Here is a 144179-nt window from a genome sequence, read left to right as displayed (position 1 = left end):
TTGCCAGAGGGTGCTTGAAAGCTCTTTAACACCTCTTGAACATTTGTAGAGTAATTTAGTATTTGCACAGTAATAATATTCGTCATATTGTCAGTGCTGTTTTGTTGAGTATCCCTGAAGAAAAGTCACTAAAATGGTAATAGCAAAAGTTTGAAAAATCAGGGGCACTTTTAAGAACCCCTTTCACCTCAAGATTCTTCCTACAAAATTATGGTATTGTAACTATAATAATTGTCATTTTATAGTCTCCAATTTCATGAATGCATTAGCTGCTTATGAGACGTATTTCCAATATATCAAGACTTGTCCTTGAGACTTGCTTCACCACAGGCTGTAACATGTCTCTGACTGGCCCCAGTGGGTGGGTAAGGAATAGGAACAGTTATTTTTCTAAAGTAACCTGTACTATCACAACATATAGTTAGCTGAGGACATGCCCCCTGCTTAGAAAAGTACACTATAGGTTAGTACTATAGGTCGTAAACTGTGCAGCTTAATTAGAGCAGTTAAACACACTTTTATCCATTTATTATACTTATTAAAAAACAGACACCATGCATCTTCCACTCTCTTAAGATACAGAGTATTGCTCTTACTCTGTGACTCTGTGAGCCTCACGCACACAGTTTCAGTCATTTGGAACGAGACGAGTGGAGAGCTTTACAAGAAAATTGTAAAGACAATTTAATAGATGAAGCACAATTAAGGAGACATTTTTAATGGCTGTCAGCCACAGAGACGTGCTTGCAGGTAAACACTGCATGACTCCATATAATGTGAGCTACAGATGACAGCTGTACAATACAGGCTAACATTACATTCAAGCTTGAATCACTGCAGACAAATGCAGTGGCTGGCTCTTCCTCTATTTCTTCAGTAATTGTTGTTCATCTGTGTAGTGTGTGGCTGATGGTCATCGACCATACAATACAGAACAATAGCTCTGGGAAACAGCAAGTGCTACCTTTGTAAAGCCTCTTTCTTGAGACTGTAAAAGCATTTTTGTGTGTCTGCTACAGCATACACATCTGTTTAGTAAATCACTTTCCCTGTGTTCTCCTTTGAGAAAAAAATCAGAAACCAAAAGGGAGAAATATATTCTTTATGTTTTGGTTTCATAACGTGCTCCCTCAGCTGACCTATACAAAAGGAGAAAAGGGATTGCATCTCATTTCCTGATGTGACTACCTAGTTGAAAACATAAAAGTTTTGTCGCAGTTCAGTTTAATGTATAAATGTATGTATAAATAATGACATTTGTATGTTCTGCTCTGTGTGATCTTATCCATTTATAATCCATGCAGGATCCAGCACGGTAACTGAGACAAGCAGGGGGAGGCCAAGTAGGCACTAAATCATACTTAATAAGTTTCATTTTCATTCTGAGACAAATGTTTTACATTCTCCAGTACAAGTCGTTGTTTTTATAAAACAGGTCCCAAGCCAATAGTTAAAGCATACTCAAGTACAATAACATAGGTCAGTTTTTAATTCATGGATGATAAGATGAAGATTTTACAGGAAGTACAGCGCTTTCTAATGAATCATATTTATTTAACCCTTTTATTTATTTGCTTAATTTTTTTTTTTTCATAAAATAAATTTATGTTATGTTCTACGCTATCTGACAAAGAGGCTTTTTACTTTTTCCATATTAATTAGCTCGCACAACACTACTCCACTTTAAATATTTTACCAGTTGGTATAAAAAAAAAAGTTGGTTGCAGCAGTTGACAATTTATCAGTTGCTATTGCATTGAAAATAGGAATATTAACCATGAACTTTTTATAACTATTATTATTAGTACAATTATTTTAGAAATCAGACATGACTAAAAAATTTAAAGGAGCAATAGACGACATTGAGAGCATTAATAACACAGCAAACACCTATTATCTATGTAAATATATAGTAGACTAAAGTCCAGAGGTGTCAAAAGTATTCACATTCCTTACTCAAGTAGAAGTATAGATACTAGGGTTTAAAAATACTTCTGTAAAAGTTGAAGTATCAACTCAAGCTTTTTACTTAAGTAAAAGTGTAAAAGTACTGGTTTAAAAACTACATAAAAGTAAAAGTAATGTAAGGGGAATGTTTTTTTTTCCATTAAGGACAAACTCTTAAACTGCGTCTCAGGGGCCTATAGTGCACTACCCCACCTCCCCAAAACAATCATTTTTATAAAGGCCATAATGACTATAATGTTTTAAAATGTTATGTTGAAAAATGTGGGATGCACTAGGCTACCCGTTTCAACTGCATATATGCCCATTTAAAATGATCACATTTTATTACAATGCAAATACATTACCGGGTTCAGAGAGCTGCTGCGGTGCGAGGAGAACTCCGGTGCTCCTCACAGGAGAGCTGCTGTTGCATATTCACCCTGGGAGCGTTTAAAACGCAGATATAGCGCTCTACTTTTCACGCGACATATTTTTCGACGCTCTCTTTCCGCTGGTGTGTGTGCTCAGCACTCACCTGTGTGCGCGCGCACATATCTGTGGGCAACGGGGCGGAGAGGTTTTTTGTGTGTGTGTTTTTGAACGATGACAAGCCATGAGTGAAAACAAACCAAAATGAAATTGTAACGAGGCTATTTTTAAAATGTAGGGAGTAGAACGTACAGATATTTGCGTGAAAATGTAAGGAGTAGAAGTAAAAAGTCGTCTGAAAAATAAATACTCCAGTAAAGTATAGATACCCAAAACTTCTACTTAAGTAAGGTAACGAAGTATTTGTACTTCGTTACTTGACACCTCTGCTAAAGTCCACCAGAGCAGAGAATGAAGTCACTCTCTATGTGTGTGTTGTTATCTGAGCTTCTCCTTGCTTTGTCGACATAGCCGGGATTTTAGTGCATATGAGCTGGTTAGCTACTGGTTAGCTCATGGCCACCGTCTGGTACTGCTCTCATGTGTTTGTGACAGCTGATAACGCCATCCTGAGTGACAGTACGTGGCAGAATTATAACACCGATCAGTTCCCCCCCAGGTAAAAACTGTTCGCACGCTTGGCGTACTCTGTTCCGCTAACGCTGTCATGACCCTGCGGCTCGTCGTTGCTGTTTAGGGGCAATTGAAATGCTCCCAATCTTGTATCTTGCACCTTTTTAAAAAAGTGTAGTACCCCGAGATGTACGAGGGACCCATTTGAGAAACATTGCTGTACTGTCTACATAATGAGGTGTTTGTTAATGAGGGGGGAAAAGTTGTAAATTTTCCTTTCCTACATAGTGTAGGCAAGGCAAGGCAAGTGTATTTGTATAGCACATGTCAACAACGAGGCGATTCAAAGTGTTTCACATAAAACCATTAAAAGCATCAAAACATAATGCAGATTTAAAAACAGTTAAGAAAACATTAAAACTGATGCAGCAATTGAATCTGGTTCAATTAAAGGCAATAGCAAACAGAAAAGTCTTCAATCTGGACGGAAAGGAGCTGAGGGTCTCAACAGACCTGCAGCTTTCAGGAACCTTGTTCCAGATATGTGGAGCAGAAAAGCTGAACGCTGCTTCTCCATGTTTAGTTCTGACTCTTGGAACAGAAAGTAGACCCGTCCTAGACAACCTGAGGGGCAGGAATGGTTCATAAGGTAGCAGCAGATCACAAACATACTTAGGCCCTAAAATATTCAGTGCTTTATTAACCAGCAGCAGGATTTTAAAGTCAATTCTTTGTTTGACAGGGAGCCAGTGCAAAGACCTCAGAACTGGAGTGATGTGATCCACTTTCCTGGTCTTAGTGAGGACTCGAGCTGCAGCGTTCTGAATCAGCTGCAGCTTTCTGATTGACTCTTTACAGAGGCCTGTAAACACACTGTTACAGTAGTCAAGTCTACTGAAGATAAAGATGCATGGACATGTTTCTCCAAATCCTGTTGAGACATAAGTCCTCTAACTCTTGATATATTCTTCAGGTGATAGTAGGCTGATTTTGTAATTGTCTTGATATGGCTTTTCAGGTTGAGGTCTGAATCCATATCTACACCTAGATTTCTGGCTTGGTTTGAGGTTTTTTACATCAGTGATTGAAGCTGAGCGCTCACTTTCAATCGTTCATCCTTGGGACCAAAAACAATTACTTCTGTTTTATCTTTATTTAATTGAAGAAAATTCTGGCATACAGTTATTGATTTCTTCAATGCATTTAGCAAGCCGTTGTATGGGACTATAGTACCCTGGTGATATAGTTATGTACATTTGTGTCATCTGCATGATTATGATAACACACTTTGTTGTTTTTCATAATCTGAGCCAGTGGAAGCATGTAGATGTTGAAAAGAAGAGGCCCCAGTATTGAACCTTGGGGAACACCACCTGTTATCATAGTCAGCTCTGATGTGTAATTAGCTACCGACACAAAGTATTGTCAGTCCTTCAAGTAGGATTCAAACCAGTTAAGTGCTGCGCCAGAGAGTCCTACCCAGACTTTCAGTCTGTCTAGTAGTATGTCATGATAGACCGTGTTGAATGCAGCACTGAGATCCAGTAATACTAAGACTGAAGTTCTGCCACTGTCTGTGTTTAAATGGATGTCGTTGAAAACCTTAACAAGAGCAGTTTCAGTACTGTGGTGCTAACGAAAGCCGGACTGGAAGACATCAACAGTTATTTTCGGCCAAGAAGTTGTTCAGCTGTTGAAAAAACACTTTTTCAATTATTTTACTTCAGAATGGGAGGTTTGATATTGGCCTATAGTTTTTCAATATTTCGCGGTCTAAATTAGCCTTCTTTAGAAGTGGTTTAATAACTACAGTTTTTAGGGCTTGTGGGAAGTCACCTGAAAGAAGGGATGTGTTTACAATTTGTAAAAGATCAGCGGTCATGCAGTGTGAAATATTTTTTGTGTGTTGGTAGAATATCCAAGCAGCAGGAGGATGTTTTCAGATGTTGTATACTGTCTTCTAGGCTTCTTTGGTTAATTGAGGGAAATTGTGTCATCATATTTGAATGGATGCTATTTAAAGATGGGGACAACACATATTCTGTGGTTAATATGGAGCCACCGACTGCTTGTCTAATTTTCTGAATTTTATCAGCAAAATAGGAGGCAAATTGATTGCATGCCCAGGTGGATTGGAGTGTAGCAGTTACCGACACCGTTTGTTAGCCTGTCAACGGTAGCAAATAAAGCACGTGTATTGTTATTGTTTTTGGTTATGATCTCAGAGAAGAAAGACTTTCTTGCATTTCTAAGTTTCAAATCATAATTGTGAAGTCTCTCTTTATAGATACCACAGTGAACCTGGAGATTAGTTTTTCGCCACCTGCGTTCAGCTTTCCGACACTCTCTTTTCGCTATTCTGACCAGCGTGGCATTTCTCCAAGGGGATCTTTTCTTACCTGAGACAACCTTCACCTTACTGGGTGCAATGGCATCAATAACATTTTTAACTTTTGAATTGAAGCCATCCACAAGCTCATTGACTGAGATGCAAGAGAGGGCTGGTGTGGAGCAGAACCTCTGAATAAATAGTTCACTGGTGTTTTCAGTGATGGAACGCTTTGTCACAACTTTGGTTTGGACATTTGTGTGCAGGGAAGAAAACACAGAAATGATCAGAGAGTGCAACATCAGTCACAGCAACCTTGGAAATGTCCAGACCTTTGGTGATGATTAGGTCTAGAGTGTGCCCCTTGTTGTGGGTGGGACCTGTTACATGCTGAGTCAGATCATAGTTATCAAGGACACCACATCGCTCTATAGACCCTCTGTCCTGGGGATTATCAACATGGATATTAAAATCACCAACAATGGCAACAAAATCAAAATCAATACAGATTATAGACATCAGTTCAGTAAACTCATCAAAGAAGGTTGCACAGTATTTAGGTGGTCTGTAAATGTTGAGGAGTTAAACTTGAGTGGAATTCAGAGCTACATATTCAAAGGAAGTAAAATGACCAGAAGACATCTGCTCGCATTGAAGAGACTCATTAAATAAAATAGCAACTCCACCCCCTTTCGTATGCGCTCTTGTTTCACTCATGAAACTGAAGTTGGGAGGTGTTGATTCAATAAGAACAGCTACACTGTTATCTTGGTCTAACCAAGTTTTGGTTAAAAACAAAAAAATCAAGTTAGTGCCTAGTAATGAAGTCATTGATTTAAAAATGTTTTTCCTGACAGAGACCTGACATTTAATAAAGCTAAGTTTAATGTGTTTAAAGCTCTATTTGCCCTATTTATTTGGACAGGCTGACGAGGAATGAATGTCAAATTGGATAAATTTGCAGATGTACTAATGTTTCTTTGCAGCCTCACCTTTCCTTTTCTAGTCAGGAGAGGAATTGAAAAGGCTAACTTCATACAGGGCCCCGACTGTTCCTGGAGCTAATCAGTGGTTTCATTAGCCTTGTAGTCCGGACCCAAAATATATCAATTTGTGTCTTTATCAGGTAGGGTAGATCGAAGATGGTGGTGGAGATGTTGTGTCGGCGGGAGAGGGGCACGGCGCTTTTACTTCGGTGTTTGTGTCAAAGGACTTAGAGCCAGTGGCGGAGGTCCAGCTGGAGGGGTTTTAGCACGGGAAATGTGAGTGCGGAGGGCAGTGAGTTTGGTTACAACAATGACCAGCTCGTTCATGCGGTCAGTGAACTCCATGTGGGGGAGGATGAGGAGGAGGGAGAGAAAAGTAAAGAAATGAAACAATTACAAGGAAAAAAAAGATAAAGTATCATGTACTGTAGTGAAAAATTATCTCAGTAGTTGCTTATCCTAAACCACCTTGCTTGTTTGGTGCAGATTCATCCCCATCTGTGCCTGAGGACGTGGATATAACAATAAGGATGCAGCACAGACCACCAGAACACTGGGGTGAATAAAGAAAAGAGATAATAAGCATAACCCCAGATGAATAGTGTTATTCTATTGCGCGGAAGACGTCACATTCAGGCTCTAGATAACAAAGCCTCAGGGTAGAGCTGCTGACTGCAAACAAGTGGTACTCACTGGGGACACGAACACTACAGAATATGTTGGGGCCAGACTATCTCGATGACTGTTAAGACACTGGTTGGTGTTCTTATTTACTGGAGGTAAAGCCCAAGGGAACTCACCAAACCCATCATAAGAGCAGTGGCAACAGAAAAGTAATTAGACCGTCCCCTGGGAGCGTTTGCATTAATTGGAATTATTCAAGGATGTCCTTGTAGTCAGAGGTCAGAGGGAGGGTGTACGAGAGCCAATCAAAGAAAGTAAAAGCAAGGTATAAAAAGTAGTTTTGGTAAACAACCCAAAAAACACTTACATGGCATTTAATGCACTTTCTTATCTTGAACTTGTTTTTAAAAACCCATCCATTATTATCTGCTTATCAGAGCTAGGTCACGGGTGCAGCAGGCTTAGCAGGCTTAGCAGGGTATTCCAGACGTCCCTCTCCAGCACATTTTTCAGTTCTTCCTGGGGAACCCTGAGGCGTTTCCAGGCCAGGCGAGATACATAATCCCTTCAGCATGTTCTGGATGTTTTTGCCAGTTGGGCATTCCTGGAAAACCTCTCTCTCCTTGCGGCATCAAGGAGTCATCCTGTACTGATTCTTGAACAACCTCAGCTGGCCTCTTTTGATGGAAAGGAGCATCAGCTCTAGTCCGGGCTCCCGCCGGATGTTTGAGAGTCTAATCCTATCTCTAAGGATGTTGTAAATGTTTCAGTGAACATGCCAACAATGTATGCCGGTCTGCAAGTACACAAGAGGGCAATCGAGGTTTAAGAAATATGAAAGATTAGCTAGTGTTGTGTGTATTCTGAAAAAAGAAACAGAAGTTGATCCTTGTTTGATTTGTACCAAAACAAGTTAAAACACAGGCCTGAAGGACAAACGACATCTCCAACTTTCCCATGATCTAAATCTGACAATGTCATGTTTTATGTTTCGCTATTTGATGAGTAATCTCATTAATGGAATTTTAAATGAAGGCAGTGAGGTGCTACATTACACGAGGTGGTGAGCCCCAACCAGGCTCCTGTGTAAATGGCACTGAATCACACACTAATAATTTCAAATAACTTATGTCTGCCCTGTGCAGGTTCAAATGGCCTCATCACTCACTCTCAGTCCCAGGCCAGATCATCCTCTCTTACATCACGTCTACAGTATAAAACCTAATCAGAGACAGTCATTTATCCTGCTAAAGCAATATGACTGCCATTACTGGACTGAAAGTGCTGTGTGTGCAGGTACACCACACACCCATATATAATGCCGATCAAACTGCTCATTAATACTATGAAGCTTTGTTCAGCTTTCCTCTTGAGGCTCTAATGCTGATGTGCACATTGGAGCAACACATGCTTTGTTTGGCAGATGGGGTTGGAGACGGTGACCCAAGGCTGTACCACATGGTTTTGGAAAGTTTGGAATTTCTCATGCCATATTACAAAAGATTACATCATCAAAGCCTATAAAGACAATGGCGTGAACCTCAAGGTAACTATTCATACAGTGTAGCCATTATTACTCAAAGATGTATCACTTTACATTTTTTTCACATGGCTTTCATGTAACGGGACAATGGCGACATAATTTGCACAAACTTGCTGCTGTCGAGACAAATATCAAACTATTAATAAACATGTTGGCTATCCAGAAATCATTTCCATTTACAACCCACTGACCCGTCACATGTACATTTAAATTGTAGATTAAACAGATGGCAGACAATGGGACCAGAAAAAATATGTAGTTTGACATATTGGCTCTGTGTCCTGAACCTTGGCTTGAGTACCATTCAAACAGATGGGAACAGGAGACAGCAGATAGAAGAAGTGGAGTATTTGTGTTAAGAGATGTTTATTGTGATGAATCCTTGAGGGGTATTCTCTGCACTGCTGTGGTTTGTTGCTTGTATTTTCACATTTTACCCAGGAGCAAAAATGTAGCCATCCCCATGTGAGATGTTGTAATCTGAAATGAAAATTATGCAAATTAATGAGGACAACATGGCGGACTCCGGGAAGAGGACCCTCTCCGTATAAACGTCCCATTCTAAACAAACGACAACACAACAATTCTTTGTTTGAGGTGATTAGACATAAAAACATAGGTATGAATATTATATTACATCTCTGGTTCTGTTCCTTTAACATGCATTTTTCCTTATCCGGAAACGTAGCCATAGAATCGTATTTAAAAAGTTAACAAATGTAAATACCTAATAATCATGGTAAACTGTGCTCTATTTCTCCTTGTCCACTAAAGATGAACTATAACCTCAGATCCAGCTGTTAACTGCCCTGTTTAGGAAGTTTTCCCAAGACACATTGACCAAATTCATTACTTAGTCCTCATCCTTGAAGCCTTTTCTCTTGAAACATACTCAGTCATGAACCATTTTATGTCACACAAGTCCAGCTTGCGGTGGCAACAGGATAAACCAGGTAGTTCAGAATACGTTATCTTGATCAGACCGGTGTCAACAAGATTGGAGTAAATACTTCATGAATTGAAGTAAATGGATCTATATCAAAACATCCGTTTACAAATTATCACACAACTGCCGCATTATAATCCAAGTTTCCTTCATCCAGATGTATTGTCACTACTTCCCAAACGCATGTGCTTTTGCCAACATTTTTCAATTTAAACCCCTTCCGTCAATACTGTCACTGCAAGTCTGTGCACAATAGTGTTCACAACATGCAAGAAAAGTTGTTAAAGTATTCCTTCAACATACTTGACCCAGCTAAGTGTGCAAACAGGCACTACATGAAACAAAACTTTGGGTTACTCAACGTAACCCCCGTTCTTTGATAACAAAGTGAGGTGTTTCACTATGGGAAGCGCTCGACGTGACCAACTAAGGAAGCTCCAATGACACCACGTCTGTCAGTGAAAGACAGGTCGAAAGACACAGTCGACCGCCCCTCGCAAATCATTCTAGACCAGATTTCTTTCCGTGTCAATGCAAGGAGGGGTGTGTTGGTGAAACACCTCACTCTGTTATCAAAGAACGGGGGTTACGTTGAGTAACCCAAAGTTCTTCTTCTAACGTCGTTCGGTGTTTCACTATGGGAGATATAGACCGCTCCCGGATTGCATGAAATTCCCGAAGCCAAAATTGTTTAGCCCGGTAATGACTATCACAGGGACTCTGGCGCGTTGGCCTCTAGCACAGCATGTGCTAAGGACGGCCCTGAGACATCGAGCCTGTAAAACCTTACAAAAGTGTGAGGCGTAGCCCAGCTCGCTGCAGCACAAATATCTTGCACTGGAACACCCTTGAACAGGGCCCATGAAGTGGCCATACTCCTTGTGGAATGAGCCCTCAAACCCTTGGGGGACTGCAGACTCCTACAACTATAGGCTAGAGATATGGCCTCTACAATCCAGTGGGACAGCCTCTGGCGGGACAATGGCTTGCCTCTGTGAGGAGTGGCCCAGGACACGAACAGTTGATCTGCTTTCCTGAAAACTGCCGATCTACTCACATACATATGCAGTGCTCGCACCGGACATAATGTGTTAAGCCTTTGCTCCTCCATGGAGGAAAAAGGAGGTGGGTGAAAAGCTGCGAGCTCCACCGTGGGACATCTGTACACGGACTCCACCACCTTAGGCACAAAGGCCGGGTTGGGCCGCATACAGACCTTGGCGAGCCCAGGAGCAAACTGCAAGCAGGAAGGGCGAATGGATAAAGCCTGTAGGTCACTCACACGCTTTGCTGTGGTTAAAGCCAAAAGCAACACTGTTTTGAGTGAAATAAACTTCATCTCCACCGCCTCCATAGGCTCAAATGGGTGTTGAGAGAGGGCCTCTAAGACCACCAATAAATCCCAGAGAGGAACCAGGGGCCTTGAAACTGGGAGTTTACGGCAAGCACCTTTCATGAAACAACATACTAAAAGATGCTGCCCCACCGGTTCTCTCCAAAGCCTAAATGACAGGCTGAGATAGCCACCAAATACACTTTAATAGCAGAAAAGGCCTTACCCTTGTCTACTAAATCTTGCAAGAAACACAGTAGGTCCACAACTGAACACTGGAAAGGAAGGGTGTGCCTCAAACGGCACCATTCCTCAAAAACTCGCCATTTACAACTGTAAAGAGAGCGAGTGGAGGCGGCCCTTGCACTCTGAATGGTGTCGATGACCCGTTCAGGCAGGCCTGCTGCGTTCAGGTTCCACCTCTCACAGGCCAAGCCCAGAGCGCTATTCGGTCTGGGTGAGGGTGGTAGATCTCCCCGCCTGCCTGGGAAAGAAGGTCCCTGCGTATGGGGAGAGGCCACGGCTCGTCCGCCAGGAGCTGTATTATTTCTGCCACCCAATGCTTGGACGGCCACTTTGGCGCTATCAGGATTAGCGACAAGCCCTGTTCTCTCAACCTGTCTAGAGTCAGGGAGATCAGGCTGAGTGGGGGGAATGCATAGAGCAGCCCGTTTGGCCATGAGTGGGCCAGCGCATCTATCCCCAGTGGTGCATTCTTGTCTGATAGGGAGAAAAACAGTGGACAGTGAGTGTTTTCTAGCGAGGCGAAGAGATCTACGTCTGCTTGGCCGTATTTCTGCCAGACTTGCTTCACCACCTGTGGGTGAAGAGTCCACTCTCCGTACAGAGGGTTTCCTCGGGACAGAAGATCTGCACCCCTGTTCAACACGCCTGTGACGTGTGTTGCCCAAAGGGACAGGAGCCTGGTGATGCTTCACATGATCAACTTTCGAGGAAACCTGTGTAACTGTAGTGAGCAAGTGCCTCCTTGGCGGTTGATGTACGCCACCACAGTGGTGTTGTCTGTTTTCACCAGGACATGGCGTCCCTGGAGAAATGCCAGAAAATGCTTAGTGCATAAAACACTGCCCAGAGTTCCAATATGTTTATGTGACTCTGAGCCAGCCTCGGGTCCCAGGTGCCGTTCACTGTTCTGCCCAACATGGCTGCTCCCCACCCTGATAGGGAGGCATTCGTTGTCAAGGTTTCCCTAGATGACACCGCCCCTAGCGGGACACCTGACGCGAGAGCTGTCGCATCCTCCCACGGGCGGAGCGCAGCTACGCACGCCGGTGATACTTTTACTCTGCGGTTGAGGTGACGGCGTGAGCATAGGCGTAATGCCGCGTCCCAGCGCTGAAAATCCCACATCCGTAGAAGCCCCAAATGTACCACAGATATCACTGACGCCATTAGGCCGAGCAGGCGAAGGCATAGTCTGAACGACACCGCTTTCCTCAGCCGGAAGAGGGCAAGACACTGTGTGAGGGACACCACGCTCGCCTCCGATAGCGTGACGCGATAAGAGAGGGAGTTTATGTTGAGACCCAAGTAATCTGTACATTGCGCCGGTTCGACCCGACTCTTTGTCCAGTTTATATTGAACCCAAGATCCATGAGATGGTTTATCACCCTAGCGGAATCTTTCACCGCCTGCTCCCGTGAGTGGGAGCATATCAGATAGTCGTCTATGTACGAGAATATCCTGATGCCGCTGTTCCGTAACGGAGACAGAGCGGCCTCTACACACTTGCTGAACACCCTCGGGGCTAACGAGAGCCCGAACGGGATGGCTTGGTACTCGTAGGCTCTGCCCTGATAGGCAAACCTGAGAAACTTCCGGTGCGCCGGATAAATGGTGATATGAAAATAAGCGTCCACAAGATTGATTGTTGTAAACCAATCCCCCGGACGAATCGAGTGACAGAGCCCTTTGTGTGTTAACATCCTGAACATGTATTTGTGTAGATGTATGTTTAATACACGTAGGTCTAAAATGGGGCGCAGAGATGCGCTTCCCTTTTTTGGAATGAGGAAGTAGCGAGAGTAAAAACCCCGCTGAGCTTCCTCGCTCGGAACAGCTCTGATCGCCTGTTTGTTTAACAGTGACGCTATTTCGTCCTTCAGGACTCGGGCTGAATCGCCCGTGGCTACTGAAACTAACACACCGTTGAATCTGGATGGTTTCATAGCGAATTGTAGCCTGTACCCCTGCGAAATAGTGAACAGGACCCATGGATGCACTGCGCATGCTCGCCACTGGGCTGCCTGTGCAGTGAGGGGGCTGACGACTCCAGGTGAGGGAGATGACGTCATCTCCCTCACCTGGAGGGAGCGGCCTCCCCTTGGCGGTGCTTGAGCTCCCCCTGCCGGGGTTATGGGGCCATGACATGGTTTTACTTTTGTTTTGTTTTGGGGATTGTATCTTGCCCTCAGCCCATGGCTTGGTTGCAAAGATACTAACTTTATTTATTTCAATGAACTGGGTAAAAGTGCTTGGTGACACTGCATTCCCTGCTGTCCCCGATTCTCCTCCCCTTGAACGTGAGGGGGGAGAAACTGCAAAAGTACCCCCGGAGCACTGGAAACCACCGGGGACTTTGAAACATGAACTTGGGGGTTCGGTCCTACCTCCACCACCCTTCTTTTCTTTGAAGGTGTAGGGGAGGGAGAAGCAAGGCCGGTTAGGTTGTGCGCTTCTTCTTCCCTTCCCCGGGGTGGGACGGGCGGTTCTTTGCTGCCGTGGCCGCAAAGGAGTGTTTTCCCCCGGTCTTAGGGTTCTCCGCCCGAGGTTGCTGGTCAGTCGGCTGACCTGCTGCCTGTCTGTGAGGTCTGGCCCCTACCCGTCTACCCCTTGTAGCTGCGGCTGTAGCTGCAAAGCTAGCCCTGGATAACTGTGGGGTACGAGGGACGTGCTTCCGGGGTAAGCAGAGGTTAAAGGCTTCGCCTTCCTGTTTCCTGAGGGTGCTGGCTTCCCTCATTTTTTCCAAAGCAGGACCGAACAGACCTTTGGTTGGGTCATACGCCGCATCCATCACCTCTGTTCTCTGCATATCACTGAGGCCTGAGAGATTTAGCCACAGGGCCCTCTCACCTGAGACCGCGAGGCCCATTACACGGCCGCAGCCTTGCACTGCACCGCACCGCGTGAGGAGCGGAGGATGAGATCAGCCACACAAATCTCATCCCATAGGGCTGGATTAGGTGAACCTGAGTTCAGCTGCCTGCCCATCTCCTCCAGGATTTCTCCCTGGTACACGGACAGTAGAGTCATCGCATTTAGCGAGCACGCTGACTGTGCTGCGTAGCGGTACATTCTCTGCAAAATGGAGGCGGTCAGGCGCTCCGTTTTAATAGGCAAAGCGATGTTTGAGGAAGCTGAGAGAGAGCGACGGTACGGGTGGAGATGATAAGCCACGGATGGCTCCACTCCTGGTGGTCCAGCCAGACCCAGCTCTCCCATCCCTTTGACTTCCAGTTGAGAGTAGCCTTTGGTGGGAAGCTTGCTCTTAAATGGACTGGACCAGAACCTGGCCATTTCCGTCATGCAGGTACTGCTGGCAGAAGTTGTTTTGATGGCGGTTGGGCTGGTGGCAGCCTTTTACCGTCATACAAGTCTCTTTCCCCCCCTGTAGCATCTTGGGCTGCTGGCCATTGTATGCCCAACTTGGACGCGGCTCGCTTGCAGACTTCATACAAGTTGCTGTCCCCTGGGGGAGCAACTTCGGATGCACTAGGGGGTCTGGACAGCTGGACAGGAAATGTGGAGTCATCCTCCTCATCATCCATATCGTCCATGTTGAGGAGGTCAGAGTTAGCATCGCCTTCTGCATCCTCATCACCCGGCTCCTGTTCGAGAAGCTCCTCAAAAATTGGAGGCATATCCGGAGACTCAGCGTCCATCATGTCCGCCCAGCTCAAAGAGGCTCGCGGCAGATGTGTGCTGGTCGTGGCTCTTGGGGCGGTTCCCGACAGGCACGGGTCCTGCTTAGGGGATACCGCTACTCTGAGCCTCCTTTCCAGGACCTTCTCCGGCATTGACGCACAGTGCAGACATGACTGTGGGTCAGCCAGCGATGTCTGAGCGTGTTTAGCGCCCATGCATGCTATGCACATCGGGTGAGGGTCCCTGCCCGAGATGGATGCCCCGCATGACGCAGGGCACAGGCGGGATGCAGCCTCTTTTGCCTTCGGTTCCGACCCTTTGGTGGGGGTAGCGGCCGACATGGCAACTGAGAAGGAAGGGAAATATATGAACAATTAGCCGCACTTAGCGTTAGCCTGACGGTGAATTGCTCTAGCAAACGGGGTTTAGCCCGCTAATAGTGTGCCGTGAGAGTTCGCTCGTCGTGACACGTTAGCAGAACTCCGGGCACTCGGCTCGACTAGCAAACAAATGCTAACCGAGACCTGGTAGGCTCGCCGTAACGCGTTAGCCAGAGATAATAAAGTTACACAGTCACCGACGACACCGGTAAACAAACACCGGGTAGTCGGGAGAACAGCTCGCCTTGACGCGGACACTGCCTAAATACTATATAGTGTCTAAATATACTTCTCACGAAGTACTTACCCAGCAAATCCAGACTAGAGCCAGGAACTGCGTTCGGCGACGTGTCCTTAACGGTTCGTCTGTGAACTGTTAAGCAGAAAATCCAAGCTAGCCAAGATAAGCTGCGGTAGCTATAATAGTTTCTTCACGGGAAGAAAGCGAGAATGATTTGCGATGGGGCGGTCGACTGTGATAATATGAGGGGGCGGGGCCCCAGCACAGTTCGACCTGTCTGTCACTGACAGACGTGGTGTCATTGGAGCTTCCTTAGTTGGTCACGCCGAGCGCTTCTCGTAGTGAAACACCGAACGAAGTTAGAAGAAGAACAATGAATGGACGCTGACAAAGAAACAACAAAAAAGAATATCACAAGGAATATAATGAGGTAGATGGTGACAGGTTGCCACTGCCACACTAAATCACTGAAACGCAGCATGTGTCTAAAAGGGAGAACAAACCAAAAGCAGAGCACACATTTCCACAATAAACAGGAACAACACACTCGGAGGAGCCTTGTGTCAGCAGCACCTACTGTCGTTCAGACAGCAGACTGGCAGTGACTGTAGACGCAGCCACAGACTGGGTGCCCAACAGTCGGTGCTATACTCATGCCCTGTGTAGAAGAAGGAAAAGGGAAGACTGGCAGGCATAAACTAGACAGGGTTAGTTATATGACAGTGAAAATAGATTGTTTTTTAGTTTTGAAGAATTAGTTGGAGGCAGAGGTGTCAAGTAACGAAGTACAAATACTTTGTTACCTTACTTAAGTAGAAATGTTGGGTATCTATACTTTACTGGAGTATTTATATTTCAGACGACTTTTTACTTCTACTGCTTACATTTTCACGCAAATATCTGTACTTTCTACTCCCTACATTTTAAAAATAGCCTCGTTACTATTTCATTTTGGTTTGTTTTCACTCCGGCTTGCCATCGTTCAAAAACACACACACAAAAAACCTCTCCGCCCCGTTGCCCACAGATATGTGCGCGCGCACACAGGTGAGCGCTGAGCACACACACCAGCGGACAAAGAGCGTCGAAAAATATGTTGCGTGAAAAGTAGACCGCTATATCTGCGTTTTAAACGCCGGGAGCAGCTCTCTGAACCCGGAGCAGCTCTCCTGCTCCAGGTGAAACGAGCCAAAGTGCTCGTGTCTTCTACCAACAATGAGCTGCTGGCTTCACATATTACAAAAGTACAAAGTACATGGATATAAAACGTCATAAAAAGTCATTAATAAATATATGGACAAATGCCTGTACTTTCGGGTAAATGGTTACGGTACGCCGTTAACAGGTTATGCTTGCGCATGCGCGATTTGACGCGACGCCGTGAGCTCCGTGAGCTCGTCTTTTCCTGCTGTTGCGTTTCTCAAAATAAAAAAACAGATCTAAGCTCAATATTGAGCATGAATTGAGAGAGGCCGTATCAAATCTACAACCCCGTTTATAACATATGTGTCGAGGAAAGCAGTTTAATCTGATTTACTTGAAAGTGATTGCAATTTTCTTTATTCTGTTATTTATAAAAGCACAGATGAGTCACACAATTATGTTATTTACAGAAAAAGTTTGAGAACCACAGTTTTAAGTGTTTGTGTCGGAGTCGCCGCTACCGCCGCCTATTTTGCACTATTACAATACTTATAGGCAACTAGTTATCATGTCTTCGCTCCATGAAACACATGTTAATGCTCAGTAGTACACATATGGTACTTTAATGTATTTGCATTGTAATAAAATGTGATCATTTTAAATGGGCATATATGCAGCTGAAACGGGTAGCCTAGTGCATCCCACATTTTTCAACATAAGATTTTAAAACAATATAGTGATTATGGCCTTTATAAAAATGATTGTTTTGGGGGGAGGAGGGTAGTGCACTATTGGCCCCTGAGACGCGGCTTAAGAGTTTGTCCTTAATGGAAAAAAAGCATTCCCCTTACATTACTTTTACTTTCATACTTTTAAGTAGTTTTTAAACCAGTACTTTTACACTTTTACTTAAGTAAAAAGCTTGAGTTGATACTTCAACTTTTACAGAAGTATTTTTAAACCCTAGTATCTATACTTCTACTTGAGTAATGAATGTGAATACTTTTGACACCTCTGGCTGGAGGAAGTTGGCTCCAAAGTTATGGAGCTTGGCAAGAAAATGCTCGGCTGCCGCCTTCATTTTCTTCTTGAGACAGCTAGAAAAACGAGATCCTCTCAGGACATAAGGATACAGAGAGGTCAGATAAATATGATGGTGAGCAATTGCAGTGATTTACATTTTACTGCAGCACTTTTACAATTCATAGTAATTTTAAGAACAACCGTGATGGTATTCTTTTACTAATCCCAACCAAGTAGTTTTGTAGTGTTTTTAGTTTTATTTTGTTTCAATTTACGTCTACTACATTTTTACTGTAATAAGCTACCTTAATCCGGGAGAAAATGTGTTTCCCTCGTAACGTAATGGAGAGTACAGTTTAGTTTCATGGAAACATCATTTTGTAGTAGACAGGGTTGCGTGGTGCTAACAGATAAAACAATTCAAAGTTGTACTTCTCGATACATTAGGTGTCTCTAGGATCACATTTGGCCATGAACAGTCACACACACACACAGAATCACAAGCTAAAAACATAGCCAACACAGATGTATAAACAATATAAACTTGACAGCAGCTGCAGCCCCTAAAACACACACTAGATTAAAAGACTGCTTGGTTTTTGCCCACTTTGTAGCACGCACACACACAACGTTGCTGATCGTCTCATCAGGAGCGAGAGTTACATTAATGTTTGGAATGTTTTAATTGTGCATCGCAAAGTCCTCCTCATTCTGCCCTTGCTTAAACTTCTCTGCTCATCCATTCGCAAAGCCTAATATAACCCAGGGCTCTCAAGTGTCACGCATTGTGCATGACTGTCACGCATTTCGGTCTTAAGTCACGCCCTCCCGCCACACATCGTATTTCTCACGCTGAAAAAAAACTCTAGGCTATTTAATGTGCCGCAGCGCACATTAAATAGCGAGAGAGAGAGAGAGAGAGAGAGAGAGAGACAGATGTCACTCTTACCTGTCTTAAAAACTTGAGAGCCCTGATAACCAGTCCACTCAGACTCTCCGTCCTAAAGCGCTCCTCACATTCATATAGTTTGACCTTTATTATTATCAGAGACAGCAGAAAGGCAGAAGTCAAAGTCTTTTGGAGGATCCATCTTGAGCATTTCATCATTTAGCATGTTAGCCAGACCGAGCATCCACCTGTTGGTGGTGTGTGTGTTTTATGTTGGTTAGTTAGCGTGCTCACTGGGTCGTGCATTGAATCAGTTATTAATTAAAGGGCAAATGTGTAGGATTTGGCAATGTCTACCATATAGGTTGCAGATTGCAACCAGCTGAAACTTCAGCCAACTAAAAGTGTGAAAGAAAACTACGGTGGCCAACATGAAAACACTAGTGTTTGGTTTGTCCATTCTGGGTTACTGTAGAAACATATCTGACTCCATGAAAAGGACACGCTCCTATGTAAATATAAACTGCTCATTCTAAAGGAACAAAATCACAACTATTCTTATACACTATTATTATCATCATTTTACACTAAAGAAAACATATTTCATGATATTCCATGTCTGCCAATAGATCCCCCCTAAATGCTAAAGGCCCTTTTAAGATGTACATCTTCATGAAGACAAACTAAATGTTTCCTTTTAGTTGAAAATCTCTCTCTTTAGCTGAAAAAAAAAACAGAAGGTAAAAAACCTGCTGCAGAAAAATGGATACTTTCAGATGAATGTATGGGCTTCACTATATGCAGCCCAGTGGATCCAGGTTGCAAAGGATACACGGATAACACAAATAAAAGTATCTTCACTAAAATTGATTCTGCAAATACTCTCCTCTCTTTTGCACTGGAATATAAGTATGTACTGTGGCAAGAAGAAGCCCATGCAAACTAAAATATACATTTGTTGAAATCATACACAGATGCTATATGGAGGAGAACAGGCAAACATACAGGACCATTTCCACGAAGTTGTGGTATACTTAGATAGAAGGCTACTAAAAGCTGTTAAACAGGCACACATGGGAGAGAGGTGGATCGGTAACACCATGTTTGTCTGTAAGGGAGATATAAGGATTATAATGAATAAATATGAGCAACACCAAATTGCAAAAGTAAAAAGTGTATGCTGCCAAGCTCCCCAAAAGATAGCTGCAGGAAAACTGCATGTGTAAGTAAATAGGCTTATCACTGCCAGGTCATTAAAACACTGTGGGGATTTTTTCATTAATACAGTATGATGTCTTCACACTGAGGCGGTGGAAGGATTTTTAAGTCACAAAGCTTTACTTTTCTCTGTGCCCCTAAAGGCTGCGCTGATGTGAATATGAGTGCAATCTATTGCTTCAGTCACTCTCGAGACTCCAATGAAGGATGAAGGATTTTCAGCACGCTTAATATGCAACAGTACATTTATTTCAGTAAATATAGCTAGCATGACTTTTGTAGTGCGTTTCTCTCCTTCATCCTCAGGACTTTTTCCAGAGTTCATATCATTTTATACATTTCCATTCCCACAACCAGAGCAGGTTAGCTTAGCTTCAGACTGAGTCATTGTCGTGAAACAGAAAAGCCAGGGATAAGCCCAATTTTAGCGTGGTAATCCTGCTTCGTGAGAAAGGCCCTTGAAAACTAAATCTTAACGTCGCATCTAATCCTAGAAGCCTCCATGCCCCAATGTTATTTTCAACTAAGCTTCTTCGTGTAGCCACTTGCAGTGCAACGTTTTTATCTCTCACAGCCCTCACCTTCTCTCCTGTGAGCTTTACCCTACATCTTTTCGATGTTGTTGCAAATTAAAATTCAACAGGTTTCCATTTGTAAATAAGCCTTATTTAACCTAACACCTAACTTAAGACAGTTAGTTGCAGTGGCGGCCGGCCAATAGACCCACCTTAAGCCACCCAGAAAAAAAATGTATATATATATACAGAGCTACCAACTCTCACGGTTTCGCCGTGTGACTCACGCTTTTGCATGTTTTCACACGCACTCACGCCACACAACCAATTTCTCACGGCCAAAAAAATTCAGATTTTGGGCCGAGGCGCGTTCGTTCCTTTTCAAACTCCCCGGCGATAGATGGCGCTAAGGAGCGCATCTGTGAACCTATTCGCTGCATAGACATCCTATTTACCCCAAATTTACCCCAAGGCAGGGGCGGACTGGCCATAGGGGACACCGGTAGGCCGACAGCATTGGGCCGGCCCACCTCCGTCATCAAGCGGCCCTGCCCCTGAGATCGCCGACCACGGCTATATTCTATGGCTCAGAGAAAACTTAAATTTACTCTAATACATGATGTTGATGATCACTGACTGAGATTTATAGTAGTCTTTGCGTCTCTACTCACACTCATGGTTTCCACATCCAGCATGCAGCACTACTGATCGTGATCTGTATTCACTGCAGGTTTTCAGGATATTCTGCCATTAATTTAATCCAGAACACCGGCACTGCAGCAGAGTTGAAACGTACAATTAAGTTTCATTTTGGGGTAACGTTATCACGTAACCTCTTGACATGTGTCAAGACTAAGAGGCTCAGACGCACAGACGGATGTATCCGGTCATTCTTCAAAATAAAACATCTTTTTCGATTATTATTATTTTTTTCATTCTTTCTGTGCGGCCCGGTACAAAGGGGATCTTGCGTCACTCGCTCGCAGATGAAGCCGCTTTTGAGTGTGATTCGACAGCATGGCACCAACGCGTAAATCCTTTAAAGGAGTATACTGATATTGTTTTTATTAACATGTGACTGCACCTGGGCCGGCAGAGTTACTTTAGGTTCTGTTACTTAACTTATTGTTTTGTTATGCACCTTCAACATCCCCACACACACACACACACACACACACACACACACACACACACACACACAGCATGCAACACTACTGATACCACTGATGTTCACACCACATCATATATTCTGTTCTACAATTACAGTTCATACTAATTTTACTCTCTGATTCCAGTTTCTTTATTGTGTGGTCTTTCTCTGCTGACGTTCATTCCTTAAGGGAATAGTTGGACATTTTAGGAAATTTATTCACTGATTGACTGAATGATTATCAAATATGAAGCTAAAGCCAGCAGATGGTTAGCTTAAGTTAGCATTTGGGTCATGTGCTTGAGCAGTTGCCATGGAACCAGCGTTGGTTACTGGCCAAGAAATAGTCTGTCACATAATGATAATAATAAGAAATTGTTGATTTACACATTTTTGTATGGGTTAGGGTGCAGTTTCCCACCTGCTGGCTCCATCTTCAGAGTTACCTTACAGACATGAGAGCAGTATAAATGTAACTCTTATTAAAACAGTGAATGAGTTTATTTCCCCAAAGTGCCAAACTTTGTAACTCTGTGCGGATAACACTACATCTCCACAAATATGCCCATTTTCTAGTGCCTAGATTGACTATATCTGCAATGTAAGAGCAATATTTTAGTAACCTTTGTCTTGTTAGTGAATTGGTGAAACAGAATATTGTTTTCTGAATAATCCAGAGACAGCAGTCAGGGGTTAGTGTTTTGTGATTACTTTGTGGAATGAAGTGAGAGGTTCAAAAAGTAAATATCACTAAATTATTAGATGGAAGCCTATTTCTGAGTTTCAATATGACAAGCAATATGTTTTTCAAGGCTCATCTAATTGAGTTCTGTAAGGACATTCAGAAGCATTGATGGATTTTCTCCTGCAGTACATGCTGAGGATTATGTCATAGTACTGTGTGTACCCTTGATAAATTCAGAGCCAGGTGGCCATAGAAATGAGCATCTCCCTATCTAAAGAACATGCCATTAGATCATTGCTCTCCATCTGCTTGACAGATGTCGTTTGCCAGAGATTATTAATTTTGCATCTAGGTCAGCACAAGTTTCGTACATCAAACATCTCTTTAAAAAGAGATTCAAATGAAAAATACAGAGGATTTCGTCTTCCTCAATTGAGTTGATGTTTCAAATGCATTACCGCTCTTTGTCTTATGCAGACACTTCCTTTTTTTTTCTACAACAGATATTGATGTGTAATGATGAACCCATAATGTGCAGATGTCACTCAACATGATGCATTGTGTTCTTCAATCAAGTGTTGATGAGTAACCAGTTCAATTTATCAGTTAATTCCATGGTCTGTTCTTGACCCATTCAAAAGGTCACGCAAAAATAGGAGGGGTCATGGTATGAATGATGGAGTATGAGAAAAATGAGAAAAATACACAAAAAATGAGAAAAATACACAAATGTATATAGTGTAAACAACAAGGCTGTCAGAGTTGTTCACACTCAACTTCACTCCTCTACTCAAAACAGTAAATGATGACCTCCTCCTAAATTACTTTTTCACAATAATTGCATCTCAACCCACTCACTCCTCGTTCAAATCTTTACTCAATTATTACTCAATTCTACTAGAAAAATAAGACACCAAGAACTAACTAGATAGATAGATAGATAGATAGATAGATAGATAGATAGATAGATAGATAGATAGATAATTTATTCATCCACAGGGGGGAATTTGTTTGGAGCAGCAGCAAGTAAAGTTACATACAAATATTAAGTATGAAAAATACTCAATATATACAATAAAATAAAATAGCAGAGCAGAACATATTACATTTAAGAAAATTAAATAATAAATACAATGCAAAAATGCAAAGTATATAAAGTGTATATAAAGCATATACAGTGAAATTGAAGTATATACAGTGAAATATAATAGGTATTAAATTAACTAACTAAACGAAAAAACGGTGCTTATTGATATTGGTTCAATTGAAGAAGGATCTGGCCAGAGGTGATTTATTATAAAGTTTTATTGCAGTTGGCAGGAATGTTCTCCTGTATCTGTCTTAAACTGGCCACTCTCCAAAAACCAAAAACACAAGGAGGACTTGAGGATCTTCCCACATGGTCCGATAAAGGATACACACATTTGAAACACATCGTCAGTAATACTACACTGGTTTCATTCCCCACTAGGTCCAGAAGTACAGCAGAGGGAGCAAACCATTTTTGGAATATCTGCAATTATATCTGTTCAATCAAAATTAAGACCAATAACCTAGAACGTTCGCCCTCAATCTCAGAATTAACATCGCCTCCTCAAAAAAGCTAATCTAAAAAATATGTAGAATAATATCAAAGTCTGACAAAATATCATGCATAACATCAAGAAAATGGAATTAGACATGTCCATCACTGCGGATTCACATTCGGATTTATGTCAGACATCTATTTACATTGCACACAAAATAGCCTGGATACTATTTCACACCACTTGGGACTGCACAGTCACTATCCGTCTTCATGGGCTGCCGCATCCCATTATCCCCTTCACTGTGCTTACTAGGAGACCTTTCAACAATTAATCAGAACAAAACAAACAGACGATTGTTCCCTGTAGCCATAACTATTGGCAAGAAAACTATCCTCATGAACTGGAAATCAAGGAATACCACAGATATCACAGACGGGAAAAACTTAATGATAGAATACATTTCAGTGGAAAATCTTATAAAGAATCATATACACTATAAAACATCACTCCATCTGGTCATCCATCATTATGTTTTTACAAACGTGACACCACCTATCATATTATTGTTATTAATAAATTAATTATTATTTATTATTTTCTTTTTCCATGTCCACCGATTGAAATCCACACCCATCCATACATTCATACATATACAATTATATTATTGAATATATTTTATTATTGATTCTGGTCCTGTCTTTTTATTTATATATTATTTATCTATATCATAGTGTATTATTATATATTTTTTCACTTGTGCTCATATTATTACTGCTGACGATTTAATTAACGAATTACATTTTTGTCACTATTTCTGACAATGTGATATTGTTATTGTAAAAATATCATTCTTTTTAGTTTTTTCTGACGGCTCCCTCTGGAGCGGGTGGCATGGAATACAAAGTCCAATATTTCAATCAGTCTTCTGCAAATCTGTTAAGTCTGGATGGGTTAGGTGTCACAACCCAAAAAGGTTTGAAATCCCTTTTTTGATTAACTTAAATAATACAAATAAAAATATAGGGAGTAATTATGGCAGTCAAAGTACAATATTTCCCTCTGAGATGCAGGGGAGTGTAAAGTAGCATAACATGTAAATACTATTACTAATATTAATACAATATTGTGCAGTTCTTGATATGTATGAGACATTTTCTGACACTGACAGTTGGCCAGTGATTGAATAAGACAGACAAAGACATACAGGTTGATTTACACATTGTGTGAGACAGGTGTAGAGAGGCAGTCATGTCTTCAATCTTATCTGCATTCAGGAGAATTCAGGATAGCACACACTTTAGGGTGACAGTCACATGTCTTTGAAATCATGTGAATAAAAAAACAGGTGACAAAACAACTCTGATGTCTACAATCTGCATGACTCCACAAGTCTTTAATACATACATATGCTGTGGAGAGCTTAGTGTTTACTTAGACAAACTGAAATATCGCAGCAAGATCTAAATCAAGTGAAAGAACAGAAGCAGTATCATCTTTAGCTGCGGAAGCCTTCATGATCAATTCGTGTTCGGGAGGATCTTGTATCAAATGCAGCTCTGCGCGCTGGAGGACCAGAATAGAAATAGAGTTTTGCTTCAATGCTCACAAGATGTCTTTCGCAGCAGCCCTGCATGAGTGGAGTGGCAGAGTCTAAATCCAGATTGCAGTGATTAGACATTGTTGGAGTGTTTCTATGATGTGAGTTCATGGACTGCCGCATTTTCTACATTTAGATGAAAGTCTAAAATTCCTAAGGCCCACGGTGTCACGGGTGGATATTGTCAGCGAGCAGACATAATGCTACTATTGCAGCAAATTGGACCATACATATGTTTCTGATCTTTGATAATGTACCATGTGTCTGACAAGCACCAATTGAATTACCCAGTGTGATCTTCAAAATAGGTTTCCTATGGTGTTGCTTTGATCAAGTTTCAAAGAACAAACTAATTTCACACACAGAAGCAAAGCAAGTAATAGAAATACAAAAAGTCTTCTGACAAATTATAGGTTTTCATTTCATAAAAAATATTCAGCAGGTAAAAAAACTGCAAAGCCTGGCCTTACAAAAGCGTATAAGTCAATTTGACATGTTTATAACACAATTCAACCATAAATATGAACATAAATCATATTTTTTTTATATCCCTAGCTTTATGCTACACATGATTGGTGCACCTTTCTGGAAAGCTTACGACCTACGGAATCCGCCAATTGCGTCAAAACCACTGTCAGACAAAGCCTCAGCAAGATACCAACCACATTGCATCTTTTTCCAGCCAAAAAACTGAAATATGACTTACTTATGGAAGAAACGATACTTGCTTGGTATGTGATGGTGCATCTGCTTGAGCAGAGCCCCTCTGTCCAAGGTCCAGGAAGAAAGTTAGGGCATTTTTGCTTTCAGCTGACCTAAACCTACGGTTCACGAAATCTGCACTAAATTAAATACTAAAAATATTTAACTTCACTTAATCAAAGACAAACTTGGCAGAGATACTGTTAACACATAATGATATTTTATAGTAGAAAAAAAGCGATGATATGCATAATTAAAAAGAGGACGTTTTTTTTCTTTCCTGTGTTCTATCATCAACCAATAAACCAGTGACACATATACTGCTATATGAACCTCTTAACTGGTCTCACAAATGTCTTCTGTATATTATACCTTTTGAAATTATTCAAATAGCCCTTGTGGTTGAGGAGATATTCTGTATTTAGTATGGGTATGCAAACCATTCGGAATGTTTGAGAAAAATGGCTGGGGGGCTAAGAGGAATAATAGTAACAAAGATTTTCTCCAGATTTAGCTTCAGTGAGAAGTTACTAAAAGCTAATAAAAAGCAAATAGAGCAAATAAAACAGTCAATACCCATTTCACTGTTTAATCTGATTTATAGGCTTCGTCTTGGAGCCTCGTCCATCACTGTCAAAAGCCAGTTCAATTGAAATGGAGAACATGTCCCTATGACCGCAGTACATCATTGTCTATGTACATCCTCTTACTTGTTAACAGTTATTGAATATAAATTAGCACAAGTATATTGATATCCCAGCTGCTCAGCTAATGATGTATGGCTTATAAAATGTGTGTTTTTGAATGAAATTTCGCTGAACTATGTAATATTCAGGCTCATTGTTTTAACTGCTGAAAACAAAGTAACTATTGATGACCTGCAGTATTCAACTGGGAAAAGGAAAAATAGCATTACAGATTCATCCAAGTAAAGGTTTTAAAGCTGCACTAATCAATATGTATATATGAACAATCGATCAAATGAGTATGTGTAGTGTGAAATGTGTCACTTGTAGTGCGGAAACCACATGCATCACCTGACTCTGCAGTTCCCATCAGTTCTACGCTGCATTTCAGCTTCTTTCAGCTCATTGTTTGTTTACGGTTGCAGACAGCAGGCAGCTATTTTCAGCAAAAAAACTCCATAAAGTCACTATTTACAACCTGCCCGGCACTGCAACAAACAGACAAAGTTGGCAACTTGCTGCGGAGCATTCAGCGGCAAATAATATGCTTGACAGGGAGGGAGTCCACGCAAGGTTATATACTTAAAACCAGCACAGTTTAATAAATGTCAGTTAACACAAAACAAACAGTAATGAAAGCCATGTACGGATACATGCCAAGTGTGCTGTGGAACTGTTGAAGGCAAAACCCAAGAGCAACAATGCTGGGAGAATGTCTGCTGAGGAGACAGTGAGGAGCTTTTTGTAGCCTGGAAGGTCCAGGTGAGCTTAATCAAGCTAACGACCCTTAAATATCAGCCAACTGCCTGCTAGGTTGACAGAGCAGCCTCCAGGACAGTGGCAAAGGCTTCACATGACCCAGATATTTCTCGCAGGAGATGGTGGAGACCGAAACACAACTCAAGTGAATGCTAATATTGCTATATAAAAAAGAATGCCATATCAACTTCATAAAGTGCAAAGGTATCTATGATTTAGATACAACTTGTTCTGCCCCCAAATTGTATGGTAATAAATGCAGTTTAAAAATTGAAATAGTACCTAATTTATTAATTATTCATCTTATTGCTTAATTAGGCAACTTTAAGACAGTATGGGCACACAATAAGACTGCATTATTTCAGTGTAATCTCATCTACTGAAACATTTACCTGTGTGATTAGAGATGATTTACCCTTTATTTTCAGTCTTTTGATTATTACTTCAGGCCTTCCCATGAGATTAATTTCCACTGTATCTCTTATCCACCATCACATAATACATCACATTACATAATACATCACATACATCACACACATCACATACATCACATACCATACTTCACATACATCACACACATCACACACATCACATACCATACTTCACATACATCACACACATCACATACCATACTTCACATACATCACACACATCACATACCATACTTCACATACATCACACACATCACATACCATACTTCACATACATGACGGACAGATATGCACAAAACAAATAGATTTGTCATGCAGTTTAGGACTTGTAGTCATGGCAACGTAGTTACAAGTCAGATTCACTCTCACAAAAAACAATTAACAATGACATTTATCTACCTGAAGCATTTTGGCTGCAACACACAATTCTCGCCCACATGCATTGTTCTGGTAAATCATTTTTCCCCGCTTAAAGCACCCTCCCTCGAACACTGTTTATTGTAAATAAAGATTAATTTTATATTTGTCAGGGTTTATGTTTATTTTCAACTAAGAAGTATAGCTGCTTGGACTATTCACAGTTTATGCTCCTGTGTGTTGTCCCGAGAGGCCCTGCAGTGACCGATAGCTTCCCTTAAGCTATGCACCTGTGGCTCACCTGCAGGAGTGAGAACAGAGTAAACCTCCTCTCTGGATCCTGAGGGGTGTTCTTCTCACTTCTGACAAGCTGCTTCATTTTGCCATGAGGTATTAAAAACTCATCTGATTCCCCTGATCACACCAAGACTTCTGCCAGGAATATATTCCTCAATGTTTTATGTCTCCCTGTCGATCACAGAAAATAATGACAAGACATGATAGGTTGCCTCGCAGAGCCTCCTCTCACAAGAGACAAAATGATGAGTGAGAGAGAGAGAGAGAGAGAGAGAGGTAGATTTTAGATCAAGGAATGGTTCAATATATTTGTAAATACGCTTATTTGCTTCATTGTTTATAGATTTAGATGAAAAGAGCTATACCACTCTCATATCTGCAAGCTAAATTTGAATTTACCGCAAATGATAAGATAAAGACTGGAAACGGGGGACACAGCCCTTCTCTGCCCAACAGTATCAAAATTAGCTTGCTAGTGAGCCAAGACAACGACTTTAGATTTTAGCATTGGAAATACAACTGTTGTAAATACTTTTAAAATGACCGAGGACAAATGCTGAGCATATATGTTCTTTAACAAGGGCTGTGTCCTGAAAAGGATCCTTACTTTGTGTGGCAGTCAATTACAATAATAATAATAATTCAAACTTTTACAGCGTTTTTCTAAGTACACAAAGACAAAAAAAAAGAAAACTGGAGAAGCTGTGTGGGTCATAGTGGAGGATAGGTGCAGGGGTTTAGCAGGTATAGGCGAGTTGGAAGAGGTGGGTTTTGAGGGCTTGCTTCAATGAAGATAGGGGGAGAGCGTTCCAGAAGGGGGATTAAGTTAAATTAAGGATCTTGCATTGGATCCCAAAACTACATTTAACATTTAAAATGAAAGCACCGCATACCTAAATCCATTGCAACATTGAGCACTGCTCTGTTTTACCCATTTCCAATCATCTTAACAATTTTAATTATTAAATATCTGCATTGCAGGTAAAAAATAAGTCACCTCCTAATTCCCTAATCTCTATCGCTTGTCTTGGTCTCATGTATTTACATATGTTTCATGGTAGTTGCCCAGTAAGTATTTGCATGCAGTAATCTAAAGCTTCACCTGAGCTACAGACAACTAGAGTTTATACCCAAATATTAAGTCCCAAAGGATCTCTTTGCACTTAGTGTAGCAAAACTAAAAGAACAGGAACATGCAATTTCTAGACACATTGCATGTGTGAATACTGAATTTTGAAAAGCTGGCGTTGCACTGCATTGCTGGCTTTAAAAGTTAAATATACCAACAATGTATGAAAGATGTGGAATATTTCTAGGTTTGTTGAAAAGCAGACACTAAACATTGCATTGCTTTAATCTGTAAGAAGAAGCAGTTGAAGGACTATGAATGAGTTGGACAAGTGGGAACTGGGAAATTGGTGGCTCAAATTAGGAATCAGCTGTGTTGAATATTTTCAAAACGTTTGAATTTTATTTAAAGTTGTATAAAACTCGTAATGAAAGATGAGCTCTCTATTTTGAAAAACAAATTCCCTAACTAGTTTCCTCTAAAGATACAGGAACGTTTAACCTACAGTGAGAGTTGGAGACAGAAAATAAATCACCTCATCCCGTTAAAATACAGTTTCTTTTATTTATCCCTTTTGGTCAAAATAGGCAAAATGTGATATTTCTGTAAGTTTAAGAAGCACTCTTCACAATACAACCAGTCTCTTGTAACAAATTACTCTGATGATCAAACTGTTCGTAACAGTTGCTCCAGAAAGGCAGAAGAGGTACCCGTTAAATGTCTGTCTTTAATTCTCATATCAAGGTAAATGACTGCAATTTTGCAGATGCCAGATCTCAAAGGGAAGACAGACATATTATCACCCCTGGCCTCACCAAAATCAGGCTAGCTCTTCTTAGAGATGTTGCGTGTGACTCATGCTCAGACACAGACAGCTCCATCACTGTGGGATACAGTTGCATGTATCTTTTACTGCACATTTTCAGGGAATATAATCTTGGCAGTGTACTTTGTGCCAACCTAAAAAAGAAAGATGAAAAAACTATATTTTGTGGCACAAGATGATGTGCTAAATCAACAAGGGTGATACATGTATTTATGATCATAGAATATTAAGCAAATATTCACACAGATTCCCTATCTACAGCCATTTTAAAGCTGAAAGTAATGTTTGGAACGAGCTCCACAGGGCAATCAGTACGGGAGGTCAACTAAAAGCAGATGTAAGTAATGTGCATGGGAATACTGTTTTGTTGAATTGCTTTCATTCAAAAGTTTGAGCATGCAGAGGCGCTCTTATTGCATATATTAAGACGTGTTCGTGAGGGAGGTCTTTTTGATGAAAGTGGGTTCCCATGTATATTTAATGCCATGGTTTGCCGAGCTCTGCTTGAGTGTGGATGGTAATGAGGACTGACACGTTGAAAACAGGCTGTGCCACTCGTCTCCTCCCCAGGTGCACACAACAGTCAGAGCAGAAAGCAGCCCCGTTTCTCTGCATCTGCCCTTGCATTTGTTATTACAAACTGACACTTCCATGACTCTGTATTTTCTAAATGCTGTGTGTGTGTGTCTCTGTATATATGTGTGTGTGTGTGTGTGTGTGTGTGTGTGTGTGTGTGTGTGTGTGTGTGTGTGTGTGTGTGTGTGTGCATGCTTAGTGTGCATGCATAGTTATCAGCTTGACAAGCTATCCGGACGTTTTGTTGCAAGACCTGTATGGGAAAAAATACTACCAATGAAGAAATACACTTAAGTTGAACACATGTCAATCGTGTTGTGTGTTCACAAGGATCTATCAATTTAAGTGTATTTCCATTTTAACATTCTGAAGTGATCTATTGTGTATACAGCGCACAGTAAAATACCTTTCACATTATTGCATGTCTACATGCAACATGCAATAACATGCTGCTCAGGCTATAAGCCTCCTGTGGGAGATGCGGTGAAAATCATGAGTACTCCATCATCCACGAACCATAGCAAAGACTAGCGTGCAAAGGTTCATCAGTTTTGATTGTCACCTGGAAACTTGTTTTATAAGTCAGTTCTCTGCAACTTGCAGCATTTCTATATTTGGTTGTGTTGTCTGACTTTTCAATGCATTCTGTTACGCTATAGACTGGTGGAGAGGTTTTCTACATTTGCTTGAGTTTTGTGTATTTGCACATGTTTTCTTAAGTTGCAGTGCATTGAACTCCCAGGGCCACCTTACACATTCAAAATGATTGACAGTCAAAAATCTATTTGTGATTTATAGCAAATTCAAATACTTTTAATTGTAATGGTAGGACAAAACTTGTTTATACGATTTGAACAGGAAAAAACATGTGCACTCAGTAGTTTACATCAGATATTTTACTGTTATATATAACAAATGATCAAAATATTTACATGTAGAAAATAATCTATTTTCAGATTTATTCCAACATTTTCCCACAACTGTAAAGTAACAGCTGAATCGCGTATTAAACCTACAAACCTGAGACACTAAATCAAAAATAATTACAGCAGGGACAGGTTCAGGTTCAGAAAACTTGCTACACAGTAGCAATTATGAACAAAGTACAAAAACATATTGGACCCATTACATCTTTTAAGTCAACGAAAATCGGACTGTACTGTATTTACCACAAAATATACCTAATATACTACCTTGTCAAATCTGCAAAATATCCGCCTATGGCTGATCCTGTAGGCAAAATAAAATGTTTAACATTTAAGATGGGATGTCGACTCGGCTCATCAGAGGACATCGTAGTGCTGAAAAGGATTGTGTTCACCAATGCACCACTCCTGCTTCTTATCCTTTCAGAAACATGTGAACACTTAAGAAGCACTTCATGTAATCAGTCCAGTGTGGAGGAGCTGCTAAACAGCACGTTTGTGATGAACCATTTCTGTCCCGTGCATGTCTGCAGTGCCAGTTGGTAGCCAAACTCATTGTCGCTGCTCACTACAAGCTCTAGGCATCTCTTTGATTTCCTGTTCTGAATGGATCCTCCCTGAAAAGATAAAACCAGGCTGGTGAAAACTGTGCAGGCCTCCAGAGAACAATTTTTTGCACAATATAACTTTCCTCTTTTAAACCCACACTGCTGTGAATGGATATGGCTGTGTGCTGCTGAAGCTTTTGGCGTTTTGGCTGAATCACACTACCATCCTCATTGGGCCCACCAGATAGCATCAACAAGGTTTCAAGGCAAAAACAACATTGCAATTGCCAGTGTAGTCATTAGCATTCTTCCTAGCAAGGGTCAAGCTTTTGAGAGACTACACCAAAGAAAAAAGGAAAACCAGACAAAACAGGCTAAATCATCTGGTATTGCAGAGAAGGCATGAAGGACATGAACACCTCAAAGCTGTTACGATATTGTGGGAATCTTTTACAAACTTTAATGCATCAGCTGTTGCCAGAGTCTGAACAGAGCGAGCACATTAGCTCTGCAAAAATATTTCAGCATGTCGCGATGAATGAGGCAGAATTTTTCTCATTACGGTGTCAGGGCACTCCAAGGGGAAGTGACAGAAGAGGAGACTTTCAACAGTCAACACAGTGAGAGCTGCGAGGAGAGCGCTCTTTCCAATACTATGAGAGCAATGCTGAGGGATGTGGGAGGAAAAAGACCTTAAGATTGGACAGGTTGTGCAGACAGAACCAAATTACTCTTTGGCCTGAGTTTGGCCTGTCTGTGAGGTCCAAGAGACATTTTATTTTATAGATAACAGATGGTAATAACTGCTGAAAGTGGGCATTTATGGACCAATGTGTAGTGGTGTCCTGAGCCAGCCCATAAAAGCAGTGAATGGGACAATCAAGGCATTTTTTTACTTAATGGTATCAGCTACAAAAGCCAGATTTGCTTCAGTCTCCCACTCTGAGGGACTGCCTGAGTCTGCCAAGGCTGCCAAAGAAACACCTTAAATCACCTGTTTAAACCCTATTCAGAAATGGCCTCAACTCTTAGTTGGTGCTTCCTTGGTTAGGAGTGCTTGGTATACCTCAGCATATCTGCTTGCAGATTTATTTATTACTGTAGTCTTTAATAACTATTTGGATAGCACTTTATAATAACTACATACTATTTAGCTTTAAGCACGAGTAAACACTGAATTCATCATTTATAAAACATTGTTCCAACATGAACCCTCATTAGTAACTAATTAGTATGCAATTCATAAAACATTATACATGTTTTATTCTTGATTAATACGCTTGACTATTATGCGTTTCATGATTGGGTTTTCATACTTTATAAATCATGGATTCCCCATTTGTAAATTAAGTATTAAGGACTTATATATGATTAATAGGATCATTTATAAACTGTTAGTAAATTATAAAAAAAATTATGTAAATGTAATTTATTCATGGGTTATTTATACATATAATGATTTAGATATGCATTAATGGTTAGGGACTATGTTAACATGTGCTTTATAAACGTGTTTTAATACTGCAATTTGTGTTTCAGGTAGTTACTAGTCGTTAGTTAAGTAAATACAGAATGACTGTACAGGCTAGGTCTATTTAGAGGAGAGTTTTAGGCTGTTTGATAGTTTGATAGTCTATAGCTTCTGTACCTCAGTTAAGTCCTATATGAGGTGAGCACTTTTCTTCTTTCTTCATCTAACTTGAATTCGGTTCAACATTTGAGTGAGCTGATTTCTTAGTCGGCTAGGACAAGTCACATACATACTTCATCTTTTAGACAATGAAGCATTGGTAGAAGTTGCTAAGAGCAGTTTATTTCAATCCATGGATGTAGCAATTTTTGGCTCTTTCACAGAGAGATGACATCTCCATTCTTAATCCTGCCTACAAAGCTACAAAGCTCTGATTGACCAATTGTTTGTTTCTCAAACCTGCTGAAACAGCGGGCCATTAACATAACAACAGACAGAATGTTTGAACAAATCAAAGATGTGGGTGGTGATTCAGAGGCCTGGACTGAGGCCAAACTAAAACCCAGATCCCCTACAAATATAGAACGGTAATGGATAGAAGAAGCTGCTGGGTTTCACTTAGCCAAGTTCCCTTATGTGAGCATACAGCATGTAGGGAGGTTCTATGGTTTGCTAGGAATTTAATTATATGCTATGTACAGAACAATCTGTATTTGTTACAGAAAAATAGAAATGTGACGCCCACACATACCCTCAGAACACACAGGCCGGAAAAACCATACAATGAACACTGAACATGTGCCTGCTTTACGAATCAGCACCTACAAATATGACAAATCTTTACATGCAAGCACATATTTGATTTATTTCCCTTATCAAGGCTTATCAGATCACTTCTTGGATAATGAGGTGTTCACAGTGAATGGAGGAAGTGAAGTAATTTACCAAATTTTCCTTCTAACAATTTAAAATATTAAGAATATCTTCACTTAATTCGGCTTTATGCAACATTTCAATCAAGATAAAATAAAACAAATGTTTTCTCTTATTTGTACAGTGGCCCAATTCCCAAAAGTTGCTATGGCTGCATCAGGAAATCAATTTCTGCTTGAGCTCTACACTTTGCCCATCCATCCATCCATTATCAGCCGCTTATCCGGGGTCGGGTCGCGGTGGCAGCAGGTTCAGCAGGCCGACCCAGGCTTCCCTCTCACCCGCAACACTTTCCAGCTCATTCTGGGGGATCCCGAGGCGTTCCAAGGCCAGCCGGGAGATATAATCCCTCCAGCGTGTCCTCGGTCTTCCCCGGGGTCTCCTACCAGTTGGGCGTGCCTGGGAAACCTCTAATGGCAGGCGTCCAGGAGGCATCCTGACTAGATGCCCGAACCACCTCAGCTGACTCCTTTCGACACGAAGGAGCAGCGACTCGACTCCAAGCTCCCCCCTGATGTCCGAGCTACTTTGCACATGTGCAGTCAAAACTGTCAATAATTGATGGCATTTGTCAGAGACTTGATACTCTCCAACTTTGCTGATATGTCCCCATCCTGCGTACTAAATTATGCAAAGTTAACTAAAATAACCACTTAAAGTTCAGTGTGAGGATATGTGATGTATGAGCTCAAGCAAATGAAACCTTTTCACATTTTCACACCATCGTGCTGTAAAATCAAACGGATGCACTTGTAGTGGCAGTCCAGCAGCGACATAGTCAAACACAAATACTTTACCGGTTATAACAAGCATCTAATATGAAGCACATTTTGGATTTTATGCATATTTTACTGAAAAAGGAGTAAAATGTATAATTAAAACTGCACTGAAAGCATGGCGGACAACAATAAGAGGTCTTTAGAGCCCAAATCAAAGCATGCAGTAAATCCAATTCATTCACTGTCATGGGGCATTTTGTGAGGTGGCTTCTTATCTGCTAAAACACATTTTGCAAGCACAGCTAATGAAGGAAGACAATTATAAAGTCCCAATGACTCTTCAGGTGTAAATGAGTTACAGAACTGAGGGGTCAAAGAGTAAATTAAAACACTTGCATGATTAAAAGCTACCTCCACAGTTGTTTTTTCCTGTCACGTCCAACAAATTACCTTAACTGTTGGATATAAACAGAAAACTGCATGTTAACCTTGTGTGTTCTGACCATGTGTGAAGGCTGTGTTCAGGGGTGTCACCTGAGTGAAGAGCCAGTGGAGCTTCATGCGTTTGGCGGCGGCATAGCTGCACTCGATGAGGCGCGGCCTGCTGTTCACGTCCACCAGGCACTTGTTGTCGTCGTCATCAACTGTTGGACTGAGGAGCCCGATGTGGAGCTGCTGAGCACTGGTGTAGTACACATTCTGCAAGAAACACCACATCCTGCTTCAAACACAGTCTAAGTGCTGTACTGTAGGCACAGACTGCCGTGGTTGACATTTCGATAATGGTCCCTGCAGAGCTGTATATGACCATACAGGTAATAAACTATGCAGCAAATGAGGATTGCTCTCGGGTTGTCTTTGGGAATGAAAGAGACATTTACATAGACTGAATATGCATATTTGTACAGTTATCCTGAATGAATGGAGGACAAGAAAAAAAAAAAACGAAGCAAAGCCCACAAAAGAAGCTCATTGTTAATTCAGTAATGGTGAGAAAACCTGAATAATTGTGCCTCTCTCTTGCTCATATTTAGCTGACAAAAACTGAAAATCATTTTCAGGAATTTGGCAGGAGAATACTTTTCTGTATTCAAAAAGGCTTTGCAGTTTGAGCATGAGAGGGGGAAGAGAGAGGGAATCTGTGGATTATATTTACAGACAGAAAGAGCGGTGCGACGAGTCTGTTGGCGTAACGCGGGCTTTAGTTTGTTGTAGTGCACACAGTGACAAACTAGAGGTCGTGAAAAAACAAGGATGGACTGCATGAGATGATTTCATTTTGATCACATGAAATTGCTAATTTGTGTATTTTACAGAGATAGGAAGTAAACTGAATTTGTTCTAGTGTTTTGAGATACTTCTACTGAGTAAACACAACATCTTAACAGCTATTATCACTATTTTACATACACATAGTTAATCTGTTACTAGCATCTTAAAAGAACAAATGAATAAAATTGTATTAAAGGAAGGTCACAACAATTGGTATGCAGAATTAAAACGATAAAGAGGCGTAACAAGAGTATGAAGGAGTTAGATTCACATCGGAGCAGACGATTAAACAGGGACTTTGTCAGTAGAAGTCTATACGCTATACGCTCGTCTCTGACCTAGCATCTTGATTAGCTGTCAAAGCACCCCAAAATATGTCCTTTTATTAAAACAGAAAGAAATCAGGGTCATGTTTGCGTATTCTGCTGCTTGTCTGACTTTCACTCTTATCCTTCTCTAAGTCTTATCTCATATCGCCCAAACAGACTCCTGCCACCCTCCCACCAGACGTTAAATAGTCTGACGAGTGTGAATTTTTTATTTGTGCTGCTCATTTTGGGAGCAGCGCAGACTGCCAGGCCGTGAGTGGCTGTGCTATCCATTTTTGCTGTGCTTAAGTCGGTATATTGTACTACTGCCTGAGCTGAAGTGCTGTACTGTATGTTTGCTGACACCATACACTTGTAAAGTCAATCACGTGTTGGATTGTAAGCTTTGGAATACGCTTTCCTTTCATGTGTCGCTGTGCAATTTTCATTCAGCACGTTGATGTATTGCATTTACAGCAACACCTCAGATACAATGGTCCAACTCTCCCAAACGCAACTCAGTGACATTATGACTGACTACAGCAAACATTTGCTAAGAATATGTGTCATTTTAGAGGCAATCCAGGGTCTAATTCCTCTCCATGATGTAACACTGAAACATAAAAATAGAGCAGACTAGATGTGTCTTGCAGAGGAGATCCCTAATCTCATTAGAAACGCTGGTGCTCCTCCAATCCATTGTTTGAAATACCTGGATTTATGAGAGATTTATAGCATACAACAGATATATAATTAGCCATTTTTAAAGTTATCTAGGTCTCCGAAAGGACTATAGAAGCTGAGTTTTTAAAGGACAAAGTGTTAGTGAGATTCCACAAGATTCTACAGATTCCTCCTTAATCAGTATTAATTAGCACTGTGTTCAAAATATGAATACCAGACATAATGAGTGTGAAAATTCTGATAGGTTCATTTGAATTAAGAGGGATGATGTAAGATCAAGCCTCACTCTATAAGACAAGTTTACAAGTGTTACGGCAAGGTTAAACAATCTCTGAACACAATCTTCTCAGACATAATGGGATGGAGGAATCGATTGGAGCTGGAAGACACTGGAGAAAGTAAATGATAATCAAACTGTGCTAACATTTGTAGACACTTGCTGCCTATTATTTGGGCTGGATTATGTCCTGAAAGAGTAGTCCAGAGAAAAGCTTTTCTAGACATGGATTGATGAAAAACAGAAGCAAGCGGTTGAAATGATCATGAAGTCTATGAGACTGCATGACAAATGTTCAGGTACAATTTAACTTGATTAAAAAAAAGAAGAAAACAAGGATTTTACATTGTGTATTGTCGATAACGTGGCATTTTACTCGGAGCTTGACTCGGTTAGGACATGTCAGCCCTAAATGGAGGTGTATGAAAAATGGAGTTTAATATGTATTTAAAAACATAGTGTTTCTGTAAAGGGCAAAATAGAAAACCTGATTCTGTTTTATGAGGTAAAGCTACTGAGTTCGATCCAATCTGAAAGCAAAGAAAAGTTATTTTTCTTCGAAATGAAACAGGTTTTATTGAGTAAGAAAATCTCGAGATGGAACTAAAATATAGAGGTGGTATATTAAATCTTTATATGCTGCATAAAACAGTGGTGTGAAGATAGAGGGCTCTAACCTGAGGTGTCAGCCCGTGACAGAGATACAGGATGGGGACATTGTCATTGTCGGGCCCCTGGTCCAGACACAGATCATTCTTCAAAGAGTTTTTCAGCTGGCAGACAAAGAAATTCCCATTCAGTCACAAGTACAGATAAATAACAAAGAAACAAAAATCAATGAATTGTCTTGGGGTAAACTCAATGATGTAACCTTGTTTGCAAGCACAAACTAACCCAGACATTTATAACCAGGTCTCTAATGGTTTCTAACTTTGAGAATGCACCAGTGAGAGCTTCCAATTAAGTCCATCACAATTCAAACATATTGCATGATTTTTCTCCTGCAGACTTTATTCAAATATAAGGAGGACCGCTTTCAAAGGACTCTGTTTCTTTTGGATTGCTCTCCAAACCGGATTCCTTGAGAAGAAATGAGACATTTTGGATGTGTTATGGCCCTGAAAACCTTTTTTCTCTATCAGCTTCTTACTATAAATGATGAGGTCCTACATGAACACACTGTTTTCATCTAAAGTGGTGACATTTTTGATTTTTGAACTCTTACTAAATAATACTGTAAGATTTTTAATACTGTAAGATGTTTTTATTCTTATTTATTCATGAATATATAATGTTTTAAGAAAGATTTGCACCCAATTTTCAGGGACTTTAAGACTTATAATTAGTAAGTTATCCATGAATTCTAAAAGAAGGAACATATTTGGGTATATACTGAATACTGTGTTTTGAAAGGTTACTGAGAATACAGAATGTGTTGCTTTGAATATAAAAATGTATGTTCAACCTTTTTACCCATTGATGGATTACAATCCATTCTTAAGAAAATCTTGAAAAGATGTCAATATATTATGTTTTTTGTATCTACACAAACAATCTACATGTTTGTCTTGTAATTTTGTCACAAATTAATGCAGTATTTTATATGATAATATCTGGATAAACACTTGAAATGTTTTGTGAGGTGAATAAAACATTGTGTACTAGACTATGAATAATGGTAACAGATACTTCCTGTGTGGTGTCCAGTTCACAGATAAGATCATACTGCCAAAACACAGTGAGTGAGGAAGCAGCATCTAGCACCTGCTCTCTTCAACTCTGCAGTATATTATTTCCTCTACGGGGGAAACTATTATCCAAACATTAAGCACTGCCTGCTGCAGTGCTCACTGTTGATATGAAAATGTATCCACATGGTTGAATGAATTAGGACAGGTGTTTTAGAGCAACAAAGCAAAAAAAAAAATTATCATCGAAACAGCATCAGCCTGGTACATTCCCTGAGACTCACATAAAGAGAATATGAATATTAAAGGCTATTTAGAGAAAATACAGAAGAAGCTTGACCTGGTTGAAACATATAAAACATGAATCATACACTGAATCCTCTTAAATTCATTTTAGCTTTATGAAAATGTAAATCAGAAGCATTACGCTTGATGAACATGACTCAGACTTTGAGGCCCAAAGGGTTATTCATGCGCATCATGACAAAGGTCTGCCTGATTGTGAGATGCAAACTGCTCTGCAGGGAGCTCCATGGATAGTGGTTTTGCGTGGAGAGTGAATTAGGTAAAGATGTGAGATCAGAAGAACACAGCTAGGGGAAGATTCAGCTCCCCATTGGCTCAGGAGATGTCTACTTCTATCTGATAATCAGTAAATCCACAGGCAGCTCAGATCTACCAGTGTAAATATAGTAAATATGCAACAGTGACACCTGTGGGGATGACATCAGCTTAAAGTAGAATCTCATTTAGAGCGTCTTTAGCTTCTGTAATGTAATGTGTGTCTGAATGAGACGTAATGTCCTTCAGATTTGATTGTACTGCTCCATGTGGGCATAGCTCAGTGAATATGGAGCCATACAGCGCTGTAGAGAAAAGTTGGCCACCTGCAGCTCCCTTCACCCACATTGTTTAGATCAGGATGAGGAAGAGAGAGTTATGAATAAATTAGACCTCAAAACATTCTTCGGAAATGTCACAGTGTTTGCAAAATAATAAATGAATGTATTCATGCAAGAGGCTTGGCATGTAACAACTCCTCAAACCACCACGACTGACTAACCCATCAAATGCACATTGCAAATATAGAATAATGAGGTCAACTTACTTGAAGAAATGAATGTAATGAGGCCGGCCTATTTCCTCGCTGTCCCCATGCACCATTTGTCAGTTTGTAATAAAAAAAAATCATCCATACAACATAGAAAGTGGTGCCATAATACTCTGTGTGCCACTGTGTATTAGGGTTCACCACATGTGATGTGAGGTGGGAGGACAGTGGAAATAAAGCTGTTTGAGAACAACTAGGAATGGGCAAATAGAAACACTGCCAACCCCATTGGTTGTCACTTTTTCTGGCATTTCTCACCAATACAATTCAGCTGCAAAGCCCTCAAGTGGTGAATACTACATCTAAATTTAAATTAATCCATATCTCTCTGTTTTCATTGCATTAATCTAACATAAAATGATTCCTCTGTAACTTCTGAATGGAGAAGGAAAGAGTGAAAGTTACTGCAGCAAACCTCCTCTTTGTGTGAACTGTTCGTGCTCCTGACAGCAGCCATCCGGATCCCAACACAAGGGATTAAAACTATTTGCTCAGGCACGGTTTAGACTTGTTTTTACTTTTGCAGACGATGGATTGCATTTGGGATGAAGAGGCAGGCGGCTTACTACTCCATATGCGATGGTGTCACTGTACATCCTCATCTCAGGGTAGATGTTGACCAGGTACCATCGGAAAGTTTTACACTGCAGCCTCTTCCTCAGAGCCTTCCTCTCAGAGATATCACCAATATCTATGCCCGGGTCCTGGGTTCAAGTAAACACACACAAACAACACACACACACACACACGCACACACGCACACACACACACAAACACACACAGACACACACACACACACACACACACACACATAAAGCATACAATTGATTATCTGTAGCAGGTGGAGAAACTAATCAGTAAATGGGCCATAGAGGATCATTGTGTCGCCATTTGTTGTGGATTTGAATAGCGTCTGTAGGGTTTTGATTTTTTTCCTGTTCTGAAAAACAGCTGCTAAACTATTTCAGCTGCACATTTTGCACTTTTCACTCCATTAAATGAATCTGATGTTGCTCCACTTACTGTGGCACGTTGTTTGGTGTGGAAGAGAGAGTCTCGAGTCAATTGATCACCGAGTTATTTTTTTATTCATGGGGGTCTAAAGTTGTTGCTTTAGAAACAGACCTTAAACAGTTGTGGTTTAGAGAAGATTTAAGTTAGTTGTGTTGACTTAGAAACCAAAATGTTACTCTATTTACAATTAGGTTAACATTGTTATCTTTGTGAGCCAGTAAATCTGTTTTTTGTTTGTAAAGTAGACTTGATCTTCACCACATGAGCAAGCTGAAGTGTTTTAAGGCTGTAGACAATTATTTGTTTTCTTATGGTCCTTTTTTAATGATAAGGTCCTTCTGTGTGGCACAACAACTACCCTGTTGCCCAGGGGGACCGGCAGTCTCCCATTGACATTGTCCCTTATCAGGCTTCACATGACCCCAGTCTGGGTCCGGTTGTCCTGAACTACGATCAGTGTACCTCCATCGGATGACTATCGTTACTGGTTATATTCCAGTATAGATTGTACATAGAAGATCATGCATATAATCTTATATAATATTTTTTATATTATACAATACTTGTTAAGATTAAAACATTGTGTTTCTCCTCTAAACTTTTCACATGATTTCACTTGCACAACTGTTTGAGGCCCAAAGAGGTCAAATACAAAAAAGAGAATCATTTCAGATTTGTGTACCTGAACTTGAGTTTACCATCTCACTGGTCCTCAGATTTATCTTGTGACTCTTTAGAGGGGCCTAACCCCTGGCTCAGAAACTAAGCTACCATAGAAATAGAATGATCGTAGTGTGAACATTTACATTTACATCAGCATTGCAGGATGTTCACAGCGGCAGCCATTTTTATGTTTACCGTTGCCATTGCAGCCGGCTGACTTCTCTAAAAGCCTGACTTGCAGCAAGTCACGGACTCCCCGAGGACCATACTTGCAGTGGCGTAGTATGAAGCATGGAGAGGCGTCTTTTGCGTACTACCCTGCTAGAGAGAAATTTGCAACACACCAGGGCCCTATTTCTCGTACCTGGCTTACTGAGCTAGCGGGCTAACTGTCAGGATAAGATGACGTAGGTCTGGCTTTCTCGGTTTCTCGAAGCAAGCTTAGATAAATCACCATAGCAACACAGCCAAAAAATTTAAACCTGCTCCCGGGCAGGCTTACTGAAATTCACTGGATAAACTGGCCACTCCCACGGACAAAAAAGGCAGCTCACTTCCTCATTGATGAAGGAGCAATGTTAGTTATATTAGTTGTATAGGGAGAGAGTTCTTTCAGATCGCCAGGATCCATCCTTTACCTTATCATCACTTCCTGTACGCGGCGATATAGATTTTGCCGGCAAGAAATCATTTATTTACGAGAGCTTCTCGAGCCGCGGACATTGATCACCACAGGCGCAGCTGATCGGCCGTCTCAGACATAGACTATCAGCCGCTGCATGCCGCGCAGTTCTTAAGTTTATTTAGCTCTTAAGAAACTTATGGATGTGTTGAAAGCACTCATAATTATATGACAGTGTTATTAGTACACCATACAAATCATTATTGTAGAACATGATTAAGGTGATCGTGATAAGAATACAGAGAATCACACACAATTTATTTTCACTGCTTCAATTGATTGGATTTCTGATTATGAATAATACATACATACTGATCCGCCCATACACATATTCAAACTCATACATGTAGTATATGATAGTACATGATTCATACGCGCATACAGTACAATATCCTCATAAGTATATATTTATTCGTAAATATAATCTGATTGATTTGGGTGATGAAACACTTAAAATTTGCCGATACATTTTCCCAACACTGACGCATTTAACTTGATATATTTGCGACGCTTATGTCTCGCAGCGGGGGCGCTGTTAAAGTTGCGTTCACGGCAACAATGTTGCAAAAACTTTGGAATATTCGCAATGCGTTTGCTGTGAATGACTACGGTATTGACTTCCTCATATGCCTTCATGATCATCTCCTGCTTCTCATTAGAGAAATAAAAAGAGGTTCCTCTGAGTTTATTTGCCATTGTACTGTTAGAACATCGTGGTGTCAGTGCTCCATTATTATCCCTTCTGAAGAGGAGCGGGCGCGCGCATTTATCCAGATGACTGACGTCTTGCTAGAATTAACGAGACGTTTCAGCGCGGATCAGCCGTGAAGAAACCCAGATAGCCTGATGTCAATCATCTTGCTAATTTAAGATGGAGATTAGGACATTTGCTTGACTTTGTTTAGCCAGGTACGAGAAACAGGGCCCAAGGCACACAGATGCTGATCGCATGATCAGCATTACAACTGACAACAATCGCCATTTTGTTTTGAACTAGTCAAATGATGAGGGCAAGCAGTTCAATGTCCCTTGTACTCTCATTCTTTTTGTATATAACTGTATGTCAAGCGATGACAATAAAATACTTTGTATACATTAATGCACCAGAGTACTCTACTAACATCATACATAATATCAGAGGGGCACATTTTATGCAGAATGAGTAATAGTGCTTTGATACTTCAAGTACATTAAGCTCCTAATGTATTTCTACTTAAGTAGGAAATGCGATGCATAATTGTTAAAGTGGGTACTTTGACCTAAGTTAACCATCTGCGTACTTCTTTACCAATGCATGTTACCATCTGCCCCATGTTGCCCCCGCCAACGCTGTATCATCATTAACATCACTGATGCCTCTTTAGTAACTCAAAAGCTAAAGTGGGGGCAAATGTTACTGATTTGGCTTTCTGGTACTCCAAAACAAAAATGTGTATTCAGATGGACTTAATATGAGCACAGTGTTGATTTCTACACTCTCAGAGGTAAATTAAGACGGACAATTCAGCAGTGTCGTTAATTCAAGGGGCTAAAGCTGGGGCTGAATTTCATGCTTCTTGAGTACAGACTTTGTTAAATGTCTCATTATCGACTGAATGAATTGCCTGCAGATGTTCATCTATTCATAACGTGGATTTACATATTCAAACAGATTATGCAGGAGAAGAAAAAAGCTTCAGTGAGCAAACATTTGACTTTGCCTTTGAGGGATGCTTCTTTAACGTAAGATGACATAGTATGGTTATTTACTTTAATTTACTGAATCCAGTTCAAGATCAAATGAAAATCAGTCTCACAAAACACAAATATGTAACACTAAGACAACCCGTAAAGACCCAAGGCAGTGTGCAGTATATACGTTTTGTATCAGTTAGACTCATGCAAACACTGCAGATGTCTTTATTCAACATCTCAAATAACACAACACCTCAAATAAAGAGATTTAAACGAATGAAGTGACTGTTGAAAAATAAATAATTTAGTAAAATGAATTATACACATCTTTTTTCTCTCTGTATTATTTATAACTTTGCTACTAAGTTGCAGCTGTAATCCAGATCCTTTAATTCATCTTTTAAAATGTTATTGTCATCCTTTGTATCTAATTTCTTAACTGCTAATGTATCCATTTTCCATTTTATTGAATCACATTATGTATTTATTTATTCTGTGGCACGTATTTAATTCAGGCCATTCTGTAAGTAACACGAAATAATTTCATTTGAGCCTTCTGGAGGTGTCAGGGGCCTGATTCAACTAAACATCTGTGATGGCAGGAGAGCAGCTGATAACAGACGACACTCAACCCCCTGACATTTAGATTAGGTGGCTGCAGAATGGAGCTGCCTGCTGGTGCCATATATTTATCATCTGTATTCATATTTGTTGGTTTGTGCATCATTTTTTAACATCTGATTTGGACTTCTGTGAGAATGCTACCTTTGGATAATGATGCAAAAGGCAGCAACACCCAATCCTGTGTCATAAAAAAACCTACTCCTTTCTGTCCCTACTGTCAATTAAGCCTGCAGCCAGTTTATGGCTGACATCTGACATTTGAAAAATGGGACTGAGGATTGTGTAAAAGAGTTCATGCATACACGATTTCACCTCAGCTGACAATAGAACTGCGAAGCTAAAAGAACATTATGATGAGGACAGCTAAAGATGTATTTCTGCTTTACAAAAAAACGTTCATCAATTTGATGGTACATTTTCCTCTTCAGTTACACGATTTCATTTGTGTGGTTTCGGTTTTGAACATTTGTCAAAAAAACCCCACTTTTTTTTCATGGAACAGATTGATTTAATGTAATGAACTGAATTTTACCCAGATATGTCCTAGTCTCCTAAGACCCTGCAGTAAAAAAGGTGCTTTAGTAGCAACCACAGCTCAGAATTCATGAATACAGTTCCAGAGGGATACAGAGGGAATCTGTTTGTGGTATAATGGTTAAGACGCATGTCGCATTACGTCAACGGCTCTCTCCATTCAGTCATCATATCTCCTGTAACCCATCTAGTCAAGGCCAAATGGCAAAAACATTTCTGCAAAAATAATGCCGTAAGGAAATTTGCTGCTGATTACACATCAGACTCCCTCAAAGTGATGTAATAAAAGTTCAACTGCCAAGTTATTGGACTGCAAATGCTACTCTGTTTCTTTGTATTATTGAAAATGTTAAAAAATGTAAAATAAAAACTACGATAATGACACCTTTGTATTGTAGATGACTACACGCAGATGATCGCCTGTATTGTGACCACAATGTGGTACAATGTGGAACTCACCAAATGTAATGCATATGATCAGTGAAAGAAAAACAACATGATTAACTCACCTCCATGGGAATATTCCAGGCCATGTAGACATGGCTTTTAAACTCATCCATCCACACTTCTGCAACTCTGAGGGCGTTTCGCCGCACGTGAGACGTCAGATCATCTGTGTAGGGTTTATGCGCACGCTCTATGTGGGCAATGCGAGCACAAGGCAGGACCTCAACACTGCCGCCACACTGCCAGACCTGGTTTTAGACATTACAAATATAAGAGAATATTGTCATTCATCTACTCGCAATGAGTCTGCTTTAGGAAATCAAAAAGAGTCACACTACACACACACACACACACACACACACACACACACACACACACACACACACACACACACACACACACACACACACACACACCCTTTAAGACTTGACACCAAAGGCTGCACAGATGTTGCTGCAACATGCTGCTGCACCTGATGTTCATGCTTGCTAGAAGTTAGGAGCACTGAAATAATGGTTGAAGAAGTTTACTTTCGTAAGAAAGAACTTTCAGTTAAGCCAATTTGTTGCTACTGAACTTGAATAAAAAACACAATTATACTATGGACTCAACTTGTTTTTTCTGTGGAAGCCCTGTGGTGGGAAATGTTAATGTCTCAGTGCCCAGCAAGAGCAGCCCAAGTCCTTGATGACTAAAAGCCAGTGGCACTAACACCTCATATAACGAAGACCTCTGGGAGGCTTTAAACCCAAGTGCAGGAATCTCTGCAGACTCTCTCATGACGACTCAATGGAAATTTAGTAAATATATTTTGCAGCATCATATGATGTACTGTTCTTAGATTACTCACATCTTTGTATACTGGATGCAACAAAAACAAATAAAAAGATGAAGTTGCCTTTTTTCCATGTTTACAATGAGGTTTCCATAGTCCCACCATACATTTCAAATCAGCATGTCATCAAGCATTGCATAAGTTGGTTATGGTTTTTAATGTAATTCTTTAATGTATTCATTAACAGCCCTAATTGCCCATATCAGTTATTAACATTTAAAATTATTTTGTCATCTTTTGATTAACATTTATGCATCAAAAATGATGTGAATTTCTGAGTTACAAAAACTTTGAAGAGAACTATTTGAGAATCAAAGCTTGAAGGGAAATGAATTAGGAAATGAATTAGGAAATGAATTAAGCCGCACAATGCTGCTGATTAGTATCTGCAGAATTTCAATGGTATTGCAAAGCAATTCAAAGACCAAGCAGAAGCAATGAAGATGGGCTACTCTGTTTACATGCTCTCATTTGTATGGGGTCATCAAAGGAGATGTCACTACCAGTCTGTGGAGGATCCTCAGAAACCCCTTGAATGTGCTGAGCTTAACATTAGTCCAGGACACCCGGAGTTTCAGTATGAATGAGGTTGAAATCATCCGGCTGTGGTGCTCTGGTAGGAACAACTTGTGCAGCTGACATCCTTTGTGTTTAAGTAAAAAGTCTCATTCAAAGAACCTACTGCCAAAGAACATATACAGTGTTTGGTGCAGATGATCATCATTGAGGATGATGTGACATGTGGATGTGACACAAACACTTTCTGTGGCCACTGAATTGGCAGTCAAGCAGATGTGGATATAAAATATGTTGGTGTTTTGTCACTCAAGAGAAATGTGTGTTTCTATTAAATATATATATTTTTTCATTTTCCTTTGCAACAGTAAACCCTGACCCTGCTGGAGATCCCAGATTTAGAATACACAGCTGGTAATTAGCTGAGGTTTATGTACATAACGATCCACCAGACTATTTACCAGACTATTTACCAGACTATTTACACACATACACCTTGTTAACGTGCCGCAGGACAAGGCTGAACATGTGCAGTATTTCTACAGTGATATTTCTCTGGGAGGCCATTGATAAAAAGCCATCTAATATAACAACCCAGAATGTGCAACTATAGGAGGAACATCATGTATAATTAATTTCCCCAATTTTAAGACGGACAAATAATTGAGTTTGTCATCTCAGTCTGGGGAGATAGTATGTAAGTAATATTGAATTAAAGGCTCATGGGGTATTTCAATTTAATATAAACTGGTTAGTTGTGGCAGCTGCAGTGGTGTCCCGACATCACACTGAAACTCCAGATTACTGACTGAAAATATTCTTCTGTGCCGTTTCCAACAGCAGATCAATAACATTATTTTAACACAATAAAAATGATGTTACAGCAATTACAACAAAGACACCTCAAGTCCAGCCATGCTAACATACAGATCAGCACACTGATCTGACTAAATAGTTCCTGGTAACAAACCCCGGTTGCAACAGTAGTTGATGCTGAGGACTTTATTTAACAGAATAGTCAATTAACAGAATATTAACCGCCAAAATGTTGTTGGTTTAAGCTTCTGTGGATTTGCTCCATGAGATATTGAAGTCTTGACCAAAGTGGGGGACCAGCCCACATTGCCTTTCCTGGAGCCGCGCTGCCAGCTTGGAAAAGAATGATCTGTTGCAGTCTTATCCCTCCGAACCCGACTAAACACATGACTTTGAAGATTTGCTCAAGCTGAAAACAGCGCAGTGAAACATTGGAACAATTGTGCCTTCACTTTCTAAAAGCCACAGTCAATTACAGCTTGTACGCAACATTGGCCCACAAAATAATTATGCCTCCATTCTTTAGTGTCAACTTTCCTTTCAGACAATGTAACAAATGCCTCAGAATTTTTTGCCTGTTACGCCCCCTGCAGTCAACCACTAATCGCCTGCTGCATTTTTCAAAAAATAATCACAAGCAATGGGTCATTACTGTCACCATGCAGCAGAAGTCTTCCATTACTACGGAGGACTGCACTGTTATTCCATTCAAAATGTTACAATTTTATACAGTGGGATATAATATTGCCCTCCACCATCTAATTTTCATAGATGACTCACACGATTTCTTTAAAAGTCAGGTCCTCACTCCACAGCGACGGAACAATCTCAGTCAGGACGGCACAACCACTCCCTTCCCTTGTAAACTTAAAAAGCTCATCTCCTCAAGAAATGCCTCACGTCCCCTGCTCCCACTTGTATCACACCCCCTATCCTGCTGCAAATATGCTCCTGTCTAAATCTGATCTGGCTGTTCTGCCTCTAATTTATTTTTCAGGCAAAGAAGGTCTCACATTACAGCAGTGTTTGCTCAGATCTATTATCAGGGCACTATCAGCCTGAGCTTAAGCTATTTATTTTTTTACTGCTGCACTCATCATAATTTGCTTTGGATAAGAGCAAGAGCTAAATACCTTTAATGTTAAAGTAATGCAAGTGGAAGTGCTTTACTAATTTTTCTGTCTACAATGGTGCCAGTTACCAAGCAGGGCGTCTACAGGCTTAAAGTGGATTTTGATGGGAGTTCGCAAAATCTTTGAGGACATGAAGCATAGTAATGATGCTGTTTTATGGTGCAGCAATATGTCAATTTGAATTACAAAAAATACAATCTCCAGTTTAATGGTAAGATTTTCAATCTACTTACTCATTTTATGAACTTTTTGCAACCTCGTTTGTGTATGGTTTGCTGCTTTAAAGTAGTCCACGCTAAATCTATCTTTAGACTGTCAAACGCTTACCCCCTGCAGGCTTGAAAGGCGGCTGCAACATGTTGTTTTTTTCTTCGCTAAGAACAGCAGCAGCTTTAAGTCGTGTCAGTTGCAATGGATTCCAACATTTTTATGGCCAAAAAAAGGATCATGAAATGTTTTAAACCACATTTCTCTGCTGCTCAAGCATGTCCCCAGTATTGTTAGACTGACGAAAAACAAAGCTCCTCTGGCTATTTCCAACAGGATCAGTGTATTTGCACATTTTATACTAATAGGAAGCCACCCAATCATCCCTATGCTTGACTATTATGGAGAGACGATTGTCCTATCATTATCAAGTTAGTGATTTACCACAATTTTGTCTAATCTGCTCTCTACAATAAATTCTCTCATTTATAATTTCTAATACTGAGTGCTATTCTCACAAATGTATTACAAGTATTTTATAGTCCCAATATACAGTACAATCAATAGTAAGAGAGGTACAGTATATATTAGTTTCCAGTCCTTCTCTGAGAGATATTATGCCTGAAGGCTGGTGAACAAACTCGACACTAGAGGATTCAAAAAAGAGGATATGGCCTCGTATCAAGCTGGATGTGGGGATATGATGAGGTCGGGGGCTTTTTCATTATAATTCGTGCCCCCTTTATAAACGCTGACTGACATTTGAATACCACTAGATGTAGGGATTTGATAGAAGCACAGCATCGTTCTTTCTTTTTCTTTTAGCAGTATACCAGCATGAAAAAAAAAGGTTCAGTTTTTCTGACAGTCTACTCTGTCTTTACATCTAAAACCAAGTCAGTATGTTCTGGATGAGACGGTGTAAAATAGAGATTAATTACATAAATCTAATGAAACATGGCTGCTGGAGTATAATCATTTTATGAATATATGACTGTGGTGTTGGGGGCGTGGTTATGCTCAGCTGCAGAGGGGTGTGGTTGTGGGTGGCTCGGGGGACGGTGCCTGGAAGAGGCCTGATTGGCCTCAGCTGTACTGATTGTGTGTTTGTCCCAACATAAGGAGGAGTAGGTAGACGCTCGACAGACGGGCAGACCAACACGAGACGGTCTGTTAGAGCAGGTACCAAAAATAAACCGGTGACAAACCTTGAACCCTGGTGTGCTGTCTCATTGTGCTTTGGGGAAACTCACTGCGGTGACGGGAGATCGTTACAATGACCAAAACCTGCTTTGATAGTTTAGAATGAAACATGTGAAGCAAATGGGTACAAGCATCCTCGTGTGGAAATGTGGCCCCACCTTGTTGATGATAATTTTCAAACTTGAAAATAAACGCAACATAAAAAGAAAGAAACATTTCTGCAGCCTCCTGACAGGATGAGCAGAACCCTTAAGGAATATTTTGCACCATATATTCCTTTGATTTATGCTGCTTTAGGAATCTTGTGTATGCAGTGTATCTATTGGCTTCTCACCTCCCTACACCACCTCTCCTGTATCCACAAAAACCCTAAGTAAAAAATAACCCTAATATTTCTAACTGCATTCATTTCACATTTCCTCAGTATTTTTTGATAACAAAACCCTTCACATCAAAGCAGAGACTTACTTTTAAGGTAAAGCTGAGCTTCCTCATTTGCTGCCTAGAGCTCATTGAAGCAGTGCAGACAATTGCAGAGTTTCCACTACATGTGTATCAATCCGCTCTGTCTGCTGTCTGGAAAGGAGGAGTACATTTCCAATCCTCTCCAAAGAACCAGTTACAGGCAATCCTAACACAACTTGTTGAAGAAGAAAGACACAACATGTCTCTAATGCTGTCCTTCAACTTCCGGAAACACACAGTTAGGATCGAACAGAGTTACACAGGTGATGTAACTTGACATCTTTATCCAAATCATTTCCGATCAGGTGTTGACAACTTTACATACTGATCTCATGTTTGAATAAAACTTGTAACGACAATCTGTTCCAAGATAACTACTATTACATTAAATACAAGTCTATTTAAACTTTCAACTTCCTACACTGTTAATATCCTGCAAGACCACTATGTGCAACAGAGCACACAACCTGCAGACATAATAACTGTTTCTGTCCACATTACTCTTACTAACAGTTACATTTGACATGTTATGTTCGAAAACAATACCAATAATAACAAAATGGCTAAAGAAAAAAATTAGCTTCTCAAATATGAAGATTTGCTGCTTACACAATAGTAAACTGTATATGACAGGTGTTGCGCTGTTGGTTGGACAAAACAAAAAAATTAGCACTGAAAACAAATAGCATTCATCTCTCTTGTATTTGGGTGGAGACAGTGTCCGAGACCCATATTTCAAAACCAGGAACAATTAAACCAAAACTATTAACATGGCTCAATACTTCGAGGAGTAAATGAGAACATTGTTCTTTGTTTCTGCAAATTGTCTAACTAACCCTCTAAATCCCCCCAAAATCCCAATGCTGATTGTTAATTTGACATGGGAAATGAAGCCAGGCTCCCCATTTTGAGGGTAAATGTTCTACATGGCCATCCACCATTCTTTTTATTTTTTCCTGAACCTCACTTCCCTCTTAACGTTGTCCTTGAACATAAATCACTAATGAAGAATAAATGCATATAAATGTAATTTGTAGGAGACAGGGCAGCAGTAATCAATGCAGACAGCCATGTGAAGAGTCATAGCCTTGAATTATTAATGTACCACTTACCATCATATTCCATCTAACTAGAAACATGGAGTTTTCTAGAAGGAAAAAGATGCCAATGAGTGTCTTGATTAGGGATGGGTATCGTTTGGGTTTTTTCCGATACCGGTGCTAAACCGATAGTTTTAAAACGATACCGGTGCCTAAACGGTGCCTGAACCGATACTTTTTTATTGCCAAGGAAATTCCTTTTCTTAAAATTGAACAATATATTAACTGTTTAAAGTATACTTTACATATGAATAAATACACGCAACACACTTGTCTTCAAACTACAGCTTCAAACCTTTTTACTTCAAACTATAAACAATATATATTTAAAAAAAGAACAGACACAAGCATCAAGTGGCCTGATGGGACCGTGTGCAACAGAACTCAGAGACTGTTGGATTCTACAAACTGCTGCTTTACTGGACTACACGTCATCATTAATATCAACTTGAGAGATTTGTTCCAGCAAGCCGAGGACGGACGTTCAAAAGCTCGTGCTCGTGTCTGCAGCGATCTCTGTGTGCGCGCGCTGTGAGTGTTGTGTTAGTATCTATATACCGAGCAACATTACAGAGTAGTGTAAAAAAAAAAAGTATTTAAATCGGCTCAGGCACCGGAAGAAAGCACTGAAATCTGCGTTGCTTTTCGGTCCGGTAGGTACCGGACGTGTTGGAACGGTGCCATATTGCCACCGGTTCTCGGTACCCAACCCTAGTCTTGATTGGATATTTGTGTAATCTAATTATCCACGGACTGTTATTTTAGCCTAACTAGCTTTATTCTTGTTGTCTTTTTACATCATATCTTCAGTAGTCTCTCTATTCACCAGCTATAATAATTATTTGAGATTTAAATGTCAAAATCAGATATTTTATATGTATGTAGACTTGTCCAAATCAATCCTGAAACTGGTGTGTTGTTTTCTTCCAAGCAGAGAGCAAAGGCCGCAGTACAATACATATTCAAAAAGGTATCCAACCAATTCAATAATTAATACACAAATCAATACTACACTAACAGAAACTTTGCAGAAACAGCTCAACTTATCAGTCAGGCTTTGAAACCACATGTTCTCCTAACCCAGAAACAAATTCCCATGCAATGCACGGACAACTAAAATAAACAAGATGGGTATTCAGAACCTACATTACTGGAACTCAAACAATTAACTAGTTCTATTTAAGACCATATGCTACTCAGCCAGCAGCTAACCCATTCCACATAACTGTTACTGAATGTAAAAACAAGAATCTGCATTGGCACACAGTCAGGGGATATAGTCCTTGACAAATAGCTGAAAGAAAAGGGGATCGTAAATGCTCATCTGTGGGACCTCATGTTCAAGTGTTTGTGTTATGCACATGGTTCTATTTACATTTGCAACTCTCCCCCAGATAGAACAAAATCACTGTAAAGATGAATTGTTAAAGACCAGAGCCCTTAGTTTGATCAGAAGAATATCATGATTCACAGTGTGGAACGCCCTTTGAAGATCCACGACAACTATGCCGCAATACTTTCCTACTTTTACTTTATTCTGAATGTGATCTGTTAGGTAGAGACAGGTATCAGTCAAAGGAGATTTTCTGAAAGAATTGGAATTCATAAAAAATATTTTTTGCGATGATAAATAACTGTCTGTTTGTTCATGGGTTGTTCTTATTCTCTGCTACCTTCTCATTGGATAATTCTGTCTTGGCTCATCCTTAGATTTCCTAGATTTGGTGAAATAGTAATTTCTTGACTTCATGGCCTTCAACATATCAGTGTTAATCCAAGGTTGTATTCTAATTTTACTTCTGATTGATTTAACCGGGGCAAATTCATCAATGGCTGCCAAAAACAATTACTAAAATGTCCCAAAGCTTAATTCACCTTTGCATATTTAAAAACTGGAGACTAATCCATATCCCTTAAATATATTGTACCTCATTGCTGTTGTACTTAAGAGGTATGACTTTGATTGAGTTGTGAGAATTAAATATAGACTTCTAAATCTTCTGTGTGCAGAAAATAAAAGAAGGATCACCAGCTTTTTGAAATCTTGGATTGGCCTGATAGAAGAACTACATTAATGATGTTTAGTGAACTGTGTAATCCGCCGATGTAAGTCAAATAGATGGCAAACATACCTTAGAGATTTTCAAATAGATCAGTTATTTTTTGGGACATTGCTGTTAAATTCTCCAATCATAATCACCTCAGATTTAAAGGTGCAAGATCTGAGATTGGAAGCATTTTGATTGTCTCTCAACAGCTCTCAACATGTTGCTGGTGGCTAATAGCTAACGGTGCTAACAGCGCTAACATAGAGGTTGTTTTGATCATCTGGGGGTCTATAACAAGCTGGGACTGGATACGATTTAGGTAATAAAATGTTGAGCCAAACTGCCTCCATTTTACACTAAACTATGTATATAAACACACCATCTCCTTTGCGATTCCTGTCTTTCCCTAATGGCTGTATAGTTTTCTAATTCTATCTCAGCATCATTAACGGAGTTGTTTCAAAAAACATAACACCCCAACATTGCTTGTGCTGAAAAGTAGTCAAATCTCCACTAAATCTTTTGAAAAAGACTTCAAGTGTTGAGGTGAAGTATATGCAGTCGACTGATTCTATCTGCAAAAGTAACACTATAAAGAATTGAAGTATCTCTTGGCACGTCTGTACTGAGGAAACCCCCCTAGTTGCAACCACTTGAGAGCTGGTTATTACCAAATATTAAAAGCCTGCAGTCTGCACACCGACAAGCAGTTTTGTTGTCTAGACATGTAACTGAACCTACATAGAACATAATATCTTTTTGACAAGGGACTTGATTTATTTTTCAATTGAAGCAGCCTTCTTCCTCCTCACAAGTGTCATGAGTACAAAGAAGTGTGCATGTGGTATACACATTCAAACAGGTTATACACAACTTCCTGCACACAGAATAACACCTTCGGGGGTGAAACATTTCACACAATCATCAAGCAAGTGCTCTGTCTACACAATAACCTTTATAAGCTCCTTTCTGTCTACATAACATCACAAGATATGATTTCAATAACGCATTAATGAAAACACTAGATTTTGCTCATCATAATAAGGAATCCAATTTGATGCTACATTTTTATACTTGAACTTAAATATTGTAGTTACCTGGAGCTGTGCGCATTTTGCAGTATGCAGCCTTCTGCAAGATGTTTATTTCAGGGAATAAATATGTAAATTGAGGCATATCCACTTCCATATCACAAAGCAATACATATAACTGTATGCAGGGTAGAATGAGTCCATGAATAATACGTTATCAGATGAAGATGGCTAAAGAAAGATTGTCCACTGAGAAATTCAGAGATACTGGACGAAAAGCACAGAAAGAAGAGTGGAAAAAGAAATAGGGGTTTAAATTGCACAAAGTCAATACTGCGCACAAAAACTGATCCAGCAGGTTTGCCATAAACCAGATCTGTCAAATCTGATTCATCTTGCCCATGGGGATCCCTGTTCAAGCTTCAGTATTTACTCTATGCTGCTGAATCTAGAGGGTTTCTCTAAAAAACACACTGAGCCACACTGTGTTCACCCTCACCTGGTCTTCCGATGTTACTCCGATATCACTCCGATATCACTACAATAGCACTACAATATCACTACGATATCACTCCGATATCACTCAGATATCACTCAGATATCACTCCCCTCCTGCTTATGGCAATACGTCCATAAAGAAAACCACAACCTCAGCTCCATCTTTTAAATTAATCATTCAACTCAATCAACTCAACTTAAAAAACAGTACTAGAGACTTGTGAAAAATGTATAAGCATTTGATATAGTATATTTGATCAAATCTATACTATATCATACCTAGATGTAGAGAAATATCTTTAGTCACACTTCAGAAATGTGACACTGTGGTTAACCATAAACATTATGTTGCTGTAATACAGTTCTAACGTCAAGCTTTATTTGTATTGCACTTTTCAGAAACAAAGGTTAATAATATGCTTTAAAAGCAGCACACACAAAGGTCAGCAATGTACTCTGGAGCGCTTCCATGTAAGGCCTTGTAGGCGATTAAAACCCTTTTAAAATCAATTTGAAAACAAATGAACCAGAATAATGAAGCTCATCAAAGTTAAGTAAGTGGACTGTTGTTTGTTAGAAGTCTGGCAGCTCATAGCTGTTTACTGTTGATATGTCTCTAATATAAATAATTATTCTGTACAGTACATTATAGGGAATATTACAAGCATCCTTCTGGTCACTATGAATCATCATCATTGTTCAAATTGAATTATCCTTCTAATAGCATTAGTACATTTAACTATGCTGATTTTATATTGCATGAAGCGGTGATATTTCTTATAGTTATACTAAAGGGCTACAATATCCTTCCTATTATCTCCGTCGGACAAAAGACTCTCATTGATTGCGCAGCAGGGTTAAATCGATTTTCAGCTGGAAACTGGTCATTAAACTCTCTGCACTTCTACAATTACAGTCTCAGCATCATTATAGTACAACTTTTGGACCGTGTCCTGTGTGATTACACGGTACTAAAAATCTGTTGTACTTTGCAGCACACGTTAATTCAACTTTATGATCTTTGTGTTCATGTATACATGTGCAAGAGATGGTTCATCAGTCATTTATTCATGATTACTGTTAATGCTGAGATAACATCGTCGTGTCTTCTGTTTTAGTTTTTTAAACTTGAATAAACTTACAATTAGGCTTATTTTACCAATATACTGCCTTTAAGACAAATACATTAAGAGGCTAAAGTTAATAGAGCCTGTTTTAAGAAGCTAACAGATAGATTTAGCACATAGAACAATATTCATCATGTTTTATCACTGCTGTGAGATTTTGTATATATTGAATCTAAGCTATGAATATGTACAGTATATTTGTATGTATGCCCTCGATCGAACTATATGCTGACCTCATACATAAAATATTTCTATCAAGTTTTAAAAGTGCAGCAGTTATAATGTACTTGTTCAGAGCAATAGATCATCAACTTTACATGAATAATGATTTTTAATTGGTAGTTGTTCAAGCTGCCAAAGTTTGATTAATGACAATACAGTATTCTTAAGTATTGCAGCAGAATAAAGTGTCACTGTTAAGACCTGGTCTTTTATGTATTCTATGTGTTATCTGTGCTATTGATGTTGCTACTTAAAATGCTCATACAGATAATAATACATGTTGCTTATATTGAATATGAATTGCATATATTTGGGTGAAATGTAATGTGTAAATCATTATTATGACAGTAATAGTGTTTTAATGCCACTTCCATAAAAACTTTGCACAATGCCCATCTCATAATTGTTTTTCATAGCCCTCAATGATCCTCATTTCTCAACTCAACCTTCCTGGTGCTGGTTGAGAGTAATGATGTATGCTTTAGTGTTTTTGTGATGCATTGTTCCATGCTGTGCTTCACTGGCACAACACCCAGGTGTTTTGGGAGATCATTTGTATCATAATTCTGTGTCAGGGTCCTGTCCAATTTGCTTTCTGTTCCACCATACAATCTAACTTGAGTGATTGCCTCACAAAACTATATCTTCAGCTTTCTGCACATCCATCTCAAAATACAAAAAAAACAAATCAACACTCTGTGACTTGAAGCTCAAACAGACAGTCGGTGCTCTAACTCTGCACTGTGCTTTATAGTGGACAAGGACCAAGCTTCCCGGGATTATCTTTCATCAATGTATTGCCACGGATGGTATCATCATAAATTTCCTGCATTCACAAGGTTTCTCTTAAATAAATGCTCAGAACTAAAACCGGAAGAAAAGCTATTGAAAGGGCAACACATACACTCGTTCAGCAAACGAATTCGCCAGATGATTCACGTGATGTGCTTTTTCACGTTGCAGCCATTAATGCAGTGGTAGAATCAAACTAATGCATTGACTGACATTGAAACCTCAATATTTGGGTTGATCACAGTTCACAGCTGCCCCTTTTCCTACAGATGTAAAGGTGATTCTTCAGCCTCAAATCAGGTGGTTATGACAGCTTTGGGGGTACAAAGCAGTAGCTGTTTTGTCCACAACAGTCTGGAACCCTCAACCCAGATTCATCTCATTTGACATTGAATCACATTTACTCGCATAAGAATATAATGAAATGGCAATTTATGAAGCACTGGAACACTGTGTTGATGTGTCCCCTTCAAAATAAAATTCTGCTTTATTCTGATTTTACAGGGGTTCCCTAAAACCCTGTTAAGTGCAACAACACATACGCCACTACAATAGCAGTGAGTGAGGATACCCAGGTTTGGACAAATATTTAGAAATGATGTTCTGGTTTGGGTCGGGGTTGCGTTCAGCCCACTTGACATGGTGCTTCAAGTTCTTTTAAGTGAAAATACTGTGTAAAAAGAAATACAAAGGCTAGACCTAAGCTGGACCTACTGTCTGTGGTCATCATTTGTGCCTTATCAGAATGGCTATTCTTATACATCATGATAGAAATATTCAGCTTCCACTTTGTGACCAAATGTGAACAGAGAGCAGTGGTTCATTTCACCCTCACACTACCCAGGACATCCCTTTCAAGCCTCAGCCAAAGCCTGTAGCTGTTGGCCTGGTCTGAGTGTGTCTCTGCGGATCCGTCAGCAGCCAGTCTGTGTGCTGGCAGGTGGTCTTAAGGCATGACCAATACGCTGCAGACAGACAGACCATGCTGGGCCACTATGGGACTGCTAATCTGGAGCCAAGCCAAGGTCCACCAGCCTTGTGCTGTAGCTCTCAGCTCACTGTGTCACCCTCTGTTTCAAAAGCTTTACTGGACTCTAAACTGCATTAACCTCCAGGCAAGGGCAAGTTCCTTCAGTCCAACACAACGAAGCAAGTAAACAACTCGGAGTGTTACAATGAACTCAAACTACATTGCAATGAAGCACAATGATTATTCAAACTGTTTATACATAAGGATAGGACCCTGGTTTCTAATATATGCGATACAATCATCAATGTGTCCAGCTATAAAGCAGTCATTATGATCAGGGCCAGGAATTCTAAAAGCATTTAATTTCTGAAGGAAAATGACTTATGGGACTAATCGCCTTTAAACTTTTTTTTTTTTACTGATGATTGGATCTCTATCATTAGAGGATAGATCTTTTCACATTCAGCGCCCTGTCGTAAGCTTGTCTCCATTTCCTTCTCACAGTGCAATCTAGTCAGTGTGAAGCTGAGGAGGAGTTGTCCCTCGCTTCTTGCGGTTATTGAACAGTCTGAGAGCTGCATTAATGTATGCTATCATTAGGTTTCGCTGTGGAGGGTTGTTCTTTCTCTGGCCCATCTGCTTGTGTTACCGCTCAACTTAACACTACATTACAGCAACATATTTTCATCCGAGTCTGCGCTGGTGATGGTGTAGAAATTAAGAATAGCACTGTGACAGGACTGCAACACAAGTACGGACACAGTGCGTCTATCGGCTCTGAACAATGTCGGTGCTCTCTTCACACATCACTGCTAACAGTAACGGTGGCTTTGAGTCCTACAACTCTCACATGTGCTTCAGTAGGATCACCAGGGGATGAAGGTGATCCGTCAGACTTCAGAATTAATTAGTAGTGATTTGTTAAAGGCCAATTCCCTCCACTGTGTTGTTCATGTATGCATTGTTTTTAATGTGGATACCCTGTTTAATAATATTCAATATTTGTCTTGTGATAATCGCGATTGCAACACTTATTACTTTGTTTGTGATCAAGGAAAATAAATTCCGAGAACGAGAGAAGTTGTTTGGCTAAGTTCTTCCGGAGGCTACACCAGGCATCCAATAATTATTACGCACGAACAGCTGTCAACAAATCCCACGAAGAGACAAAAACCAACAATGAATTGATCCTAGTCACAAATATTGTCTATGTAGCCGAAGCTTGATATAACGACAGCGCCACTGTGGCCTCCATTCTTGTCAATAAATAATTGGTAGTTAAAAAATGACACATTACAGGTATTTCATGCAGATTCTATAGATATCTCTAGATTCACTGTATTATAAATATGTTTAGGTCAACAGAGAACATTTTAAAACATATATATTAAGTAATTTTACTCCTGACAGTGTGGATAGGGATGAGTTTCATGTTGGAAAATAAATGCACAGACAATGTCATTAAACGGTTTACTAAATTAATAAAATCCATCCATTATCTGTGGCTGCATATGCTTTACAAAGTCACGAGGGCTGGAGCCGGGGAGAGAGTGTACATTTGAGACAGGATGCCACAATCAACATGTGTTTTTCGGCTAGCAGCTCGAGTACTGTAGCTTACAGTACTTTGACTCAATCCCATAACGACTGTCCTGCTGCTGTAAATACTCACTAGAGCACCATATGGGTATTCATCCGCAACTAAAAATAGTCCCAAACGAATTGCACCATTTACAGCTTTTTGAGTAATGTCTGATAAAGACTGATCAGTTGTTAAAAAGTTAATATATATATACTTGTAAGGTTCAAAGTACTGCTGATGAAGATCATGTGATGTGATCAAAAGCTTCAGAACAGCTGCTGAATGGACCTTGAGTGTTACATTGTTTTGTCAATGACATATTTGCTTTTGTCTTCAGTAGGAACCCATGGTCCGAGTGTCACTGTTGGCTGGACATCCTACACTCTTTAAAGCTCTACTTTTCATCTGTTAAATAACTGTCACTACACCTGCACACCATTTTTTTAAATGCCCAGGCCACATCGCTTGTAGTCAAATTACACTTTTTCAATGGGGCTCTCAGTGACCCTGCTCCCAACAGCCATTAAGTGCCATTATCATAGTTCATTTCCCACACTTTACCTGGATGAACAATGGGCCATGGCCTCGGGATGACATTATTACTCACCCTGATGCCCAGCTCCACATTTTCTCCCCCGTACACCTCCATCCCCTCATCCAGCAAACCAATCTCCTCAAAGTACAGCCTATCCACCACGAAGCAGCCAATCAGGGCCGGACTCCTGGGAGGATAAAAGATTATGAAGATCAGTTTTGTTTCTCTTTTGCAGGTTATGTTTGTTTGGCACAGTTGCTATAGTAACAGTGAGGAAAAGACGAAAAATGTGACCGTGGCAACATATAGCTTGTTCATCAATGCTGCACAAATTACCCTTTTAGCAGGGCTGACATGTGTTACTTAAAACTACTTAAGATGGAAGCCTAGTATATAGCTTGACCATGTATGGTCAATGTGCTATATTGTGGACAAATGATCACAGAGGTAGTGAGTGGTCATGTCTTTAATGTGAATTCCTGTAAATTCAATGTTCATGTCCAATTTCCTGTGGTGGTTCCTGGACCAATTGTTCTGAAAGTGTACTGAAGTATCACATGACATGGTGAGGCTATGTTTGAGTCCAATAATTGAGTATTGCTTTGAAGTGCTTTTTTTCTCAGTGATTGTGGAAAAAGATCATTTGAACACGCAAACAAATAACCCCCTTCAGATTTACCACCCCTCACGCTTCCACTGCCTTTATCCTAATACATACATGTCCTTTACCTTGTCCTTTACACTAGCGCCCCTGTTGCTGACTGGCTGGAATAGCGTTGTGTGACTCTGTGTTGTTTCCCATTTACAGATGCAGGACTGTGAACACCAGATCATTTTTCAGCACTCACACATGCTAGTGGACGTGTGAGGAGATAATTGCTATATATTTGACAAAAAGTGTATTGGATTAGAATCGCTCACTGCACATTTAATTTAATATATTCAACAGTATAATCTATTATTTTTAACACGCTGTTCTGGATTACTTATCTCCAATGTTATTGTCCTATTTGAGTCACTTGCAAATGCACGGTGGACAGGCTGTGGTTTTCATTACTTGTTGAACAGACCAGGCCAAGGTTGCATTCCATGACAATAATGAACATGCCCACAGTCTCAAATGTTGGTCTTACAGAAAATATAGCAAGATAACTTTCCTGCTTCCAGGCGGTGGTTGGGAAGCACAGGGGAGACTTTGTTTTGCCTCCAGGACCAAAGTTGATGCTCACTTTACTCAGCAGTCGAGAAGCAAGACACGGGAATTTGGGTCTAGTGGTGGAAAGTAACTAAGTACTTTTACAGAAGTACTGTACTTTACGTATAATCTTGAGGTAATTGTGACTAAAATGAATATTTTCATTTTATATCACTTTAAACTTCTACTCCAGTACATCTCCACGGTAATATTGTAATTATCTGATAGCCTTAGTTAATAATTACTTGAACAGTTCATAAAATATAACACTGTGCTATATTCAATTATTTATTAATGATGTCATTCATTTTTCCAATGATATAATATATAATTATATAAACTCTCTGAAAGGGGCCCTTCTGGCCAAACATATAGCTTTACTTTACCACTTCGGGAACATTTAGCTGTCAATAGTTTTGTGCTCTTACTTGAGTAAAATCTTGAATGCAAGACTTTTACTTGTAACAGAGTATTTTCAAAGAGTGGTATCGTTACCTTTACTTAAGTAGATGATCTGAATACCTTGTTCACCACTGCTTGTGTCTTGTGGAGCTGCAGCATATATTCATGGACAAAACTACATTCACTACCACTTGACAACTTGACTGCTAGTTTTCTCTTTGCTTTGATCGACAACACCTGTCTGTTCTGAGAGCATCCACTGTCACTCTCTGGACTCGCTCAACCAGTCAGACAATTCTTAATACTCAAAATGACCTTCAAATATAGGATGAAAAATAATGTTTGAAACACAAATTGATACAAAAAAAGAACACCAGGTATGTATTGAGGAAGTGGATCAGATGTTGATCGTCACTAGCAGAAACACTGTTGCATAGCGCCTAATCATTTGTGCCGGTCCCCTTGCTTTGCTGCCCTCCAGCAAAACATATCACATAGTTTTATTATTTGATTCAGGCTATCAAGACATGTGGTGTTTACTTACTGGATTGGTGCAGTCTTGTTGCCATTGTGCCACCAGGACTTGGGTGGATTGAGGTAGCGACACCACAGCTCCCAGTCAAAGCCCTGGGCAGACAGCGGATACTCTTCAATCTCAAACGTGTCGTACTTGATGTTATCAAACGATGGGGAGATTATGCGGGTTCTGTCTTCTTGAATTCTCTGCAGAATGGGTTCAGCCCTTTAAATATGGAAAGACAAAGTAATTTGACTAAGTATTTGTTTTGATAGACTTCCTCCATTACCTTTGTAATCATGCCTGCCATTAAAAAAAAAACAATTTCACTATACACAAGATTAATTCAATCCAATTTTTTAGTCTGACAAACCATTGTTTCCCATCTGATAAGAAATACAATATGAAACCATAAAACATGCACAACACACTCCACATTACATTTAGTTAATTTGTGGCAAAAGATATGAAAATTGATTTATGCAGGAATGCAGGAAACTAATTCAGAATATAAACATTTGAAGAGGTGGTTCTACGTTTTGGGAAATGTGCTTTCTGATTTGCGAGTTAGATGTACACTTAGTATCGCTCGTCTGTCCGTACAATAAATATGAAGCTACAGCAAGGAGAGTATTAGCTTAGCTTAGTATAAAGACATGAAATGGGGAAACAGCTGCCTGGCTCTGTCCAAAGGTGATGGAATCTGCCTATCTGCGCCCTAAAGCTCTTGAACTAATACATTATTTTGTATGTTGTTTGTTTCAATGTTGTGTGTGAGCATTCAGTCAGAGCCATGCTACCCGTTTCCCCCGGTTTCTAGTCTTTAAACTAAGTTAAGATAACTGGTTGCATAATGTACCCTTATTTTTGGGAAGAAAGCAAATAAGCAAACTCCTGGAATGAAGCATTGTTTAAAATGTATGTATGTATGTATCAAAAAAGCAGATACAGGTTGAACATTTAAAATTAGACATTTGTAAAATGAGGAAATAAAACCGCTTCAATAATAGAAAGAGCTTCTCGTCAGATTTGGAAGAGAGTGCAGAGTTATCCGGTCAAGTATGAGAAAGAGAGAAAAAGAGCCGAGCTACAGTCTTTGTTTTTAAATGAAATAATTTTCCGTAAACCCACACAGAGTGATGTGACTCAAGAACCAGTGCTCTTGTGTTGGGCTGAGCTAACCTCGTGCCGCTCTCATTGCCAGTGACTCACCAGCCAACGTTGAATTCGACGTGGGCATCAAACAGGGCAACAACTGGGGCAGTAGCAGCCCTCCATCCGCTCACTCTGGACCGGATCAGACCCTCCTGCTTGGTATGACGCACCATCTTGATGAATCCTGGACGCTGTCTGTTAGTCTCAGACACAAAATCCTGCAGCTTCTCTTTGAGCTCATCTACAAAACACACACACACACACACACACACACACACACACACACACACATTTGACATCAATATCTGAAGAGTTTTTGAAGTTCCCGTATGAGATGAGTGATAAGTGAGTGAAGTTGTGAGCAAACTTCCACCCACAAGACGCCATCACGTCCTACTCCATGTGGGCAGTATTTCATTGGTGGGAGGCCAAACGTACTCACTGCCTCACTGCTTTGATCACTGGACCAAAGAGGCAGCATATTGAGTCAGCACCGCAGACCGTCATATAGCTTCAGTCATAACGGGATTTTGCAATATTGAGGAGCCTGCAATGCTTTTCAAAACATGGGGGGAGGTGATGGAGGATGTCCGTTGAGTCTAATGTTTGGCTTCAAGGTTTACCTCTGTTATTACTAGGCTATATATTTTATGATGAGTCATACCCTGCAGGATGAGAGAGTCATTGCTACTTATATGAAAAATATTCATAGTTGCCCCCACATGTTTGAGTGGATGCAATATTTCTGCAACTTTTCTCAAAAATACAGTCAATTACAGCAATGTATTAGATGTTTCCTTTGTGGTTCAACAAGAAGAAAATGCAAGCTAAGACTATTCACTGTTTTTTTGTTTGAAGGCCACACTTTGGAGGCCACTATGAGATGTTGAAAAGTGTGTGAGCAACACCACAACTCTCTATCTTTGGCCTACTATCAACTGTGTAGTGCTGGAAAGAAAAATAAAACTTTCATCAGCACTGTGTTTCATCATCCCTTGTATAAATCACCTTTGGCTGTGTTCTCACGATTTCACTTTTAACCGCCAGTACCTTTTGAGTTTAAAGGGAATAGGGAGCAGTTGCAAACAGAGAGAAAGCATCCGCCGTGAAATCATGCTGTGTCTGGCTTCTTTAGAGGCAGGGTGAGTCGATTTATAAAGTGGAGAATGGTTTGATACTCCAAACCCCTAAAAAAAAAAAAGGAAAATAGTTCTGTTGGAGAAGTAGTTCATCTGATCATTTGCAGAGACAATGGATGTATTGCTTGAGTTTACATCTGTGTCTTTCAACTGCACAAAATATAATTAAAAAAGCACTTTTTCCCCAAACACACACAGATTCTGTACAGTCACATCACACACTATATGCAAAGAAACATCCTGCTTCAGCACTTATTTTCTTTTTCAGCAGCCTTATTTTCTTTGCCAACACGTGTCACCTGTTTGCTGTAAATAAGTCTGACAGCAAATATCAATCAGTGCATCTACAACAATGAATTGCAATATAAAATGCAAAAATACAGAAGAGAAATGATTTAATCTCATATCGTTTCATTAGCAATCCCTTCAGTGGTTGGGAAATAAGTAATTATCTGTGTGGAACGTTAGGATGTTAATGTTTTTTCTATATCTTTGTCTTATTTTTGACAGGTATGCAACAGTAAACTGTACTGTATGTCACATTCAATATAAATGTATGTACTGTTGACAAACTGCTTATGGTATCTTGATTCAATAAAAAGTTAAAGTCAACGAAAAGTGAAGTAATTCATTCTTCTGGAATATGAGAAGCGACAATGCAACACAAACCAGGAATTAGAAATCAAAGTAGTATATGTCCATTATGAATGAGTCATACGTCAATACATTGTTGGATCAACACTATTCTGAATATCAAAACTGTGGAGTGTGTTAAAAAAGCTAAGTTTACACTCACTGTGCGCATCCTTTAGGCCTAACAAATGCATTTGCTTGCAGCAATACAAATGGAGACCTGCTTATTAAAACACAGGGTACCTTAAATTACACTATCTTCTTACTTGAGCACAAAAAAACAACTCTTGAATTTGATCAATTGGTCTAAACTGTTTCCTTAGCAACAACTGACCTTGTGAGTCAGCAGAGAAAATTAATTAAAACAAGTTTTTTTAATATACCTGTCAGATTGTTTCACTTATTATTACAGTGGATGTTGCTGGTCCATGAAGGAACAGAATAATACTTAAACTATTTGCAAATGTCACGATCTGGAAAGCAGGCCACACGGGATGGACCCAAATGCAGACAAGGAAGCAGCAAAAACAATGCAATGATTTAATTCAACAAAGCTTACAAGCTGGAGCCCACCAGAACAGGCAGGAAGCAGCGGGTACGGACACAGATAGACAGCCCTCCAAACACAGTGGCGGGCTGTTTAACAGCTGATTGCGGCAGAATCACACATTTAAACTTTGTGATTCTGTTTAGGCCAGCAGAGAAGGCTTAGCAGGCCCTGACGGCCCATTACTGTCCAAACATAAATTAAGACTGACTAAGAACAAAAGAACTGAGCAGGTATAAATAGGCACCAAGTTAATAGTTTATATAAAAAGGCATGAACATCACTGTGAAAGCAAGATACAATTTTATAGTACATTTATTTTAAGCATGATACTATCCCATTCAGAAGAGCCTGCAGTGGTCAGTTTCTTGTTCTTCGTGATTAAATGCAATCAGCAGACATCCCCAGTGTACATCTGCCCTTAATTAGATATCCAGAACGTAAAGCAGAAGGACGCGGAACAATCAAATCAGGGCTGATCCCTTGTGCTACAACCTTTAGCATATGTAATATAAACATGTATTCCCTTTGGACCCTAATTCTGCATAAAGGAAAGCTACTGTAGTTACTCATGCACACTGTATCTGTAATCAATTGTATCCATCAATAATTAAGACATTCTGATGTGTGTGAATTGAAAATAAGAATGATGATGTGTTACGTCTCATTACAAATCATAATAAAGCACAGTTCATTACACCAGAAATGGCTGATGGCCAACAATCATCAATCTTTCAGGATCTTGAAGCTCTGCAGGCTTTAGGAAGGCGTCACACTAAAATAACAAGCAAACAGGTTTCTAACATCACTGTGAATTCTGGCAGTAAACCCAAAATGTTAAAAGGTTGCTCTTAGTAGATACAAAAACAAAGGTAATGGTGAGCAGCAAAATTGTTAATACGCCATATAGCTCACCTTGATTCTATCCTCAGCGCGATACAAAAAACATTTCATGATACTGTGTATAACTACCTAAATATGGATTATGTTTTTCTGAATCCCCAACAACACATGAGGAAAGCTTTCTGAATTCAAAACATGGCTTAAGAATCTTCTTGTTACACATTTATTTAAGTGTGTTGATTGTATTCTGTCATGTATAGTTATATATAGTAGAGAATAGCCTGGCAAAGACCATTTAATAGATGAATGTGATTTTTATGATTGATTTTCCTTTAACTATACTTCAGTAAAAGTAGCATTACTTAGTGTAGGAAAACTCTGTTACAAGTAAAAGTCCTGCATTCAAAGTTTTACTGAAGTAAAAATACAAAAGTACCAGCATCAAAATATACTTAATGAATCAAAATCAAAGTATTCATAATGCAGAATAGCCCATTTAAGAATAATGTGCAATCTGTGTTATCTGTGTTATTGTTATACTAAATGTTGCATCTGGTAAATTAGGGGTAATTTAAATTACTCCATCCCGATCAATAAAGTTGTATCATATTTAGTACAATATAACAATATAAGTACAATATTAGCCTTTCAAGTATAGTGGAGTAGAAGAACATTGAAATACTCAAGTAAAGTACCCCTAAGTTTTGGATGTACTTAAGTACAGTACTTGAATTAAATCTATTTAGACATTTTCCACCATTGGTCTAAACTGAGCTTGTCTGTCTAAGCAACAAGAACTGTATGTTCTCTTCATGAATGTTAAACTAAGCACCATTTCTCAACACACAGGCGTTACTTCTTGCACAACAGATGGCAAACTGGCTTTGATACAGGTCTAACAGTTGCTGTGTAGTTTGCACTACACCACTTGGCAATTTCTGACTACACAACTCAGCGGTTGTTAAAATCTATGTTTAAAATATCCAAATGCTAACTCACTCTTCCTCCAAGATTTGACCAGTATTGTATCCAATCCTTGGTCCAATCCTCCATCATCACATATATGAAAACCTCCTTCGTATTATCATGTAGGTTTAAGTATGAAATCATAAGTTCTCCGACAGCCTGTTTAATAAGTGAATCTTTCTCAAAACCCCACTCTTACAAAGATGAGCCCTTCTCAGGCCACAACTTGGAACATTATCCAATTAAGGAGGAATCAGCTAGGTCAATTTGCCCTTCTCTCCCTTGATGGCTACACGTCTTCCTGCATGCTAATGCCTCTTGGAGGTGAGCTGTGTGACAGTGGTGGATGACTAATGTAAAGCTATGGATGCCCGGGAGGTTAGCTGGTCGATGACCCCATCGACAATCTCAGCAGCATCACAGGTCAACTAGGCTAACGACATTTAACACAGATAAGATTCACAGTCGTGGTGATAATGATAACACCAGGCATATCAGACGCAGTGTGACTGAGTGCTCAGGCAAACAGGGGGAAATGCCATCAGCAAAATGTCAATGCGTGACTTGGGTCCCTGAAGGAGCTAAACTGGCAACTGCTCCAGGGCTCTCAATTACGTGATGAAATATAAATGTTTTTGGGTTCTGATGTGCTAATTCAATAATGTGCAAATGGGAGCAAACTTTAAGGGTTTCAGCTTTACATTTTTAAAAGATATCTTTGAATATATTAAAATGTGTGTTCAATAACAACCAGAGGGAGACTCATCCCTCTTATCCCAGCATGTTGAGATAAGTTATCAAGACAAACTACAGGGATCTATATTCTGCTCCATCAGGCCACATGCAATGCTATAGGTTTTGCTTTATTGACTTTGGAAAACATTTTTCCCAATATCAGTATTTATGTTGATTGCCCGTAATGGCTGTTTTAGTCCTTGTTAAGTGTATTGCCTATAGATGACCTTGGCAGAGTATCACTCCCTTTTTATAGCCTGCTTTCTGCCTGTATAATGTAGTTAATTAAGTCTTGCACTGTAAATTATGTGGCATCACAGGGGGACAGGTTGTGGAGGGACGCTACATTCCAACTGAGCAGCGCCCACACCACAAAATGGCCACTGTGGGTGACACTACATCTCCCAGGCTGCCTCACCACGTACCCAGCTGCAGGTGCTTAAGGCCCCTAATTGAGGCAGGGCTGGGAGGCTTGAAAAAGGACAGACGGGAGAGCACAAGGGAGAAAGGAGCTGGACGAACAGGAGGACTGACACCTGCTTGGAGGAGAAAGGGCTCCCAGGACCCTGAAGAGGAGGACCCTATACTTTGGACTGTACAGTGTTGAGTTTTGTTTTGTTTGGTAACCCCTTTCTTCCCCCTGGACGCTTTATGTTTATTCATGGAATTTGATTTAAAAGAACTGCCGGTGGAATGGATTAATAAACCTTTATTTTATTTTAACTCTCTTGCACTGCCCCACCCTAGCCTGCCCTAGGGACAACCCGTGACATTACAATTACCATGTCTACTTTTCACAAGTGACTTCAAGTCTATTGCTTGTGCCTTGCATGGCAGACTTAAGCCACCCATCAGTGATATCACACGTCAATCATCTCAGTACTAACAAGTGAACAGAGCTCATTTTTTTCTTCAATGCCTCCAATGCAGATGTGAGAATTAGGGTTGCAAATGCAGACAAGATAAATACAAACATGTGCCTTGGGGCATATTTCCTGACTTTGCAGCTAATTAGTGTTATTCATCTATTGGTCAAATTCAATGAGCACAGACCCCAATTAAAAACATGAGGTTTGGAGGCCAGATGAGCAGTTAATATCATAGATAAATATTTCTCCACACTTGAGACAATGATGTGTAGATCAATGGTTCTCAACCTTTTTTCAGTGATGTACCCCCTGTGGAATTATTTTTCATTATAAGCAGCGCAAAGCATTTTGGGTTGAAAAAACAATGTAATACACAGCGCTGTGTAAATTCTTTAAGTGCAGATAATCTCTACAGCCCCATGCACACCACTGTATCATGCCAGGAAATCCAAAGCCTGACAGGGCTGCTATCCCTAGTTGTAGTTGCTAAGCTACCATAACTCAGTGTTTGTGGGAAGGGTTTAACAATAGGTCAATTGCTCTGTTAGAAAATAAGGCTGCTTACTGTTATTGCTGTTGTCATCCACCAGGACGATCTCTTTGAGAAGGTTGGAGGGTGTCCGGTTGATGGCAGAGTGAATGGACCGCAAGATGACGGAAAAGGCTTCATTCACAAAAATGAACACAATGCTCACTTGAGGGAGGTTTAAAGGATAAGTGAGGTTTCTGCACCTGTGGAGGACACATGCAATACCATGTTGAGGCAATATTTAGACCTTGTCTAAAGGATTACCAGATACATTTGACAATGCTTTATAAAAGGGCAGGGTAATGGCAGAATCCATGCCAACCCAGCTACTTGGCAGACTATATCAGGATCCTATTTTCATGAATCACGGTATATGTAAGAACTGGCACTCGCTCATGTCCAGCAGATTTGTTTACATTTACCATTTAGAGTACTCCTGCAATAGTGGTGCAACTGTAATAGAGTACAACCAGTTTAGGAGGAATAATTGGTTGTGTGGTAAGTACTGACATAAATCAATCCTATTTCTTTCCTATCAAAACATTGTTTTCTACAAAAATATGCTGACATTTCAATCTCTCCTCGCCTCTCTTCACAAGAAGAAATGGATGCCTGTATCCAGAAAATGAAGAGGCTGTTGAAACACCCCTTTTAGTTTAGATTAACGTATTTGAAATTTAAATCATGATTATAATGTTTCTGTACATTCTAAGACAAATGTCTTAGAAGACAATAATAACCGTAATAACAATATGTAGATTGTGGGAACAAAACCTGTGGCAAGCTCCTCTTATTGACATGACCTTTTTAATGTAATTGTAAAGAGCGAATCTCGTAGGCAATTGAAACATCTTATTTGTTTCCAGTCCTGTCTGTCAAATTGAATTGATGTTACAATATCATGCTGGTGAACGCCCGTTGTATTTACAGAAAAGCCTGACAATACTTTTAGGAAATGTGTGGTAAATATGTGTGATTAATGCATCTCTGAGTGTACATGAGTGACAGAGCCAGTATGAGTGGGAAAGGATGGTCTCAGAGGAGTTTGGTGATGTGCGGTGGAGAAAATTCCCCTAAGAGCTTTGAGCTGTGTAAACTTTACCACCAGGATGTCAGTCTGTGCGCTCATGTAAAACAAAAAAGCTTTGCTGAAAACCATGTCACAGACAATCGATGTGGTGTGACTACTTTCCTGTAAAGTTGTTCGTGTATTGACTTTGCAGGATTGCTTTTTGTCCAGGATTAAATCAAAGTCACCACTGTGCACATGTTAGTGCACACAGCTTTGAAAATGCATGTGATCCTTATTTTACAGGCTGCAAGTGGGAACATGTACTTTGTCCTGCAACCTTCAGCCGGCCGTAGGGGTTTGAGATATTGGTACAGTAGGAGTCTCCTTAATCAAGCCAACAACAAACAAGAGTTTTCTCAGCAGCAGCAGTGCACTGAATGCTGAAAGCAGATTGGCTTTCAATTAGAAGCACTTGGGGTATGATGGGAGCAACAATGTGTTTTTCAGCACTGCAAGTTCCTCATGAGTCTTTGTTTGCTACTGAAAAGTCATCAGAGGTATAAAAAAAACACCAAAAGAAGAGCACAGAACACCAAGGTAGATAAGGTTGACCGATATGAGGATAGATGAACACTATTCGAAATGATAATAAAGTAAAACAATCCATTTGAACACAACACCTGAGCTAAGGGAAATACAAATTGTACATCTTATAGACAAATTGATTAACAGATAAAATAACTGGCAGGTTAAGAGATAATTAAAAGTGACAATTAGTTAACCGTCAGAGGGTTTGCCAATACAGTTTTTAATGTGGTGGCTTTAGTATCTTTCGGTGTGTTAGGCCAGTGTGGGATGTTGATCATAATCAAACTGACACTTTGACAGCAGAATTTTTTTTGACACATAATTCAGTCTCAATCTGTAATTCAGATGAATCAGAAGATCTTACCCGTCAGGCCTGAGGTCTGGTATTGGTCTGTCTAAAGAGAGACGATCACTGAGGTAGCCGTTATATCCGTAGTACTGGAACATCTTCAATGCCACCCGCCGGTTGTCCGGGCTGAGCTCCTGACCCCAGTGAGCAAACAGCGACGAGTCGGAGAAGGATGTGTCCGCCTGACCGCCTTCTCCTCTCCCTGGAGTGTCTAGGAATCACAGGAAGACAAATAGCATGAATATTTGTCTAAGCCCCAGTTTCTCAAGCCACCAGTGACGTAGTGCATAAGGTGACATTTAAAGGATGTGGACAAATGATAGTGCTAATACAATCACTATGATAAATGCTGCTTTCCCTTATGCTGTAATGTATGTTCGTGGGTGAAGGGTGGCCTGTCCTTTCCAGAGACTGATTGGGTCCTTCAACAGACACACTGGGAGTTCATATAGTACACATGATGAGAAGCTCTGGTGTCCTTAAAACAAAGGCTTCAATCCCGACCAGCTGGAGTTATGTCCTGTAGCTGACCTTGCTCTTTAAACTACGCGGAGGAATAAGTGAAACTAATTTCCCTGAAGGTATTGCGAGAGCAACACGCACAAGCTTCCTTTAATAATTAATCAAGTGCTAATGTGTGATCATCTTTGGAGTACGTGAACTTTTTCTCTGTAAGTGTTTTGCACGACAGAAGACTGTCGACTTTGTGCTTAAAGGACTGAAACCCGAGGGGTTCAAAATTAGTGCATTCCTAACTTGTTTTATAGCTGAGTAGCATTGACAGCACTGAAAGCAGAGACACGTCCCACAAACACACATTTAGTGTGACAAAAAGTATATTACTGCTCGTGGTCCTTGTTGATGAATTCAGATCATGTCCAGACTCCATAAAACAGCGGTGGCATCTGTTAAAGATTCTGTCCTCCTGAGTGTGTTTAACAGTCAGGGCGCTTTACCCATCTTTAAGCAAGGGATTTAAATGCCAGAAGATTCAAATTAAGTAATTTCATCTTCACGAATATACAAATATTTCCTCGCCGCACTTTTATGAGGCCAGTCTGTACCTCTGACATCTCACTGATTATGTCTACTTTTTAATTGTGGATTAAAAAAAAACATGTTAACAGTGCAAGTTGTTTTTAATGTATTACACCCATTGAGTTCTAGTTCTACATTATGCAGGGATTCAGCCACAGTCGGGTGACGGGTCTGAATATTGCAGAGCTTTAGTGTTATTGAACAGCACAGTGAAAATATGGGGGTGTGAGTGAGAGGATGGTGGTGTCAACCCAGTGAAGTCAAGAAAAATCTGGAATGTTAATTGCACTGAGCATAAGAGCTGTTAGATGCATGATGGGTTGCCTCAAAGCAGTATAAAGAAACAAGCTTACATTCATACAACCTATACTACTGCAAGAAACCAGTGTAATAATTAAAATAATATTAGTTTTCTTTATTGAAACTGAATACATGCCAGATAATCATTGATATTGTTAATCAAAATGTTCCGTCAGCAAGAAATTAAATCTAATGAAAATTGGCGCTGGTATTAAGAGAAGGTATCAGTCCTCTGCAGCATATTGAGGCTATACAACAATAAACAAGAGAGACATTATGTGGTTTCTGTATTTCCGGTTACTGCATACTGTCACACTGAACAATTTTCTTTTCTTTTTCAGATTAAAATCAAATGCAAGCTCGGAAAAGAGAAGGGAATGTTTTCTTCTTTTAAATAATACTATTTGTGAAAGCTGTGATTTCTGCTGTCTTTGTTGAAGCTATTCTAAATGAATATGTCTCTCAAATTTCAGAACACAATCAAATGAAAACTGAGATCCTTTAAAAAAAACTCAGACGTGAACTGAAATAGTGAGGAATAAACATAAACTATGAAGCTTCAAAGAGGGAAAAAAAAGGCTTTAAGTCCTCAGTGACACTGCAAGCAAAATACAAGGTTAAGTGTGTGTGTGTGTGTGTGTGTGTGTGTGTGTGTGTGTGTGTGTGTGTGTGTGTGCGCACGGTATGCATGTGTTTTGTGCAGATTGGTGAAGGTTAATATTCATGAGCAGATTGTTTTAACATACATGTGACAGACATTCAGCCATGGAAGAACTAAGACAACAATGTGGAGGCAGGTGTGAAGGGATTGCATTATGAACCAAAACAAAAATAACTGCTTATGCTCGTGGCTTATAGTAAATGTCTTTGGAAGGTGAAGTAGTTTGGGAGTGTGTTTGCTGTGAAATTAAATCATGCAGTACCTCTCTTCCACATGTGGTTATTAAGAGGACATGTTTATATTGGAGATAAATAGTGAATACTGGACTTCCCAGAAACATGACTCCAAATGAATGATGACGTTGCTTCGTAACTGTTGGTTGTGTTAATAACAACTGTTTACTAACAAATGCACCCTATCAACTCAAAACATATGTATAATATTGTTTTCCCTTGCCGGCCAGAAGGTGTTGTCCGTCTGCCTGATTCCATGTGACTGCAGTATAAAATGCTCTAAATTGTTAGCTCTCAATGTTGAGGTCACTACTGTGTGAAATGGTACTACTAACATATTTAATTGGAGATTTTGCCTAAGCAAACTGCCTTATTCCCCATAATGTTTTTGGCATTTAAGCTGTGATGAAAGCTTATTGATGCTAATTAAGAACTATCTGAGTGACTAAAGTCTCTTACATTTACAATACCAAATGTAGTAGCCTACCGCAGTGGTTCTCAACCTTTTTTCAGTGATGTACCCCCTGTAAAATATTATTTTCAGTGCGCCCTAACCAGCGCAAAGCATTTTTGGTTGAAAAAAAAGAGCTGTGCCATCAGTGTCTGATTTAATATAGAATATATATACAATTCAGTTTATGAACTTACACCTATATTTTATTGAATATTTATTAAATCACTATTTGTAAAGGATTTTTTAATGGATGCTAATTTTAAATATTTAAATGAAAAAGATCTAACGTACCCACTGGAGTGCGTTCACGTACAACCACTGGCCTACCGTATCAAATACAGCTATCCAACACAATGACATAGCTGTATGTCTTTTTAAAGTACTCGGTGAAACATTATCAAATCATCAAAAGTCAACCAACAACCAAGTTGAAAGAACGGTGCTCAGCGAACGGTATACCAGCCTGAGGCAGAATAACTTTGACTCCTGAAATTCAACACACAGTTGTTCAAGTTTCCCTGCTGTGAAGCAGAAGGGAAGCCTCTCAGCTCTTGATAAGAAAACACTCTGATTAGACGAAGGGCACCATAAAAGTTATAAAAGTCTTTCAATCCTGGCAAGTACGCCTGAAGGCCTATCCATTTCACTGCTTGTGTTGGTGATTAATTAGCCTACAGAGACCGTTTCCTCAGAGTTGAATCCCTCAAGCAGCGGTGAGGGCACTTCGGTGTTGTTTGGACGGGGTAACCGCGGCAACGTAGTCTGTTTGGTGTGTTGTTTCCTTGGTGCACACACAGTAAATGATTGACAAACATGCTCGCACAACCTCACTGAAATGGGTTAAAAAACATCACAATAAGTCACATGATTTGTTTGTTTTTTATCAAGCAGGTCATGTGACTTTGTGTAACCTTGCTGTTTGGAGAGACTTTCCTCTTGAGTACACACTCAGTAAACTCACCTTGGTGCGAGCCCAAGTGAAGCACAGCCAAATATCTAGTGTATATGTTTGGTTGTGTGTGTTTAGACAGGTGAAGTATTCCTGAAGCTTCCCAGCAGCACTAAGAGGCAACAGAGTGTAGCTGTCTGCTCGTACCGCCACAGAGCAGAGGCAGGAGAAAAGATATGCACATGCACGTACTGAAAAAACTAAAATCACTGGAGACCAAACAGAGACACTTAACAAAGAAACCTCTGAAAGAGAACAATAAAACCTCCAGGATATACATGAACTTTCTTTTTTGCACGGCAGCACATGTTAAATTATTCAATTTGATCTCATATAAAGATAGTTCACTGTAAAGTACAAAGATTTGATCAAATTGTATTTATTCACTTTTTGGGGGGAATTTAAGCTCAAATCTTTATCATTTTTACCACCTCAGAGATAACCCTCCTCCATGCAACACTAACTCATCCTGGTACAGATTTGGATTTTTGATAAAACTGCTGTAGATCTGAGTTGTTTTTTTCTGAATGTACCTGCCTCTCCATATTCTACACTGTATTGCACGCTGAGGGGAGAGAAGAAAACATATGTCTGTTAGAACCAATTTTAGTGAAAATTAATAAAAAGGTAACATCTCGGTTGAGAGATCTTTGCTGTGTAACAAATGCAGCAACTGCCAAAGGACAACCAGTCAGTTTTCTAGGAGTAGTCAATTCTAAAACGCATACTCAGAGTCTTTAGGTCAATTTATTATATAAAGGCCTCAATCTCTCAAATATTTTTAACAATTATATGGAGTTTGTGTTTTGTGTTATCCATAAACATTGTCTAATCTTTATTGAGAGACCTGAAGTATGTAATAGTGTTTGTTGGTGATGTTGCCCAACCCAATGTGTACACAATATGTATATAATCATAAATTAAGAAGTTAATGGCAAAAGGGTTTTCATTGTTCTTAGTAATACTAGTAACGGTGAGTTTAAAAACATTGTGTATTTTATTTACACACACCATTAATTTAAGGGTTAATGTGAAGAGTCACTAGTTCTAAACAGTCTTATATGGGCTTGCATGTTGCCACACTTCTAAGTAAGCCAAATTAAGTTCATTTCTGTGTTTTGCCTCAATAATTTAGAGCCTACTTTCATCCCGACTGATCTCTCAGAGATACTGAGCAAGAAGCTCCTCACTATTGCACGGATAACTACGGGAGCAGTCACAGGTATTTAATTTAACTAAAACTGACAATCGAGTATTGTTTTAATCAGATGATGATCCCTGTTTGACCTCAACACCAGACAACCATTTAAAAACAAGTCTGTAGTTCTTTGTTCCACAGATTTCACTCTCTGTAAATACCCTCCAATTACAGAATTGACAGTTTGCAATTTATCCTCAGTCATTGTGTCGTTTTGCATCCAAAATAATGAGAGCTGAGCATGAAGCCACGACATCAAACGTTGTGGTGCAGTCAGAATATTCATTGTATATTCAGTCTGACACCGACTGGGAGGGAGGAGACCTTGACGTAGACTTCAGTCTGTAAAAAAGAAAAACAGGTCTCATCATCCACATAAAAATTTAAAGACATACCGGTGTTTCTACAACTTGGTATCAAAGGAGCTGTCAGCTAAAAGAGATCAAGTGTTTAAAAAACTTTACACGCTCAAGGAGGTTTTGACAATAGTGCAGAAAATCGCCTGCATTCTGCCACATTCACAATTTTTCCAAATGCATTTACTGCAGAGAAGCTCAAGACTACGCATCTGAACAACAGCTTCAGATGTCGATATCTGAACTTCTTTTCCTGTCTTCTCATTTCACATAAAGTTATATTAAATCATGTGCTATCTTACTTGAATAAACCTGTAATTTGATAACCATTTTAAGTGTTTAAATACAATTACATCCTCATACAATGCAGATTTTGCTGAGGTTGAAACATCTGCCATTGGAGTTCACACTTTGTCAGCAAAGATCATAATGATCGATACTATCTACTCCAGTGTAATCGTACTGTAAGGACATGAACATATTGTGTGATTGTTTTACAATTATTCTGAGCGCATTTCATTATAAACTAACAAAAATAATAACTGAAGACCTTTGTGAGATGCAATGCATGAGAGTGGGTACAACGTGCATGGCCTGGTAAGCACTATGACCTTATCTGTCACTGCTCCAAAGCACAGCTCACACGTGTACTTCACTGACGTCCTGTCTGTACAATGCTCTTCAGCCTGTATACTGTTCTCCTTGGTCACATAATTCACAATTGTGTATTTACAAATGACATATAGTATTCAAAAATGATGCATTGTAAAAGCTAAAAGGATTTACTTAGTCTTCTAAACACTATTAGTTCACTTAAATATAAATGACACAATACGTCTGCAAAGATTTGGATTACATTCTCATCTGTGAGCGGATCGTAACCAGTTACATTTACTATATGTTACATGTGCTCAAGAAACCTTTTTGAATACATTGTACTGATAAGTTGGAATTCAGCATACTTTTTCCTTAGTGGAGTAGATTTTGAGAGAAATGTACATTTGGAAACCGCACTGCTTTTATTTATATAGGTTTTATGCTTTCATGATCCGTTTGTGGTCAGCTGGTCCCAGTTCTGCTGGCACTCTGTTGGGCTACTGCAGCCATGCCTACACTGAAGCTGCAGTAGGAGTAACGTCAACGTTATGGGCTGCAGCTGGGAACGCTGGTCTGAAGTCAGTACATCATTTGTCCACTTCTCTAATTGTATTGTCTTCACGTGATTGGAGAGACCTGGATGTGATCTGTGGCGGTCTGTGATGAGAACTGAAACTTGGGACATTTAAACTGGATGATGACGTGTCATTTAATACCAAATGAATACTGGTTTATGTTCACTTCTTGAACTTTTTATCAAATAAAAGACTCGCCACTCGAATATTTTTTTCCCAGTAAAAATTTACTCAAGTCGTTATTTTGATGACTACCTTCACTTCTACTTCTAAAGTATATATTTCATATTGCAAAAGTCTCCTTTAAAAACAGCCCTGCGTTACAAAGTTTTTTGACACTCACAGTGATATGATTCCACTTCACCATGTTGTGTTCTCTTCAGAGTACTCTCATAAAAGTACTGAATAGAAAAATACACCAATTTGCATTTTGTAACAGGTTAACACAAATGGCTGCCCTTCCACTCCTCTCAACTATTCTTGCGTGAATGTGTAGCTTGTTGTGCTTTTTTTTCTAACCTAACATATTTGCAGGTGAAGAGAACTGTGATAAAAGCTCTCTTATCTTACTGCCACACAGAGAAGATGAGTCATGCCTTCATTTAATCCTGTTCCTGCCGTCACCATTTTAGCTGCAGGTGGCAGGAAATATTGCTGATAGGCTCCTAACTGAAGTTAAATGACACAATCATATTACTCCTGTTTGATCATCTCTGCATTTGGCTGTTTGAGGTTTGAAATTCATTCTAAAGATTTAATTGATCACGGCATCGACTGGTTTCAAATTACATGTCAGATCCCCCAAGAGCCAGTCTGTGAGGGTCTTAGATCTCAGAAAAACAACCTCCTGGCTCGTCCAGTCTAGACTAAAGACTGAGGGAAATGGTCAGTGAACCGTTCATATACTGCCTTTCATCTGTGTACGCTGCAACTACTCTGCAGGCAGGCTACCTGTCAGTGTCAGTCAATCCCCCAGGAATGTGATCAGCATCACATTCAGGTGTTAGTATTTACTGCGTCTAGTTGGCCCGCTGTTCTTGCCTTTTAAATGCCAGATTGTGAATACATCAGTATACATTACAAATAATACAACTGGTTTTATGTGAGAACATGTATTTGTAAAGGTTTTTTGTTCACTACATGAGTTGTTGTTTAGGGGATACATTCTAAAAACCATGCCTTTTTCTCAATGTTGTGCTAAGAAACATCAAATATAGGCTATCAATAATGATAAGTTTAATAAGATGACAGCAGTCCTTGGGATTTTTAATCAATTCCTCTGAGGTCTACAGTAGGGCTGGACGGTATGGACAAAAATTCATATCACAGTATTTTTTTTCAAAATAAACACATTAAGTTATTGACGCTGAAAAGGACCGCCACCGCCATTCACCACTCCCTCGCAACTGGCCAGCAGCTGTTTTGATTGGTACATAGGGAGCTAAACATGGAGGGATTTAGGACCCAGGGGAATCTCTTGACACTAGTGGCGCATGCGCGGCCGTAACGACTATTGTCATTCTTCGGCCAGCAGCAACATTTAATGTTTACAGTCACAGATGTGTCTACAGCGGTCTATACCGTACGAAAATCTGAAACCGGTACGCACAGCCCTAGTCTACATCATGTTTTACTGTCTTTCAGCTCATTGTTTTGATGTTCCCACCAACAAATATACTGTTTTGTTTCACGTTTACTGCTCTCATCAATCTGTTTTCCAGCAGCAGCAGGCAGTGGAGAAAGCTCTGATAAACCTACTGTATTTCTGTCAGCACAAAAATCACACAAAGTTGGCGACTAGCTGGTGAACATTGTGAGCATTTAGCAGCTAATTAGATGTTTGTAGAGTTGGTGGAGAACAAAATGGAGCAAAAAAACAAGTTTCGCGTCTGCTGGATGTGTAAATAGGCAACTGATTCATAACAACTTGTCGCGCTGACCCTGAGTGACAAAAAAAAATGGATTAGTGAAGGTTAAATACATTAAAATGTGCTGCTACTGAGGTGTGTTGTAGAGGTATGCAAGGGTTACTTACAAAATGACTCAACACTTTAACCAATTTTGTTCAAAGCTGAAAGTAGCGTCACTGTATACATGGTGCATTGCACTCTTGACATCTGGAGCTCCACTAGTCTACCTACACACGTCAAAGTGAATCATGAAGAAGATTCTTGTGTTTGCAGAACATGGCAGCTTTTACACACTGACTATGATCTGCTGTGCATACTTATACGGCACAGTTGTAATCCTTTCTCATGGTATTCTCAATGGGGCGACTGTGGCTAGGTGGTTAGCATGCCCGGCTTTGGATAAAAGCGTCAGCTAAATGTAATGTAATGTTGTGACAGTAAATACTGCTAATAACCAATTAGTGTGCTTACTGAGTGGGAGTCCACTACTGTATAGGTGCTGGCTTTTAGGGAGGGGACATACTCTCATTAGGACGCATCAGTGGCTGTCACATTGGCATTTCTTCTCAAAAGAAAAGAGGGGTGTGTGGCTTTGTCTTTTTCTTTGTTTATTACCATGAGGGGATATTCAGTGGCATAATTTAGGAGGGGGGTCATGTTTACTTGCAGCGGCTTTTGTCATCTCTACCCCTTTTGTTCGTTTCTCCTCATTAAAGTGTTGAGATCACTCGTGCCCTTCAGCGGGGTACAAAGGCTTTCTTTGTGCTTTTTCCTCTTTTAGGAGAAGAATTCTCCTCTAGAAATTCAATGTCATTATCACTGACAAATTCTGAGCAACTTACTGCAATATTTTTCTTCTTTGGAACAACATATATATTATGAGACAGCACCAACGTTATTTGATATCAAGCTCTGGACATTTTGCTCCTGCTCCACATTTCTCATTCCCACTGTTCAACTTGAAAAGCTGGATTTGTTATTCCATTAAATTCAGTGACCTGAGATGCCTTTCCTGTAACCTCTTATCAGATCTGACTTCCTCAGCACTGAGCATGTGGAAAAAAGTGCTTCTTCACTGTATCGTTTAAATTTGTATCTTGCAAGCTTTATCTATGCCTCACACTTAACATCAGTTGTCCTTTACTGGGAGTAGCTTTCTTTATTAAGTTGAGTCTGAGGTGTAGCCTCCTCTCAGAAAAGCACACGTCTGTGTAGGATATAAATAAAACATATTTCAGAGAGTTCACCTGAGAGCAGAAAAATAAACTGATGTAGCCCCGAGCATGGAAAAGTACTGGGTAAAGAAGGCCATTAATCTATCACTTAGGGCATCTGTCTTTCTGGGCCGATACCAATTATTTACTGGCAATGATTTTTCAACCAAGACCTATTTGTTTGTATATCTTCTATCAAACTGATTTGCTTCTTTTGGGGCTATGTTTCAGAGTGTTCAGTAACACAATAATGAGCCACACACCCTGGCAAGTAAGAGCTATATTATGAACATATATATATATATATATACCGTTAGTTCTGAATGGAGATATTAATTTTATAACTTTAAATTGTGTTCACTGTGAAATATTTAAATAGTTAAAGGCAGAATGAGATGGATTTTCCTAAAAGACAATGCCTTGACTCATACAAAAATACTCCCCGTCAATCATCATGTATGAGCCTCTGGATGTGTATGGTTGTGTCTGTGTCTGCAGAGATCCTGCATTTTCTCTTTTCTTGTCACATAACTGTGTTCAGGACATTTCAAGGCGTTTTTATGCCCCTCGCTCTGCCTCCAGCTCTCCCTCATCAGCCTCTTCTCCCCTGGGCCTCTGTTCTCGGACACTGTGATCAGAATCGTCTGAGTCAGAAGCTCGGGAAGCTCCCCTAAATTCTCCTGTCAGGACACAAACACTATGCCCATTAGCTAGACTGAAGATCGCAAAACACAATCACAAATCTTGAAATGTTTCAGCCTCCCTTATGACCTGAATGGAAATTGCAAGTCATGTTCAAAATGACTTCAGAGCGCAGCTAATCACAAACAATGAACCACAGTTTTTGTAAAACCAGACACCAAAAAAATGGGTTTGAAATAATGTTTCCAAGGCATGAAGACTGAGTTGTAGTGCATGTATTGTGATGTTTTGAGGTTTGTCTCAGGTCCACTGTATTCTGAACTTTCTATCAAACTAAATTGGAGTACATAACTCACACATCAACAAATGTGTACTTACGTTCGTAAATTATTCTCTTAAAAAGTCAAACAACAATAGGAGTTTACAGCCCATGATGGCTGTGAGGCCACAGTACAGCTGAGACTGATGGGAATGTCAATGATTTTAAAGGTATTAGGTTATAAACCAAAGTTTTAGTATTTAATTAAATATTTAACCTAATGGAGGCATTGGAGGAAACGTCAGCAGGTCACTAACATTACAATTCATCCTCAGGAGGATATAAATGTGTGAACCAAAATTTAATTTAATCCAAAAAGGCTTGGCTGCCAATTCATCTGATAAAATGTAATATTTTTTTCAAGGATCGTGATAAAAACAGCAACTTTAAAGAGCAATAAGTCAAGGTCTGTTAGTAAATAATTATTATACATTATTTGGTCTTTGGTGAAAGAAAAGACCCATTGAACAGAAGGCCAACTGGGTTCTCAGAGAATGTATTTCCCTCCAAATTTAAAAATGATTTCATAGCAATTCAAATAATCCCAGTCAAATTGTACAAAAATGTTCATCTACAATGGGTAAGGGATTGTTTTAATGAATAGGAAAAAATCTTAAGAAGTGTGAAAGTTTCTGACAGTGTGTTTAATATTTCACTGAAAAGTAGTAACAGAATCTTTAAAACACTGTCTAGTTGTTCTTGTTCTTACCCGCTGCATGTAGAAGTAGAAGTCTCTACTCTATATTAATGAAGTCTACACGGATTTGGATGGCAGACATAGATATCCAGTATTTTACTTTATGTTTTGTTTTTGATCATGGCCTCTGTGGACAGCTGGTATGGGGCGTATATCAATTATTCAGGTGGAGAGCTCCTTGATTTGTCATTCGAGGAGTTTTGAGGGAAATAAGGCACAGGTCACTTCAACCAGAGATATTGTGAGAGTCTCTTTTCAAGAAGCCGCTCGTCTCCGGAGGTTTGTGCTGATAGAAGAGCTGACAAACTGTACACCGCATTCACACTCTTCACACCATCCTGAATAGGAAGTGAACAGGAGAACATTTAATGTTGTTACATGTTTGGTACCATTACTGAGCGGCTCTGACTCTGTGTGTTTACATGCACAAGTAACCAGATTACGCCTTTCTGCAGTTACCTGATGTCCTAAACATTGTGTATACGAGAAACCCGGCTGTAATCGGGTTAAGGGATCAGACAAATCTGATTTCACTGGATATATTTGTTCTAACCATATACACGCAGATATGTCCGTTTTAACAGGTTTCTTATCGGCTTTTTTATTGTTAGTCTGACTAAAATTAAGAATCCTCTAGCAATCATTTAAGTCTGTTTCTGCTGAACAGTTGACTATTTGTATAATTCAGACACATTCAGACTGTGAGTAAAAGCATTCACACTACAGATCCTGCATTCACACACACGCACACGCACACACACACACACACACACACACACACAGTCCCCTAAAAGGGACATTCATTTACAACTATTTCAACAGTAAATAAGGAAACATAAAGCCACCTGGATTACAAGTTGCAAAAATGTGGCTACAGAATGTATTTGCAAACTGGTCCCCTAAAATGTATTATATTTCTTTTTTGAGAATATCTCTTTACCTTACAATATCTGCTGGTAGCAACTGAAGCATTCTTACATAATTTGTAGTTATGTTCAGAAACTCAAAGCAACAACTTACTGCATGCCATAAAAGTTTAACACTGACAATGTTTCGATTGGACATTTTGTCAGGTAAGACTTCTGGAACTCACAGCAAATAAGTAATGCCTTCAAGCAGAATGATGCGTTTACTTCGTCAATAATTTAATAATAATACTATCAAATCTGATAGTAGTAAAGAATCATCAGGAAAAAAAATGTGAACATAAATTCAGGCAGCAATTTTGTTTCCCATTCAAACTTAATTGGGAAAACAAACCAAAAATCATGTTAAATAATAATCGAGATCAGATTTAAATTCAGAAGAAAACCGTTCCCTCGCCCGATTGATTCAATCCTTTTGATTTTCCTGAAACGGCAGTACTAGAAAAATCACACGTTTACTTTAAGTCTATTTAACAGTACCTCAATTTCACTACTGTTGGAGTTCTTCTTTTACAAGAGACTTTATTTGTATTTGCACACGGCACAACACCTGCCCTTATATGGTGTTTAGGGGGCATGGATTATAATGATAAACAATCGGCCATGCCCCTTCAATATTGATCAAGTGCGATTCATTGTTCAGCACACCAAGCAGAGGTGTCAAAAGTATTCACATTCATTACTCAAGTAGAAGTATAGATACTAGGGTTTAAAAATAGTTCTGTAAAAGTTGAAGTATCAACTCAAGCTTTTTACTTAAGTAAAAGTATAAAAGTACTGGTTTAAAAACTACTTAAAAGTATAAAAGTAAAAGTAATGTAAGGGGATTTTTTTTTCCATTAAGGACAAACTCTTAAGCCACGTCTCAGGGGCCTATAGTGCACTACCCCACCTCCCCCCAAAACAATAATTTTTATAAAGGCCATAATGACTATAATGTTTTAAAATGTTATGTTGAAAAATGCGGGATGCACTAGGCTACCCGTTTCAGCTGCATATATGGCCATTTAAAATGATCACATTTTATTACAATGCAAATACATTAAAGTACCATATGTGTACTACTGAGCATTAACATGCGTTTCATGAAGCAGAAGGCATGATAACTGGTTGCGTATAAGTATTGTAATAGTGCAAAATAGGCGGCGACTCCGACACAAACACTTAAAGCTGTGGTTCTCAAACTTTTTCTGTAAATAACATAGTTGTGTGACTCATCTGTGCTTCTTTTTTTTTTTAACAGAATAAAGACAATTGCAATCACTTTCAAGTAAATCAGATTGCCCCTTGAGACAATGTTTTGTGTAAGTTCTATCTGTGCAAAAGATTACTCATATTTAGTTACTACTAAATAGCTCATTGTGGAAAACAATAAGCTTTTAATTTTTTTTGCCAAACAAAACAGAATGAGTGCAGATATGTGAGCCATCAGGTTGTATCAGTATTAGTGGCTGCAGTGAGCTGCTTTCCTCGACACATATGTTATAAACGGGGTTGTAGATTTGATACGGCCTCTCTCAATTCATGTTCAATATTGAGCTTAGATCTGTTTTTTTATTTTGAGAAACGCAACAGCAGGAAAAGACAGCGTCAAATCGCGCATGCGCAAGCGTAACCATTTACCCAAAAGTACAGGCATTTGTCCATGTATGTGTTAATGACTTAGTCTTATATCCGTGTACTTTGTACTTTTGTAATATGTGAAGCCAGCAGCTCATTGTTGGTAGAAGACACGAGCACTTTGTTTCGTTTCACCTGGAGCAGGAGAGCTGCTCCGGGTTCAGAGAGCTGCTCCGGTGCGAGGAGAACTCCGGTTGCTCCTCACAGGAGAGCTGCTGTTGCATCTTTACCCTGGTACCGTTTAAAACGCAGATATAGCGGTCTACTTTTCACGCGACATATTTTTCTACGCTCTCTGTCCGCTGGTGTGTGTGCTCAGTGCTCACCTGTGTGCGCGCGCACGTATCTGTGGGCAACGGGGCCGAGAGGTTTTTTGTGTGTGTTTGTTTTTGAACGAAAACAAACCAAAATGAAATTGTAACGAGGCCATTTTTTAAAATGTAGGGAGTAGAAAGTACAGATATTTGCGTGAAAATGTAAGGAGTAGAAGTCAAAAGTCGTCTAAAAAATAAATACTCCAGTAAAGTATAGATACCCAACATTTCTACTTAAGTAAGGTAACGAAGTATTTGTACTTCGTTACTTGACACCTCTGACACCAAGTTGGTAAGAGCAGATTTGGATGGTTTGGTGCAGCTGGTTTTGACTTTACTTTTTTTTTTATTACCGGAAAATGAAGTGACCATACAAGGAATTTAAGAGTATGGTGCTGCAGGTTGAGCTAAAGAACAGCTCATAGTAACTAATCAATGTCTTTGGGGACACTGACAAGAAAGTGAAGTGAGAGAAAGTGAGACAAATGCTGCAGAGTAGAAAATGTGCTCATGGGGTAGATAGACTCAGACAAATGGTTGTAGCTTTTAAAGTTTGATAACCGACATCCATTCCCAACATCTGCAAGTTAGCCGAAGGCCTGGACAATGATATCAATCAAGATTTCCCCCATTTCTGTTCAGAGGAGGACAAATGAACTGTGGGTCAAACTGGAGACAGAGCAGCCTGTGGAAGACAGATAAAAGCAGCTTGAAATGTGATAAAGTTGTTGTCAAACCAAGTAGCTGATAAACAACAACAAAAAAGATACACAATCACACATTTAACAGGTCATACATTTTCCTAAGATCGTGTTTCTGCCATCACACAGTTGATAAATTACTGAAATTAGACGTGTCACCTCATGAGGGAGAAACCGATCATTTAAATCACATGTTTTCAACAAAGGTCAATGTTTCCACTTCTACCAAACATCAACTAATGCTGTCTTGCATACTCACGGCCCTGCATGGCAAATGGCGTTGCTTGATATTTTAAACAGGCATGAAGACGCTGATGTTTATCTTATAAAAGGTCTTTCCTTTCTGTGTCGACCATTTCCCACTACACTGATCTGAAACAAGATACAAGTTACGTGACATGAAGCATTTATATAGCTCTGTTTTCATCTATGTTCTCATCTATTATTGCATCTGTTATTTTACAGGTTATTTCCTGTGGTTGATATCTTCCACACTTGCTTCTCAGCTCAGTTACTGTCCTTATTTGTTGTATGCCTTGCTTTTAATGGAGAGATATTTTTTAATGAGACCTTTGAGGTTTCCTTTTATCTCATCTGTGTTTTTGTTTTGTTTTTTTATTTCCTGCCTTCCATTCTATCTCTTTCATGTAGAAACAAACATGTTATCCTGAAAATTAAGAGATGTGGAAATCAAAGACAGAATGATGGACTGAAGGTACAGAAACAGAATCAAATTATTCGGTGGAAATTAAACATGAAATAAATGTTTTTCACAATAGGTACAGTGTATTTTGAATGTTTTAGTATACTGTATTTGTGCAATGGATAGATTCGTAACTCTGTCAAGGCATTACTGAACGTGCACACACCAATGGTTCAGTGATTTAATGGGGGGAAAACATAAAAACTTCCCTGTCGCTGGATATGAGAATGTCTGTATAACCTCAAACTACTGATTTGTTGCTGGAGAAAGGCAAAATGTTACAAACTGAAAATGCAACATAATCTAAAGAATGCTAAAACCTGAGACGCTCTGCACTCACAATGAAGCAAAATGGACAATGTGATTCTAACAGTGATTAAACTTTGTGTTGTCATTGCATTGACTGTAAAATACAGAGATGATTGTAAGCATACAAAAGTAGGGATTTAACACAGTAAACAAAGATCAACACTAGTCTAAAATTAGAAATAAAGAACATGGGAAAATAAAATATATAAGATTTGTCACAAAATACAATGCATTGTATTATCATTTGTGTCAGTCATTTTAAATCTCACAGGCCAGATGCAATTGTGAACTGGCATGCTCATTCATGAGGAAATGGAGAAAAATAGCCTCAGGCTGTCTCCATTTGCAAAATCTGCTGGCTAAATGTGTTGCACCTCTCACATCACCCGTTAAAGGTGAAAAAAACAAGCTAAAGACCAGTAATGAGGCTTATCAAGCCTCCAGTGAAAAGAGGCTGCCAGTGAAACCAAACATCACAGCGGTTGTAAGTCTGTTACAAAAGAATTCAATGCACTAAACGCGTTAAAGCAGTTTTAGAGCAAATATAAACATGGGACTCTGCACGTTGCTGATTCAGATGAAACTAAGCAACGGCTAACAGAGCCGGTCCACAGCCTGTTGTAATTCAAGTTGTATATTAACAACTAGTTTTATTCCCCACTAACTTGATTACCACTACATTGCCAGGCAGTACCAAGAACAAATATTGCTGAAGAAAGATAAACAAAACGTATTACCAAAGTCAGAACAAACAGCCATAGTTTGGCTGTGTGCAGCTGCAGGCAACGTACACTGAGCCGTTTCAGGACTCGCTGGACTTTTCAGCGATTGTGTCGAACCTCAGGCTGCTGATTCAGAGGCGCTGGCAAAGTGAGCTCTCCTTCCAGAAATATGAAACTTAAGTTGCGCTGAGTTTCACTTCTGTAATCAGAGTGGAGCAGATGTGCTCTTGCGTTTCATTTTTCATCACTTTGAAAAGAAGCTTTGTTTTACATCCTGCTCTGCACTCATACTAACATCAGTCCAACGTATAGGTTTAGGGAACATTTTATCTAACATGACTTCCTACAAGAATACAATGAGATATATAAATAGCTCAAAAACTCTATTCTGTGTTGCAAAAAAAAAGGAGTGAAACAGTTCGGTCCTTATCACTGCACAGCAGATGCCCCACAAAAGCACAAGACAGTTTTTGCACAGTGTTGGTTTGCACCTCAGAACAGGCAGACTGAATGGCTGCTGGCTGGTGGCTGACGGCCGCCACTGTACCAGACAGACAAAGCACTGCCTGACGGCTGTATCACCCCATCATGTTTTATCAGAAGATCCAGAGGCTTTAGAGTGCTGTCTCATAAAAAAAGAACACATCAAAGCATAGTTTTAGTTTTAAAATCAAAATGAATGTGATATAAAACACCATCTGAGCTCGCTATTCGAGATCACGTTTTGTTATGATTATGGATTTGTAAATTAGAACATTAAAAAAATGATCATCTTACTTATTACAAGAAATATGACTAATAAACATGAAGCAAATCAACCTGTGACCACAAATGATGCACAGTGTGGACATATAACACATTTCTGACGCCTACAAATGAGAAGACTACAGATGGGGTGACTGAAAGTGTAAAGAAAAAATTCTGGCTGTTGTTCTTATCAGTGTGCAATTTATCCAGGACATCCACATACAAATACAAACCAAGCTCCTCACAATGGATTGTATCTATTTGTATGCAAAGCATTTGCATTCTAGAGGCATTTGCGAATATTTCATGGCATGCATTTGCACCAGGAAAAGACACAGACAGGAAATGGGGATGATGGTGCAGAATTTATGGCGTCAACTGCTCAACAATACGACCATCATTTGAGTGTTCACAGCATTGTTCATTTAAAGCAACGAGGGATTCTGAAACAATGCAAATATGTATGTATAAACAAATGTAATGCTATTCTGTTCATCTTCACTTGAGTTTCTAGGTGAGGTCTTTCTATACGTTTTTACCTTTATACTATTATAAATAAATTTATAATAGTAAAAAAATTACTAAATTACTATAGGGCTATTTTACACCCCCGGGTATAGTTTGGCCTAGGACAGTTTGTATCAGGTTTATATTTATACCAGGTTTAATCTGGACGGGGGTTAATTTGGCCTCTTACACCTGGACACCGCCATAGCCTTCTGTCCCCGACCACGATACCTGCCTCAGCCTCCTCGGGTTCCTGTCGGATTTCTCCCCCTTCCGAAGCTCATCTGATCCCCATAAATAATGACGTTCATCATTAGTTTTTTCAAAACTCTTGCAGATTAGATTGAGGCTGACCTAATTTGTGATTAAAATCCTTGATACAATCTGAACTGTGAGTTTTGTGATCTGTCTCGCCCTCATAAATCACACATCTACACACCAAAGCGATCAAGTTAAAAAATCTTAGAAAGACTCCGGCTCCTCATACAGTAGCTTCACTCAGTTTGTCATGACCATGAGGCATCTGACACTGGAACAGCAGAGGACAACGGAGTCATGTAGGACCTTGTTCACATGTAATGGAAAGATGCTCTTTGACAGTGACTGTATCCTGTGAGGGAAAGGTTGAGTGGTTTGAGAACTCGGGGAATAAAACACTTTTACAACCTCTTCATTTCACGAACAGGATCTAACGTTTTTCTCAATGATTTAAACCCTGACAGATTGATAAAAACTTCAGGAGTACAGGAGGTGGATCTCACTTCGGATGCGACTTTCTGCGACTTTCTTTGCCCACCTTTTACTCATACCAGCATTCACAGTAGTTTATTATGTGTATGTTGTTCAGAAAAGTAATGATAAGGCCTTGTGGAGTAAGGTAGATGTATTAAGCTTATTTCCCTTCTGTAAGTCTACCATTACATACATACATCAAGCATTGCATTTTATTTTTTCAATCTTTTCCCGTGGTTTTTGTTTTCCTTAAATGTTGTCCATGAAAAGTCTGCAAGCAGTTTTCTCTTTCTGTTCATTCGGTTTAGAAAAGGAAAACCTCTCTCATATGAATTCATACACAGTAAAAAGAAAAACAAGGTAACGTTCCACTCTGAATCAATTTCAAGAGCATGGCTCATCTACAGCTTCTGCAGAGTTGATTATACAAAGGTCAATTCAACAGCTTCTTGTTTCTTTGTTTCTCCATATGGGATTCAATATAAAAAAATTTCCATATATAACTATTTCATATATATTATATTACGGCAACTACAAGGTAGCCGGTTCGATCCCTGGTCTCCCCATAGTTTGTATGTTGAAGTGTCCTTGAGCAAGACACTGAATGCCCAGTGGCTTCACAGGAGCTTCACAGCAGCCCACTGCTCCTAAATTGCTACTGATGGGTTAAATGCAGAGGCCAAATGTCATGTATGTATATGACAAATGTAATAAAGTTTAGTTTAGTTTTTATATTAAGACCAATGATGCTTGATGTGAGGTGGACGTTTCCATCCACCTGTATTAATATCACACAAAATGTTTTTACTCTTGGCAGAGGTGGAAAGGTTGGTGAATCAATAAAAGAAAAATGCAGCAATGTGCAACCAACCTAGTGAATAACTCATGACGCACATGAAGTTTGTGACTTAAACTGATGCTTGGAGAGACGGAAAATAGAAGGAGCAGACAAAAACATCCGGTCTGTGTGGAGCCATGAGAAGACACAAATCAATACATAACACAAACAGAAATGCCATATTTTCATCATGCTTCTACATTTCTTTAAGGTTTGACAGAGCTCTTTTAAATACAATAATGTTGTTGTGCCCTTTTCTTCTGCAGTGGTTTAATTGCACCAATCTCGATCAACCAACGGTTAATGAGAAAAATAACAAATTCACTGAAGAAAAAAGGAATATATTGGGACTGTAATTATCTATTGGGGCAGAGCTAGAAATAGCTAACATTTAAGCAGATACAGGCTAAAAATCACGGTTCAGTCCATGTAGTAATAAAATCCCAACCTTCAGAGACACAAATCCTGTCCAGTTCATTTTTGTATTTTACAGATTACAAACCCCGGTAGGTTTACTGTACAAGCGATGAACAACACAGTCAACCTCTGAAATTATTCCAAATCACAGGACGACAAATTTCAGTGTGATGAACTGTAGAGATTTAAATTGACATTGGTGGTGCATTCAAGAATGCTCAACATGCCCCTCAACAGACACTTTTTTAGAGGACGAAAACATAACATCCATCCATACTTTTTTTTTTTTTTACTGGATTTAAAATGCAATGCTTCGTGGCAGATCACTACAGTTGGAGTTTCTTCTATCGGCGGATGGATTAATGATGAGTGAAGGTTGGGAAAATTTATTTTGATAGAAGATCTCAATTATAGTTAGTGTTGAGGAATCTCATTTCGAGGCCACGATAATTCACTTCTGTCTTATCGAGTCTCACCCTGTAATCTATCTCCACCCTCCCCATCATAACCTCACATCAGCACCAGCTGACTCACTAAAGACAAATCGAATAGCTGAAGTCCACTGTCTTACAGAGTGGAAAGCATGCAACTTCAGTCTAATGCATGAAAAATGTTTTTCTGTTAACACAACTCACATCGTCACATTTGAGAGGTTAGTTTTAATGAATTTATTGACGTTTTTGGTTTGAGTGGGAACAGATAGGGACGAAACGCATTGTGCTGTTGTATTTATAGTAACATTACTCAGTTATTACTTCAGATTCTAATGGGAATATATTTATTGATTGTCCCTTTGGTCAGTTACATATTTTGAAGTGTTGTCTATCTGCAGCTTCAACCCCAAAAAGAAGCAAAGAACTTTTGCAATCAGAAGCTACTGTGCTCTACTGCATGAGAAAATGACAGTCTACACTTGCTCACAGCAGATAGATACACTTTCTAAATAATGGTATGAGTGTGTTTGAACCAGAGTGTGCGTCTTCACTTAGTGTCATTATGAGAAAGAAAGTGCAGAGGAGGATGGAGGAAAAACAACCCAGAAACCACTGCTGATGAATCTAAAAAGCATGAAGCACTTCACTTGTCTTGTCTGCTGCTGCCTTCACTGAAGCTCTTTGAGACTAAAACTGGTCAAAAATCATTTAAGGCAGCTGTAAGTTTATCTTGACAACATGTATGGTATTTCTTTAACCGGATTTGAGCAGTGCAGTTTATATCAGAACATCACTGTGTATCATCGAAAACAGATACATGACTTGAGCTGCAATGAAACCTCATACAGTCACAGCAAAACCAGATTTCAGTCTGGTTGTTTTCATTTATTTAATTTTGTGGCTGCAGAAATTCACTGGGAAAACTACTACACTGAGAACATTTGCAATAGTGAACTGATCTATTTAGTAGAAATTGTCAGGGGACGACCTTTTGAATCGACACTCTTGTAAGAGGCTTTTACATGTCTAATTTATTCTTTTCGTGATGACTTTGCCCTCTGGAGTCAGAATTATTAATTATTTTCATTACCAAACATTCTCCAGTGCCTTCATATCCCTGTATTTCAATAACTTCTCGATTTATTGGAATTACCACCCAGAATATGTCCTTGTTTAATATTCCCAATCCTCAGCCCAGACTGCATCCCTGCCTACAGGCTGTATTCTGCGAGTGTCTCTTTGCTTTACTCTATTATAACTGATTATTACAACTGATAAGCACTATCGCTGTACAGAGACACATTCACAAAAACATTTCAGGGCTTTAGTCTATTATACTATATTTTGCATACAGCTCTGTCTCTCTAAATGTGTCCTACCTGGTTGTTTACTGAATAAGAATCATGAAATTCTGCCATTGGATGGAAATATTCCCTCAACGATCATAATCTTTTTACAGTGGAGCCAGATTGATGATTCAGCAGGCCAATATTGGCTGATAATGGCTCGTCACAGATTGCTTCATGTCAATATGTCATATGAAACATCAGTACAGAAAACTAGTTTATCCACCAGAGAGTACCGCAAAGTACCCTTACATTTTAAAATTGAGGCAAAATTAATGATCCTTGCCTCAACTGTGCTTTGTGTTCTTTGATCATTTGAAACCAGTATACCGCCCAGCCCTAATCTGGAGCATGCGTTACCACCAGCTGTTGATCGGAGGAAAAGTGTGAAATCATCGGCGGGATTGTTTAATGCATCACCTGAATACACCTCTATGCATGTGCGTCCTAAACATTATCGTGTTAGCATTGATGGTGTAAGCATGTTGGCCAGCTGACAGTAGCATTTAGCTCAAAGCCTCACAGAGCCGCTAGCAAGGCTGTTGACTTGTTGCAGTATTGTCCTCACAAATAATGTATTGTTCCATATCTGGAATACACAGACTGTAAGCTAATTCATCACAAAAGAGAGCAGTCTACGTTTTACATAAATGTTGCTTTAGAACACATGTGAAATCAATTAGAAGGCAGAAAGTTGCCAGGTAGTTGTATTCTTCTCAAAAGAGACTGGAGCCATTGCTATAAGCATATATTTAATACAAATATATACTCCCTGATCACTTTATTAAGTACACCAATACGATAATGCAAGCCAGGTCATAGTCAGTGTTGTTAGTTGTATTGGACATTGTGAAATGTGTTATAATAATGCATGTAATGTAGTATACTTCAACACCACTGTAAACTACAACCTGGACAATAAAAACAGATGTTAAATGAATACCTCTCCAACATTGTCAATCAAAATGGAACAATATTATCTTTGTAAAGATATCATTTATTACTGAACTGTTTATATTGGAATGTAACATTTAAAGGGGCACTGAGTGTATAAAATATATATTTCCTGGAGATTATTCCTTGGCAGCTTTGGTTTTTGACTTCAGAGCCTCACTTCACTCTGCACACAGCAGTATTCCCCAGCCGCTCCTGCCGTTCCCCAATCACCTGCCAGCACACCTGCACCTCATTCACCTTAATTAGCCAGCCAGTTGATGCACACAAACACAAGTCTTCTGATTGTGCTGTGCCACTATCGAGGTAAGACCCACTCAATTAACTACAATGAGAAGGGCATTCCTAATTTCTTTTTCACTTTGGTGTAAATATCAATTGTCAACATAACCCATGAAAAGATTTACAGAATACTCATCTTTTACAAAGTCAAATTACAAAAGAATCATCAACTCCTATAAATATAGCTATCATCATGGTGCATCTGTACGAAAGGTAAAAAAAAAAAGAAGCTCCTGAGCTGCCAAATGAAAATGTGTTGCAGAAGAAGTTACAAGACAAGAAATATGTATAGCTCTCCTCTCTGTACATGATGCCCAAATGTTATATTATTTATATCAGTAATAGGGAGACTGTCATAAATACATATTAATTATGCTTTAATAACTTTGAATAGAATACATTTGTATACCTTCAGTATCCATTTAGACATATTATATCTAATAATACGTACATAGTAAGGGGAAAAATAATATTAGAAAAAAGGGTATTTTCTTTGTAAGAAACAAGGTTGCCTTCAACTAAAGAGTCTTTTAACTGTTCTCTTGAACTCGTTTACCTTTCTCTCAAATGACTGAGCACTTCACAGAAACGGGAGCATAACGTGTACTTCCCCGAGCTGCATACCACAGCCTGCATGCACAAGCATGCACACAAACACCTGCACACATCCACATACTCATGTGCTTTCACCGGTTTTACATTTCACTCATTTATTCTACAGCTGCACTCATTGTTGCTCTGGAAAAATCACATCAGATAAATATGACAATGTAACTGTCCTCTGAGCATCAACAGAAACGCTGATTTACTGAGCTTCTCAATTGACTTGACAGGTGGATTAGCTCGAAGTCATCTTGGGAGCTGTGGCTATAATATGCCGCTAAATCAGCACTGTGTTAATGACTGCCTCTCGCAGGCCTTGTGGCCATCCAATCAGACCATATACTGGTAATACACATCCTCAGAGGTCAAAGCAAGCCATGAGACACGCTGCCTTATTATAAACAACATCCTCATAATACATCCAGACACACATTTTACAAACTATTCAACTGAGGCATCAACTGTAGTCAATTAAATTATTATTGCTTGTTGGTTAACCGATTAGTTGATTGAAATCAAATGAATCAGTGACTAAATATATTTCAAGAAAAAATAGTCAGAAAAAAATGAAGCAAATTAGAAGACATCACAGGCATCTGAGTAATTTTGAATGTCATTTATTTTTTAAGTTTGATAGACTAAATGGTATTAAAAAATAATTAATTAATTAATGTAAATTGTTTGTTGCAGCTCTGTTAACATCTATTCACTACTACTTTGTGCATGTCTGCAAGGGGAAGTATACAATCTCATCACCCAGGTCAACAAATACACACAAATAAATATAATAAGAAAAATAAGACAGATAATATATACACGGAAAAGTAAATATAAATATTGGCACAGCTGTAACTGAGTGCTTATTTTACTCTGTATGCAACAAGTATGAAAACATAAATAATTCTAATGATGATTGTGAAGTGAAAGCTGAAGAGGTCTTCTATAGAAAGTCACAATAACATGCAAAGAGCAGAGCAAACAGCCCTCATGGTGGGCGTGTGTGAACCTGCTCAGTCCCACTTTCCAATAAATTCTCCTGGGTTGACTGTAGTTAATACAACAAAGAGCTCAGCTGGTCTGTGGGCTGTTGCCAGGTTACTTTGCCCTGGTAACAGGCCACTTAACTAAACCTATCATACAGTCAGAAAATCATGTTTCTATTTCTGTCTCATCCCCGAGTGACGCCAGAGACATCTCTTCTGACTGTCCACAGCGACTCAGCAGCAGCAAATGTTTCATTCTCACATGCAGTAATGCAATGCACTGTGGTGTGGGAACTCATGTCGGTCTTATAGTGCACTAAAACTAAGCGCATGCGGTTGAGTCAATAGTGCACCAGGACCCTCTCCAAAGCTGAACTACAGAATTCAAGAGCCAGGAGATACAATTTCTGCACTTGTCTCACAGTGTGGTATAGGAGGAAGATGTATTTTTAGAGATGTCGTAAGTGTACTAATGACTCTCTGGCTCTGCCCGAAGCTCCGACTGTTGACGCCATTGGGCACTTATAGACTCGGATTATGGGTCTCTATTTGCAGCGGATGCAGTCAGAGTAATTATCAGGGAAATCCAGACAAGATGGCTCGTACTTAACATGATACCATTTTTTTCTTTTTGTTGGGAAAGTTTTTATTGTTGCAAATGTGCACCAATATCACATCAACTGTCTCCTCCAGCAGTAGCGGCTTCTGTTGTCATCAATGACGCAGTGCTCAAACCGACAAGCACGGAGACTTCCTGTATTTATTGTACAAATGCTCAAAGCAGCCAAAAATAATGATGCCTGACTGTGCATGAGCTCATACTGTTAAGAGTAGAAAAAAGTGAAAGTTTAATATGCATGACTTTTTTTAACTAACTGCTGAATGACTGTCCTAGTTTTAAAAGTGGCATAAAAAGACAATGAGCTAATATAAAAGGATGACTTTAACATTTGGGAAATAGACAGATGAGCAGATTGATGCCACTCATGTCTACTCATGTAGATATGAAGCTACAGCCGGTTAGCTTAGCATACAGACTGGAAACAGGGAGAAGCAGCTAGCCTGGCTCTCTCCAAAGGTAAAATGGCCACATTCCAGCACATTTAAAGCACACTAATTATCAGGGCTCTCACGCATTGAGCGTGACTGTCACGCATTTCGGTCTTAAGTCACGCCCTCCCGCCACACATCGTATTTCTCACGCTGAAAAAAAACTCTGGGCTATTTAATGTGCCGCAGCGCACAAACATGACCTGGTCGCGCTGCCCTCACCATGAAGGAATCAAGCACGTCTCCCCCGAATCCTCTGCCAATCAAAAAAAAGAATCTGTTGTATCTTGTTTGTTAAACTGTACAACACCAAAGTATAAAAAATATAAATTGTCTGAAAGGGGGTTGTGTGTGGGACTATTTCTATGACGGGTGCAGTCATTTCCGAGCTATCACATGTTAATTAGTGAGCTTTAGAGGTGCTGCAGCCAGAGTTATCTTTTTTTTATAACTATCTTTACTGTTAGAGGAAGGCTTTCTAAAGTGAAACATCACTGTTGAAATGTTCCCAGATCATGCTGATGTTTTTTTAAGCACAAATCTAGCATGAAATGATCTTTCCTGTCAGAGTAATAGAAAAAGTTGAAACATGTAGTTTGGTGGTAAGTCACCTGAACTAAGCTCCGCCCTGCAGATGCCTATGAATGCCAAGATGAAATGGAGACCTGCCTCCAGGAGGAACGTTTACCCGAGCTTAGCAGAGCCCTTATTGCTCAAAGCAGCATGAGTGGATTTCTGTCTGCATTTTACCTCTGCACCACTCCAGCTCTGTGCCATTTCAGATTGAGACCTACCCAAAATGAGCCCCCCTGTAATGACAAGAATAACTATTTTAAAGACACAGAGGGAAGACAAATGAACTGTGTGTGATTGAGTGGAGGAGAGGCCTGAGGGAATTTGAAAAACCGGATTCCAGACATTCCTAAAAGTAAGGAACACGTTTTAAAATAATGTGGAAGATGCAGTGTTTCATAAATATTCCAAATTAACTTTGAAAAAATATGAATTGGAAAATCATCCATAGTCCTAATCAGACTACATCGTGGAATCTGAATAATACAGTGTGTTGAACCTGCATTTTAATGCAGAATAGTTCTACTCCCGGCACTTTATTGGATTCTGACTCTCAGTAAGGATGCATTATGTTGTGTTACAGAGGTGGAGTAAAGTTCAAGATAAAACTTAATGAAGGCACCAACATGCATTTAAGAGTAAGACATGGTGATATGTAAATCACCAGAGCAATGTTGAACACTTTTAAATTGCACCCATCAGTAAGACTTCATCTAATGTATACATATTTATGGCAGCTTATAATAAATATTATTATATTGCAACCTATAACTAATTATTAATTGAGGAGAGCCATTCTTAAATAGTTGGCTCAGTAATCCTTTTCTTATAGTCACTTGTTCTCTATCACACCTAATGAATAACCAATCTTTAACAGACAAAAGAAGTTCCGACTGTATCAATTTCCCAAAACAGACGATGCAAACACACATATTGTGACTGCACTCAAACAGTACAGCTATTCGACTAGTACTTTCTCTTGATGGAGCCCAGGTGGTTTGGGTGCAGGTAGAGTCACGTAGGGAGCACAGCGAGTTAAAATGATGGAGGCTTTACCTTGTATGTGCTGGTTGACCACATTCTCTAGCCGATCAAGCCTCTCAATGATCCGGAGAGTGTCGCCTCTTTTGTCCCCCTCTAACTTTCTCTCCGGTAGAGGCATCGGAACTTTGATGTAGATGTTGGCGATGTAATTAGTGACCCATCCGACATAGAGCAGGCAAACAATGTTAGTCATACCGCTCAGTATCACGCATGTGGACACCAAAGTTTTTGTTCTCCTGGTGCAAGCCATGCCGACATCCCTCCATACAGCCTGCAGTATCCAGTCAAACCGGAGGACGGGGCGACAGTCGCCCGCAAAAAAAACCTGGAATAATGAAGTTATTTCCAGCGACCGGGCAGCGATACACTATCCAAAGCGCGGAGCTTTTACTTCAAATGTGCCGTGTTTTCTTCTTTTCCTGAGGGTTGTGAAACACACGTTAATGTCAAATGTCTACAGGTGAAGGTTCCTCCTCTCGTTCCATCGAGAACCTCCGTCGGCTCCAGTTGCATGTGAGGATCAGGGAAACGGGAAAGACACGGAGCATCCTACTGCAGCCAAAGGGAGGGATGGTGAGGATCGACAGACTCTGTGCTGCACGAGTCCCCGCTGCGCACTGATTCACTGTGAAAGTGGATCTGACCGGACTATTTCCATAGACCAGATACTATTTATGTCTAGAACAGCAACGTATTTGCCACACACCGACCGTAAACTCATCATGTGATGTTCTTTCCTGGAGCAGTTAGACAAATCAGCTGAACCTCTAGAGTTGTACCCTAAACACATTTGTTACACAAGCACGATAGAAAACACCCTTAGAGTTTTTGCTATGAGATCTTTCCATACGAACATGAACTAGATTTCTTGCTGCAATACTGTATCAAGCCACGAGACAGAGACAACGGGGTCTCCATGAGGAATCAAGGTGCGGTGGGGTCATGTTATAGGTCTGGCTGCGGTCCAACTCACAATGAGGAGAATGCAGGATGCAGAGAAGAGGCTGCACTCATCTCACAAGCTGCTGTAATTAGAGCAGTGCAGGGAACTGTAGCTACTAATCACTGCAGACCTGCTCAAAGGGCACAAATACAAAGTGAGCATGAATGCGTGCAGGCATGCAGCACTTGGTGAACAAAGTAGTCCTTTTATATCAATATGTCAATCAAATCTTTATCATGAATACCGTTTGAGGCACGTTTGCATTGTTTTCACATATGTATAAGCCCTTTTTCTGGCAAGATGCGATTATTGGATGTTAAACGGTGGCTTTTCAATTCAGGCCTATTTGCATATATTATTCCTGCAGCCAAATGGAGGCTCATTAGACGGCAGAGCAAAAAGAAAAGGCTTAAAATGTAGCCATTATTCAGAAGAAGGGTTTGCCTATGTTCACCCTTAATATACCATGCACTGATTCTCACACCTGCAGGAGTGTATATGTGATGTGTTTGCTGCAGCAGAGCCTCTGGATTCTGCGTCAGACAGCTGTTTCTTTAGTCTCAGGCTGGTTGAGTTGTCATTTCTTGCTAGCCGTCCTCCTACTCTTTAAGAACATCAAATCATGTTATTTAAAGATGACTTGTCTGTAACTGAGGAACCCTTAAATGCACATGGAAACTGCAGTATCTGAATGCAATGTTTTTACCCACATTCTGGATTGTGTTTTGAAAGTAATTTCCAGTATCATCTTTGCCAGATCATTATTTAATCAAAACAACCTTTGTTATTCAATCTGACAGACAGTTCCAACACAGGAAGCTGGCAGAGTAAAATTTTTATATCAGGAGGATGGTAAAAGATACATGCTACATCAATATAATACACATCAAGGGAATAAGCAGCATTATTATGACACTTTATTTCCCATATTTTTAACAAATGAGAAAGGGGGAGAAAACACTGACAAACTCCGTTGTTTGCAGTAACATCAACTGCCTTTTCAGAGCAAAATGCAACTGAATCACTGTCTTTCTGGCTGACTTTTTTTTACACCTAGAGACAGAAAGAACAACAGGAACTTAAACCTGATTGTTTTCAACTCCAGCACATATATATGGCTTCACATGAAAAATATTCTTCGGCATCAATTATTGTCTAAGATTTATTTGGTCAGTCAAAGAGCATCAGAGTGACCTCATTCCTCTTTTCCTCCATACATCCAGGTCTAATGACAGACCACCTCCCCTGTCCTGTCTGCTCAGCAGCAGCCATTTATGGCTGTGAGATGATCAATGCAGGAGCATGCTGCCCATTCATCGTAGCTAACAGGCCTGCCAGACAGAGTGCAAAAAGATATTTGCTTTAGTTTGCAACATGAAAGGGTTTTCTATTTGCTAGTAACATTGATGTGATGAGAAAGTGTTTTCTCCCTTTTTTGCTCATTTAATCACATTTTACCCACATGATTCTATTGAAAGTCAATAAACTCTTTGTAGGATTGCCCTGCAGGTACAATAAACTGTATTTTCCATTATAAAATGCTGAAATGCTGACTGCTAGGATGTCATTTACAGTTATCTGAGTCTGCTAGAGCTGAACCACTGACAATTAAATGATCAGTAAATTGACAGAAAAGTAATCTGCAACTTTGTGCTACAATGCTTGAATAAATGTTAAAATATAACTAAATAAGTAATGTATCTCAGTTAAACATTTCTTAGTTTAAGCTTCTCAATTGTGAGGATTTTAGCTGTAAATATCTTTGAATTTTGGATTGTCGGTTGAACAAAGCAAACAATTGGAAGACATCAGTCTGGTCTTTTATTATCAACTATTTGAGTTATTGTCTTGTTTAATTAATTAGTCGCTTGGTCAGAATGTCAGATAGTAGTCATACGTGTCCATCACTCTGTGTCAGAGCCCAAGGTGACATCCTCGGACGTTTTTTTTTCTGACCAACAGTCCAAAACACAAAAACATTCAGTTTGCAATTACTCATATTTAAAAATGAAGAAAATTCTAGCATGATACATTAGATATCTTTCCAGCTATATATTCAACTTTCTTCACACAGCAGGTATTTGTAGACCATATTTACACTTTTAGATCACCTAAAATATACTTTCGAAATGTGAGCTAGAGAAACATTTCATTAATATCTGAGCAAAATATACGTACTTTAATAGCCTTCTGCTGACTTCAAATGGCCTGCGTGATGATTCTCATACTGCAAACTATGCACTGGGTAGTGATGAATACAATTAATGTGGATTGAAATTATAATGAGAAAATCATATCTTGGCTAAATCACCAGCAGTCACATTGAAGGGTCGATTCAGCTTGTTTACTAACCAACAGTGTGATGATGTACGAGTGTCAGTGCTGAGTAGCTCACTTTGGTCTTGTTATTTATGATCTCTTCTCTGTTCAAAGGGCAGAACAGAACAGAGCCTGGCCTTGTAAATAGTCACCGGATGTTGTCATGAAGACCACCTCAAAGCTGTGTACACATTTAATTGACAAGCCATAAACACCTGCATGTGTCACCTCCACTTTCTATCGATTTCTTTTGAATTGGAGCCAACCGCAGGGACACTTTGAGGTCGGTATTGGGGACCTGCTAGCCTCGCACTGGGTGATCCACATGGCCAAGCAGCTGTCACATTTAGGCTGAACGAATGCTCTTCTGGTGGGCTGATTAATTACTGTGTGTGAGAGGTTATCTTGTAATCATCACTGTAAGGTCTCAGAGACAAAGACACTATACCCGTGGAAGTTCCTCCGCTGTGGAGACAGCAACCATTAATCAACAGACCACACACACGACATGTAAGGATTAGTCCTTGATCAGCAGAAAAGATAAGTATATGGTTGAGATAACGTTTACATCAACCTCTCCTGGAGTGATGCTATAAATTATAGAGAAGTTGGTCCCCATTGAGGCAGTAAAAAGACACTTTCTCTCTTCCGGTATGAAAAGGCTGACCCCCTCATGGTCTCACTATTCCTCCATTAAATGGTAGAAACAGTCAACACAAGCCAGCCTTCATATGGTGTGGGAGGCCGACCTTTTGCTCCAAACTCTTCGTGGGCAGGGAGACCAACAAGAAAAAGGAAATTCCCCCCAAGATACAGGATTCAATTAATTCAGCCTGACAAAAGTGAATTAATTTGAGTTTCCCAAAAAATCTTTATACCCTTGAAATCAATATAAAGTCACTTTGGTGCCAGCTGTGTGGGGCTACTCCAGTTTTTTGTGTGAAGTTTTTGCATTAGGATATCCAACATAGCAGTTCACTCGAATATACCACAGGACTGTATTACATAATACTGTAACATACAGGACATGAGTTCAACCATAGCAATCTACACAACACAGAGACATGTATTGTACATGTATAACCCAAAAATAATAATGTGTGATACATCTCAACAGCTTCTCTGCAGTTCTACTATTCACAATGTCATATAACGGAAACATTTCTTTCTGATCAGTATGTGTGTTCACACATGGAAAATTCAAAACCTATTCTTGTAATTTATCATCACACATAAACTATCAGTTTTCTTTATGGAAATTACACCTGCGCTATCAGTCTCCATCTGACATTGTATAACGAGTGGGTTCAAGTAATATTATATTATTTTACTAGCCCTTATTGCCAACAGCTGAAGAGGAACAAAATATGATTAAAAGAATCTTTCTTTTGATTCTGCACTGAAGTGCTTTGAATATTTGTACTTTTAAATAAGCCGATGTATTAAGATAGATCGCTGCGATGTGGACATCGGGATTGTGAGATGAGAATCACATTAAATTCAAGCATATTTATTTATAGAGCCTTTCATCACAAGTGTGTCTCAGAGGACTTCACCGGCAGAAGGCGAGAATAAACCTATCTATGTCTAATCATAATCATTCACATGACAAAGTGAAGCGCTGTAATACAAGGCAGAGTACAAAGCACAAGACTCAGAATAGCCTCACACTTCAAATGAATGTACAAAAGGTGGACACAACATCACAGATACCTGTACGATTTACTGCAATCCCATTCAACAAGTCTGCAATCAGCCAGTCTGGTCTCACCAAATGCCATATAATTTAAGTAACAGTAACAGTTTCTTTTGTCATTTCACCTGTTAATAACAACATGGAGGGTTGGATCTACACAAACACTTTGCTCCTGGCCGGTGGATGAGCCGCTGCTGCCGGGCGCTGAGCTCTCCTCCTCCTGCTGGAGCTTCTGACTGCAGGTGGACGGGGCGCTGGAGTTGATCCCAGCTGACATTAGGCGAAGACAGGGTTCACCCTGGACTGGTCTCTTGTCTATCGCAAGGTACATATAGAGACCGACAACCATTCACAACCTATGGGCAATTTAAAGTACAATTAACTTGAGCTGCATGTCTTTGGACTGTGGGAGGAAGCCATGCTGCCACAGGGAGAACATGCAAACTCCACAGAAAGACTGACTCAGACTGAGAACCAAACCCGGGCCCCTCTTGCTGTGAGGTCACAGTGCTAGCCACTACACCACCGTGCAGCCCACGTCTGGTGTTTATATGGATTGAATTATAAACAGTGTTCAGTGCCAGTGGAGTTTTTTTTGGACAAAACACCATGAACACATTACAATGGCATACCTTTGCTGGTAGTTTGTGACTTGTATTAATTAATGTATTGTATCATGCACATAGAAAGTGTCCAGAACACATAGACTTATAAGACAAAAAAAGAATACTGCTGAAGTTGTGAAACATTTGTAAAATTAACATAACCTTTAACACATAACATCATATTGCAAACTTAGTCTTTTCTCTAGCCTGAAAAAGGTTCCCTTCCTGAAACGGAACCTTTATTTTAATAATAAATCCAGAAGAACTAATAAGAAATGGACAGTGTACCAAAAAATAACCATTAAATAATCCCATAGTGACCAATACAAACATGAAATTACTTCATATTTATGGCTATGTACCTTAACAAAACTGAGCTCACTTTGACTTTTGGCTAATTTCTGCTTTACAAAATGCTCTTCAGTGTAGTAAATGTATACAATTGCATTGGGCTGCACAAGTTGTGCTCAACAGGCTGGCTGCCTGTGAAGTGCTGCAGCCCATCATTTTGAATGAAATCACCAAAATTGAGATGCCACAGGTCCTAAGTAAGTATAAGCACACTGCCTTAATGAACCGAGGAAACAAGATGTGTCTGTAATTTTGGCAAGTATTAGCAGAGTAAATGAGCTCAGCATGGTTGGAAGTGAAAAAGCCACAGCCAGAGGTGACCAATGAGCTGAGTGATATTAACTTTCTCAGCTGGGGAGAAACAATTCTGCATATTAAAAATGAACTGATGTATCAGAAAGTGATTGCAGGGGGTTTGAGGAGAAACAGCAGTTGAGTCTGGCAGAATATTTAGGAGAAATGTAGGTGAATTCACCTGGGCTTTGAGAGAGCTCAGTTTGGTGGCCTGCAAATAAAGTTAGTTGGCTTTCTCTATGTAAGTAGGAAGGAGTCAGGAGTCAAGAAAGGCTTATCACCATCTGTGCCTGAGGTAGGAGACAATTAAGAAGAGTAAGCATAAGCATAACTGCCTTTGTGGTGTTTTTTTTGGCCCCACCAATATCATCGAGCAAGCTGACGTTAACACATAAAAGCAAGAAAACAGAGAGAGAGAAACCAGAATATCAGATTAAACTAGAAATAGAGACTCTGTCATGATGGCAGGCCAATGTTGACAAGGATTAGTCTCCAAATACACTGCAGCCCCTCTGAAAATATCCTTTTGTCTGAGGAAAACTGGAAAAATTGTTTTGACTCAAAGCCTCATTGATTTGCTGTGATGACTCAACCTCATCCTAAACTAGAAAAAAACATCACTATACAAGTTCATTAATCATTCAAAATGAACTTCAATGACACATATGACATGTTAGACAACAAAGCCCCTGAAGAAATGAGACACATCTCTCCCCACATTAAACAATTTGGATGTTTTATGCAGACAGTCTCTTTATATTAAATACATAAAACAATACTGCACATATTTACAATGTGTAGCCTATATTTCAGAGAAATTAAGATTTAATTAAATGATTGATCCTCACCACCTCTTGCTATGCATGTCAAGCTTTTCTATTTTCTCAACATGCAGGTTTTCAATAACAGTAGGAAATTTAACGCCACACATTCTTTGTAATGTTTTCAAACAAAGGTCCTGGTTTCTGACAAAAGCAGACTCACTTCTTGTCAGTGAACGTCGTTTTTTTTCCCACTGACATGAAAACTGTCACTTTCAGATTTTACTGCTGTATCTAACTACTAGCTAATAAGCGAACATTAGTTTTGTGAGTTAGTCAGCTCCGGCTGACATGTTTTAAAACAACATATCTTGTAAAAATTATCTTAAATATGCACTTGTTGGCCATACATGATATCCTGCTAAAAATATTTATGTCCCAGCATCTTGACAAGTTAATGAGCCAAGCAGTAGACACAGAAGTAAATCATCACTGTTGTTTGTTCTTGACTTGCAGTGTTGAGCTAATTAGTCTTATAAGTGATATCAGAAGACTTAAGATCAGACATTTATTTCGTGATAATAAAACTGCTTGTTTTTTGTTTGTTTGGCTGCTTAGCTTTAGATTGGATACTTGTTTATATTTTTAAACATGTTTCCCCTTAAAAAGAGAAAAAGGCTTCTCAGATGAGGATTAACTGAAGCTACCAAATCCAATAGAGAGCTGACAGAACAGCTAAGGCTAGCTTAAACTGTAAAAAGCATCCGGCTTCCACAGTGTGGCGAAACACTTCACAGTGGATGAGCAAGTTGTGAACAAGGTTTTTTTTTAAGTCTTTTTATTGAATATAACCTGTAGTTTCACAAACTAAAACAACCAAACATCTGACATTGCTATGTTTGTGCAGACAAACAAACAGTTTTTTCTCTTTTACGGTTTTTGGTTTTGTTAAAGCAATGAAATGTGGAGAAATCCAAAGCTTGAAGCTATACTTTGCCTAGTTACAGTTGCAAAGCTATGATTGGACCATAGATAGTAGTGAGGGGGATGGTTTCAGAGATGCAATTGAACAGATTATTTGTCAGTTGTCACAGTATATTTATATTCCATGCACCTAGATGCATTTTTGATCACACTGCAGGGTTTTACAAATATTTTCCAAGTAATTTTACTCAGTGACTAAGGTGAATAAATAAACTCATCATCACTGACCATTATAATAGTGGTGACTAATACCACACATACAATCTCCTTTCTTTGCCCTACTTTCTCCATTTTAGCTGCAGATTCTTTTCATCTTTCATGCAGGAATAAAGGGAATTGGGCAAACTCAGCAGAGTGAGCAGTATCTATCATTTGTCATCATGCATATACAGTATAACACAAAATGAGAGTCTCTACAGTTCTACAGTAAATTCCTTTATGCATGCATGTCAATAACCACAATAAATGAACAAACTAAGTATCTTTATCCCTGAACACTTTATTCTCTTAAAATTGTGTGTCCTCTTTCTATTGTACTTACCCTTGGGCGCTTTCAATTTAATCCTGATAACACAAGCTCTGTAGAAAAAAATTAATCTGTTTTAAATCCCTTTGTTTATAAGCCTTTAAGCCAGGAATGATTATTCTTAACAAGCCTAAACATTTCATGCTGAACCTCAATTTGTCTATAATAAAAAAATATGTAGAAGGTATGACAAGCAAAAAATCATGCAGCAAATCCACTTGAACAATTTTGACTGATATTAAATCTGACATGTCTTTGCTGTGGGTGACTGACTTAACAATGACTTCAACACTTTTGAGTCAGAAGAAGTCTTTTACCAGTTGTGACCTGACATGCTCATGGTTTGTGTCAAGAAGGATTTGATAAAAATAACATGTGAGGTGAAAACAACCCTTTGTCCAATGAGGTCACAATCAAACTACTGTATGTTGAACCAGTGACTTTAATTTGTTTGTTTTAAGTATTATTTGCTGGGCAGGAATACATCACAATCCTCTATATTGAACTTGCATTCATCGTTTAGTGCATTAGGTTGAAATCTTAAAAATGTAACTTCACTAGTGCTGAATCACAGCAAAAGCAAAGATACAACGTGCGCTAATATATAATGTGATTGATGAAAATGATCAGATGCTGGCGTGGCCATGTACAGCTCATACTGCTGACTGCACAGCTTACAAAAATAAATCAAAGTCTTTCATACTGTAAAAGCATGTGGTCGACTACTTCTCTTGCATGTTAAACAGTCAACATTAAAACAAACCTGAATGAATACATTACAGTCAGTTTACAGTCAACCTATACACTTTGACAACAGACTGTCCATCTTTATGAGATTAAGGTGCAAATGTGAGGTTGTATTAGCATGTAATATGTTGTAATGTGACAGCTGTACAATAAACAATATCCAGTATTTTAAACAAATGGCAGCAGTGTATTTAGGCTAGTGTCATAGGCAGTACATGTGGTATATTAAATCAAAACATTTACTTTTTAATATTGTTTAAATAAAGTAACATAAGTAGACACAATATTGAATGTTCTAATATTCATATTTGTCTAGTAATGCACTTTTGTTTTCTGTCAAATGTTGTTGGTCTATGGCTGGTGAGACCATCCACACAAAATACAATTTCAATCTAAACTTGCAGGTGTATGACAGATTCAATAAAGTGAAGACAAAATAGCGCATTTCAGTTGAATAAAGATACTCTCCCATGTTGAGGGTTTGACCATTTATTTTAACGTCACTACATGTTTGGCAGTGTAGCTTAGCTCATGTAATTGCATGACTTCCCGGAGATCACAACCCCTTGGCAGAGCCTGTAACACTCAACATTTGATGAACATACAGTATATTTAAAGAGTAACTAAATATCAAGCTTAGCACTGATCTTTCTGGTTGAAAGTTGTACAGGTCTAGGGGTGTAGGATTTAGTGCCATCCAGTGGTAAAGTTGTAGATTCCAGCTAACTGATAGCACGCAAGCTACCAGCGTGCACAAAGGCGTTTATGCTCAACATGCTGTTCGTGACAGTATTCTCCGAAACGCCAGAGGAAGTACAAACAAAATATACTGTTGTGAAGCAAGAAGACATTGAGTGTAATAAACTAACCTCCACAATGGTGAGGAGGAATTGTAATTATCTCATATTCATGGACTACTTTATTGCCTTTATTCAAGCCCTGTGAAGACAGAAGACATGTATTAAATGCATTATAAAGGAACAAAGGTTGAACATCCTATGAACAATTTGATTTGGCTGCTATCGGAATAACGCAAAAGCCTCTCACTAGACTAGAGACAGTGTTTGGTGTGTAAGTTCTGCACTACAGTAGAAACATGGCGGTGCAACATGGCAGACTCCATGAAGAGGACCCACTCCCTACGTAGATATGAAGGGCTCATCCTAAGTGAATAAAAACACAGCAATTCTTAGTTTCAGGTGATTTTACAATAATAATAAAAACATCCCCTAAATCCTACTACTGGTCCTTTAAGTTCGTTGGACCTCTGACTACATCCAGCATCCTGTTTGTGGTCAGAAGTGATTTCATGGCGTAAGCACACAATGTGGATCAAAGGGAGAAGATAAACCTCTAGAATATTTTAAGCTGGTGTTAAAATCCAACTGACATTTAGTCTATTTAGTTTATAGTCAAGTTCACAACACGTTTATTTTCTATTAATTATTATTATTGTTATTTTAAATTTAAAAAGTATTTGGGGAAATTTCAGAAATGCTCCTGTCGTCTCTGCCGGCTGGAGGGGCGTGTCCGTGTCTGTTTGATTGACAGCAGCTGGCAGGCTGACAGAGTGGCCAACACCGAAAGGAACGAGAGATAGTGCGTTCATGTGCAGACAATATGTTGATAGTGGTATTTAAGAGTAACCACGCCAACATCTAACCGGTCCCAGGTGGCATTTGCAGGTAAGTTATCCCTCGACATGCTGTTTAATCTGCACCAGATAGCTATCAAGCCTGTAAACTGACTCGCACTGCACTTTTCCCACGTGGATGTTTGTTTGGTTGCAGGACAAAATGTGTATTCATGTTTGTAAGTAACACTGTTTGGCTCTGTTAAAACTTGCTTTTTCATAGAGGCAAAACCGGGTGAAAGTCGTTATTTTTTGACTTGATTTAACTGAGTTCTTTATTAGATGTCTAGAAATCACAAGGGAAGAGATGTAAATGAAGGGAGGCAGAAGTCAGAGCAGTGTACGATACCTGATGGACTTTTCTAATATTTTGTAGATAAGAGCTCTTTTATAATATAATTTGCCTATTTTCACTCAACTGTAAGGTCTATTCATTCAAAATTCCCAAAGGAAAAACGACACTGACTGAGAGAACAAAAGAACAAAACAAGCTAAAACTCACTTGAAAGGATCATATTGAGGAAATAAGAGCGCCTGACTTGACTTATTGTGTTTTTGCTCACTACAGCTGATGTAGAGAGAAAGGACAAACAGCATGTTACTTACATCTTGTTCATGTAGCCACATACATTTTTATAGGCAGTTGCATTGGGAAGTGGCGTTACATTATACAACACAGACACTCACGCGGTACAGCCTTATTTACCTATAGATTTGGTGAAAAAAATATAAGCTTACATCTGGTTACACCCTGCATGCCCTCAGTGCTGTGAAATGGTCTCTGGTGTACAGTCTACATCAGTAGAATCTGTTTTACACTTCAAAGCAACACAGGGAGGGGAGGAAGAGGGAAAGAAAGAAAGAGAGACTGAGTGGCCGCTGGCTTCGTTTTGATTTGATTTTCATTAAGCAAGAGAACATAAAAGTAAAATCAATTAAAGTGTGAATCTTTGTTCCCTGTGGTTCACGGCAGGTTAGTGTGTCTCTGTCATCAGGGCGAGCAGGCCAGAGCTCCACACACCCAGCTGGTAGAGTTACAGACCCAGGCGCAGCTTTGATTAGAGACTCCATCTCCAGCTTCCAATCACACAACTCGTTTCTTTACTTCCTTCATTTTTGCTCAGGGGTACACGAGCAACTAACTTCTGCCACTGCAAGAGCTGTAAACTGAGAGCACACTGCTTCCTTTCATTAGCTGCTGCTATGAAGTCAGGGCTGTGAACTGTATGCTTTGCCGATATAATACAAATAAGACTGAGCAAGGAAATAGTAAGGTGCTGCTTAGCCTTCTGAAAATAGCTCTGACTTCCCTCTAATAACTTAAAATAGCAGGCATCCTTTACTTTATATTAAACTGGATCATGAACACGCACTACACCGCTGTCTCCAGAGATTCCGATTTTGCACGGTTGCAGGGTAAAATAAATTTTAAAATGATACACTGATGACCAAACTAACAAATAAAAGTCTGATTATTATGAGGCAACGTATCGGGATTTGTTTTTATGTAGTTGACCAAAAAGTTACTTTATAAACACAAGAGCCTGCAGCCTTAGGGTTGCTTTATTGCTAGACACTGACTTTGTTGTTTTATTCGCTAAATGAGCATCAGACTCTAATATAAACTGTTCATGAATGACAAACTATGTGAGACCATATGTTGCCTGACAGAAATAAGATGGATAAGACAAAAGTCCTCATTTGGCGAGTAGGCAAGAGTAGGCAAGAGATTGTAACAGTAACCCAACAGGAACTTTAAGCATTGAGGTTCAATTGTCTAAATTAGGAGGTCTAATAAAAGAAAAATATGAATCTTCAAGTAAAGGTTTGTCTAATCTGATCAGGCCTCTGCACTCTTAATGAAACTATTCCAGAAACTAAAATGTGGCCCAGAAGAGGACACTGTTATATATGTATTCAGATCATATTTAAATTGTTCTTCAACAATATCTTTCTGTTCACTTTTTGCATCTTCATTCATTATTCATCTTCACGTTCTGATAGAGGCAGCACAAACCACATCATCTGCAAAGAGATTCAATTCTGTACCCTAATTATTGGAGCACACACTCCAGTCCCCCTTTAAAAAACATGTAAACCACCACCAGTCTATTATAGACTCTACAGGCACTGTACCTGACCTCAATGTGACACTGAAGAGCCATGTCAGCCAAGACAGCTCAGCAATGTCCTGTGCCTTCAGCATCTCGGGGAGAATCTCATCCAATCCTGTCACCTTGTCGCAGAGGAGCTTTTGACTATGTAGATATGGATTCCCCCTAGTCTTCAAACTCTGCTCATTCAAATTTCTTGTCCCCAGCCTCCCCATTATGAGCAAAACAATGTTCAGGAGGTAAGAATTGAAGACGTTCAGCCTCCCTACATCTTGGGTTTACCAGGTCTGTCCGGCAGCCTCCCGTGCCATCTGATCATTTGACAGCTCTGCTCCTCTCTTCACTCAAAAGCTCTATACTGAAGATTGAAATAATCACAATGGAAAAAAATCTGATGCACCAACTATAAATCAATGGCTAAAAAGCCTCTAAAGCTGCCTGGCTATGGAAAAGCTGATGATATGCTACTGAAGGCCACTATTATTTCCTTGGAAACCAAGTTACCCAACCAAGTCTGTGCTGTAATCACACTGTATGTATCATCACATTGATTTATTTTTTCAACAGTGATTTGCAGCTGTTATGGAAGGCACAGAAAAATGATATTGTCCTGCTGATCGGGGTTTCAGATAAGCAAATGTCTCTATATGCTCCACAGGACAAATTCATGTATTTTGACATGTCTAATTTGGAGGGCTTGTTGGGACTGAGGTCAAAACTTTTCTCTATCTATTAATTTCCTTTTTTTCTTCCCACAGTAGACATTTCATATCAGGCAAAGCCCAGGTGTGATTGGTGATAAAACCAACTGCATTTAATTTAGGTAAGCTGGCTCCAAGGTCCCGGTATCATGCATGCTGGCTCACTTGCAAAGCTTACTGGGACACTTTGTGGAAATGTGTCAGTACACCTGGCACTGTGCATTGTGCCAAAAACAAACAAATTGGGTGTGTTTTTGGTGTAATTTAAAGAAGATGCCCATTGAGGCAATACTTATTGAAGTTCATCAGGAGAAATTTGGGGGCTCTGGGCTGCATATTAAACTTTAGTAACATAATTCTCACATGATACGAACTTCAGATATGTCATTGTATATGTTTTACAGATCATTATTATTATGAAGTTGTGTTGTATCAACCACAGGGGAAATTTAAAGTAATCTAACTTAACTGGTGTTTAAGACAACACAAAGGAAAAAACAGCATTGATAGGAGGTTTTTCTTTCTGTGTATGGTTCTTGTGAATTCTCTCTATAGTGTGAAGACACTGCAAACTTCAGTAGGATGCGTATTCAGGGACTTCTAATGTCACTGTCTGAACCTGTGAGCTCCCATGACTCACAGCTTTGTGTTGCAGGTACAACATCAGCAGTGTCTAAAAAGCCTTATCTTCTATTTCAGCCACAAAGCACAAGAGAAAAATAAAACACATCCTGCTGTGAACACTGCTGCTCTGTTACCAGGGTCGTAATGTCTGCTTTTAATGTGTGCTTAGTTCTTTATACTGGAAACCTGTAAATGTGTCAATATTCACATAGTCTTCAATCTAATTCTTCTTGGGTGAAAATACATGCAATAGTTCAAATCGAATACGTCAGTAAACATTTCGCAGCCATGTTCAGTGACTATATTTTCTGACTTTGCAGATTTGCTTAAAACATATGTGCTGTTTCAAATTAGTTTTATTGAAGATCGAGTTGTATTATCATTTATTCAGATTCTTGTCAACTAGGGGATGAGATACAGGAAAAAAAGGGCACATAGGAAGGGACCACTGTCATGTTTTAACACATATTCCTTGTCATCTGTGTAGTTTGTTTAGTTGTTAATGCATGTACCTGAGCTGCATCACAAATTGCCTCAGATACAATGTTTCAATCTAGGAGGTGTTATATATCTTTCTAATCTATATCCAATTCCTGACTGATAATTTCATCAGAGCGCTTGTTAAAGCTTCGTCTCACAATGATTTAAGAACTTACAATATTGGTCTTTTCTCTATGAAAAGACACAAATGTTGAAAATATTCACACTGCTGCAATATCAGATTGCCACTTTTCTAAATTATAGACCTTTTCTTTAAGACCCTTGAAGCAATTGCTGGACTCGTTATGGCTAAACAAAATATAATAATGGACAAAAGAAAAGTACACAACATTATAGAAACAAAAATGCAGGAGCACTAAACAGACATTCATGTTTGACAAACTGATGCCATCCTTGAGGCATACTAAGCAGTAAAATTAAATTGATTCCCTCGAACAGCATCAAATCTCAATGCATATGTTTGCAAATGGGATGTAATGGTGCCTGTTTGGTATACACACTGAGATGGATAAATAGTTTCTCCCTCTGAGCTTCCCGCTGGGTCACTACAGGTGTTTCACATAGCTTAAGCACGTTCAGTAGCATCATAAATGAAACCTGCAACCCACCGCTGGCTTTATTCAACATCCTGTCTATCTTTACTACTTCTGATCAGAGAGTTACCAGTCTCTGCAGGAAGGAGTCAGAAGCATTTTGCTGAGCAAAGTGGAAGCTTTAGTTTCCTGTGACCAATCAATGGTATCTCTACAGTCGCTGGTGCCGCCATTAAACTGAAATAAATTGGTGAGTACAGGTGACGGATTCATTTTAGAACTAAATTACATCTGGTCCCCTGCTGCACAAAGTAGGAGAAGTGTCTGCTAATGGGATTCACCAATTTAAGGACAACTTCTGGGATCAGAGGGTGAAGGGAGGGGGTTGGGAACGACTGCGCTACAGGATACCTCAAACAACAAAGAACATGTATAAGAAATTCTTCATACCAAGGGGAATTGGCTGGCTACATTTTGAAAGACTACATTTAAATCTTTTGTTTTCTTCTTAAAGGACCTGCGTGTAAGGTTGAGGAGGTTTTATTGGAAGAAATGGAATGTAATATTCATAACTGTATGTTTTCATCAGTGTACTGTACCTGCAACTAAGAATTATTGTGATTTTGTTAGTTTAGGACGAGCCGCTTATATGTACATGGGGAGCATGTCCTCTGCACAGTGCACCGCCATGCTTCTACAGTAGCCCAGAACAGAATATTAAAACACTGGCTTGAGCGAAAGCCCTTTGTGTTTTTATGTTACCTAAAGACCACCGTAGTTCTCCAAAGGGGTATTCAGTTGGATGGATCTGCAACCACACCACTACAGGCCACCTAATCCCACATATTGTTCCTTTTTAAGGTGTTTTTCTAAAAGTGAGAAGCACAATGATCTTTTATAGTAACATTGGATCATATAACAAGCACTGTTTAACTCAACTGAGCAGTATTGCATCTTTTAGCCCACTGTTGGAGTTTTCCAGCCCACAACTTGGTTCACTCTCACAGCACTCTCAGCAAAACAAGCTCTAAATAGCCACTTTTCACAACCTGCTCCACATCCAGACACAGTTAGCGACTAGCTGGTGGACATCGTGGAACATTTAGCAGCTACAGAGCCAGATATTTCCCGAAAGAGTTGATGGAGACCAAAACGGAGCGAAAAGAGAATTAATATTGAACTTTCATTCGGCACATAAACACAACTTCAAATTATTGATAGCATATGTCTGTAGCTGCTGGATATGTAAATCGCAACTTTTTACTAACAAGTTTGCCATGTCGCAACGTAGAGATTTTCTTTCTAAGAACTATAATTGACAGCAAGCTTCAGACTAAGTTGTTGCTTTTCACCATCCCCGAAAAATCATTTAAAGCATTGCAAAGTCAGTGTAAAGCGTGAACAATTATCAATGTCAATCGTATGGTCATTTGCAGAAAACATGCAATTTAAACGGATAGGAAATATATGATTGTATTTTTATTGAAATGCTTTGATGAAAGAACATATGTTCATAATATAAGCTGCTTAGAGTTATATTGTTAGGACGTTAAAAAGGACATAATTCCCTCTCTAATATCTATTTTTTAACATTTACCAGGATATATAAAAACGCGTTAACGCAGCAAACTATTAACAGACGTGTTAATTATTTGATCATGCTTTAACTCGTTTGTTTTTTTTGCATTGGGAGGGGCTTAATGCTGCCTCACACAAGTGCTGCACTTTAAAATCTCTCCCAGACGGCGTAGTTCAGACCTGGGCATCTTACGGCTCTCCCAGTCCAGCCCGCGTGAGGTCAATCAAAAAAGAAAATAGAAATAAATACACGCCATAAATGCAATACAACGGCACTGCATCATCGACTGACTTGTTGCCATCAGACTGAAGCACGTCTTGTTCTGTAGTTTTTGTTCTCAGCGTCAAAGCATGTATTGTTATGTAGTTTCTGTCCTCAACGAGCACAGAGCTCTCACAGGAGCCTCGCACTGCAGTGTTCAAGTCCAGAGTGAACATTAATCGCGCATGCGCAAAGCCGCCACTGAAATACCTGTAAACTGTCCTTCACATCTTCACCTCATTCAACCAGACTTCTGTGCACTTGTTCAAGCCAACACAGACTGGACTTTTCTCACTGAGTAAGAAAAACTGAACTGAACAAGATCAAAAGCACTTATTGCTTTTGTATAAAGTTAATCAATTGCTGGTCTTTAACATACATATTTAAGATAAGCAACAAACTGAACATGACAAAAGAAGGAGTGGCTTGTCCCTCACAGGGACCCTTACTACTGAATAGACTGTTTATGTTGTTCCCTGATAAAAGGCAAATGTTTCTTCTTCAGCATGATATTAAGCTGTTTTACATTAGAATAAAATAGTCTATAACATCTGAAAATAAATACAATATTTATGTGTGTAAATGTGACCGGGAAAAAAATTAGAAATATGAAACTGGTCGGCCAGTTGAAAACCTCCTGTTTCAATCAGCAACCGGACGATGTGCATCTCTTAATTGTACTTTCTATTCTATTCAGAAAATCTGGCTCTTATTTTTCACTAACTTGCCAAAGTCAAATAAGTGGGTCATTGATGAGCAGACGGTAATCATATTCTTAATAAAAGCTTTTTTTCTTTTTAGATTTACCAAGAGATTTAAAAAAATCTAAATAGCAGGCAGACATCCATTGCTCAGCATACGTTGAAGCACGAGCATGACATACAAGCAAACATTGTTATTTGCTTTATAAACCAAACATAAAACATGTGTGTTGTGTATTGTGCAGCTACTTCAAGGCTCTAAACATTAATCAGCGTTTACCAAATAGAAAAAAAGATTGCAGTCTGCACCAGTTATGATTAAAACAACAATATAATTATGGAACTAGAACTTAATTTGCCACTACAATCTTTAAGTGGAGGCCTTTTTATATTCAGTTGTCTTCTCTGGTTTTGTTTCATTACTGTGTGTTTCTAATAATATTTTTAAATTCCTCTGTTGACTGTCTATTAAGTCAACTTTTTAAGGCCCATTAAGCTGATTTTAAAGACTATAAATAAATCTAAAACATACATGCCAATGACACATAATGACACTGGTCTTTGAATGGTCATTTGTTGATTGTTGATACTCCTACGTGTATTAATTAGCTTTACAGTGAGTGAGCAGATGTAGGGGAATCACTGGACAGTGACCTTGAGGAGTGCATCTTATCAACCTAATTAATTCACTACTGTTCCTCCAAGTCCCATAAATCAACTTGTCACTCTCCAACTGGCAACAGATGTAGAGGACAGTAGACAATCTATTATGTTCATGTATAAGTGCTGATACAAAACACCATTATGTTGTTATGGATGAGAGGACACAGGCGCCTGATAAGCAGAAGGATTTTCAGCTACTTTCAGCAATATAATCTGCAGAAAGCTGATTGTACATTGATTTACACTGTCGCCTGATATACAATATGAAATACATCAAGTGATTAAAAATCAACCCTTGCGTGATTTGCTTTGACTTTTCACTTTATTATAAAAACTAGTTCAGTGCCCGTTCAAAACTTTCCAGCATGGAAAGGGCCGATATTCCATTTAAAAGTAGCTTGCAAGCCCAAAAAGTGTGGGCACCTCTGGTCTAGTTACTCGGGTCTAGTTACTAAATGACGCCATAATTAACAAAATGAACGTTATGCTGTATTGAAGACTTGAAACTTGCAATTGAGATCATAAACTCATGTTTACAAACGTTTTTACTGAGGTAATAAATCAAGTGGGAAGTAGGGTCATTTTCAAAGAGACTTCTATACAATCAGAGTTCTTTTTGCAATCAAAAGGACTTCCTCATCCAACAACATCTCACTTGATCTTACGTTGCCAGTGTTCCTGTGAGCTCTGATACTCCTCCAGGGCTGTTCATGCAGCATGTTACATCCCATAACCGGTTTCTGACCGACCAGTGCTTTGTTCAGGTGTGAACCTCTCTGAACCCTGCAGTCTCTCTTACCTAACTGCACTCACGCACCCTCTTTAATCCTCCGGAGTGTCGGGTATTAAAGCTCCGCTCCTTAACAAAGGATGCCCTTCAAGCTTTGTGCTGAATGACTGAGTTCAGGATGTGATTTTGAAAATTTGAAGGTTATTGGAAAAGACAGACATTGTTAACAGCGCTCAAACAACTGAACAAACTACTAACTCTCATCTGTATGTACAGATGAGAGGGGTACACCCCTGTGGGATACATGTTAAATACTTGCCTCTGGCTACGGAAATTGTGTATGCAGGTTCTCACATCTAAAAGTATTGGAGGGTGATTTTATATGCCATTTTCAAATATGTAAATAGTAAATTAACACATGGTGGTCACCTGGATTCTGCAATTCCCCTTTATTGTGCATATACAGGTATTTATTTTTATTCATATTTTGTTTAACTGTTTGGTCAAATGTAAAATAGTTTTTGATATAGAAACAAGAGCACAGAGGAGAATACTGCATGTAGTAAGCACAGCTGTCATTTGCCTACACTGGTACGGCTGGCTACCCGCCATACAATAGGCTTAGTCAACCATTTATGCAAGAAACACCAATCCTCAAACTTTTTCCCATTCTATGTCACAACACAGGACTACATCTCAAACATTCCTCGTACCGTCATGAGTCTGCTGTATTGAAGTCTTCCTGACCTGCATGCCTGTTTGTTCCCGTTTTCCCTGGACACACAATCCCATTTCTCCCATTCCCCTCATCTCTGAGAAGGTTCCTTAATGCAGCGTTTTTTCAGTTGGTTCATCTCTCTGTCCTTACAACTCCAAATATAGCCAATGGATTTTAGGGGTTCTGGCATTTAGATTGTCGATATATTTTCAAAAGCTTTCCTAGAAATTATTTTGTATATCACTTTAGCTCCATCTTTAGAAACCTTTGTTTTCTTTGCCTCTGCAGTGACGATATTCATTTGACCTATCTGTGTGCAAGTTGAATTCCTAAGCACCCTGGCATTAACTCTACATAAAATACCTTTTAAATGGTAGTTTAATATACATTTAGCGATTTATGGTGCACACACACATGACAGTCATGTTATGTCCATTAAAACTGAATGAGCCATCAGTGTTTCTCTTTGCTCGCATAATGAGCCAATCATAGCTGATTATGACATACTGTTGTTTGGGTGAATACTCGTTTCTGATTGGCTGCACGGTGTTAATTACTGATGTTATGATGACAATTAAACTGTCTCTACACCGTTCTAAATGATTGCACTGGTTACATTAATAGAAGAACATAAAAACATTTGAATATTTTATTTACAACAATGAGTGTAGTCCTTCAGTGCCTCACCCTCTGAACCTCACAACTGTAACACACAAGCTGCAAGTAAGTGACACTGCCCCACTGAATTTACCAACATCCTCTCACATCTCCTTTCCTATTCAACTCGCTACTTCAGGTTGTGGCCGACAGTATACGTGGCCTCATTTGTTTGTGAAAATATTGATAATGAATTTAGGACAATGAAATGGCAGGATACCTAGCTTGTCTTGTTGTTACATAGTCAGATTATATTTACTGTTTGTCAACAGAATGCAATGTTATTTACTTTTAATCTGGCTAGAAAAACGCTAGCTTTCCTTCTCATAGCTGAGCCAAAGATTTTAATGAGCTGAACGGACTAGAAAAATATCCCGTCGCAAAGCTTAATCTAAGTCGTATTTTAAGCGCATAATGCGATTAATCGCATTATGCGCCAAATTCAATAATGAAGTAAAAACTAGTGTATTGCACGCTTTTATTTTAAAGTAATGTCATCAGAACAATATAACAGGCACTCTAGAGCAACAGCAAGTTAACAACAGTGTATACATAAAAAATATGCTTTTTGTGATTCTATATGACTGGTCATTCAATTAAATATTGTATTTATTTTCAGATGTTATAGACTATTTTATTCTAATGTAAAATAGCTTAATATCATGCTGAAGAAGAAACATTTGTCTTTTATCAGGGAACAACATAAACAGTCTGTTTAGTAGTAAGGGTCCCTGTGAGGGACAAGCCACTCCTTCTTTTGTTCAGTTTGTTGCTTATCTTAAATATGTATGTTAAGACCAGCAAGTGCTTTTGATCTTGTTCAGTTCAGTTTTTCTTACTCAGTGAGAAAAGTCCAGTCTGTGTTGGCTTGAACAAGTGCACAGAAGTCTGGTTGAATGAGGTGAAGATGTGAAGGACAGTTTACAGGTATTTCAGTGGCGGCTTTGCGCATGCGCGATTAATGTTCACTCTGGACTTGGAGACTGCAGGCAGCGCGAGGCTCCTGTGAGCTCTATGCTCGCCGAGGACAGAAACTACATAACAATACGTGCTGTCAAGTTGAGGACAGAAACTACAGAACAAGGCGTGCTTTCAAGTTGAGGACAGAAACTACAGAACAAGGCGTGCTTCAGTCTGATGGCAACAAGCCAGTCGCTGAGGCTGCGGAAGCGCGTGCATGCGTAAACCTTCAGAGTAAAAGCACTGCCGTTGTATTGCATTTATGGCGTGCATCTTATGTATTTTTTTTTTTTGATTGACCTCACACGGGCCGGACTGGGAGAGCTGTAAGATGCCCAGAGTTAACGCATGATCAAATAATGTTTGTGTTAAAAATGCGTTAACGTGCCCAGCCCTAGAAAAAACGTTAGCCCTTGGAGGTGTCCATTAATAGACTGCGTTTGAGATAGTTCTGTCCTCCACGGTGTCCATTAATTCTTGATTACAGACACCCAATTTATAAGTATACCATTTGCTCTGGCTTTTCTCTTTGCAGCTAGACTCTGCTGAGCTAGCCAGACTAGCTCTCTTCAGCCATTTACAAATGTCTTCATTTAAAAATGTCCTTATTAATGTAGGCCAAGGTTTCTATGATGAGTTCATCATCCAAGATTCCTCTGCACTCTCCAAAGTAATTCCAACAATTTAGATTGTATTTCTTTTGCCATCATTTTCGACTACCATCATTTTTTACAGCTTAGTTGATCCAGAATTTATTTGACTATGGTTACAAATTGCGGTCAAGCTTCAGTTTGGGTCTTTGGATTTTTTCGGAATTGATATCATTCACTTTGATATCATTCACAAGTTGGCCTGTAGAGCCGGAACAGTTTGTCAACCAAAGTTGGATACACAGCTTTAGCATTCTGGCTTGTGTTTGTTAGCTAGATAATAGTTACAACAAGGACAGTTGCCAAACTGCTGACTGACCTGCTAACACTACCAAACCTTTGCCTTTCACTGAGTGGTTCTGAGTTGATTTGTGGTGCTCAGGTTTTTTGGCACCGCGTATGGAAAGGATTTACAAAATAGATCTCTGGATGTATGTGCATGTTTGTATTGCAGACTTTCACTGTGCCTCTAACACAGCAGTGGCACTTTGTGTCCACACTTAAGAGAAAACAAAGTTACAGACTGAAAGCTATCAGGACAACTAATAACTTTTTATAAATACTGCACTGCAGCTGCTGTGACTACAAAAATCATGTTACAGAAAATAAAGCAATAAAGTCAACAGTGAATGATAGTGTGTGTGTATATCCCAGAATGCATGCCTGATTATGCTTCAAGGCTAACATTGCAGAGTTTTGGCTACATGATACCTTACATGCCTACATCTTGTTTAGCAGAAGCCTGTCAATCAAACTGCCTTGTTTTGTGTGTGGGCTGGGTATTAGAGAAAAATTAGGTTGTGTGTTGTTTGTTAATAGGAATGCTCCAAGATTGATTTAAAGGTGTTTTCATGCTCAGACGGATTCAAACTCTGCAAATTATACCGACATTGTTTCTAAATTACAAACAGGAAGGAAGGCAATACTAGATCAATTGGAAGTCATGTCATCCTGTTTCCTGACAACATCTGTCGAACACCAACTGACTAACTATGCAAAACTCTATGGTATAATGTTCCACGCATGGCATGCTTCTATTCTACAAATCACATCAATCAGCTTGTACATCTGCTTCTCTGCTTGAAATGTGTCATCTGCTAATTGTGAGACAAAGTAAGATGAATTAATGATGATGTGCAACAGTAATAACCGAAGATGAAAACACCGGCCCCTCATTATTATTTTCTCACTTTGATTTTGAAAGTTGTACTTTAACTTCAACTTCTTCTTTTTGTTTTTTAGGAAATACAGTTAAACATTGAGGAAAATAATAACATAATTTTAAAACTTAACCTGCACATGAATGTCTTGTAAATGGCTTAACACTGACTTTTAACGATTTATATATTTTGCTACTAATCAGCAACAAAAATTCAGCAGCAGAACTTGATTGCTGTGTGAGTGCTCGTCTTATTTTGATATATTGTTTCCCTGAGGCCATGCTCCTTTTTTGTCTGCTTGCTCTATATTTAGAAAGCAAATAAGATATTTTCCCCCAAACACCTCATTTGTACCCTGCAGCCCACACAACATTATGTAGTAATTTTGTTAGTGCTAGTACTGTTGCTTTCTTGTGTTCTCGTTCCAACAAAACATAAATAAATAAAATGATCTTTTTTTAAATACACATATACGCACATCTGTTCTCTGAATCATCCAAAATCACTTTAAAAAATGAGCACTTGTTATGTAATGCATACTATTAGCTTCACTCAGACGTGAAGTATAAACATAAGTAGAAGCAACTAGACGCACACAGCAATCCTGCACAATCACTTCGTAGTTGAGCAATGCTCTACCCTGTTTGTCTTTTAAACTCAAAGTTTGTTTTCGTTGTCTGCTTGTTCAATTCACCTCGGAGGTTCTGCAGTGTATGTTGTTGACCATGTTGCAGTGCAGTTTAGCACATCATAATGGAGTACGATGTGATTCAAAATAGTGAAAGCTGTTTTTGTCTTCTGCTATTCTGTACTTTTGCCACTGGTAAGATCAAGGACCATTTAGTCTTAAATCAACCCCGTTATGTGGCAGTGATAGTGATATATAATAGAATGTTTCCTTCACTTTTTGATAACTATTTATATATCTTATTTTCCCTTTTAAACTCGGCACATAATTAACAGAAGAAAGAAAAAAAACAGATGCAACTGTGAGAAATCTTAATTTCTCTGCACAATTTGCAAGAAAGTGAATTAATTCACTGACAGGCTGGTGATAATGTCTCTCAATTGTACATTCTGCACTGTACCAGATTATAACACTTCTAAATGTAACATTATATTTCAACCTCATCAATTATTAGCCACATTCCAATATTTCAGCTGTTTTATGCTTAAATCTGATAATTCCTCATTACCTTTTCGAGGAATGGTTAAATATACATGCAAGTGATTTGACTCACATCAAGGGTTTTGCTTGCAATCAAATTGAGTATTTGTAGATGAAGGTGGAGAACACCCTGGACACAAGGGTCAGTATTTGCCAGCATTCATGTGAAACATCCATTTTCTTTCATTTTGAGTGAAAAATATAGCGCCACGGAGCAAACATCATGTTCTTAACATCATGCCCACTGAGTTGATAGCTGCACCATGGACAACCTGGACCACCCTCTCTACCACCTGCTGCAGGGCCAGAGGAGCACTTTCTCCAAGAGGTTCCTCACGCTCCGCTGCACCAAGGACCGTTACAGGAAAACATTCCTGCCGACAGCAATACGGCTTTACAACAAGTCACCGCTTGCTAGTTCCTCTGTGAATTAAACACTGTAAACACTGTACATGTTCATAGTTACTTAACACTTAACATATCATTATATACATGTATTGCATTTTTGCACTCTCCTATTGTTTGTTGTTGTTATTTTTATTTTATTTACACCTTAATATGCACATACATACTTGCACTCTTGCACTTCTACTGTTTAAGTTTAAGTTAATTTAATTCCTAAATTAATACTCTGTTATTCTTTCTTTCATACAGCTATTTTATTGTTGTTGTTATTTTTATCTTTAATCTATTAGAATTATCATTGCATATATCTTTCATCCCTGTTGTTTTCATATCTTATCTTATTTTCTGTGTAAATGGCTGCTATGTGACACTAAATTTCCCCTTGTGGATTAATAAAGTATATATTCATTCATTCACCATGAAAATTAAATCTGAAATTCTCCTGAATATTTGGACACCCAGAAATAGCACAAAAGAATGAAAGGCTTTACTTTATCAGTACATTTCCTTGCATGAACAAGAGAATCTACTGATGCATTTCTTTCTCACGCAGAGACTTCCAATTTTTTTTTTTGCTTAATTGCGTTCAGGGATTCTATTGTTCGGTTTTTTATCTGCCAGCTTTTTTCCTTCCAAACCATTTCCCCACTCACCCATAGCTCCCTAACAGACACCACACAGTGTCTTAGGCTGGGAAATTTACCTCAATGAAGCTAATTAATTTGGGGAAACAAATGGATGGGTAAGAAATAGTGTCGTTAGTCATCTGGAAAAACACATTTGACTCAAACATGACTATATAGAGGTTTGAGAGATGCAGCTACAGTAAAACATTCAACGTATCAGTATATATTATAAGCTTTTTAACGTTAAGCTAAGTATATTTAATGTTTTTTAATGAATACATAATCATGGTTGTAAAACACTAAAACACATCTCAGTACTTGTGAAAAATGTGATTGGCTCTATCGTTAATAATGTCAATACAATGAGCCTCATTCACTCAAACGTGAGAATATGAAGATAGCCCAGATGCTGCTGAAACATTATTATATGTACCACCTGCTTTGGCCAGGACAACACAAAGCCATGTTTTTCCTGGCTTATGCCTTGTGATAGAATATAAGGAAAGTGCAGAACAAGTTGGATTTTTTGGGCATGGTCTTAACAACCACACACTTCAACCAATTCCACCTTTTCTGACCTGTTGTGTTCATCAATCAGGAGTTGATATAGTTCTTTGTCTGAACTTGGCAGAACTTGACCCTTCGTCGGGTGACTGACACTGAGCTGTTTTTTTCTAAATATGTGAGTGGATCATGAGTTTGATCTCCCTCAACCAGAAGCCATGCACACCTGCTTAATGCTGCAGTCTCCCCCCGTGTTTGTACTGTTGCAGCAGTATTATGAGTCTAAGCAAGAGTCTTTTTTAATACCGTTTGGCTCAGGAAATGAGATTCCTCTGTTAAAATGGAAGCATATAAACAAACTGACGGGTTAAATTGAGCCAATAAATTCACATATTGAATACAAAAATAGAAACATGATAGACAGGTGGATGGTTGTCACAGCTTACTTTGAATTCATTGGGTACAGCAGTAAAACAAAGTGTAAATTCCTGAATTCCTTTCTACGTGTTTTTGCTGGCTTTGTGTAATGTCGAGCAGCACAAAGACAAAACAATGAGACTGCATCACAGTTTTTCAAATGTGAGTTTAATAAACATGAACACACTCAACATTGGAAAAAAAAACTTGTTGCACAAAGTCTAAAGTCCTGCAAGGTTAATGCCAATAGTGTTCTTTGTTCAGAGCCCAAGCTTTGTAAAGAGGTTAGTGCTGGAGGAAAGGATAGCATCATACAAACAAAGGATTTTATTTCCACTCGGAGCGTGAATGTGTTCAGTTTGGTTTCTTTGACCTGAGAATAGTGCCAGAGGAAAGCGCATGTATTCTCCAAATTGAAAAGAGTTCATCTTTTGAAAAAGTAAAAGAGCTCTGTAAATTGTAGAGCAATCCACCCATTAGGTTTTTATATATTTTGTGGATATTTTAGCCTGACAGCAGTATCTCCAGAGGAAAAGTTAGGAAACCACGAATATCCACAACAAATACCATGTCCTGCAGATTGAAATAACGGGTCAAGTGTTGGGCAAGAGGCAGTCTAGACATGACAGTTGTCCATGTGTAAAAAGTCAAGGGGCCAGAAAAAAATGATAGATTAGATTTTTGACATCATGGATGTCGATAAACTGTCGAGTAAGTGTTGAGATCGGCGAACATTTAGCCAAATCGTAGGTGTAGGTAAAAGGTGCCGATAGTCTCAGGATCTGAGACTCCAAAGAAAGCTGTGGAATGTCACATTGTTTTGTGCTATTAGGGTCAATGTGGAGTGTCATCCTTGCAGCAAAGGAAACCAATATCTTGTCTTCTGTATGATATGCCTCGAGGGCAGCACGCGTATTGAGGATGATATTAGTTTAAGGACGGACTCTTGAGGTTCATCGCATGACATTCATGCATTACTGAGCACACTCAGTGTCCTGCCGAAAAAGCCTGAACCGGATGCCTGAGCGGTTTCACACATTTCGCTATCTTGATATGTTATTTTGATTATTTTTGTCATTTTGTGTGCCTGAAGTACAAGCTGCACAGAAAGCAGTATAACACCCTAAAGTAATCAATAATGGGTCAAACACAGATAATTACTCCTGATGATAATTATAAGATGTATGTTTGTGGTTATTTTGTCATTGTTGGGCAGTGCTGGACCCAAGAGCAAAGACAAAGAGCAGGAGTAGTGCACAATTATCTTTATTACAAAGCCAGAGGTGGAAGAGGTGTGGGATCCGTGATGGCGTATGCGAGCTGGCAGCCAGTTGGGTCGGTTAGGCAGTGACCAGGGGAGTCCCGGGGAGCAGAGAGGCTGAGGAAAGGATGGGTTAACAGGCAAGTAAATGCTGGAAATCCAAGCGGCTGTCGCAGTCCTTCCGGAAATGTGAACTGACGATCTGTCGAGGAGTTGAGGGAGAACTGGGGTAGATCTAATGTGGGGGCTTGATGAGGCAATGGGTTGCATGTGTGCAGGTTAATTGGCAGCAGGAGGGGATAGGGAAGGCCACACCCAGGCAGACACACACACACACACACACACACACACACCCACAGGACAAACAAGGGACCAAAAGGAAACACAAAACAGGCAGGATACTAGGAGGGCAGAGAGGCACAGCAAGGACCATGACATATTTGGATTGTGGGAAGAAAAGGAGGGGAGAGGAACGTTGACACAGAAAGAGTCTGCAAACCACCTCATCACCTCAAGATTGAGCCAGCTACACACTAGAGACACTGATCATCAGGGCAGAGAAACAGGCAATCGGAAACCAACAGTTTTATCAGATGTTCAGTCGGAGGCTGAATCCTGAGAGACCATACGAGTCACAGGTTGGAAATCAATTAGTCTTGTCCTTGTTCTGCACTGTAAGCACAGCAAGTCGAGATGCTGATGCTGAAACTGATTCTGTCCAATCTCTTAATACAGTTACTACACCTGCACCCATGTGCAAAGACATGTGCTAAACCTCCAGAGTGAGGAGTGCCACACATGTCATATATTGCTTTAATTTCTAGGTTACTGCATAGGGAGAATGTCTGTTTGAAATAGGAGGGAAATATTCACGCAGCTCAAGTGGCATGAAATTGTTATTTCAGTTGGTTTCTTGCCCATCCTATCTCTTGAAACTAGAAAATGTGATATTTGAGGCACCTCTGTCTGTTTTTTTAGAACGCTCAATTCTTATACTCCAGCAAGTCATTATCTGGTCGATGCAATGTAATCTGCATGCAATCTGGTAGATGTTCGGTCTCCCCTAGTTAATTAGTTTACTCTCAGTTTGTAATTTCTGGCAGGTTGAGAGAAGCCGTATCAATATTAACATATTTCCAAAGTAATTGCAGGGCTTATGAGCTGCAGAAATTCGCCACTGATGTTGTTCAAGTTTTTCATATGGTACACCTTGCTCTCAAATTATCTATTTACTTACCTACATATATATAATAAGCAGGTTGTGCCAGCATCATCCTTTGCAGGCTAATGACACCCATTTCCTTCCTAGAAAATGTGTTAGTATCCCCTGCTAGCGTGACAGTTCAGCTATGCTGTGCAAACACTACTGCACTTCTGACTGTTGTGGCACCGCAGCATAATGAAGGAGGCAGCCGTACTCTTCTGTCCTCTGCATTGCAAAAATATGTCACTGAAATATGGACCACGAAAAAAACATCTAAACATTTTACTACAGGGCATCTCAGGCATAAGCTTGGAAAGCACCAGGCTGTCAGAGCAGTCAAAGCTGTCCATGCGCATAACCGCCACGATGCCATGCACCAATATGTCATGACAAACTTAAGCTTAAGAGACACAATTAGGAGACGGCATGAACAGCCAGTTATTGGGAGAGCAGATTGACAGCTAAGAAGAAGCAAAGCAGTATTAAAGATCAGCCCTGTCAGGAAGATGGGGACACAGCTCTGTCATTTCTCCAAAGCCTTCACTCCATGCTTTTCATTTCCAGGTCAGAATAGGATATGAGCAAGGAGCCAAACTGCCTAAAAGTGGCCAACTTAAGACGGCAAGTCCTGTCCTGTCTTATCCTGGGCTCAGGGTGGAGATGAGAGCAGAAGGGTTTTGAACACAAGCCCTCACAGATGCACCACTTGAATAGATAAATCAGCAAATCCCACCAGTAAGACATGAAGGAAAAAAAAAACACCATACTTTGAAGTGTAGAATTAAAATATGGATATTGTATTTACACATTTTCACTCCCCTGTCTGTTTTTACTTGGCAAAATGTAAAAATCATATGCATGCATACTTATTTGTCACGATTCCCTCTTAAACTTTTACTGCATGACAACAGTGATCATTCAAGTTCATTGCATATCTCACCATGCAAGATGGGTCTCATAACATCTTGGTTAAGACAAGGGTCAGACTGTAAGATATACATTTCGAGGCATAACAGAAGGTGCGATGACTACGAAATAAACCTCATACAACTGTATGATTTCTTACATGAAGTTATTTTGTTATTCTTTCCTGCATTTTTCCTACTAATGCCCAGCACAACAAGTGTGCTTGTGCAATCCCCTGAGGTGTTGAGGCAATACAACTACTTGGTTATGTTTTGGAAAATATTGTGGTTTTGTTTGAAATAACAAAAGTGATGTTACTTGAGTGATCAAAGTCAACATTGACTTTTGGTTTCACACGGAACAAAAACAGTGATCCCCTGGGCAGAATTCCCATATGGCTATCTGAAATCTGAGTGTGTAAATGTACCCATGATGCAGTGCCCTGGAATAAAAAAACAGTGTCCATGACATGAATTCAATTTCAACATGCCACCAACAACAAGAGTCCTTAACCCAAAAACAGACCAACATTGCACATAAAAGATATATACTGTATAGGGGCCTTAAAACAGAAGTAATCATATAATACTTGTCTATCGATGTTTCATGTATTAGCTACATAATCACTATGAATGGCACATCTGTGTTAGATAAGATCACAGTTGATACTGACCAAAGGCTAATCTGATGTGCATCATGTTGCTGAGATCAGAGGAGAGCAGGTGTTTCTCACGTGTCTCGGGCATTTAGTTTAATGAGGGCAGAGCATGAGTCTGTGTGTACTGTTAAAGAAACAGAGAAGACTTTGTGTGCAGATAAGTTACAGGCCAGTTGGGTGGTTCCACTGGGAGCCATTGTTTATTGTGACAGTTTCCCCATCAATGGAGGTGAATAATTGAATTTGACACACAAAAGCCTAACTTAAATTACTTAGTGTGACCATATTTATTTAATATGACATGGAGTCTAAAAAAAAATCAATGTTGTAACTTCACTTTCATTACTGGGGTACAAGGGGGTCATCTTCTGTTGACCTTGGAAAATAAAATGTGAATAATTCATCTCAAAGTACCAATTCTGTCCTTGTATTCAAATGCAATTCTGCAGGACGTTGTTTCACAACTGTTTTGCTATTCATTGGTTTTATTTTTGTGTTTTACTGCATCTATCCTGTTTCAAGATATGTCTTTCTTCATGTATTCAAACCCTTCAACTAACCAGTGGTGGCTGGTGGAATTTTCTTTTGGCAGTGCCAACTGATCAATTTCAGCAAACATCCCAGTATCATGCAATGCAAAACAAAAAGTATCAAACACGCATTACTACTTTGCAGTATAATCACTTTGACATAATATTAATTTCAGTATATTAATATATATATATATATATATATATATATATATATATATATATATATATATATATATATATATATATATAGATCATCATCATGTAGCATACAGGTTAGTGGTCCTGCACTTGACTGATGATTTCAAATGTATTGCTAAATTCCCAAAACCAACATAAGAGCTGTGTACAAAGGCACAAAAACAATAATTATGTTAGCTTACTCATCATTTGCATTAATAGCATACACACTTACGCTAATTTCCTTAAAACATGTATTACAACTTCAACTAACTTTGTGCCTCTTCGGGGGAGTGCTAATACCGTTACTGTTTCTAACTTGTATACAAAACTGACCATATTTTCTGTAGCTTTTCGACAATAAATCCGCACACAATGCGAGTGAGTATTTTTTTAGGGCGCTGATTGGATAAATTGTATGTCACTCATTTATATCTTTAATCAGTGATTGGCTAAACTGCTTACTATGGTGTATTCACACCAAAAGAGTTGTGAATTATTCGAATGTTTGCGAAAAAGCTAATTTTCCGCCGGGCAGCGCGAATGAGGCGAAAAAGCTTTTTCGCTCTTTCGCCGAAGTTGACATTTTTCAACTGAAAATTCGACCAATGCTGAGTTGCCAAAGCCAATCAGCGTTGAGAAGCTCCGCCCGTCGTCACCGCCGTCCTGCCGTTGCTGAATCAAACTGTTTCTGGTCCGCCTGAAGGAGCGCTGGAAGCGGCTTCATTCAGACACTCGTCCTGGAGGAGTCGGAGCTGTGTGCAAATACGGATAGTATTATAAACCCAGACACGGGGGTGTTTGATGTTCCAACATTTATGGGACTTCCACAACTAGTATAAAGCAGAACTATTGGTTATTTCAATGGTGAATGGCGGAAAAGGTAACTGTTTTCAGGGAGTTAAGCCACAGAAAAGCCGCGCCCCCTTTCCGCCGCAAAAAAGCGAAAGACGCGAATTAATCACATAAAGCCGAGCGAGTAAACTCAAGAGACAAAGGTGTGAATACAGCATTAGACCTGTCTTTCTTGGGCCAAATCATTTCGGCCCCAGCACGTGCACGGCGCAGCAGAGACGTGCACGGGGGCAGCTGAGAGGTGCACCAGTGGAGAGGACAAGCAGGAAAGCATATATTTTACGCAGATATCCTATTTTACAAATATCACTGGGTATATTCCATTGATCAAAAACACAAATATTGACAATTTGAATAATTTATTAATATTATTATGAATATATATCAGAGCTGCCAATTTTTCAAAAAACCTTGGAGTGAGAATTTGTCGGGGGTGGCCAGAATTATGCCGCGCACACAGCCACACAAGTTGGTGCATTTAGCTCCACCAATTTGCCTGGATGGACACATGAAATAAAATTATACTGGCTATTGTAACACTCCAAGGTAGGTATAGTTTTCTAGATGAATATGCTTAACTCTGGGCTAGTATCAGATGATACGTATAACTACAGAGCTTTAAAGGGTAAAACATAGTTGTCTTTGCTCCTCGGCAGGCAGCTAATTTGTGAACGTTAAAGGTCTCCAGAAAAGGGATCAGGTGAGGCTTAAAGGTGACAGCTGATGGATTCATTAAGTCAATGACGGTAACAAGTGAGGATCCATTATCTTAACTCAGTGGAGTGTGACAAGTGTCTCAGTGGGGATAATCCCCCACTGAGACACTTGTCACACTCCACTGAGTTAAGGGAGATTATAGGGCAGATTAGTCTATGTTTCCATGCAGCTGAGTTAAGGTTTGTGCTAATTGGAAAGTGAATGAAGATATTACGAGAACACATTTTTCAGCACATAGCTGGGACTGACTTGTTTTTATGTCATTGATCTCTTCATCATTCCCTTTGAACTTTAGTCAGTGACTCCCACTGCATTACATCTGTGGGTTATTGGTTTAATTTCTTCAGTAAAAGATGTTCAAATAACTTTTTTAATTGTGGCCTTAGTAAATGTTTTTGAATAGTGTTGTAGTGTCTCATTTATGTCGCATAATCAGTAACCCACATTTTAATATCTTCTCTGAAGTTGCTGATCTCACACAAATCCACCACTAAAATGTGCCTTTGAGCTCTCCTTTTTTTCACAAAGGAAATAGTCCTTGGCACTTATTGTGTAATTAGCTGCTGCTTTTGTGATGCAGACACTACGTAATCACAAACAGCAGCCAGAAATTTAGCAGTAGGCTTTTGTGTACATCAGGTCTTTAGACTTTGTTTTTGTTGACCATAGTGAAAATTAATTAGATTTTTAGATCTATTTTACCACTGGATGTCATTTGAAAGAATTAACAATTCTCTCCAAAGTTTACACAACATACAGCAAAATTATTAATAACAGTATTTCAGCATGTTTTTTTTTTCAAACTGGCTTTGCTTTGATGCTGTGGTATCTTAACGTTACTAAATTACGAACTGCTGGCTTCAAAGTTCTGTATAGCAGCATTGAAAGTAAAGTTTTTGTAAAATATGTCAAAGTCAATATCCTAAAGACCTATTAGTAAATGATCAGTAAAATATGTGAAAAAAGTATATATATACAGTATATATACAGAAAAATTATTAGTAAATATCCCCATAAAATCAATACAATATCTGAAACCGATCTTGATTGTAGTTGGGGCCCTTCTCATTTTGTCACATTAAAAAGAAAGGTTCTTTCATAACAACCATGGACATTATTACCACGTTCTTCACATAGAGACATGTAGGCATCCACAGTCTCAAGACTATCAGAAGGTCACTGTTAAAGCATACGTATGTTTTAACAGGAGAGTAGGTCAAATGAGAATCCACAAGCCTTTACACAGTATATGATTAATAATATAACTGTGAAACAGTAGTTGATTAAGAGTAAATATGTTTTTCTTCTAACATTTCCCTCATTTTTATACTAAGTATAACAATTTAATTAAAAGAAAAACATTTTAGAATATATCATCAAAAAAATCTTATTGTCTAGGGTAACAATGCCTTATTTCTGGATAAAACTTCTAAAACTGCTTGCTGTGGATCACTTGTTTGCATATTTTCTTTATTATTTTATTTAATGAACTTCAAAAGTAAAATGGTTTTTATCAATTCTGTATGCCTAATAGGCTTGTTAGATCAGTTCTTGGTAACACAACTCTCAATACGGTCATGTGTTGTACTTTATCAGCTGTGGGCAATATGTTATATCATCTCTCCATAGTTAAATGAGGTTGTGAAAGCAACACTGCCAGCATTAAGGGTGTTTTGCAGGTGACATATAAGCAATTTTGGTATTTTTAGTGTTAAAGGTCTGAATAACACTCTCGACGCAGACGTTTGTACAGCCATCGAAGCTGCCATTACTGCTTGTAAACAAATGGGCGTTGGTCTGGCAACAGAGTCTAATTATGAGGAGTATAACGCTCTGGGTCTTTGTCTACCCACATGTGCTCGTTAGCATCTTTTTTTTTTTTTTTTTTAAACCACAAAAGCTTTGTCTGCCTCTGCAGACCAGCATAATTTGTCATGTGCTGCCATTGTTTCATTATAGATTAGTTTTGATAAAGGCTTTGCTAAATTCAGCAAAATCTATATTATTTCACTTTCTCTCTCTGATCCAAACACCATCCAGTCCACTTTAAACAGTTTCACATTACTTTATTTCTTACTTTCTTTCTTTCTCTTTCTCTCTCTCTCCACAAAGCTGCAGTTTCTTTTTGTTTACTTTAATGTCCCAAAGAATTCCAAAATAGTGCCAGAGTCCCTTATCTGCACTCTTATCTATTGTTTTGGAACATAGCAGAGGAAAATCTGACTCTCCTGTGGAGTTTTAGCTAGTTTAGCAGCCTTTCCTCTAAGAAAAGATGGTAAGATTTTCACAATACCTTCTTATTCTAAAAAAAAAAATGTAATATTACCTCAGTAAAGATTTGTTATTCTTATTTTTGCCGTAAGGCTTTAAACCAGCTCTCGTATTTTTGTTTTTAAGAGTAATACAGCGTGCGCATGTCCCTCGTTTGTTGTTGTTCCAAATGGCGGAGCCACTTCAAATCTTTTTATTCTTTAAATCCTATGTAATAGATTGTCGTGGCTAGGTTTAATTTATAACCATAGTCAGGTAGCAGTCATTTTATTGTAACCTAAACTACTTTCATGCCTTCTTGCGTTTGATGTATCATTTTATTAATCTGTTGTCTTCTGAGGTTCAAATAACAGATTTGTATGTTCTGGAATTAACCAACAATATTATTTTATATTATATCTAGTCACAAACGGTCTCCCTCTTGCAACAAACACTTTTATATTTCTTTGATTTAGTGTCCCCAGGCCCATGTGGTGTGTTTGTACGACCTTGTGATTCCGCTGAAGTGGATCATTGACGCGTCTCCGATGCTTTCCGTCCCTTCCAGCAATCCTACTTCCAGTGTTCCTCCTTCCCACAGCGGAAACAAGTTCCCTTCTTTGTGGTGTCCTTCCATCCACTCTCCCTCCTGTGACCACGTCCCCGGCCACCCTCCACTCCTCTAGCTATCTCCAATGCAGACAACAGGTCAGCTATTATAGCTGCATTTTGGCTGTGCGTGTCCGGGGCCCCAGTGGTAGGGTGGAGAGAGTGGCATGGAATATTTTAGAGGAGACTCTGGATAGTGAGATCACTCCCGCAGGAGGAGCGGAAGCATGGGCAAGAACACGGAGGAGTTGGCCCCTCGCACACCACCTTATCATCGCTTGGATACAGATTAGAAAAGTTAGTCATGTTTTGTTCACACTTCCTGTAATTTTCTTGCTCTTTACTCCCTTTGCTAGTGTTTGACCCTATACTTTATTTGTTTCTCTTTTTATTTTTATTTAGTTTTTTCCACCTTGTCTTCCCTTCTGCCTGGCCTTAGATTCCTTACCCACTCCTCTTTTTGATTGTCCCCAATGTCATCAATTGCCTCTTATCATTTAAACCTGCTTAAATGTAAGTTTGATTATCAATATGATGCGGAAATGTCAAGTTCCTGGCCTTAGATTCCTTACCCACTCCTCTTTTTGATTGTCCCCTATCTCATCAATTGCCTCTTATCATTTAAAACATGCTACCCGCCTTTGAGCCTGTGTACAATTTCCCCCTTCTTCTCTTTCACCTGGGTGGCCAAATATTTATTGTAACGTAATTACTTCCCGTCTCCGGGTGGTAGCAGTCCTACTCAATGATACCCTTAGGCTTATCACATGATTTAACAGACCACATCACCCCCTTCTAAACTTCTGACGTTGGGTCGTCTAATGAGTTTTTTGTATCCTTAGAAGCCAGGAGAAAGGTTTTATGAACCCAATACCAGAAGACCTGAATGCGAAGCTTTTACTACAACAGAAGGCTGCAGCGCGCACTCACTTGGGGCTTATAAAGCCAGTCCACCAATATTGTTTTATTTCTCCTTGCTTCTTAGCACCCTATTCTCACCAGACGTCCCCTTTTAATTAGTTCAAAAATATTATCCACCCCCTTTCTTAAATGTAAGTTTAATTATTGGCAATGATGCGGAAATGTCAAGCTCTTAAAAATCTGCTTTCATCCGGGAGATCCACCTTTTTACCGACGAACAGACACTTAAGACATACACACCTGAAATGATTTCCTCACTGGGTCGGTGAAAAAACAAAACGGATCTCTCGTCACTCCTCTCTCCTCCAGTCAAACCTGGCCTCACAAAAACACCAAACTACACTCTTGCAAGTTGTAGGGCGGAGGGCTTTCTGTGAGAGTCCTGGACTCCCCCGTGCACGGTTTCAGGAAAGACACTCTGGAGGGGAGGGGAGATGTTGAGTCCGGCTTCGAAGGACCAATATGTTAGAAAAATTTACTCGACACCTTGAGGTAAAATCATAGATCAGGACATTTATTCTTCGAAGAAGGAACAGAGTCAGAATCACAACATGATATGTCAATTGCGTATCCTGGACTGCTCAATGAATGAGCAAAGAGTTACCTCTTAAATATATTAATGACACAATCACAGAAGCTCTCATGACGTCTTCAGATTCGCTTGCATCGGCATGGTCATGACAACAAGGAACACCACGTTCTTCACATAGAGACATGTAGGCATCCACAGTCTCAAGACTATCAGAAGGTCACTGTTAAAGCATACGTATGTTTTAACAGGAGAGTAGGTCAAATGAGAATCCACAAGCCTTTACACAGTATATGATTAATAATATAACTGTGAAACAGTAGTTGATTAAGAGTAAATATGTTTTTCTTCTAACAGGAACCCACGGACATATGTACAGTATGCAAACACAGTCATATACAGGTGCACACACACATGCAAAGCCACGGGCGCAGTTCTCACTGGTACAGCATTTGTTACATGATGGATGGTCAACATTGTTCACACCACTGTGAGACTGCAGAAAGCAGAACTGTGCTTCAACTTCTACTCTCTCATGCAGCAGTAAACACTGCAGCTGAGTCCTACTCATTCAGAACATGGAGTTAGAGGGGGTCCCGCAGGGTCATGAACGAGTGCGAAAAGAATCGTGTGATTGATAGGAACGGTGTATGACAGTTTTACAACTCAAGCACCATGCATTTTGGTACCAGACCTTGGGAACGAAGAAAGAGCTAAACCACAAATCAAAGCTCTTGATTTACTGACCGATGTCTCGTTTCGACCATCACCTATACAAGCACCTCGAATGAAATGCCTCTGAAAGGGAGCTGGTCCTAATCTCAGAGACAGGTGTAGGAATTTTCAATTTCAGGGGACCTTGATATCCGGCCACTGCTGTTTCACACTGAGGGATAAACTATCTGAAGTGGGTTGAAGTCCAAATACAAACAGCCTGGTGGCAGGATACAACGTGGTACACCATTTTGTATCTGCCAGGTCTCCTTACACCGCTGTAGTCCTCACCTGGACTAAGTGATAGATAATGGACAGATCAAAGTGTTTTTAACTTTAATTTGATTGTTGCTTAGTCAACTATGAATATTATATATTTTCAGGCACTTTAAGTTGAACTGAAATTACCCACAAAAAAAGTGCCGCCTCACAAAATGTGAGAGATTCTACCTTTCATGCCTCTGTATAAAAAGCAATCAAGCATGCTGTTTGTAGGTTTTTAATATAGCATTAATCCATGTTAATTGTGGTCAAATAGCAATTGTGCCAAATGGAATTGCCATATATACAGGCAAATTAGATAGGTTTCCAAATCAACACTTTAACCAGCTCGATTTTCCATCGCAGTGTTGTTAAACATGGAACCAGATAGATGGAAACTGATTTGATCTGTTATAAAGACTGCTAACTGTGTCATGAATGGGCTGATTCGAAATTGTCACCTTGAATGCATGCAGTGAGAGCCAGTTAAGTTTTACCTTTAAGCATGGAGTCCCTTACTGTCAAGTCAGAATAAAAATGAGATGGATGAGGATGTCTTTCCAGAATAAGACATAATATGAGCCTCTCATCTCAACTTGTTCTTCGTCACCGCTTTGCTAATACTATCCAATCCAGCCACATATATAAAATGGTACCCTAAAATGCCAAACCATAATAGCCAGTAGTGAAAGAGGTATTTTGATATTTTACTCATGTAAAAGTACCACTACAACAGTGTAAAAAAAAAAAGTCCTGCATTTAAAATGCACAAACACAAATTTTGTATTGATTGCAAATGTTTTATTTGTTTGTGAAATATTGGATAATTTGACCTCTTTGGGGAGACGGGTCTAATTACAGCTGCGTTAGATCATTGGTTTAGTAGAACAAGAACATCAAATGAGACAACGGCTAGCATTAGATAGAGAACCATCTGTGCATTGATAAAGTAGAGAAGAAGTAAAAATGGGCGTACTTGAAACCTATGAGCCGATCAAAGTGGTGCCACAGCTGCAATCAGATTCTACTGTCTTCAGGCTTCTAACTGCTATTTAAATGAAACAATGTGAGGAGTTTACAGGAGAAATGTCTCTTTGGTGAGACGCCTAACAAACTCATAGAAACATGACAAAGATCCCTAACAAACGCACAAAGGAATTCTTTACATTTCAAGTCAAAAGGGCTGGCAAGATATATAAGAGTATATGTGTAAAGTAACTTAAAAACTGAACTGATAAAAGCATGATCATGTGATAATGCAGGTGGCAATTAAAACCATAAGGTATATATGAGGTATATACTGTCTCATCTTTTTTCTCAGCACTATGACTCCATGTTCCTGTTTATAGCTGCTTTAGGTGAGAAATTATCATCTCTTTTTCCCACTCTGTTCTTCAGTATCATGCAGAAACATCTGTTTTTGACAGTTATATTGGATTCTTAATTCAAACTAGGGAGGATCATTAGAGATTTAATGGAGCACAATAGACTTGGGGAGACTAGTGAGCTCCTAATCGAAGGAGGCTGATTCACTCACAGAAACAGAATGAGTGGGAGGTGCTGAACCAGTTTCACATTAGGTTGCAGCTTTTGACCAAACTCTACACAAATCACACATTAGGCAGCCAGTGGGGGAATACAGTAAAGCTTACATCAATGAAAAAAAATCAATTTTCCTCATTCTTCCCAAGGTTGCCTGCACTCTTCTCAAAATAGTTTGTTAGTTAAGTTGCAAGATTGTTTATATGAACAATAAATATCTTCTGAAGAATAAAACAATGTTGGTTTGCTGTGTGATTGATGTGCTTTTAGATATATGACAGAAATCTCGGAGGCTCCTTCATAATGTTGCTTTTGTTACAGTGTTGCACACAATTCTGGACCTTTTCTACTGAATATTTTTGGCATCTTCAGTACACTGAATATTTATAATTGAGTAAGTAATTATTTTCTTTTGGGATGGGATGCAGTAAACATTGAGTTCAACTGAAAGGTTACAGGGACTTTAGCAATTAGCGCAAGTCACCAGCTTAATTACTTCTACTTGATCACATTGCATTCTTGATATTGAATTCTTTACATTTCAAGGAAAACTTTCATTTGAAGAATTCCAGATTCCAAAAGGAAATTGCAAAACGTTCTTTTCCTTTAAAGCTAAACCCCGTAAGTTTATTGAAAAATAAAGGACAATTGGGGATTAATGTACCCAAGCCAGCTAACTTTACTTGTTTATGCTTACGTAAGGATACTGAGTCCACAAACTAAATGTAAAAATAGTGTAATATACTATTCAGTCTATACTCTCAGTCGGCCTTGACATGTTCTAAAGACATGTCTGTGGAGAGCTGCCTGGTCAAGTGGAGCCACAACATTTGTATGTACACAGAAGGATGTTAAGGTGACGTGTTTTCTTGCCCTGAATAAAAATACTCCTATTGAGAAAAACATTCACTCAACCATCTGCTTGTCAGACATATTGTATATACTATCATTACCAAAATGTTCAACATCTGGAACCCTTTTTTTGGAAACTGCTGCTACTTGAAGCCCCAACTCAAGAAAATAAAACCACAGAGCAGCAAGAGGGTGTTAAGAGTAAATAAAACTGACAGGAGTGCTAGCATCAAGCCTTGCAGTTATGTTGTAATGTCTATGTTATAATAGAGAGGTGGGCATAGTGTCTGAATATGAGGCACACAAGTGCAACACATATATTTGTGCTCTATGGTTTCAGTTACTTTAGTTTCACAGTGCTGTAAAACCGGTTTGATTGTCCATGAGCCAAAACGTCCCAGTAGATTTACCCCCTCCTGATGAACAAGCTTCAGCTCCAACAGAGGGAGATGGGTTTAGTGCGATATGAGTTTATTTTTAATATCACAATGTGCAAGATTTCAGAGATGCACTTAGTTTCTCAGATTCATTGAGATTTGTTGCCTTTGTGTGTTAGCGATCCTTTCTTTGTTCAATTTATTGTATTTTATTGAAAAATATGTTGAAAAGCAAGAGTGAGAGATGCATGTCTGGTGTTCGATAAATATGATTTACAATTAAGCTTCTGTAAAGGATAAGCCGATTTTAAATATTTTTGTTATCAATAAATCTCCAACCAAAAATGTGTTTTGTGTATGTGTTTTTGTGCTCGTTAGCAGGATAGTGTATGTGTCGTCAACTCCAAATAATTAATGTGATGTTTTTTGGATGGATAATTAAGATTTAACAGGCTTTGGCAACACGGACAACACTCGTTAGATTAATTCACATTGGTGTTGGTCTTTTCATGGGATCTGTAGACGACAGAAATGCTGATCAAGACCAGTTTAAAGTTCAAATAGAATGAAAGGGCGTTTTGTCTCGATAGGCTTTTGAGTTTCAGTGTGGTGGAAAAAACAGCATCTTGTTCATTTTTCTTTCTAAAGAGCAGCATAATGGTCCGTTGAGCCCATAGCGTTCTAATTATGGCACTTCAATATTTTGGGTGTGTGTTGAGTGTTGCGGGCAATGGTCTGAACGGACCACACAACCATGCAACCATTTATGGTTTAGGATTGGTTGGTTCTTAAATGTTATGAAAAAGGATGGCTCTCCAACAGCTTTTCCCTCTCTCACACACACACACACACACACACACACACACACACACACACACACACATTTTTACAACAGAGGTGTTCATTCATACACACATTCATTCATATATATATATATATATATATATATATATATATATATATATATATATAAATATATATATATATATATATATATATATAAATATATATATATATATATATATACATATATATATATATATATATATATATATATATAATACAGACAGCAGTCTTTCTGCTAGACTGCGTGGATGTCTGCAGGTGTAGAACATCTACAAAATCAAGTGGTGTAACAAGCCGGTGGTTCCACACCAAGAGCATAACAGTGACTGCAAAGAACTTCACATCCTGTCAAACAGTGAAAGTGTGCTAACTGAACTCAGAAGGGTGAGTAAGGCAGACTAGAGCGTTTACTTGATAGCTATTGAAAGTGACATAAAATCTTGCCTCCACAATAGTACCATTGTGAAGCAAACACACAGTGATCTGATCTTTAGGTTGCTGTATGTTGTGGGACACCAGGATAGCTTCATCCATTGTGTATTAGTTGGTAACTTCACTTGATGTGTTGGCCACTCATTATAACTGTGTGTGTTTCATTAGCAGCTCCTAGTTTACATAATAGTTTTAATTTATCGGCATAACAATATATTTTTGCACAAGTTTCTAAATGCAGTATATTATCTCTGCAGTGCACTTACAAATATATATATCCAGTGATTTGTATGTATAAAACATTCTCATTGTATCCAGTTTACTTTAAAGTACTTAGCTCTAGTATGTGGAAGAGAGTTCAGTTAAATCAACTGTCTCTAAAACAAGTCAAATCAATTGCAAATACAATTCATTTTTTCTTTTGTTTGTTAATGTTGCTTTGTTGCTCATGTTTTTGCTTTCAAGCCTCTGTTACTTATTACACTAGATTCTGGAATCTGGATTCTGGATTCTAGAATCAGGAATATGGAACCTGCCTCACCCTTTTCCTGCCGCATTCAGCATAAACAGTTGAAATGTTTAACTTCTACCACTCTAAGTGGTGAACGCAAACGTAATTACATTAAGCTTTGGCAGTTCAATTGTACAGAACATATTGTTGCAATATCAAGTTTTCTATCATCAAGATTTAAATAGCATGCAGTTTAGAATCCATTCATAAGAACCCTTTGAGTATTTATTAGGCAGTGGCAAATGGTATGTTTGGATTCCCCTCTTGACGCTTTCAGGATGGACTGCAGATAAACCATTGAGGCTGCAGGTACGACTAGATAGGCATGACTATAATGACTCTGATCTATGCTGACAGACAGAAACTGCAGACAGGACTTCAGTGCTTCCCAGAGCAGACTTGAGTACCAGGACAGACAGACAGAGACACTGAGAGAGTCAGACAGGAGTGTGGCTCCCCTTGTGCTGAGCAGACGTTCTCAGGGCTGGTCACATTACCTCAGCCTGAATGGAGTTTGTCTCCCAGCTGCTCAGCTGAGTCCTCACCCTGTCACTCCCCTCTACTGGGATCTATTTCTGTCTAAGTCTATGCTGGGAGACATCTGTCAACATGTGTAACGCACCCCAGGAACAAAACTAAAGTCTGTACCATGTGGGACTTAGCTATCAGTGTCAATACATTTCAACCTGCACAGGGAAACATGGTGAGAAACAGGGAAAAGAAGAAAGAGAGAACCCTGCATTAATGGAAAAAAACATTGAATGTTGAATTGTCACTTTTCTTTTAGATAATTAAATCATTCCTTTGAGCTAATTCAGAGAAAAAGATACCACAAACTGCAAATAGAAAATATAATCCTGATCAAAATGAAAAAAAATGTAAATGTTTATTATTTATGTTTATGGTTCTTACAATATGTACATAATTTCCATAATTTGTCATATGGATTAACATAAATACATCTGCACACAATGTTCAATAATCAGTATTATGTAGCACTATTTCGCCTGTAGAATTTCTATACTCATTTTCTAAAAGTGGTCTGAAAGGGAAATGGTGTGTAACAAAGCATACATTCTGTAATGTCAAGATCCAGGGCTATTTCCAGTCTGCCATAAACCAGCATCAAAAATATTGATGACTTCAATGTGCTCTGTATGGATAATAAATATTCAACAATTCGATGAAAAGACCTTATAACAGTAAGTGGTTGAGTGATGGTCTGACCCTTTCAACAACCTGAAATCTCAGCGTTTTTTTTCTTTTTCTTCCCAAGACTTCTGCCTGGTTCATTATATTAGTTCATTCTGAGTGGCTTCTATAGCAAGGCTGACTAAATGCCAATACATCTAATCAATATGTATATAATTAAAGCAGTTAGCATATCCGACTATGCAGTACACACACATGTTGTGCACTACCTCAGAGGATGAATGTGAACAATAGAGAAGAGCATTGTATACGCTGTTTGTTTTCACTGCTTTAAATTCCGCTGATAAACAGAAACCGTATCCTTTTCAACAGAAAGCCACAGCGAGGTGAGCAGTAGTAAGAATGTCAACTCACATTATGTCTGAAAAAATAGGTCTATAAGCTTCTCCATGTTCCTCATATTTACTCATTAGTGGATGCATGACTGATGACTCCCCTCAGGGTAACCTCCTCGCTGTCTTAAGTAAAATACTTCAAGTTCTATTTATTTATCCATTTATTTATTTATCTCAGAGTCGAGCATGGGGTTG

At 39.3% G+C, this 144179-nt stretch overlaps 1 protein-coding gene across 2 annotated transcripts; it reads right to left on the bottom strand.

Annotated features, from left to right (window-relative positions):
* Positions 1–31923: 31923 nt before the first annotated feature.
* Positions 31924–100004, bottom strand: galnt18b (UDP-N-acetyl-alpha-D-galactosamine:polypeptide N-acetylgalactosaminyltransferase 18b; the record flags this gene model as incomplete). 2 transcript variants are annotated; one of them, XM_079216465.1, is made up of 11 exons in its annotated part: positions 31924–32212; positions 35801–35965; positions 38485–38580; positions 41173–41310; positions 46307–46492; positions 61397–61511; positions 63466–63663; positions 64651–64834; positions 70891–71057; positions 72819–73014; positions 99764–100004. In XM_079216465.1, 11 exons carry the CDS (start codon positions 99999–100001, stop codon positions 32057–32059), a joined length of 1839 nt encoding a protein of 612 aa, XP_079072591.1. In that variant the 3' UTR covers positions 31924–32056. The 2 variants fall into 2 exon arrangements, with proteins under 2 accessions (XP_079072591.1, XP_079072590.1); XM_079216464.1 differs by lacking the exon at positions 46307–46492 and having other exon boundaries at positions 99764–100001.
* Positions 100005–144179: the final 44175 nt, after the last annotated feature.

Source organism: Taurulus bubalis (genome assembly GCF_910589615.1).
Source record: "Taurulus bubalis genome assembly, chromosome: 4".
Taxonomy (NCBI): Eukaryota; Metazoa; Chordata; class Actinopteri; order Perciformes; family Cottidae; genus Taurulus; species Taurulus bubalis.
The sequence above is the reverse complement of the archived record's forward strand: the minus strand, read 5'-3'. Positions and strand labels throughout refer to the sequence as shown.